Raw genomic sequence first — 144,179 nt, forward strand, 5'->3', positions numbered from 1 at the left:
GACCTGGCAGGTCATCCCCCAGTACTCCCCACTATCCTATGCTTGGGGCAGGGAGACACTAAAAATGACTGCACCTACAACTTCTATTTATTGAGCTATTATTTTGTGTTGGTCCCTCTGCTGTTCTAGAAATGCTGTTGATTCTCTTTGTTCACTCTAGTTATCTTCTATAACATCTCCCCAAATACTGAAATTACAAATTCAAATACTGAATTAGTGATTTCTAAATCATTGATCCAGGGGGACATACAGGATGTGGCTCCTACTAGCCTCTGGTCACATTTCTGTCAACCAATTAATCCACAACCTTGTTTTACGTGTGTTTCTGTTGAAAGAAACCTCATAAAATAGATATTCTTGCTTGATTAATATTGAACTCATGGCCAACAGCACTATAACTCATGATTGAATGAAGAATACCTAACAGATGTACTTTCTCCACAAGGCGCACGCACCACAGCCTTCCTGCACCGAGGGAACACTACACGGTATTTCAGTACTGTGTGTAGGAACCCTTTTGAATGGCAAAAGCACCAACAAAAAGCACAAAAGTGCAAAAAAAAAAAAAAACAAGGAAAACAAAAAACACATGGCACTAAATAGACTACAAAAAGAACACCTATTTGGCCGCAGCTGAGAACATGCACGTTGGGCAACTCAAATTGTTCATCGCTTGGTACGTGTTCGTGAATGACCACAAAAGTGAGCAACTATTGGTTTTGGGGTTACAGATACATTTTAGCGAACAGGTCATACGAACGTGGCATCTATGAATAATGAAGATTCACTATATCATCTCATGGTACCCTTGTGAAATGGACACTAGTACAATGACGTGTGAACTGAAAGGAACCTCAGCAATCTCTTCGGGCTGCCTCCTTTGGGACTTGGCAAAGCGACGACAGTGAGGTGACATACCCAGAAATGTCCACTGTAGGTGTGACACGCATGGCACTTTCCCAGCCACGGTTGGTGCCTTTTCCACTGCATATTTTTGGGACCAAATGCAACAATGTAAATGGCAGGTGGGGCCACATGCAAAGCTCTAGTTTAGTCTCTGCAATAATTAAAATCTGTTTTTGATCAGAATGTTTGATTTGACGACTCCTCCTACATGGGCACAAGGAAATATATATATATATTTTTAATTTTTTTTAATGTTTATTTCTGACAGAGAGACAGAGCATGAGTGGGGGAGGGGCAGAGAGAGACACACACACACACACACAGAATCCAAAGCAGGCTCCAGGCTCTGAGCTGTCAGCACAGAGCCCGACGCGGGGCTCAAACTCACAGACCTCGAGATCATGACCTGAGCTGAAGCTGGACGCTCAGCTGACTGAGCCACCCAGGCGCCCCGGAAATATATCTATTAAAAAAAAAAAAAAAGGAAGATCACGAACCTGAATGAAATCAGGCACAAAATGAGAAGTTGAAAAGACCCAAAATATTTGCAGCAAGAATGAGTTTTGACTTTTTAAATTCAGTTCTCCAGTGAGCCAATTCATAAATGGGTAATATGAGAGGGAAATGATGTTGAAAAAGCCAAACATGCTGTAGAAAATTAGAGATGAGAGCACATGATGCATAAATAGGAGAGATGTGCCAAGACGGGATATTTTAGCTGGAAAATTACTAATGTGTGCATATTTATAAATGTATATATTTTGATGCCAGAGTATCTCAAATTTTTTTTGAGATTCCAACAATTACACAAAATTAGTTCGTTCTCTATTTGGCTCCAAGAAGCACAGAATTTAAAATCCAAATTGAAAACGGCTCATAACTAATGCGGCCTGCAGGCTGTTTGGTAAATGGGTACACTTGAACCAACAAACTAAAAAACCCCAAAAAGCAAAAAAAAAAAAAACAAAAACAAAAAAAAACAAAGAAAAGAAAAGACACAGATTCAGTGTGTCCTTTGAATATGATCCTCTACGTATTGCCAGTTGGTGCATTGTAACTTTTATATGTAAAATTTCTATTTCAAAGAATTCCAAGCTACCTTTCTTGCTAAGACTGTCCACATTCCAAAGTCTTGTCCACCACCATCATGATGGCACCCATTCCTTTGGAGTGATAATGAGATGCTCTTACCCAATACTACTTCTGAAATATTTCCAGGTACATACTATGACAAACTCTATTGTTACTTACAGAACAAAATGTTGTGACAACTTTACTCCCCTACTGCACTTTGCACGCACTCTTAGAAGGAATTTAAAATTCCTATTCAAGACCTCCGCCTTCCGTTTATCTGTTTCCATCTGAAACAGTGTCTCTGAATCCATTCTTCCCATCCTTTCAGTCACAAGATACCATTCCTAATCACGGGTAGCATTTTCTTTAAAAAAATTTTTTTGGTTTATTTTTGAGAGAGAGAGAGAGAGAGAGACAGAGACAGACAGAGACACAGTGTGAGCAGGGGGAGGGCAGAGAGAGACAGAGAGATACAGAATCTGAAGCAGATTCCAGGTTCTGAGCTGTCAGCACAGAGCCCGACGTGGGGCTTGAACTCACAGACCGCAAGATCATGACCTGAGCAGAGGTCAGATGCTTAACCGACCGAGCCACCCAGGCGCCCCCGCATAGCATTTTCTTACAGTTAATTTTATAATGAGCCATCTCTCACCCAAAACAGAACCTTACTTGTTTCAAGGATAATTTTTATTGATGAGAAACATTTTAAGGCTATAAAAAGCTATAAAAAGGTACTTTTCTTATTTATACGACATTTTCAGGTTTGGAAGTTTTCTTCTCGAAGATTAAGTCCCCTGACCTTTTTTTTTTTTTTTTTTTTTTTAGGACAGCAGCTTATCCATCAATAAGGATCCCATCCTCTCTCGAAAACAAATCGATTGATCATGTCAAAAGATCTCAGCGGCTGGTCGTAGGGTAAAATGTGCCCTCCACCTCGAACAATTACCTTGGAGAAGAAAAGTAAAAGGTCAAAAAAAAGTTAGAGAAATGGATGTTCTACATGAAGGGAAAATTTTAGTTCAGATTAAATGTAAAGCTTACATGAAATATGGAACATATTCTATCAATCCAGGCCTTTGGGGCATGCTGATTGTCTTAGATTTGATAGCTTTCATAACAGGTACGTTAAGGTAGGATAAGGTCTACAAGTGTGTGGTTAGCTACTTTAATTTTTTTTTTTTTTACATTTTTATTTTATTTTTGAGAAACAGAGTGAGACGAAGCGTGAGCGGGGGAGGGGCAGAGAGAGAAGGAGACAGAATCTGAAGCAGGCTCCAGGCTCTGAGCAAGCAGTCAGCACAGAGCCTGATGCGGGGCCCGAACCCACAAACTGTGAGATCATGACCTGAGCCGAAGTCGGACGCTCAACCCACTGAGCCACCCAGGCGCCCCGCGGTTAGCTACTTTAACACAAAGTTGTGTTCATCTTTCACATGCATGAAGCGTGAGAATTGTCTTTCTCCTCTTGGGAGGGAGCCGTCTGCTGTCCCATGGTCGGTTATTCTTACCTGGTGAGGACTACCCCGGGGCCAGGTCGGTCCACAACCAGCTGGAGGGATGCACCCAATTCCCCCCCTTCAGTCCGCTGACCCATGTGGCCCTCACCCTGCGCTCTCTACCTGGCATCTCAGCGTTTGCCATTAATACAGGGGATATTTGGATTCTCCAAAAAATTAAAACGACAATAAATGGAAGTCTTTGACACCTGAAATGTTAAAAGGCCATCTTTTTGAGTAGCACAGAGTACTACTTTCCCCCCCACCTTTTATTGTGAAAACTATTCAAACATACAGCATATCTGAAAGAATTTCATAGACTTACCACTTAGGTTCTCTCGTTAACGCCCACGGAACTCATTTCCTCACTGTCCATCTATTAATCCATCTTATCTTTTTTGACACGTTTCAAAGTAAAATGCAGGCATCAGTACACTTCCTCCAGATTTTATGTAAAATTACCACACCCTGAAATGCACTTGTGTTTAATACGGACTCACTGAGTTTGGATGGCACGGTTACCTGTGTCACCTAACAAGATGTAGAACGCATTCTTTTTTTTTTTATGTTTTTATTTATTTTTGAGACAGAGAGAGACAGAGCGTGAGCAGGGGAGGAACAGAGAGACAAGGAGACACAGAATCTGAAGGAGGCTCCAGGCTCCGAGCTGTCAGCCCAGAGCCCACCGCGGGGCTCGAACTCACGGACCGCGAGATCGTGACCTGAGCTGAAGTCGGACGCCCAACCGACGGAGCCACCCAGGCGCCCCGATGTACAACACATTCTTAAACACCTATAGTTAAGGTGAATTCAGACCCTAGTGCTAGGTGCCATACTAATTTAAGAAAGGGGTGGGGTCAGGGTGGGGGTACTGGTCTTTGTACTCAGAAAGACTGTAGGCTCAGCAGCAAGTGCCCCAAGTAGAGGACCAGGAGAGGCCTTCATGATTCAGTACCAAAAGGGAAAGAACTGACAGTGGGTGTTGGCAGGCCTCCTGCATGGGGGAGTCATTGTAGCCTGAGATATTCTATGGCACATGTGGCAACCGGACAGCGGCCAGCAGTGGATGGAGTGAGGGATCCCATTCAGCGAGTTCTAGCTGCTAAGTCACAATCGGCAAGTAAGGACCACTTTGACGAGGCCCTTCGTAGCGTGTTTTACCTGTCTCAATAAGAAGCGAACGGAGGCAGAAAAAGAGTACAGAGATATTTCCGTAGCGCATTTATTATATTACAAATCCACCCCCAGCTCCCAGCATCTTACAACCTTGCCATGCGGCCAGGGGGTCAACATCAGTAGATGAGTTTTGCTTTGCAGCTCACAGCTAGCCCAGGTGTGCAGAGAGATGGTAGAGATCACCATTCACACCAGCCTCGGTGATGGAGTGACAAGGAGCTCTTCGGAGGCTTGCCCAAGTCACACAATCGTAACTGAGAGAACAAGCTAGAACCTGGCTTCTGATGCAGACACCAGCGTTTTTATTCAAGTCGCGGTATTTGTACAATCATTCTTCACATTTGAGCCAAACTTTGCAGCTTAGTCACAGAACACTTCACCCATCTCTCAACAGCCCTCTGAGGCAGGTAAGGGAAGCAGACCGCCATTACAGACGTGAGCTAGGACTTAACCCTCACATGCGATTGGAAACACCTGCCTCATGCAACATTCCATCAATGGCCGTTTGTCCCTTGCTCCAATGACAGTGGAGCCCATCTACCATTTGTGTTCAAGCTTGCATCTGGGAACCCAACATGTCTTGCTTCGTCACAGACTGAAAGTAAACATACGTGTGACATGAGTCCCTGTAGGTGACTCTGGAGGAAAACTTTTGCCGCCCCCACAATCCCAGGCTAGAATTCTCTCCTGTAGATTCCCATCCAAATCTCCAGCCTTGGCAGAAATCTGATGAGTGATTTTGTGCCACTTCAGCTCAGCTGAGGACACTTAAGAAAGTCATGTTTGTGACAAAACCCAGCTGCTGCTTCGACTGGAAAAGAATTTGGCAGCAATGGTCCGGAACGGTGGTATGCTGAATCCAAGAGCTAAAAGGTCAGTCTGCCTCCAGGACCAGAGCTGCAGCTAAATGGGGGGGGAGCCTTTATGGCGTGGCTTGGAGTCAGTGTGCAGGAGCAAGACTTGAGGCACAGCAAGCTGTGTGACACTGGACAAGTAATTTACCTGCTCTGAGCCTCAGTTTCCTTAACTGTACAAGAGAGAAGAAAGTATTACCTCTTGGGATAGTTGGGAATTACGTGAGAAATTAATGGAGTAATGTTCATGGAACACTTAGCACGGTGTCTGGACTGGGATGGAACTCAATAAATATTAGCCATTGTCATTATTTTTCCAATGGTCCTCCCTATTCAAAAGCCAAGATCAAAATGCTTGTATCAAACTACCCTAAAGCCTTGTATTCCTACACTAGCATCAAGAAATCTGGGTTTGAGGGGGTTGCTGAAAACAGTGGCTCTCAAACGTGACTGTGCCCCAAGATGCTTGAGCTTCTTAAGACAGATTGCTGAGCCCCAACCCCTAGACTTTCCAGCTCTGAAGGTCCAGGGCAGGGCCTGACGCTTCTAACAGTTCCAAGGTAATGCTGATGCCGTTGGTCCAAAGACTACTCTTTGAGAACCACTGTTTAGAAAACCTTTTACAATTCTGTGGCAAACCGGGCAATTCTCTATTTATATCAATAGAGAACGCAAACAGAAATTAACACCTAGTCATGATCTCATCTTAGTGTATTTCTTCCTCATCATCTGCCCTCTTGGTATTTACACACACATACACACACACACACACACACGTGCATGTGCGCACACACACACACACACACGCACGCACACACTTCCATGACCATGATAATCAAGTGGTGAAGAAGAGATTGGGTTGGGTGTTAACAATTCTTATTCTCAGTAACCTGCATGGCCCCCCAGCCCAGGACCAAATCACATCATAAACGGTGCCATGAAGATTGGAAGGAAAAACTCATTTAGGAACAAGGTCGTTTTCGCATGTCACAAAATTTTCAAAGTATATTCCCTAGCAGATTAATATAGAGCATTTTACTGATGTTAACTTCAAAAATAAATTTACGAGTGCCAGAAAAAACCCAAAAGATAAATTTTTGAGTGCCGAAAAAAATCACTCTGTTGTTTATAGCCAAGCTGCTCACCACTCACAAATCAAGGGCACAAACCACGCCACGGTTTTTAGAGGTGTGTAACAAAATGCGACAGGGCCATGATTCCATATTTAAATGCGACAAGATTAATCCCAAGGCTCCCTGGGTAGAATTGGTCTCAGCAACAGAAACTGCGTATGTTGGGTGTTTCCACACGAGAGCTGAAACCTCTAAACTCATGTACTCCAGATGTTCCAGGGGGTCACAAATGTGTCATGAATCTTAAAAGGGTTATGCAAACACTTTCAAGCTTCATTCCACTTTAATTTTTAGAGAAGGATATAATTCTCCCTGGAACCAGAAACATGGACCTGGCTGTAAAGGTTTCCCGGTTGTGCTTTTATAGGCGACAAGATATAGTGGGAAATTCACACTGGGAGTGTTGATGTGGGTGTATCAGGGGAGACTTCGTGGGAGCCTTGGAGGAGCAGGTATCTGGACAGACGATGCTGGCTGGGGTGGGGGAGGGACCACACCCAGAGGAAACCGCCCTTGCAAACACAGAGGAGTGCGAAAGTGCACAGACACCCCACAGCCCACGAGCAGTTCTGCACATGAAGGGTTAGAGGGGAAAGAGAAGGGAGAGTTGAACAAATACTAGTGAGACCATGTGATGCCCCATATGATGTGCCGCTAGGCGGGGTGGGGAAGATGGCTTGTGTGGTAAAATACACATAACATAAAATCACCGTCCTAACCATTTTTAATTTTTTTTAACACTTACTTATTATTGGGAGACAGAGCATGAGCATGGGAGGGGCAGAGAGAGAGGGAGACACAGAATCCGAAGCAGGTTCCAGGCTCTGAGCTGTCAGTACAGAGCCCGACGCAGGGCTCGGGCTCACAAACCACAAGATCATGACCTGAGCTGAGGTCTGACACCCAACCAACGGAGCCACCCAGGCGCCCCACCCTTCTAACCATTTTTAAATGGACAGTAGCATTTAGTGCATTCACAATGTTGTGCAACCGTCACCACTATCTTGTTGCAGGATGTTTTCATCACCCCAAAGGGAACCTGATATCCATTAGCTATCTCTTCCCATTCTCCTCTCCCTGCCAGCCCCTGGCAATCACTAGGCTGCCTTCTGTCTCTATGGAGTTGCCTCTTCTGGACATGTCTTAAAGGGTTTAAAGCATGGTAGTGAGTGATATGCTCAGATTTGCATTATAGAAAGATGACTTCTTGTGTATTGAGGGGGCTGATTTAGAAGGAAATGATACTGAGGCAGGGAGGCAAATTTGGAGACCAGCTGTCCAGGTGAGAGAGGATGTGGGCACACGGGAGAAATGGGGAGGAGGGGAAGGAGAAGAGGAATGTCGGGCTGGAACCAACAAAATCAGTGACTAATCAGACATAAAGGTAAAGTGAAAGCATCCCCCAGCACATACACACATCGCCCCATTTCAGGCTTCTGTCCCAGCTTTGCAAGGGAAGATGCTATTAACCAAGAAAGAAGAAAAAGAGGTGAGTTTGGGAAGCAAGCAATGTGGGATAGATTTATAAATCTCTTTTTTCACTACAGGACGATGCAAACCTGGAAGAGAATCTTGCTTATTATGGTTTCTGATTTATACTAGAGTTGTTTTATTATTTTTACCTTATTTCATATTTACAAAATCTTAACCTTTTCGTTTGCAGACCATAACCATGAGCAGAAATGGAATAAATAGGCCCTGAAAGAAAAAAATATACTAAAAACAAAAGGTACTTGGGAATGAGAATAAAAAAACAAGCCACAGCTTGTTATCAAACCAACAACGATAACCCTTCCCCTAAAAAAAAGAAAAAAAAAAAAAAGCAGAGGTCAAAGTTAAGAGCTGCTCCCAAAACACTCCGGGAAAACTTGAGATTTACCAGTGTACATGTCTAGTGTAGCAATGGATTATTGAACACAACGGGGAAAGGTGCTTTAGCTGACCGAAATGTAGCCATCACAATGGAATACATCCTTGTACCCAGTACATAGCTTTGATGCTATTGACAGTTCCCTAAGGGCCTCCTAGATATACCATCTCACTTAATCAGTTACAACAATATCACAATTTAGGATTTCCACTTAAAAAAAAATTTTTTAATGTTTATTTATTCTTGAGGTGGAAGGAAGGAGCAGAGAGAAGGAGAAGACACAGAATCCAAAGCAGGGTCCAGGCTCCAAGCTGTCAGCACAGAGCCCGACACGGGGCTCAAACCCACAAGCCGTGAAATCATGACCTGAGCCGAAGTCAGATGCTTAACCGACTGAGCCACCCAGGCGCCCCAAGATGTCCACTCTTGACCATGATGCAATAGCATGTGTCAAACCAACCCCACCCCACAAGAACACCAAAAGCCGAATTAAAAAGAAACGAACGCTGGGGCGCCTGGGTGGCTCAGTCGGTTAAGTGTCCGACTTCAGCTCAGGTCATGATCTCACAGTTCGTGGATTCAAGCCCCGCGTCGGGCTCTGTGCTGACAGCTCAGAGCCTGGAGCCTGTCTTCGGATTCTGTGTCTCCCTCTCTGTCTCTGTCCCTCCCGTTGTTTCTCTCTCTCTTAAAAATAAATAAAACATTAAAAAAAAAGTTAAAAAAAAAACAAAACAAAAACGCTGTTTGAAAAGTATCAGAAAGCAACGAGGGCTTGAGAGGCCAAGACCATGGAGAAAAGAGAATCGCAGAGAAGTGAACCTAACATTTTGTGCTGCTTTTCTCTCTGAGAAACTCACCAATGCCTTAGCTTCTTCTCTTGCCAAGAAGCCAAAAAAAAAAAAAAAAAAAGTGACAGATAAAAGGATGAAAAGCGAAGCAAGGCTTAGGGTGTCTGGGAGACCAAAAAATAGAAAGAAAGAAAACCCCAAAGAAACAAAAGATGCGATTTGAAATTGCAGGCTTGTCATGGAGGTGAACATCACAGGCTTTCTGTTAGACCCATCAAAGACAAGGTTAGTCCTCCAAAACCTGAACTCTAGCACCCACTCACCATGTGAGCCCCTGACTGAAGCCAGATGATCCGCCCCTATACTAACTGGCTTTCAGAAAAAAAAAAAAAAAAAAAAAAAGCCTTTTTTGAAGAAAGATAACATCATTTTTCATACATTTTGTCCAGCATTCAAGAAAACGTAGTAGGAATGCCAAAAGATAAGATCAAAGGTCCAGAGACCAAGGGAAAAAGCAGACAACAGAAAGAGACCACAGGGATCCAGATACTGGAGCTGTCAGGGATAGATTTTAAAATAACCATGACCAAATTATTTAAGAAGTTATGGAAAACACGGAGAAAAGAAAAAAAAAAAGACACGAGATGACAAAATATTTAACTGTGTTTAACTGGAGTCCTGGAATAAGAAGAGAAGGAAGGAACAGTACAAAAGAAATAGTAAAGTTTAGAGACCGTGAGTAAAAAACTCTCCAAAATTGGCAAAAGTCAACACGCCACAGCTTTGAGGAGCTCTATGAAACTACGTGGGAAAAATCCAAAGAAAACTGACCACATCTGGGCACACAACGGTAAACTGTTAACACCAAAGACAGAGAGAAAATCTTAAAAGTTGCCAGAAAAAGAAATCGCACTTTCAATAACTTCAAAGAAACAAGAAAGCTGACTAGTTAACGGAAACAATGGGAGCTAGAAGACTGTGAAATCCTATCTTTCAAGTTAGAAAAGAAAACAGCTACAACCTAGAATGTCCATGTAAATGACCGCATACAGATATTTTCAAGGAAAGAAGAAACTGGAGAAAGGTCTTGCCGGCAGGTGTGTAAAGAAAGGTTTGAAGATTGTTCTTCAGACAGAAGGGTAATAGTCCCTAATGGAAACATGCAAACACGGAGGAGAATGAAAAGCAACTGAGAATCTACATGTGTACCTAAAAATAAATGGATGGCAATAATAATAACGTCTTGTGGAGTACAAACCACATAGACGTTAAAAACAAAACAAAACAAAAAAGACAACAGTTGCACAAAAGGTGGCACAGAGTTAAGGTATTTTCAGGTATTTGCATATCTGGCAAATGATAAATGCACTGATTCAAAGCCAACTTTCTGTTTGTTTATTTATTTATTTATTTATTTATTTATTATTTATTTTAATGTTTTATTTATTTTTATTTTTTTTTAATTTTTTTTTCAACGTTTATTTATTTTTGGGACAGAGAGAGATAGAGCATGAACGGGGGAGGGGCAGAGAGAGGGAGACACAGAATCGGAAACAGGCTCCAGGCTCTGAGCCATCAGCCCAGAGCCCGACGCGGGGCTCGAACTCACGGACCGCAAGATCGTGACCTGGCTGAAGTTGGACGCTTAACCGACTGCGCCACCCAGGCGCCCCTGTTTTATTTATTTTTGAGAGAGAGAGAGACAGAGCGTGAACAGGGAAGGGGCAGAGAGAGAGGGAGACACAGACTTTGAAGCAGGCTCCAGGCTCTGAGCTGTCAGCACAGAGCCCGATGCAGGGCTCAACTCACAAACCGCGAGATCATGATCTGAGCCGAAGTCGGACACTTAACTGACTAAGCCCCTTTTTTATTATTTTTTTAAAATTTAAATCCAAGTTAGTTAACATCCACTGTAATAATTGTCTCAGGAATAGAATTTAGTAAACACCCAGTGCTCATCTCCAAAGTGCCCTCATTAATACCCATCACCTATCTAGCCCATCACACTACCCAGCTCCCCTCCAGCAACCCTCAGTTTGTTCTCTGTATTTAAGAGTCTCTTATGGTTTGCCTCCATCTCTGTTTTTATCTTATTTTTCCTTCCCTTCCCCTATGTTCATCTGGTTTGTTTTTGAAAGACCACATGTGAGTGAAATCATATGATATCAAAGTCAACTTTCTTAAATCCGCACGTGTGTTGTAATCTCTAAGGACATGGTCAAAGGATGGATAATATCCCTACATTTATTGCAGCATTATCTACAATAGCCAAGTGATGGAAATAGCTCAAGTGTCCATCGACAGACGAATGGATAAAGAAGATGTGGTATATATATGCAATGGAATATTACTCAGCCATGAAGAAAGAATGAAATTTTGCCATTTGCAATGACATGGAGGGAGCTAGAGACTATAATGTTAAAGTAAAATAAGTTAGAGAAAGACAAATACCATACGATTTCACTCATATATGGAATTTAGGAAACAAAACATATGAACAAAGAAAAAAGAGAGAGAGAGAGAGAAACCAAGAAAGAGACTCTTAACTATAGAAAACAAACTGATGGTAACAGAGGGGACATGGGTGGGGGGATGGGTGAAATAGGTGAAAGGGATTAAAAGTACACTTCTCATGATGAGCTCTGAGTGATGGATAGAATTGTTGAATCATTATATTGTACACCTGAAGCTAATATAATATTATACGTTAACTATACTAGAATTAAAATTTAAAAATTAACACAAAATAAAATTAAAGGAGAGATGATAAAACAATGTATTATTAACAAGGTAATAGTGGTTTTTAAAAAAAGACATTTTGTCTCCAAAGGAAAAGACAAGATAGAAGGATGAGAATAAATGGCAGAGACCTTTCTGTGTAACATGAAAAACAGACTCCTGACAATCAGGGAGCCTTTAAATGAGAAGAAATCTGGTGATCAAGTCATACCCCCCCATCTTTTTAGAGAGGCACAAAATGAATGCCTCAGAGATGAAGGCCCTTCAATCACATCTCTTAGCCTAATCTCACCAGATCAAATCAGTTAGATGTTTCAATGTGCTATGAATGTCTCTGATTAAAAAAAAAAAAAAGTCATGAAAATTCTCTTTAAATCAGCTCCAAGAATTTCTATGTTAATTTCAGCAATGTTGGTATGAATGACTAAGGTTAGAACCTTCTCCCCCTTGATCATTTTTGTCAGTGGAAAACTAAAGCACAGGACCGTGTCGTAGGAAGCAATTCGGCTTAGTGGTCAAAAGCATGAACTCAGGATTCGGCAGATCTGGATTTGAGTCCAGCCCCTTGACTTTGGCACAGGGACTTAACTGCTTCAGTTTTCTCATCTGTAAAAATGAAGGTAAAAATTAGGGTGACCGGTTGTCCCAGTCTGCCCCGACCGGAGGGATTCCTGGGAATATGGGATCTTCAAACTGTTAAAGTTGGAAAAGGGTCAGGCAAACTAGGATAGTTTCTTACTCTAAGAATATCTAACTTTTTGTACGGATTCAAAGAGATGCGTATTAAACATTGCACAGCACTCAGTTGGTAAATACATAGTAAGCTTGTACCGTGTGCCGTACAGACATATATCAACACTCAAGCAATGGTCATCAGACTATTATCTCCTTTTTTATCGTCAGAGGAGTATGTTTTCCCTTTAAGAGTGGAGTAAGATCAGAAGTTACAACACTAATAAATATAAAATGTAGTACTATACTTGTTCAGAAGAATTATATTGTTCAGGAGGGAGAAAAATTCTCTTCCAGGCTTTCTTTATTTCCATGCTATGAATCCTTCCTTCCCACGGGAAAGGTCCCAATTAAAGTAAGAAAGCAGATTGAATGTGAGCTCAAACTTCTGTCAATATGCTTGACTTAACTGTCTAGAGTGAATTTTATCCCTTAAACCTGCCAACATCATGATCCGTCCCATCCTTTCCTTCCACCCCCTTTTACCACTTGCAATGCCAAACACCCTCTTCTCCCCACATAGAAATGTCAAGCAAGCAAGACCTCACTTGTCTTAGCAGAATGGCAAAAAGCCATTCTGTCTGTTTTTATCCCCTTTGAAGAACTCACTTTACAACCTAGGATTTGATGCAGTTAAAAAAAGCAATCGAAACTTCACTTCCTCCATGTCCAGTTTTATATGTGAAATCCACAAGAGGGTAAAGAGCACAAAATCCAGTTCATTAATTACTCGTACTCAATATCTAGCTTTATGATCTGTTTGTAGTTTTCTTTGGGAGGAGAGAAGGGGGGAGCCAGGGAGCAGAGGGCAGACGTTACGGCAGCAAATGCTCTCTGCTGGGGGTGTATCGAGTACGTAGAGCCCGACTTGCTGCCTTCTGGGGAACAGGGAGACAAGAGCCAGCCAGCCCGCTAAAGGTTGACCTCCTACAAACATCAGTGCAGGGAGGCTCTAGCATTGTGTGCTGGAGCTCTGGCACTGGCTCAGGACAGCCGATTGTGTCTACTGCCGCCCAACTCCACGTTCAGTGGTATTATGTTGGTAGCCTGAAATCAACCACAGTGGAATATTTACACCGCGAAAATGGGCAAACACTACAGATCAATGTCTCCCCCCTCTCCCAAGCCAGTTTACCTTCCGACCACTAGTTCTCTGACATCTTGGCTCTCCTGGGGAAAGACGAAACATTAGAGCATTCTTTCTCTGTCCCAAAATAAATAAAAGAAATATCTACTCAAATCAATAAATTATAAGGTCTAAAACGTCTCTGAGATCTTGGCTTAGGAAATCAGATGGGCAGGGTTTCAAATATTTGCAGAAAGATAAGAAGGTCCTGCTGCCTGCTTCCAGTCCTGCCTACCCCCACTGAGTTCTGGTATAATAGGCAATAAGAGTTTCAAGACCACACCACAGCATTCATGGATGCTTCTGTTTGTAGTAGAGCCCTTGCAACACCCCAAAGCTGGTCCGTTTGGGACAACTACTGACTAGAAAGGGTACCTAGATTCCACTGTGCTCCTGACCCACAGCCTAAGGGGACCCCAGACCCAAAAATGTCCCCAGGAATTGAGGATATGGGACACGCCAATGATCACAACATTTTCATGATGTTATTGGTTGAAATAAAACAAGGCACATGGTTTTCACTAGCAAAGCAAAGACTGTCCAAGGCACAGGTAGTGCCTTTGGTCCAGTTGATGATGTGGCGGTTTCTTAACACAACTTTATTTCATTCTTGCCCTTTTCTCGGCCCCACTCCACCCTCCACCTTGTTTATTTTTTGGCTCTGTTTAACATTTCCACAAGCAATTTTGTGGATCTGGTTACACTTCATATTGAAACACAAAATGTTGCCATTTAAAAAGCAACCCCAGTTCCCTTTGTTCCTCAAATATCATTAAGTTTTAAAACCTATTCTCCATGTGTGGATAATACTTTAAACGTTAGTCTTCTTAGTATTTATTCACTTCTCATAATGAAATGGTTCTCTGTTAAATTTCAATAGATATTAAAAACCACTCAACAGCTAAGAGAAAATTATGCATCATTGCCTAGCTGTTATACCTCAGTAAATAGATTTGCTACCCAATTTATATTTTAAATAATACAATAAATTAGCTCCCTGAGTATTAACTAACTGCATATTTGGGTAGCTTAATTTAGAAGCATTCTTTTTATGCTAATCAGCCCTCTCTAATGAAATAGAACCACATGAACTAAGATGACTCTTGGCAAATAATCAGAGTAAAATTGGGAGTCGCTATTGTTTATTATTTCCTTTGTTTTCAGGAAGCAAGCTGTGTGGTTTTTTTGTTTTTCTTTTTTTTTTTTTTTAGGAAGAAAAACCCCAAACACCAAAACCTCAATTTTTTTAAAGGACAGGACATTCTAGTCAGCCACTGAGATAATGAAACTTCTCCAACTCCTCCCATACGTTTATTTCCCAGAATATTTCTCCTTTCTTCTCCTGTGTAACACAGAAAGGAAATCGTCTTCAGCTGACATGAACAGGGCATCCTTTCGTTTGAAGGGAATTGCTTTGAACCATTCATGATCTTAGCACACCTAGTCTATTTCCTAGAAGACACTTCGGTACATGCAATTGGTAAGCAACCACAGCACTCCTTGAGAATTGCATTTTACACACACACACACACACACACACACACACACAAACACGAAAGGGCGTGAATATAAGGTAGGGGGCAATTTGATTTTCATTCACTGGACATTTACTGGGTGCTGGGAACGGTGCTAAGGGGTTTGCTACAGAGATAAATGATATCGTATTCTTGTCTTCAAGGAGCTCAGTGTCAAGGAGGGGAGAAAGGCAATTAAGGAGGTAAACTGAAGAGAAACCCCAGTGAGGTACATGCACTAGAAGATGTACATAGAGATGTAGAGCAGGAGGTATTCTGGGAGAAGGAGGGCTTCCTAGAGGTCAATGTATTTATTTATTTACTTATTTATTTGTAATCTCTATGTTCGAATGGGGCTCAAACTCATGACAAGATCAAGAGTGGCATACTCTACTGACCGAGCCCCTAGAGGTAGTTCTCATCCCTGAAAGGCAAATGGGGGTTTTCTGGAGAGCCAGAGGAGCAGAAAGGGCCTTTCCATGGGGATTGCTGACTAATAAAACAGCAAGGTGGGTCTGGGGAATTATAAGGTGTTTTGTTTCGTTCTTTAGGATTCTAATGGAGAAGGAGGGAGGGTGAGAATTCAGGTGGGGGGAAGAAAGCCCAGGCCAGACTAACCTCTTTACTACTCTATGGAGAGACTTCAGGCTTTATTCTACAGGTAGCGGGGATTCCGTGAGGAGGTCTGAATAAGGGAAAACATGATCAGACTGGCATTTGGAAAAAGCACCGAGAGAGGAGTAGAGTGGAGAGAAGGACCACTCTAGCTGGAAGACCAGCTATTGTCAAAGGAAAAAAAAATTTAAACCACAACTTAAAACACAGAGTGTTCTTGAATAGCATCTTCTAAAGCCTGTGCCTTTTCTTAAAACACCACAAAGCAAACACAGTTTCGTTTTCGAATATATAAAGTAAGGGAACCATCTTTTTAAAAATGTGCCCAAAAGGCTATACGGTTTTTTTGTGTGTGTGTGTGTGTGTTATATAAAATCAGTGTCTTTCTCGTTAAATAGTTCTTTGTGGTTTCTGTGTCAAGCACTAGGACATGAATCAAGTCAGGCTGCTGACAGGGATCTATAAAGCAGATGTGGCGAATGCTAGTAATATTTACCAATTACTAGTCTTCTTAATTTTCTGGCAAGACACATAGCAAAGCAACTGGCTAAGTCACTTCACCTCCTTCTTGTCTCAGTGGGAAAGTAATGGAAGTGGGGGTATTTTTGATGTGCTGGGAAAAGATTCAGACTCTCCTCCCAATGGTCTAGGTCTTGCCTGCAAATCCATGGCGTACATTAAAATCTGTTTTTTTTTTTTAATTTATTACACTTTTTTTTAACATTTATTTGAGAATGGCTGGGACAGAGCAGGAGCGGGAGAGGGGCAGAGAGAGAAGGAGAGAAGAATCCAAAGCAGGCTCCAGGCTCTGAGCCATCAGTATGGAGCCTGACACAGGGCTTGAACTCACCAGCTGTGAGATCATGACCTGAGCCGAAGTCGGATGCTTAACCGACTGAGCCACCCAGGTGCCCACGTCTACTTTTCTCAGTTGCTTCTTATATTGAGTCACTGCTGGTGAGTTGAAGTGAAAAGGGGCTGAGGAACTTTCTAAAAAAAAAAATTTCTTATTTTTTTTTAAGCTGGATATTTTGGTAGCCAACCTTAGCCCTGGACATCCAGAGAGAAAAATGCATCTGCCTAACCAGAGCAGTGCCAAGACTTGGACACGATGTGTTCACTTCAGCCTTTCACCGTGTGTGGAAGCCTTTCCATTTGATGATAGCCAGAGAAGACGGGAAAGACAGCAAGAGAGAAAGACAAACTGAATGGCAGACGTGAGAAAGGGCATTAAGCCCCCCTTCAACCAAACAAGCCCACAGGAGAGAGGACTAAGAGGAAGTCCAAGAGTTGGTGAGAAAGTGAAATAATCATATCTCTTATACATTACTGGCAAGAATATAATCCGTTTGGAAAACAGTTTGGCGTTATCTGAGGAAGCTGGAGATGCTCAAACCCTGTGAACTCATCAGTGCCACTTCTAGGCATTATTCTTAGAAAGAAGCTCTTGCACACAGGCACAAGGACATATGTTCAAGAACGTTCACAGCAGCAATGTTTGTAGTAGCAGAAAAACTGGCAACAACCCATGTGTCCAGCAGCAGAGGAATGGATGAGTGGTATAATCATGCCGTGGAATACTATGCAGCGATGAAAAAGAAACAAAGCACAACCGAACCTATTGACATGGATGAATCTCAGAAAGCACTGAACAGCATAAGCATGTTATTGCAAAAGACATATAGAATAAGTCCTTTTATATAAAATTAAACATGAAAAGAAAAATATTGTTTATGGAGATGCATATCTGTAGTAAAACTTAATTTTTTTATAAAAGGAAAAGGATGGGGTGGGGTGGTGCCTGGGTGGCTCAGTCGGTTGAGCACCCGACTCTTGATTTCAGCTCAGGTCATGATCTCATAGTTCATGGGTTCAAACCCTGCGTCAGGCTCTGTGTTAGCATGAAGCCTGCTTGGAATTCTTGCTCCCTCTCTCTCTGCCCCTACCCTGCTTGTGCTCTCTCTCTCTCTCTCTCAAAAATAAACAAATAAGCTTTAAAAATCTAATAAAAAAGGAAACGGATGATAAAATCAAAATCCAGGATGGTGGTTTACCTCCAGAGGCAATGAGGGAAGGGAGTGGGATTGGGGAAGGTAAGTTCTTGGTAATGCTGCATTTCTTAAACTGGCTGGTAAGTACAAAGGTGTTCATTCATCATTATTTTTTTTTATCTCACACAAGTGTTATATATACTCTTTGGTTACTATTCAATTTTTAATTAAAAAAAAAGTAAAGCAAAACCACTTACAGATGCTGCCAAAGTCACAAAAAGGAATCTTTAAAAAATTTAACATGTTCTCTGTCATGCTCTTCTCATCTGTCCAACACAGACCTGATGAGATGGGCCATGTGTCTAAAACAGCAAGTGGGGAGGATATAGAGAAGCAATTAAACGGAAACCAAAGCAAAAATGGGAAGTGCCCCTCTGGCGAGCGGCTCTGAGAAGACTGGGCTGGTGCCAGAATCTAAACCTTGGGACTCTGGTTGCCGCAGAAGAAAATAAATATTAGGAACAAAAATAAACACCCACATACTCCAGGCAGGACAGCAGAAGAGCAGAAAGGAGGCCAGATAATTGGAGGTTTTGTTTTGCTAGACATTTTCTCCCCCTTTAAATCTACATTCCTACAGTCCCCTGCTTCCCTGGTTCCATATGTTAGAGGCTCAGTACAAATGGCACAGGAGAAAGACAAAAACAAAAAGGCTGGACGCTTCATTTCTTGTCAACAGGGATGTTTCAGATTATTGTTGAACTAGAAGGGACTCAATGCTTTAGAAACATCTCGTTACTCAGTGTATTTTTATTTATTATTATTAGACTGCCATGTGGCAAAATGTGGACTATGTCCCCAGCCCCTGTATTTCTTCTACCTCTCACCGAAATTGTTGAGTAAAGTTACAACAGGATACAGCTGCTGTAGTTTCAAGCCTTTCTGATCAATAACATTTAGTTGAGCCTTTAAAACATAGTATCTATTTAGGACCCTATTAGACTGGGAAGAGAGCTTCTTGCCCTGTGAAAACAGATTAACGCTAGGAGAGGCAGTAGGAATATTTATTCCATGCTTACTAGGTGCCAGGTAAGTGTCAAGTGATATATGAAATATATATGAAATATATTCAATATAGTCAAGTGAGATATATACATATATATATTTCTACACACACACATAGATACACACATTATCTCATTGAATCCTAGCAACTAATCTTTTCATGAGAGAGAGAGAGAGAGATTAATGTTATCCCCACTTCATTGATGAAGAACCTCTTGGAGAGGTTAAGTAACTTGCCCAAGGTCACACAGATAGTAAGTGGTGGAACAGGGTCTAGAACTGTATCCAATCTTTTAATCTCTGCACTATGTCACTTGAGTATGGCGATAGCAGTAGTTAGAATTGCCAAGGTCATGAACTCGAAATACACTTCAAGACTACTTGAGAGCTAAACTCATAACTCATAACTCACTCTCCAAAGGTGGTCTATGGTTGGGGGTGGGGAGGATCTAGAAATTATTCAATAATTCAAGTAGTCTAATGCATGGATTCTTAGTCATTTTGTGTCATGTGTCCATGGGTCTATTGTGGCCTATGGACACTTCTCTGAATAATGTTTTAAAATACATTTTATATGGGTGGCTCAGTCGGTCGAGCATCCGACTTTGGCCCAGGTCATGATCTCACAGTTTGTGAGTTCAAGCCCCGCATCGAGCTTTGTGCTGACAGCTCAGAGACTGGAGCCTGCTTCAAATTCTGTGTCTCCCTCTCTCTCTGCTCCTCCCCTGCTCATGCTCTGTCTCTCTCTCTCTCTCCTTCAAAAATAAATAAAAACATTAAAAAATGTTTAAAAGACATTTTACATATATGTACATATATAACAGATTACAAATGAACCCATTATATTGAAATTAACAAAGTAGTAAAAAATAAATTTGCGATATAGCATTATGTGTACTTCCATATGAACACATTCAACAAGAGCGACTAGTGGGTCTGGTAACTACCGTAATTAAAAAAAAAATTTTTTAACATTTATTCATTATTTGAGAGAGAGAGAGACAGCATGAGCAGGGGAGGGGCAGGGAGATAAAGAGAGGAGATGCAGAATCTGAAGCAGGCTCAAGGTTCTGAGCTGTCAGCACAGAGCCCAACATGGGGCTCGAACTCATGAACCATGAGATCATGACCTGAGCCAAAGTCAGACACTAAACCGACTGAGCCACCGGGGCGCCCCCAATAACCACTGTTAATTTTAAAGTAGTAGTGATGTTGATAAATGTTGTTTCAAGGTATTTGAAACAGTATGTGTATTTGATATGAAAGTATTTCTGCTTTCTATTGGTGACAGAGTCAAAGGTACTGCTAAGGCCTCTGCGGTTTGTTGCCTACATTCATAATGGGAGGAAATGCTAAATTTCGTAATTCATAATGGAAGGAAATGCTATTTAAGTTTGAAGTCAGTGAACATAAAATGCATTTTTTCCCCTTCTAAGTTCACTGACCCTTTGAATACTAACCACAGATGCTTGCCCTAGGTTAAGAACTCTTACTAAAGAACTGAACGATCACCTAATAAAAATGTTACGTCTACTCCTGATTAAGCTTCAGTTGAAATCATTGCATTTTTATTTTTGCTTTGACATGACGTTAATTGTGTCTAATCATCATAGTATTTTACCAATGATTAATATCCAGAAATAAATTCAAGATGCCTGGTGGACACCCATCTTTGCCGAGAATCGATCTGGATGACGTTTACAGCAGTTGATCTGGTTGTCTCATTTTTGATAAGTAGCAAAGACACGGTAGTATCTAAAGACTTTGCACAGAAGACCATGGCATTTCAGTACAGCACAGAAGTCTGCTGGGAAAAGGAAGCTAATGTTTTGAGTAAATAACAGAGGCTTCCTACGAGTCCAAATTACTAATGGTCTATCAGTATTTTGAGAGAACAAAGACCACTTGTGAAATCTACAATGCACAGCAGGGACTGAGGTCTAAAATTTAGCTTAAGGTTTTGTCTCAGGATTTCAGAGAATCAGAGCCCCACAAGTAGACACTGTTGGCTATAGGACACTTTTCTAAAAAGTGAGGTTTCATATCAATGGCTGGTTTGTTAAGAATGAAAACTATGTTCTCAGGTTTCTGGTTGACCTGTGTAAGGAAGTAAAATCGGTCAGGATTTAGAGCAGCCTGTAGGCATCAGAATGGAACTTTATCCAAACATAAGCCACATGGGGATCCTGCAAGAGGAGGACATTTGGGCATCAGTAGAAGGACAAAAGACATCACAATTTAGGGTTCCCCCAAACAGGATGCATTAGAATTCTCTAACAAGCTTATATACTGATTCTCCGGTCCTACCCCAGACAAAGTCAGAATATTTGGAGATAGGGCCTGGGAATCTATATTTGCAAGCGTTGGCAAAATGCAGCGGATTAACAATGGTCCCAAATTCTTTGCCATTCTTCCCATTAAGAGGAATCTAGGCCTCTTCTGTGATTTGCTTTGACCAAGAGAATGCAGTGGCAATAATTTTCTGGAACTTTTGAACCCTGGGCTTAAAGGGACTGACATCTTTGGCTTCTAAATTTGGGAAGCCACCTGCCATGTTGTGAAGCTAGGTCGGGACACTGCATGGTTAGGGGCCATATGGAAAGAGCACTGGAGAAGAAGAGGCCACCTTGGATGTCTCAGCTTTTGCCAGACTCACAGCTGAATGCAGCTGCCTGGATGGTCTCAGGCTATCTCAGGTGAGTCAGAAGAACCATCGAGCTGAGCCCATTCCACTCACATAAGGAGAAATAATAAATTGCTTCTGTGTTAAGCCACTGACTTTTGGAGTGATCGATTATTCTGTTAATAAATAACTGAAAGAGGGAAATATTTGCTGACAATTCTTTATTCTTTTTCCTGAAAAAATCTGTTCTTCGCTTGGAATCTTGCTAGGAGTTGAAGAGCAAGGCTGGATCCATCTTTCTAATGCAGATAGACTACACTGAGCGCTTACGGTAAGTCTGATATTATGCAAAGACCTATATCTCATGTGGCATCAGGCAAACCACCAGCCTCTGATGCCATCCCCACTCCCCCTGCCAACCCTGAGAGCTCACAACTACATTATCTGGGTGGCCTTTGTGGCGCCATCAGATCCCCCTTCGAAGATGGACCAGCCTCCAGCCGTCAGCACCTTCAGGTCTGCCTCAGCTACAGACAGCAGCCTTTCCCAAGATGGTGCCCTTCCGAGGGCAGCCCGCATTTGGTGACTGAGTGAGGTGGGGGGTTAAAGGCTTGGCCATTTTGGCCCAATGTCGGACGTGGATGGAAGAAGACTCTTTCCAGAGCTCCCTGCCGGGTTGGCCAAGGTTTCTCAGGCATGCGTCACTGTCTGATTTCCTCTTCTGTCAATTCTGCTTCCTCCCCCCTTTTTTTTCACAGGTGTTGATCCCTAATACGCATCTTATACCCCAACCTTGGCCCAAATGCCTGATTCTGGAGAACGTAGCCCGTGACTACCATGGAGCTCTCTGATGATAGCAAGCCATCGCCATTGCCATCACCGTCATCGTGGTTTGACCGCTATGTTCTGGTCTTCTGCTCACCACCTGATTCCCATGCATGGACAGAACTTTTCCCAGATCTAGTGATGGAGACAAAGAACCTATGAATCAGGACAGCGCTCTTTGTAGAAAGCGACAGAGCTGGGAGAGAGAGGAAGACTCTGGGTAACAATTTCTGTAACAAAGCCAAAACATGTCCCCAGGGAATTAGCTGCATTTGGTAATCATCATCTCAAATCTGTTTAACAGTTACTTTCTTCCACTAAATACTGTTTTAACTTCATCGCCTCCCTTCTCAACTAGTCAAACACACACAAAAAATCACATTTGTTGCTCTTTGCTTACTCTGATTTTGTCAGGGGCACCAAGGACTTGATGAAGCCCTTTCTGGAACTGTTAGTTCCTCGGGGAATAGTTCTTAATGCTCCCTAGGGTGTTTTAAATTCCAAAAAAAACCCACAAAACAAAACAAAACAAAAAACAAAACAACAACAACAGTTGTCAGGAGGAAGTCCAAGAGACGCAAATGGCCAGCTCTCTGTCACTCCCTCTGTGGATTATCTGTGGAAAGGTTCCAATCCCAGCCTGGCCTCCCTTTGGACTCAAAGGACTGTGGTTATTCTTGGCTCCGTTTGACAGTTGTGTGTAGTCAAAGAAATAAAACAAAGTGAATGTTAGTTTTAGAAGGGCACACCTGGGAAGCTGGGGTTCTTACTGCTTTCTGTCTGCACATCATGCTTTCCCTCTCCTCCTCCCTCTTGTAAGCACCCTGCTTTCCTTTAGGAAACGGACTTTTCCACGTGGACCGGATGCACTGCCAAGTATACTGGCCATCGCCCCCACCTCTGTCACCACCACCACATATGCACCCCGAGGCCAGACGTGTAGACTAGTCCGGCCAACAGGAGTATCCCATCCCTTCTCCCGACACTGCCCTCACTGTCGTACTTAGAGGCATGGTGGCTCAAGGGAAAGGTTGAGATTTGGGTCGTCAAATCTCAGATATTACTACTCTTTGACCCTGTCAAATATCAGACGCTGCCACGATTTGATATTGTCAGATCTCAAATACCACTACCACGATTAAGCAAGTTGCGCAGGTGAAACTTGTGTTTCCTCCTTTGTAAACCAGTAAGTACGATCACGCAATTTACAGGGAAGCGATTAGCATTCCGTAAAATGGTGGCTAAAAAGTGTGTGACAGGCCGCGAGCTCGAGCGCTGACAAATGCGGAAGAACTGGTGGCCGTCATTAGCCATTCCCTTGGGCCCTCCCGACACCCTCCTCGCTCAGAGTTTACAGCACCAGAAGGGGCCCCCAGCCAGTGAGTGGCAAGAAATTCACACGAGGTTTGTCTAGCTCCAGAGTCTACCTTCCTCTCCTGACACCAGACCACCTTCCATTGGTCACGAGTCTCCAAAACAGTGAGGGGGGGAGGGGGGCTCCTTGCCTTTGGTTTCTCTGTACGTAACCTCCAGCAGAAGGTCTCATTCCTGTTGGAAACTCAGGGAGAAGCCCTTGGGGAGAGTATGGCAGCCCACCGGCCTGAGGGTCTCACAAGACACACTCAGGTCAGGGTCAAGGTGCAATCGTGGCTCAGGGCTTGTGCTTGAGGGGGCTGGTGGTGCTTATTGTGGCTGCCCAAGGAGAACACTGGAATGACACCAGCATGTAGGCTCTCCCTGTGGATACTTAGCTTTTAAGTCGGTGTGACCACAGAGTAAACACCACTTCTCAAACAGCAATCGGTCCTCACAACATTCCAAAGCTTATCCCCACAACCTCCATTGCAGGACCTCAGAATCAAGCACTGGGCTCAGGAAATAGGTGAAGAAGCTTCTTCCAATAGAGCTCCTTACAAGACTCCTTATTTCCCAGGATCCCCTTTCCTGACCTCTCTCCACCCTGAATTCATCTGATTGCTGCCATTTTAAACTTCCCAAAGGACAGCTTTGCAAACGTGCTTAACCACCTTCCATGGTGACAAACATTGTATGTTTCCATTTATTAGAGATACTTAGAGCCGTCCAGTTCACAGAGACAGAAAGTAGAATGTGTAGGACAGCGGTTGGCCAGGGGCTGGGGTTGGGGAGTGGGGAGGTAATGTTCAATAGCTTCAGTTTCAGCTGAGGAGATGAAAAGAGCCATGGAGATGGACGGTGGTGATGGATGCACGATATCATGAAAGCTTTTAATACCACTGAATAACACACTTAAAAATGGGTAGGATTACAGGGGAATAGCTGGCTCAGTTGACTCTTGATCTCAGGGTCATGAGTTTAAGCCCCATGTTGGCTGTGGAGCCTACTTAAAAGGAAATAAATAATTAAATTAAATTAAAAAATGGTTAAGATGATAAATTTTATGGTATTAGTATTTGACACTTTAAAAAACTGGAGGGGAACCTGGGTAGCTAAGTTGGTTAAGTGTCCAGCTCTTGGTTTCAGCTGAGGTCATGCTCTCATGGTTCATGAGTTCGAGGCCCATGTTGGGCCCCATGCTGATGGTGTGGAGCCTGCTTGGGATTCTGTCTCTCTCTCCCTCTCTCTGCCCCTCCCATGTTCATTCTCTCTCTCTCTCTCTCTCTCTCTCTCAAAAAAAAAAAAAAATAATAATAATAAACTTTAAACAAATTGAAAAAAAATTTGAAAAAGAAAAGCCACCTTCAATGGCTCCCACTACTTCAACAATGGAGCACTCACCACTTTCCTACCATTGAGGGCACAGGACCTTTCCCAGTCTCTCTCCTGGTTTTCATTCTCCAGGCTCCAGACTGGAAACCAGTAAGCTGTGTGCTCTGCTGGTGGCCTGCTCTTCAGGCACCCACCTTGAGGCTCTGCCTACCATGTTTTCTCTGCTCATTTTAGCTAATTTCAGCATCTGTTCTTTTATCAATATCAGAAGTTCCCAGATGAAGCCATAACTCTTCTTAACATTGGGTGAGCCTGACCTCACCTCCTACTAAGCTCTAGTACCTGTTAAAAACCCTGATGCTCTGTCCATAGGAAGTGGGCACATGCATGTGACTTCACAGCTAACATCAGATGTGAAAACATCAGATGTGAGACTTCCTAGGCCTTCTCGAATTACGGCAGACAGGTATGCAGGTGGCAGTTTTCACTGTGCTAGCATGCAGCTGCTAATGCATCATTCCAGAGGTGTGTACCCTTGTGAAGTAGAAAACCACTGGGCTGGAAGCCAGGAGGCCTGGAATCTAATCCCAGCTCAGTCGTTAAATGGGTAGGAGACTTTGGACAGTCACTTAACCCCTGGGCTTCAGTTTTCCCACCTGGAAAATGAGATCTAAAATTTGCTTCGGCTGTAAAATGCTACCTAGCTGAGACAATCCATCCTGAAATTATTAAATAACCTGAATTGATATTGATAACGAAAATACGAAATAAAAATAACAATGACTCAAATTGCAGTCGGGAAAAATAGGTTTGTTTGAAATTCTGCAAAACTCATGTTAGCAGAAACTTATGCCCAGTAAGATTTGATAAGAATGAAAACGGACCGGTGACTCAACCCTTTCTTTCAATGTGTACACGGAAAATAATTAGTCTCAATAAAGTATTTTCAGTGAAATAAAGATGGAAACATTTGAAATGGTTGCAGTGCTTTCTTCAGAAACTTTAGCCTCATGAAATTTATTTTTATTTTCTTTAATGTTTATTTATTTTTGAGAGAGAGAGAGAGAAAGCGAGTGAGTGGGAGAGGGGCAGAGAGAGAGGGAGACACAGAATCCAAAGCAGGCTCCAGGCTCTGAGCTGTTAGCACAGAGCCGGACGCGAGGCTTGAACTCAAGGACTGAGAGATCGTGATCTGAGCCAAAGTAGGACGCTTAACCAATGGAGCCACCCAGGCACCCCTCTGAAGTTTATTTTAGAAAGATATTCTTAAAGAAATTCACCAGTGTTATTCGGCTTAAAATTTTATATTTCTAAATGTGGAGTCAAAACTTCCTTAGGGTGAAAATGACAATTCAATGGTATAAAAACAAAATAGCGTAATAACAAAATAGCCCGCATTTCAAAAGCAGTGACAGCATGCTCACAGATCATGAACAGTAACTGACTTTTGGAGAAGGGTGGAGAAAGACCCCAAAAGGAGCAACAGGTGGCCATGGGTTGTCACCAGCCAAGGAGAAAGAGGATTAGACCTTTGGTCTACACTGTAACACTATTAAGTCCACACACACACACACACACACACACACACTGAAGGTCACTGTACTATTCTATATTGCTTGCTAACTGAGCCCTTCTGGGCATTAATGAAAAATAGGTATTTCAGATCTTTCTTAGATATCTCACAGATAACTCAGTCCAAACCTTGCATTTTACAGATGAACAAACTGAGAAAAGCCCACTGCCCCAGATGATGTAATACGGCTGTCTCCAATTCTCAGAATCGCGTAGATACCAAAGGCGTGCTGCCTTCTAGGGAACGAGTAGGAGGCAACAACCAGCCCTCCTTCTTCACCTGATCTCCGCAGGCTGGCTGGAGCTGCCTTTGGTTTTCCCAGGCATCGCCTGACGGGAACACGTGGGCAGAATGGCGCTCTCTCCACCCCGTTGCTCCCCAGGGACAGCTGTCATCCTCTGAAGCGGACATTTTAGGCAACCATCCGGAGACAAGTCTACTTTGGTTTCGATTTTTAAATTAAGAGCTGTGGAGTCTGGCAAAGAGTGAGGTTTCTTTCTTGGCAGACACATTTACACGCTGCTGTTGCTGAAAAGCAAGTCCGTGGCTCAGGCCCGTTTTTTTCATTATCAGACGCTTGACATTTGGGCGGTATTCTCATCCGAAGGCTCACAGAGAATGCCTTTGTTAGCCCCGGAGCTCATTTCCCTCCTTAATTCCCCTCGTCTCCACGCACCACCCCCAATCCTACACTGCAGCATAAGCGGGGCGGGAGTTCTGCCAACATTTTAAAATCACCTACATAAAATGCGGATCCCTGGCCGTGTGGTAAAACACTCCCTATAACAAACACATGTGGGCCTTGCTTCTTTTGTTACCACTTTTTGGCAGCCGGAGGAGGGCCATTTCATCGCTCAATGTGCTTCGCATTCACAAGAAGAGTCAGTGGGGCTTAGTGGGGTATTTGTCACAAGTTCCTGAGTGGCGGCCAATCCCTTTTCCCACCTCTGTGGTGCACACTGCCCCGTAGCCTGGTCACATGGGCACTGCCAAGTGCTGGCATGGTCCACGAGGCTGGTTGAGGGACACAGAGACACAGGTGGGCGGAAGCAGCCATCAAGGATCTGGAGGACGTGTTGAGTGTGCCCGGTGGGATTGTCATCATAAAGCAGTGCAGCAGGCGAGGACAAGGGACATGTCCATCGCTCCCTAGCAGTCCCACTTTCATGTTTGTCCTTAATAGCCTAAATCTTAATATTTAAACTTTCCCTGGGGCACCTGGGTGGCTCCGTCGGTTAAGCGGCCGACTTCGGCTCAGGTCATGATCTCGCGGTCCGTGAGTTCGAGCCCCGCGTCGGGCTCTGTGCTGACAGCTCAGAGCCTGGAGCCTGTTTCGGATCCTGTGTCTCCCTCTCTCTGCCCCTCCCCTGTTCATGCTCTGTCTCTCCCTGTCTCAGAAATAAATAAAACGTTAAAAAAATAAAAAATAAAATAAACTTTCCCCCAAGGGTTGATTTTCAATCAAACACTTTCCCTGATCTTGACTTACTATTTACAATTTACCTTTTGTTATGTAGATTCTTATATGTGATTTGGCATAATAATAATAAGCATTTACTATGAAAAGGTTCTGCTCTATGCTAATCACTTGTTGAATTCCCTTAATAATTCTATAAGGATAACATAGAATGTTCTTTTTTAAATTTTTTTAAGTTTATTTATTTATTTTGAGAGAGACAGAGAGAGAGCACAGGCAGGGGAGGGGCAGATAGAGAGGGGGGACAGAGGATCCGAAGCAGGCTCTGTGCACATAGCAGACAGCCTGATGTGGGGCTTGAACTCATGGACCATGAGATCACGACCTGAGCCAAAGTCAGATGCTTAACCGACTGAGCCACCCAGGCACCCCACAAACTGTTGTTCTTAGACAAGAGAAATTTATTTCTTATAGTTCTGGAGCTGACACAAAGTGCTGGCTGTTTTGGTTTCTGGTGTAAGCTCTATTTCTGGCTTGTAGAGGGCTGCCTTCTTGCTGTGTCTTTATGTAGCAGAGAGAGGGAGAGCAAGTGAGCTCTCTGGTGTCTTTTGTTTTGTTTTTTCTTTTTTTTTTTTTAATGTTTATTTATTGTGAGAGAGAGACAGACCAAGTGTGAGTGAGGGAGGGGCAGAAAGACAGGGAGACACAGAATCCAAAGCAGGCTCCAGGCTCTGAGCCATCAGCACAGAGCCCGACCTCACAAGCCGTGAGAACATGACCTGAGCCAAGGTTGGATGTTCAACTGACTGAGCCACCCAGGCGCCCCTGGTGTCTTTTCTTATAAGGACACTAACCCCATAGAATCAGGGCCTGGCCCTTACAACCTCATTTAACTTTAACGACTTCCTTATAGGTCTTATCTCCAAATATCATCACATTGTAGGTTAGGTCTTCAACATATGAATCAGGAGACACACAATTTAGTCCACAGCAGGTAACTATTATTATTATCCCTATTTTTTAGAACATTGTGCTCAAATATTGCTGGAGGTAACTTCAGAACCTAATGAGTTTCAGTAAGTAACTCTTTTATATTGCACCTAAAGAAAGCTTAACAAATACCTTTCAAGCACATGAAAAAAGTACATAAAGGAGTCTTTTTTTTTTCCTGAGAACCTCTCTTCTACTGAGCTAACATTCCCCACCCGACTGGCAATTAAATATCAGAGGCAATATGACAGACATTGGCAAACGTGCTATGGGAACAAAATGAATAAAGTTTGAATTCCCTTCCTGTCATTGGATGATACAGGGTTGCTAACCTTCTCAGGGTCTGTTTCCTCATATGTAAAATGGAAATGACACTGTATGATTTGCAAGGATGTTCTGGTAATATCCACGAAGCGCCAATCACAATGTCCAGCACACGTGCTCAAGAAGCAAAGCTACTTTATCTTTACTGAACATAAATGATGAACCCACCCTTATAACTCCTGTCTTTGATTGGTATATCTTCTGTTCCTTCCTATCTTTTGTTATTTTGCACACACAAAAAAATTATAGTGTGTTTTTCGACTGATCAAAACTACTGAAACACATATTTGTTAGAAAATAACAATAATAATAACAACAACAACAAACAATCTTAAAAGGCCAACAAGAAGAGGATTGTTTGGAAAATTAATTACATCCATTCAACGGAATATTACTTAAAGATAAGTTAAGAATTTATGCCATAACTCTGAAAATGTGATATATTTGATATAAAATCTGATACATTAAAAGAAGAGAGCAACAACTGCCACTTCCTGTCTTGGCAAAGAAATTTGTTGCTCTCAATCCTCCTGCTAAAAAACCAAAAACAAAGGATAAAAACTAGAAAAGCTGGACAAAATACAGAACACGCCCATTTAAAAGTCATGGTGATCTACCAAGGCAGCCAGGATGTGAGGCGTGTGTGAGTTTCCCATTGTTGCTGTGACAAATTACCACATATTCAGTGCCTTTGTAACAACACACATTTCTCGTAATCCTGAAGGTTACATGTCCAAAATGGTCTTGATGGACTAAAATCAAGATGTTGGCAGAGTTCTGTTCCTTCTGGAGGCTCTAGAGGATAGAGCCTCTATCAATGTCTTTTTTTTTTTTTTTTTTTTTTTTTTTTTTTTTTTTAGCTTCTATAGGCTGCTTGAACTCCTTGGCTCACGGTTGCTTTTGCTCTTTTCAAGGTCAGCGGTGTATCATCCTCAAATCTCTGGCTCTGCCTCATCAGCCTCTCACTTGTACTTAAAAAAATTTTTTTTAATGTTTATTTACTTTTCAGAGAGAGAGAGAGAATGAGAGACAGAGTGTGAGCAGGCAAGGGGCAGAGAGAGGGAGACACAGAATCTGAAGCAGGCTCCAGGCCCTGAGCTGTCAGCATAGAGCCTGACACGGGGCTCGAACTCATGAACTGTGAGATCATGACCTGAGCTGAGGTCGAATGCTTAACTGACTAAGCCACCCAGGCACCCCTCACTTATTTTTTTGTAAGTAAACTATATCCCCAACATGGGGCTCAAACTCATGACCCGAAGATTAAGAGTCGCATGCTCTACCAACTAAGGCAGCCAGGTGCCTCCTCCCTCATTCTCTTCCAAGGATCTTTGTAATTGCATTGGGTCCATCTGGATAATCCAGAATAATTTTCCCATCTCTGGGTCAGAGGATTAGCAACCTTATTTCCACATGTAGCCTTAATTCCTTCTTCCATATGATATAACATATTGACAGGTTCCAGAGATTAGAAGGGCTACTTTGGGGAACCATTATTCTGACTACCAAAAGGGGCCAGGCTTACAAAGTAGAGAGGAGGGCAAAAAGCTAATCGGACATCCTGTGGTCCTTTCACCATAAAAGCAATGGTTGATTCAGGGCCAAGAGGCTACAAAACCTTTATTAAAGGAATAGATAAGAGGCTGGAAAGCTGCGTGGAACTTTGGGGAGACAAAAATTGGTGTTCATAGGCTGCCAAAGAGCAGAGGCCCTGGTTAACACTACAAATGTCAATTTAGGACCATGGAAATAGACCAACTAACATACAGATTTAAATATAATCAATTCCAGACTTGATCAAAGTGCTTGACCCCTATTCTAACTGCCTGACAGAAGCAAAGTAAAATCTCTTTGATGGAAAGTATCATCAGCCACAAACTCAAACTATCTCTATAATTCTACCTGCATAATGCCTGACATTCACTTGAAAACTTGTAGGCATACCAGAGAAAAGGATCCGGTTACCATGAAAAAATAGAATCAGGCTAATTGGTGATACAAATCTAAAATTTATCAGCAGTGGGCATTAAAAAAAGTGGATTAATGTGTTCCCGAAAAATAGATAACAAGGTGAGGAATAGATAATAATGTGAAAGTTGAGATCTATAAAAAGGAATAAAACTAAAATTCCAGAACTATAAAAAAACCAATTGCCATGATTAAAAAATAAATGGGCGAGGGGCGCCTGGGTGGCGCAGTCGGTTAAGCGTCCGACTTCAGCCAGGTCACGATCTCGCGGTCCGTGAGTTCGAGCTCCGCGTCAGGCTCTGGGCTGATGGCTCAGAGCCTGGAGCCTGTTTCCGATTCTGTGTCTCCCTCTCTCTCTGCCCCTCCCCTGTTCATGCTCTGTCTCTCTCTGTCCCAAAAATAAATAAAAAAAACGTTGGAAAAAAAAATAAATAAATGGGCGAAATAATATATCCGGAATAGCAGCAGAGAAGAACAGAAAACTAGAAGAGAGAATTGAAAATATCAAAACTGAAGAATGGAAAGAAGAAAGAACAGAAATAAAGCTATATGGGATGAAATGAAAAGGTCTAATGTTCGCATAATGAGGTCTTCATGGGAGAGGAAAGAGAGAACAGAGAATAAGCAGGATTTGAAGAGATAATGACAAATATGACAAAAGATACCAAGTTATAGTTTCAAAAAGCTTAAGAAACCCGTATAACACACACACACACCCACCACACTTAAAATCACAGCTACATACACATAGTCAAATCTTTTGAAAACCAAAAACTGAGAAAATCCTAAAAGTAGTCAGGTGGAAAAAGAAACCACCTCCAAAGGAGCAGTAATAAAATGGACAGCTTCTGATCAGAAATGATACAAGTCAGAGGACAACAGAGTAATATCTTTTATGTGCTGAAAGACAGTAACTGCCTAGCTAAAACTCAATTCCATGAAAAATGTACTTCTCAATTAAAGGTGACACAAAGACATTTTCAGACAACCAACAACAGAAATGGCTGCCAACACAACTTTACTAAAGTAAATAATAAAGAGATTTTTTTTTAAGCAAGGAAAAATAATTCCAGTCTGAAGCATGGAAATGCAAGAAACGCTAAGGGGCAATTGAATGGGTAAATTTATGGGTAAGTCACAGTGACACTGGTTGTGTAACATGATGCAAATAACGGTTTGTGGTGTTTGAATTACATGTAGAATATTTTTTGCTTTTTAATTTTTTTAATGTTTTATTTATTTTTGAGAGAGAGAGAGAGAGTATGAGTGGCAGAGGGCCAGAGAGAGGGAGACAGAATCCAAAGCAAGCTCCAGGCTCTGAGCTGTCAGCACAGAGCCCAATGCAGGGTTCCAACTCACAAACCGCAAGGTCATGACCTGAGCCGGTCAGACGCTTAACCAACTAAGCCACCCAGGAGCCCCCCCCCCCTTTTGTACTGTTTTTAATGATAACACAAAAAGGAGGAGAGTTGGCAAGGAAGATCTAAGGTTCTTGCATTTATCTGGAAAGTGGTAAAACTCTAATTTATATTAGGATTGAATAAGTCTAGAATTTACATTGTACCCTTGAGTATAATCATTAAACAAGATTACAGAATGTATACCCTGACAAGCTTATAGAATAAGGAAAGAAATGAAAATGATATAAAACATTTGAGTAATATTAAAGGACACAATGAGGAAGAGAACATTGAAATACAAATAAGACAAATAGGAAAAAAACAGTAAAGTAGTAGATTTAAACACAAATATACCAGTAATTACACTAAATGTAAATGGACTATCCCATTTAAAAAATATTGTCAGGCTCCATTAAAGAAAAACAAAACCCAATTATACACTACTTAAAAGAGATACATCTTAAATATAAGCATTCAGAAAGATTAAAATCAAAGAATTGAAAAAGATATCCCATGCAAATATTAATCAAAAAGAAGTTGGCATTGTTACCCTACTATCACTAAATTAGATTTTAGGGCAAGAAGCATCACTAGACATAAAATGGGACATTTCATAAGAATAAAAGATTTAATTTGCCAAGAAAGTATAACAGTTCTGAAGTTATATGCACTTAATAACAAAATAAATAAAGCAAAAATGGATATAAAAGGAGAATAGAAAAATCATGTTAAATATATATTACTTATAAATAATAATCATATTATATCATATCATATTACATATTATAATAATATATAAATATATATTAGAATACTGTACCACAATGAAAATAAAGTGGCAACTGCTACATGCAAAAGAATAAGTAAATGTCATTAATATAAAGTCAAGCAAAAATGCCACACAGAAAGGGCATATAGAGAATATGTCCATTTGTCAAAATTCAAAATCTAGCAAAAGTAACCTCGGATATTAGAACTCAGGACAGTGGATACTCTGGAAAGAAGGGGGAATAGTGACCACAGTGGGGACATTGCTCTATTCTATTTCTTTATCTAGGTGATGGTTACATTTACCTATACATTTGCTCTGTGAAAATTCATTTACCTATACATTTGTGACTTGTGAATGTTTTCTATATTATGCTGTAACTCAATCAATAATTTTATTATAAGAAACATGGCAGAATCAATCTTATATAACATTGTTAAAATTATGTAAAATTTATGTAAAATTGTGTACATGGGCATCAATTAAAATGCAATTTCAGATGTTGAAACGTTGACTTTTTCTTTTCTCTTTAAAAAAAAAGTATTTGAATTGCTATAGAACCTGTTATTTAAAGACAGACAAATAAATACCAAAAATGAAGTCCAGATTACGTTCTGCAAATGGAGAGCCTCCACTTGTCCCGGAATTCCAATCTTTTGGAATCAGTCTTCAGAGTTAATCTGCTATTGTGGTTCCCAAGTCAATATCCAGTCCAAGACTGCCTGTGCTCCAGTTTACAGAAGCACACAGGACAGACACAGCTCTCACCGTCTTATCTCCAAATCCCTCTGCAGGTCAACAGACCTTCCACTCTTCATCCTTCTTCCTCCCCCCCCCCCCCCCCCCCCCCCCCCCCCCCCCCCAGTTTTCAAACCTCACATGCATTCCGCCGGAACTGTTTCTACTCTGACTCATTCCGTTTGCTATGGCACTGGTTTTTAATTCTTCGGTGTAATTTATCTTGATTTAGAAACTATAATGTTATAAATTTTCCAACATAGTTTCCCTTTACGTGAGCCCAGAAATATGTCTCTCTACCGTTTCCTTTGTCCCAGGTAGTCAACGTTACAAGATATTTACATTTCTTACGTTATTCAATGGCTAGAATGACTGGGGCAGGGGAAGGAAGAGTATCTTTATACATTAGACTACCAGTAATTTCTACTTGATCTATCATTCCTTCCAACACAAATGTATATCATAACCCAGTGACCCTTATGAAATTCTTTGTAAACTTATTTACTATCCCAAAGTACCCAGTATGCCTCTGAGATTAATTTCTTTTTTTAATGTTTATTATTTTTGAGAGAGAGACAGAGCACGAGCAGGAGAGAGGCAGAGAGAGGGAGACACAGAATCCAAAGCAAGCTCCAGGCAACAAGCTGTCAGCACAGAGCTGGATGTGGGGCTCAAACTCACCAACCGTGAGATTATGACCTGAGCCGAAGTTGGATGCTTAACCAACTGAGCCACCCAGGCACTCCTCTGAGATTTATTTTTATTTGGAGCATGGATTTGCCTAGTGGTAAGCTCGGGTACTTGGAGAGCTGTAATTCCAAATATTCAAACCTATAGAATTGAGGTCCCATTGTTGCCTCAAATAAAAAATTGAGGAAAGGGGCACCTGGGTGGCTTAGTCGTTAAGCATCGGTCTCTTGGTTTCGGCTGAGGTCATGATCTCGTAGTTTGTAAGATACAGTCCCGGGTTGGGCTCTGTGCTGACAGTGTGGAACTGCCTTAGGAGTCTCTCTCTCTTCCCCTCCCCCACTCACACATGCACTCTCTCTCTCTCTCTCTCTCTCTCTCTCAAAATAAATAAATAAACTTTAGAAGAAAATTGTGAAGGGGTGCCTGGGTGGCTTAGTCCATTAAGCGTCCGACTCTTGGTTTTGGCTCAGGTCATGATCTCACAGTTTTGTGAGTGAGTTCGAGCCCCACATAGGGTGCCGTGCTCACATTGTAGAGCCTGCTTGGGATTCCCCATCTCCCTCTGTCTCTGCCCCTCCCCTAATCACGCTGTCTCTAACCCTCTCTCTCAAAAAAAAAAAAAAAATCAAACTAGTCTGGAAGATTTAAATTTCTTCTCTTGGCTAACTAAGCAAAAGCTTACTAGGGGACATTCTTAATTTCTCCAAAAACTTTCTGGAGGTAAATAGTGTAATCATCACATAGTCACCAAAGGAGCCCTGCTGATCCTTGAGAAGCTGAGACCTGCAAACTAGAGGCACAGTAGATGGGCTTCACCAGGAGCAACATCTGACCTCTAAAGTGGAGGTCACGCTAGGGGCATCAGATAGACAGATTTTGTCCTGGGGCTCCATGTGTAAGACACAAATGTGAGCACAGAATTGCCAGAAGAGATTACGCTGAATCTAACTCAGGTTGTTTGTTCAAGCTCTCCTTTGTTCCCAAATAGACTAAATCTCTCATTAACGATTTGCCTTTTGGGGCTGAGTATGGTCTTTTTGATCGTCACCTTGTCTCTTGAACAATATCGACACTTTCCTCTTGTTTTGCATGAGGCATTATGTACTTGAATGAACTCATACCACCCTGCTCTCTGGAAAGTAGGGCTGCAGAAGGCACACTTTGGCTACTGCGTGACTCTGTGTAGGGTCAGCCATGCCTTATTGGTACTCAGGCTTTAGTTCCAATCTGCCCATCCCATTCCTCACAGCTTACAGGTCCCAAAGTGTTTCCATACCTGACAGAAGTCATCCACTTGCCGCACATAACCGGCCACTTCGTTATCGGATTTAAAGATCTTCCAGACTTTTCTTTCTGCCTGCTTGTATTCCTGGGATCCTTTCCACTTCATGGCCATCAAAGAGCGCTCTGTCAGGGAGGCTGCCACAATGATGTCCAGTTGGCCATTGTAGATCAGTACCTGAAATGAAATGGATCCGGGGGCAAATGCGGGATTCAGCAGGGGAAGGCAGCAAATCTATCTACATATAGATAGTGTGTGCACAAGAAGAAAGGTAATGTGAGAGAGGCCAGTCCAGCAGGGGAGCGGGGTCATTTTTTTCCAGTTGGCCACACACCCCAACAACCTGAAATAAACTCAAGCCTGGTCTCAGCCACTGCAATTCTTCCAAAAGTTTGAACCTTCATAGGAATCTGCACAAAGTCTTCTCTCAGTAGCTGAGCATTCTCTCGGGAGCTGAGAATCCATATTGTTCTCCCCTCTGACATTGACTTTACAGGGGCAACTATGATTTTTTGAGGCGGACAGATAGACGCAGGTGTCTCAGATTTGTTACACGTTGGAGGCAAATATGTTTGCCATGCAACTTCTAAGACCTCCTTTTCTTAAACATGATAGCCACTTGTCGACAATGAGGAATGTCTTTTTTTCCTAGAATACATTTGTGTGTGTGTGTGTGTGTGTGTGTGATAAGTTGGTGGATATTATAGGAGAACCAACTCTGAAGCAAGGTCTTGTCTTTTCTCCAAAACTAATATTCATTTGGCTTGAAAAAGAATTCATATACTATCCAATGCCGAGGAAGTGTAAAAATGGCACCACACTTGAGGAAAGCAATGATCCATTTTTAAAAAAAAATTTTTTTTTCAACGTTTATTTATTTTTGGGACAGAGAGAGACAGAGCATGAACGGGGGAGGGGCAGAGAGAGAGGGAGACACAGAATCGGAAACAGGCTCCAGGCTCTGAGCCATCAGCCCAGAGCCTGACGCGGGGCTCGAACTCACGGACGGCGAGATCGTGACCTGGCTGAAGTCGGACGCTTAACCGACTGCGCCACCCAGGCGCCCCGACAATGATCCATTTTTAACAAAAAGATTTTAACATGTTGAGGCTCGCTGTCCCCGTAACCCCAGATTGTGAAAGGAATTCTATGAAAATAAGCCCAAAGAAATATCTATATATATAGCGCCCTGTTTATCACGTCTTATAATGAAAAACTTGAACACAGTCTAAAAGTTCCATAATTAGTGACTGGTTACATAAACTATGGTACAGATTTTCTATCGGATAGTGCAAAACCATTTAAAATGTTTCATTGAACCGTGTGGCAATGTGATAAGCAATACTTATCACACACGGTTAAGTATGAAAGCTGAAAGTCAAATATATTTCACAATTATGAGCGTATAAAATAGGTATACATATTTACATATATGGCATGCACCTTTAAAGAAAAGGAATACGGTTGGTTAATTTAGGTGGCACAAAGCTGAGTAATTTTCTCCTTTGTTTTCCACTCTTCTTAGGTTGTTTTTATGCAACTAACATGACCTTAATTCTCCTAAGGCATTGTCACTCAACCCCCAACAAAGAGGTTTTCCTCAACTCCACGCTACCCTTTGATCTACTTGGAAGTTCTGGTTTTGCTCAAGTGAAGACCTTTGGTCGAATCCTCAAATTGGATTGAAAATGTTTCACTGCATATGTTTCTATCTCTGCCCTCCTGGTGCAGGCTTCTTAAAAGGCTTGCACATAATTAAACAGCCCAGGACTTTTACACACTCCAAATCCTCAAGCAGCAGTGGGCCAGGATTCAGCCTAAGATGAAAGGGCCCTGGGCCTCTCATGTTACTCCGTCACCACCACCACTTCCGCTCTCCTGAGCAGAAACCCAAAGGGAAAACTCCTGATCGATTTAAAGCCTCTTTAAAAAACTCAACTCAACTATAGCCATAAAAATGTGCGTTGTTTATACAAAGACATTGCCTCAAAGACCTTGGGTACTTACGGTGCATGCAAAACTCCTACAGCTGTCTTGCCAACAGTATGGAAGCAATTACACATGATCTGTACCAAGGAACAAGGCTTAAATACTCCATCATCCTAGGAAGGCCTGATTAACAAAGATAATTATCTATAAAGTAGTTCCTCTTCCAGAATTCAATGAAAAGATGCTGATTAACTAGCAAATACACAAGTGCATCTGGCTGGTTTCCACTCCGTGGCTACTAAATGAAGCCTGCCTCTTTCTGAGGGTCTCTTGTAGCTATCTCACTATCATCAGTGTATTTTGAAATTGATTTGAATGTGTTCTCTTTCGGGGATGCAAATCCACAGGTCACAGCAAAAAAAAACAGGCTTATTTGTACAGCATTAGAGCACAGGTTTGTTGGACTGAATTGAAATGAAGTCCATGCCTGAGCCGTACCCTTTGCTATTCAAGACTCAACACAAACGAGAGCACTAACTCTCTGGAACGAGGCAGTGAAGGGCTGAACTGCCTAATTTTGTGCATGTGATGGGTAGAAGGCCCACTTCGGGGGGAGGGTGGGCAATGGAAATCTTCTTTTTAAAGTAAGGAAAACATTTTTAACTTCTAAAGGGCACATAAGTCAAATGCAACAAAAAAAAAATTAAAGATTAATGATCAAGCAAAATGATTTCAAAGCTGGCATTTAAGGCTGCCAGCATTAAATATAAGAATTCCAGAGCTTTTATTTTTATCTAAATGTCACATTTACTCTCATCAGCCCTGACAGGAATATTTCAGTTGCCTTTAGGGCTGGATGAGTGGGGAGATACCCCAGGATCCAGTAAGCCAAGAGGCTGGGGGGAGGGGTGAGCGTGGAGCATGGGGGGGGGGTGGAGGTGTGGGTGGGGGGTGGTCCTGAAGCCCAAGGGCACACGTTGGCACACATTAGTTCCACTCCTTCCTCTAGGGTGACCAACAGCCCCGGGTTTGCCCTGGCCTGAGGCGTTTTCCAGGACGCTGGGCTTTCAAGCTAACCCTGGGACAGTCTGGGGCAAGCTTCTCCCCAAGGCTTGATGATATTTTAAGCAACGAGATCTAAAGACAGAGAGGAGGAGACAGAAATGAAGGCGGCTTTCAGCTACCCTTGTCTTCTCAGTAGTGACTGTAACAAAACCAGGCACAGGAGGATCACTGGCTGCAGCTGGCCTCCAGTGACACGCGAGGCAGCACCCCTAAACACTTAACTTCCTGTTTCCTCGCTTTCCTTCCTGGACAGCTGCGAAGCCTCCTTTCAACGGCAAAGGCACTCCCTCTGGAAAATTTTCTTTTCTTTTACTCGAGGTCTGACCAGTTAGCGCGGTGAAATGGATGGTTTTGCAAAGACGTGAAAAAATACTTCTTATTAAATCATCAGCGAAGGGGGGTGCCTGGGTGGCGCAGTCGGTTAAGCGTCCGACTTCAGCCAGGTCACGATCTCACGGTCCGTGAGTTCGAGCCCCGAGTCAGGCTCTGGGCTGATGGCTCAGATCCTGGAGCCTGTTTCCGATTCTGTGTCTCCCTCTCTCTCTGCCCCTCCCTGGTTCATAATCTGTCTCTCTCTGTCCCAAAAATAAATAAACGTTGAAAAAAAAATTAAAAAAAAAAAAACATCAGCGAAGACTATGATTCTTTGTACTCTATGATTGTGACTTTTTTTTTTAAAAGATGCTTCATCGGGCTTCCGGGTGGCTCAGTCGGGCGAGCGTCCGACTTCGGCTCCGGTCATGATCTCATGGTTCGTGAGTTCGAGCCCCGAGTCGGGCTCCGTGCAGACAGCTCGGAGCCTGGAACCTGCTTTGGATTCTGGGTCTCCCTCTCTCTCTGCCCCTCTCCCGCTCGCACTCTGTCTCTCTCTCTCTCTCTCAAAAATAAATAAATAACCATTAAAAAAGTTTAAAAGATGCTTCAAGCTTGGGAAAAGAATACATCAAAATACCAACAGTTAAGGTAGCTGCAGTGTCGGTAATTTGTTCTAACTTGACTGTTTTCTAGGTGGGTTTTTTGTTGTTGTTGCTGTTGTTTTGGTTTGGTCTGTTTTTGAAAATGTGATTAGGGGGTTTTATAATGAAAAAATAATAAAACAAACAATAACACTAAGTTTGGGGAACCATGGGTGGCAAAAATGGGTCTTTATGAAGGAATAATTTGTATTAACCCAAATAGTACCAGCTCTCAATTTTTTGTGACAACTAGGCAAACAGCATAACTAGTTTGTTTGTAGATGATCTTAAAAATCCATTCCAGAATTCAGGCATTTATAAGAAATGGTAGAAGGTGGTTTCGATTTTAAGCATCTTGTTTGTTTGTTTGTTTGTTTGTTTGGTAGAGGCAAAGGCAGAGATGAGAAAAGCATTTTTATTATGTTCTTTACCTCCCACAGTGCTTTCACGTACATATGACTTTATTCTCACGCTGTTTCTTGAGGTCAGGACGAGAGGAATTACGACGTCTGCCTCCACCTTACTGTTAAGGAAATTGTGACACAGCGAGGGCTCACAACATGTCTGAGATCCCAGACTTCCAAACTTCTACCCAGAACTCCTTAAGAAAGGAGCCAAATTCCTTCAAACCAACAGGCATTTACTGACTCCCCGTAGCTAAATGTTTTGTGCTACCGAAAGCCTCTGGCAAGGGAGAGTTGGTTGAGTGTGAGACACAGTTCACGTCTCCAGTTCAGAAATAACGTTGGTCTGTTGGTCCAAGTCTGGTGACATCTCTCAGTCATTTCTCACTTCGGCTCCATGGACAATGATGTGTGCAAGGACGTTATCCAGCTGGCAACAGACGTCTCACTTCTGTCGAAGGGAGTACCACTGATGAAGCAGCTGTGGCAGAGCTTGGGCTCCTTGAGAACGAGGCTCTCCTGGCTCCATAGCCCTTGCTCAGTGCTGGGCATCCCAGAAAAAGTATTGACACTGGGAAGAGTCAATTGCATTCTCTAAAGGTTTTCTATAATGCTGTACATCGATCGTCTGTTGCTTTGGCCTGCCTAGGTCCACTCTCTCTTCCCCTGGTTCCTGGACTCCCACACCCCCCCCCAATGGATCCAGCCTTGGTAGAGGCTGTCAATCACAATATCCTGCCTCCTCTGTGCAAGGGATGAGCATGTGACCCAAGCTAAGGCACTCAAATGCTCTTTTCATAAAATGTGAATTGTGGGCAGAGTAACATAGGCTTCCCTGATGAGTCTGCCCACTAGCTTTCTGTCCTAGATCCCCAGAATTTTCCTTAGTCTCCATCCAGTGCTTCAATCAATTTTTTTTTTTTCTGGGAATTCTGTGACCTATCATGTCATCTGATTAATTTCTTTTATGCTTCAAGCAAGCACAGTTGTTTCTGTTGCTGAAAGCATGAAATCCAAACTCATACACCAATGGACCAGTGCCCCCCATGCCCCAGTATACAATAACTGGGAACCCCTGGACGTGTGGCTTAACCTCCATGGGCTTCATTCCCTTTTCTGGATATGAATATGGTTAAGACCTACATCTCATGGTAGTGACAGTAAATGAGATAATGTGCACAGAGTTGCTAGAACAGTGCCTGACACAAATTAATTCAATGAGTGTGAGGTCCTCCTCCCTTTCAGAGGGGTTGATACTCGGATAAGGACTTGAAAGACTCAATGAAGCACTTCTTCTAAAATAAGCCTTCAGAATATGCGTATGGTCCTTCTGAGTCAAACACTTAGTTGCCAATCTCACCCTTCCAGAAAAGGCCTACAGTAGGAGGAAGTCCAGCTGGGATAAACCTGAACTCCATCTATTCAAACGCCTGAAATAACATGCCTTTCACTATTAATTTTACACACATTGGCCACGATACCTCAGCAGTCTTTTTTTGGTAGTCGGAGCCATGAGTTTATAAATTACTCTTTTAAAAGGAGTTTCAGTTTTGAAGCATAGGGTTCAAGACGGCAAGGAATTTGCCCATAATTCACGGCTAGAAAAGTATGGTAAAGAGCATAGCTTTTAAACGGACAGTTTGGAATCAGAGTGGAACTTTCTCATTCCTCTTATGTTGGGGAAGCGGTGCTAAGCATTTTGCATCCATGATTTCACAGCACCCCCAGAAGGCCGATGTAATTTATCCCATTTTAGGGACAAGGAGACAGAGGTACAGGGAGAGGAGGCAAACTGGGGACAGAGCCTCAAGTTCAGATCTGCTTGAGTCTCAAATGTGTGGTCCTTAGCCCTCTTCTGTACTGCCTCACCGTCTAAATCACTGCCCCCAAAGGAGCACGTTGAATAGGTAGTTTATCCTAGATTTGTAATTCCACAGGCAGGAAGCAAACCTAAAGATAAGCATGGAATGAAGGATGCATGTTTATAGTTAAGAGCACAGGCTCCGCGGCCGGGTTTGAAATCCTAACTCTGCCTCTTACTAGCAAGATCATCTTAAGTGACTCAATCCATCTAGATTTCCATCTCCTCATCTGTAAAATGGGTATGTCATCGACCCACTCCGAGCCTTAATTTTCTCCTCTGTGAAGGGGAATATTTATGTTCTAGGATTGCTGGGAGGGCCAGATGGGATGTGAGATGCAAAACGTATCCTGTAGCCTGAAGAGCAGCGTTTTAGCAATGTTGTTGTCACTCCCGTTCAAAAATTAACCTGAAAAGTTAAGTTTCTATAGTGGAGCGCATAACTTTTAAGTGGGCTGCCTGAAGTCGGCATTCAGCTTGCAGATAAACACTCGCGTAGTCTACACAGTGTTGCAATTAGATGCCGGCGTCTAATTACTGGGAGATCTGGCCATGCAGTGCCTGTATTTCCACTCACCCACAACGAGCTAACACTGTATCCACCCCTTCCTCAGTGTCCCCCCACCCCCACCCCCCGCAAGGGTGCAAGAGTACCTGTCATCTATCCAACGCTTATGCCACTGTTTTTCTTAGAAGAGGAAAATATTTCTCTGTATCTGTGTCTTTGTCATCAGTAAAAACGAAAGATCAGTAGGTCTCGATCCAACTCTCTTCATTTATTTCCTTCCCTTCCAGGATTCACGGGCAGCTGAGTTTCACTTCCATTGAAAATGGAAGGGAAGTGACCTTTTGTCTGAGTTGGAGGAAAGAATGCATGCTCAGTTATACATGGAGTGTGTTTTGTTTGTTTGCTTGTTGAATCTGCTCACGTGAAATCTCCACTTATTCGATAGTAAATATTGGTGGGGAGCCTGAGGACGAGACACCCAGGGAACAGGTATCAAAAGATGTGACCCCCTCTCCTCCTAATGCTCCATATTTTTTAACTTTCTAAAAACCAGCGAATAATTAGAAGAGGAGAGGCAAATTTACTCTTTCATGTCTAAGTTTTCCTTAAAAGAGGGGTCAACAAGGGCGCCTGGGTGGCTCAGTTGGTTGAGCGTCCCACTTCGGCTCAGGTCATGATCTCACGGTTTGTGAGTTCGAGCCCCACGTCGGGCTCTGTGCTGACAGCTCGGAGCCTGGAGCCTGCTTTGGATTCTGTGTCTCCCTCTCTCTCTGCCCCTTTCCTCCTCCTGCTCTGTCTCTCTCTGTGTCTCAAAAATGAATAAACGTTAAAAAAAAAAATAAAAAAAAAAAGAGGGGTCAACAAAAAAGTCAGTTCCACTTAAATCTTTCTAAAGTCTAGTCATTTCAACACTTCAAACCATAAACCTTTCAAGGTTCTGGATGTATATAAATCAGGGTTTTTTTTTTAAATTCTTTATTATTTTTGAGACAGAGAGAGCGAGACAGGGTGCAAGTAGGGGAGGAACAGAGAGAGGGAGACACAGAATCCAAAGCGGGATCCAGGCTCTGAGCTCCCGACGCGGGGCTTGAACTGTGAACCACGAGATCATGACCTGAGCTGAAGTCAGATGCTTAACTGACAGAGCCACCCAGGCACCCCTAAATCAGTTTTTTTCATGGATTTAAGTCTCTCAGCAAGAAAACCCCTCCTTTGTAAAGATCTGACGAACAGAATCAGATAATTAACCTTATTTTACACAGTGTATACTCCTGAAGGGTAAATATTTTCCAGGCAGATAAAAAGCAACCAACTGTTAGCCAAAGATAGCTGCAGACCAGTTTACCTGCAGAGTCCAGTAAAAAGACCCCATGCCTTCTGAAATCAGATTTTGACTTCAAGTTGGGAGGTCCCACGTGATACTCACAGGTGGAAAAAGACATCTGTGCTTTTTCATGGTGGCTATACAACTGAATACTTGAAAGAAGAGATTTGGGGAAGAAATGTATATGAATGTGATTTTGATATATTTTCATTGTCACCGGTAGAAAAGCGCAAGACTGAAAATAAATCATGTGAGGGCCCCTTACTGATCTAAACGATAGCTTCTTTTTTCAAAACCCAAACCGAAACACACGTGTCACCCACAGAGAACACAAAGGTTTTCTCTCTGTTTCCCCCACTTTGCTCCTCCACTTATTAGGACAATTTCTGAAATGCTGCCGAAGGGGCAGCAGCAGTATGACAGGAAAGCAAACTGTGCTTTGCGAGAAGGCTGGATTTTTATTGTTGCATTTTTAGACGAAAGATTTATGCTTATATTTTGGCCCATTTACAATCCATCATAATACTTTGCAGACAAAGTTATGCTCTTTTCCCAATGATCTAGTGACCTTAATCTCTAACATTTTGTGGTTTCCTGTTTGGGGAAATGATTGAACAGCAGCCTAAGCTATTCCAGGCTGCACAGCATTCCCAGTTGGCCGCTATCTGTCTTAGTTTTGAATGTTCTCCTGTTCACTAATAAAAAAAAATTTTTTTTTAAGAGAAGCTTTCCCTACAGATGCTAAATCAATGAAACTCCTACAAAGCAGCCCTCCACACTTCCTCTCCTGGCCGCCTTACTTATCATTTTTCTATTACAAACTCCAATGTAGCTGGGAGTTCTTTTCTGCCTGAAGCAATTAGCATGACCCACCAGTGCCTTTCTCCTGAACAGAAGAGAATTAACTTCACTAATATCCACTTCGACACAGGGGAATTCCCGAGGGTTTCCCAAAAACTCAACTGCAAATGAAAAACTAAATTTCAGCTGCGGAGTATAACGTTCAAGAAATGTTCCCGACTGGAGGCAGAGTTGTTATCCTTTCGTGGACGATGCCTCAACCCTACCTACCCACCGCTTGTGCTTTTGGCCCTACTTCTTCCTGGGGATTCTGTGGGGATATAGGACTGCCATGCTCAGGAAGCCTGCCTAGAGAGGACTGGTGGAAAATTGTGCAACGATCGAATGAAACAGTAGTCCCTTCTGCAACCAAGCTGTTCTTCAAAAGGGATGTAATTTGCTTCCAGGTTTAAGGAAAAGGGAAGACAAAGACAGAGGGGGAAATAAACTTAGAATAAACACCCCCATGTGCCTGCCATTCCCCTACCAGCTGGTTTTGCCAAGACAAGTAAAGAAAAACGAAAGGGGAGAAACAAGTTTGAGTGAGTGTCCGGCGATTATACAAATAATGTCTTTTGGCCAAAGAAAATGATTCCTCCTTTCTTGCAACTTAACTAAATAATTCAGTTGCTTTGCGAGGGGAACAAGAAAGCAAAGCCAACTTGAAAAGGATCCAGCAAGCCATCACTGCGACCCTGAGCTCTTTGAAAGAAAATTTAACTACCTAGAATAGCACACTTAAAATTACTTCTAATAATGACCCAGAATAATGCATTTCCTCCAGTTTGAATAGAAAAGTCATGGGGGCCCACTTGAGGGGATTCGTTACTCGGCTTCTTCTTCAGGGTCTGCTCTCAGAGCCTTTTTCTGATTTCCTAACCTCTTAAGAGTCGTCTCTGACCCTCATTACAATAACTGGATTAACGAACTGAAATTGCTCCCGGAGCAGGACTGTCCATTCCCCCAGACAAGCCTCTCGAGAGAGGAATTGTCCTCCTGGTCATCAGAATGTCAGCTTCAAGATCACACCAAGGGTCATCTCCAAAGACTGTCTCATGCTTGCCAATGTTATTATTCTACTGAAAGGTAGGCCAAGGAGCCAAATCTTTCCTTTTTCCCCATTATTAAATGGACTTCATTAATGAGTACACATTTGCACTCAACCCAAGCAACAAGAAACAGCCCCATGGAACAAATAAAAAATGCTATAATTTATAATAATTAAGTCCACAGATATTGACCTACACTAATCAATACAGTGGCCACCAGCTACATGTGGCTGAAACATGGCTAGTCTAAATTGAGATATGCTATAAGTCTAAGATACACACTGGAACTGTGATGGCTTAGTACAAAGAAAAGAATGTAAAATATCTCAATAATTTCTTTTTTAATGTTTATTTATTTATTTCGGGAGAGATCATGCACGAGCAAGCACATATGCAAGCTGGGGAGGGGCAGAGAAAGGGGGAGAGAGAAAATCCCAAGCAGGCTCCCTCTGTCAGCACAGAGCTTAACGCAGGGCTCGAGCTCACAAACTATGAGATCGTGACCCGAGTTGAAATCAAGAGTCGGAGGCTTAACCGACTGAGCCACTCAGGCGCCTCTCTCAATAATTTCTTAATATTGATTGCGTGTTGATAACATTTTGGGTATATTGGGGTAAAGAAATGGTATTAAAATTAATTTCACCTATGTCTTTATATATTTTTAATGTTTCTTCTCGAAAAATTTAAAATTACATATGTGGCTTGCGTTATATTTCTATTGGACAGCCGCCATTATACCTTGGGTTTGGCATACCCTGTGAAGAAAATCTGTCCCTTTGTCAACAGCTGCCAAAGGACAGGCACAACTTCCAAGGACAGCCACTCTTAGAGGAGCTATCAGCAGTTCATTGAGCGGGACAAAGGAAACTGGAAAAGAGTTCATGGGCGGGAGTAGAAGTCGTTCCTACAGCCTCAGTTTTTACAGGAAGACAGGAGCTACGGGACACATTCGAGTCCCCTTCCAGCTCCCGGCTCCTCCACATCGCGGTCGCTCAAGTTCAAAAGCAAATAGCACCGCCACAAAATCGAGTGGGTCCACCAAGGTCTTCGAGAGGACAAAACAGGGAAGCGGAGGCCCTGCCACCGTACAATGTCACCATTGCCTGCTCTCCCTTCTGCCTGGGCAGGGCAGAGAAATGACCTCCTACTGAAGCTATCCCAAAGACTAACAGAAAGCAGGGTGGTCTTGTCACAGGAGAAGTACCAAATGACCTTAACGGGCATCAGTTCAGAAGTGCTCAGACACTCCCAAAGGGAATACGGACAGTGGCAAGGCAGGCCCTCCACTACCCCGTGAGTAGAACACTCAGCAAAGTGCGGTCCACTTCAGGTTCCGGCTGGCCTTTGACACGCGTCAACCTGTCCACATTCTCTTCTCCCAGCACAAACTTCCCTTCCAGCCTGAGAAAGTTCCAGTTCCCTGCAAATGAGGATTACTTTGCCTTCATATTAGTAGAGGACAAGAGTAAGTAGCCACTCGTCCAAAGAGCCAGAAAAGCCACTCCTATAAGTCTAATTCCCAGAGGCTGAGAATATGGTTTCCTCAGGCCGCAGGAAGGGCGCGAACACTGCCTCCCCTTTTGAACCAATAGACAAGGTCCACTGCCACTGAATTAAGTCACATTCTGATGGCAGAAGAGGAAACTCACGTGGAAAAAGCACTAAACCCGGAGTCAGATCCTGGAGGCAAATGGGCTCAAGTGATGATGGCGAAGGTTAGAAAAACCAAAACACTGGCTTTGTATTCTGGCTCCGTCACAGCTGCTAGGTGACTCTCTAACATACAGACCACATAAGTGTCCAGTGCCCATCCACCTACTAAACATTAGCAGAGCTTATTTTTTTTTTATTTCCTTTTTTTAAAATTAAAAAAAAAATTAAAGCTTTCCTATTTTCCTCCCACACCGGTTTCCGACGGTCCGGTGTTTTACATTTCCGTCATTGTTTTTGCATCTTCTCCTATTATACTATGGCATGAGGACTACAGATGGGGAAGCTACTGCTGTGTGGTGACATTTATTGCACAAGAGATACTCCTCACTGTATCCAGAAAGGACTACTCTCCTCACTCTTTCCCTGTTTATCTTTTCAAAGTAAAGTCAACTGATATAATTGCCTTTATGTCACAGCAGTTGGGTTTCCTGGCAACTGGATTTAAATATGCATTTCTTTGCTTATTGATTTTTAGATCCCTGGACCCTACCTAGCAAATGGTATCGTCATTTATTATCTTTCTCCTCATACCACCCTCCCCCTGCCGTATTTGGGTAACTCCAGATTAAATTCTACTTTTCCTACCGCCATAAATCACAAATGTGCCTTCTAAAGTTTTGAGCATGAGGTACCTTCACACAACAAAATAAAGCCCTTGCAACTGATTACGGTGCTTACCAGGCAAAGCAACGGAAAACAAACCAATTTACGTGGCATGTGTTTTCACACAACTTAAAGAAGTAAGAAAATAAAAATATGTGTTGGTTGTCATTTAAACATTTCATCCCAACATAAATTTAATTTTTTAATGTTCATTTATTTTTGAGAGAGAGAGAAAGAGAGAGAGAGAAACAGAGAGTGAGCAGGGAAGGGACAGAGAAAGAAGGAGACACAGAATCTGAAGCAGGCTCCAGGCTCTGAGCCGGGGCTTAAACCCACGAACCATGAGATCATGACCTGAGCTGAGGTCGGACGTTTAACCGACTAAGCCACCAAGGCGCCCCTGGTCCCAACATAAATCTAAAGGACAAACAAGAAAAGGTATCAAAAGCATGACAAGTTTGGGTGAAATCAAAGTCTGTTTCATAATTTATGAGTATTCTCTTTCCCTTCTATTCATTGAAATGCTTAAAAATTAAAGGAGCCCAGAAGAAGTTCAGCTCATGAAAACATTAGTACTACTCTTGCACTTGGATTATAACTGAAACAGGAAAAATGAATACATAATGAACTCTGCAGTATAAATTGATTTTCAAATGTATGCTATTTTTATTTGTCTGTAAAGTGGTGGTTGCTTGTCTCTAGGCTACGATTACATAAAACAAATGTCCCAGGATTAGCTTCCCTCTCTTTAGTTGTATTTCACTGGGACTACTTCCTCCTTCCAGAAGCTTTTCATAGAAGGGGCGCTGGTATCCCTTCATTGTCTTCAAAGGGTTTGGAAGAAAAGTGATCACAGCGGCTTACAGTCAACAAAGGCTGACTTTTCCCATCATGCTTTGTGGAAGCTTAGAGTCCAACTAAGAAGTTGAAGAGTCAGACCCATTTAAGTGTTAAAGTTTTCTTGGACGCTAGACATTTATCAAATCTAGTTTCCTGGCCACTGTTGCCATAGCCATTTTGCCATCAGAAGATGTCATTAAGGAAAATGTCACAAGCAATTAGAATGACCACTAAAATGAGTTAGATTTGCTAGAAATATCTCCCTTTCAAATTTCTAACTCACATTCACTAATCAGGACCTGCCCATTTCTAAACGAAGATCTTTTGATAGCCTAGGATAAGTAAATAGAACTCTAATGACCTGGGTGTTAAGATTTTTCATCTGGTGGTAAAGCTGAGAAACATTAAGGTCCTGAATTCTGAAGATGCAATTAGTTGAAACTTAATGAGCTGCAGAATGATAAATGACAGGGAAATGTAACTTTATATTTACAATTTCCTGACAAGATGAACTTTCAAACACAGCAAACTGAGCCCTACCCCAGGGCAATTTAACCTTTAAAAACACAAGCATGTGGAGGTAAGTAGTGGCATTTGGAGATGCACCTCTTGAAACTGCAGTGGTCTTCCAATTTAGCAACAGAAGCAACTTCAAATCCAAGGTCACTGCTTTGATTTGGATCCAAATGACCCTTAGGTATAGAGCTGGAACTCCCGTTCATTGAAATAATGGTTTCACACAGGAAATCCACCCCCGCCCCCACCGCCACACACACACTCCCCCTCACATTCTCTCTCTCGTGCACATTTAGTCTTTGAAAATATAGCTTATATATTTTGTGGAAGGCAAGAACTATAACCAGACAGAGAAAGGGAGGTTAAAAACGTATTCAGATTTTTCTTTAAAAAAAATATTTTTGGGGGGCGCCTGGGTGGCTCAGTCGGTTAAGCGTCCGACTTCGGCTCAGGTCATGATCTCGCTGTTCGTGAGTTCAAGCCCCGCGTCGGGCTCTGTGCTGACAGCTCAGAGCCTGGAGCCTGTTTCAGATTCTGTGTCTCCCTCTCTCTCTCTGACCCTCCCCCGTTCATGCACTGTCTCTCTCTCAAAAATAAGTAAACGTTAAAAAAAATTATTAAAAAAATAAAAAAATTTTTTTTAACATTTTTATTTATTTTTGAGACAGAGAGAGACAGAGCATGAGCAGGGGAGGGGCAGACAGAGAGGGAGACACAGAATCTGAAGCAGGCCCCAGTCTCTGAGCTGTCAGCACAGAGCCCGACGCGGGGCTCGAACTCAAGGACTGTGAGATCACGACCTGAAGTCGGACGCTTAACCGACTGAGCCACTCAGGCGCCCCAAACATATTCAGATTTTTAAAGAATCATTACACAAGAACAGTGTAATTTCTTTATCAGAAAGGCCTAAGGACCAGGGCATAGGTCTACAAAGAGCAAGGTATTCAGAGCCAATAGCTCTTATAGAGTACGGGCTGCATTTCCTAGATTCTAGAGATACCCTCCACACCCTACCACATTTTATTCGTTTAAAAATCAAGATACATCTTATAATCAATGTATGGGAGTATATTTGTGTGTGTGTGTGTGTGTGTGTGTGTGTGTGTGTGTGTGATTCTGCTGAAAGAGGAAGGAACATAATACACATAATATAATCAATGGCAATCAGACCGGTGAATTATCTGCAGTTACTAAAATCAAATAGGAGCTCATTGTAAAGACCTATTATGATATAAATGAACAAACCACCTGTCTTTTTTCTCTGATTTTGTCCTTTTTCCTGCCTTTCCTTCCAAGTTTATTGCACACTATGTGGTAGTTGCTATACTAGGCAACTAAATCAGAACATTTGGTGGAGTGGGCCATGATTAGGGTTTTTGTTTTGTTGTGTTTGAGGCTCCCCAGGTGTTTCTTTTTTTTTTTAATATTTATTTATTTTTGAGAGAGAGACAGAGTGTGAGCAGGGGAGGAGTGGAGAGAGAGGCAGACACAGAATCCTACGCAGGCTCCAGGCCCTGAGCTGTCAGCACAGAGCCCGACGTGGGGCTTGAACTCATGAACCGTGAGATCACGACCTGAGCCGAAGTCGGACGCTCAACCGACTGAGCCACCCAGGCACCCCAAGCCTCCCCAGGTGCTTCTAAAGCAAAAGGAGCGATGTACCCCATAACCAACAAGGAAGTGCAGTTTCACAATGGTAAGAGAAGGGCAAATTAAAGGAAGTAAAATGTATGAAGCAACATCTACTCTCTGCCAAGCCTTTTGACCTTACTTCCTTTTTCCCATGACAATTCTTTCATCATCAAAGTTTACTGAGTGCCCGCTATATGTCAGACACAGTGCTAGGTCTTGTGTAGAGTGGTGAACAAGAAGGTAAGATGACTGCCCTAATTATGCTTATTGTCGATGAGATAAATAGAATTTTATAGCTTTGGAAGTGAAAGGGAAAATTTAAATTCTGACACTGAACACACCCGGATACCACTATCAGGGAGCTGGACTAGAATATGATTTGTAAGGTAAATTTGTTGCCCACCAATAGGCCTATAGGGCCAGGTAGGAAAAGATTATTTTGATGACCTGCTATTTCAGATTATGTCACCAATGTCTACCCGTGAGGAAGAGTGATGGAAGTCTCTGAGAGTAGATGGGTGTCTGTCTTTGCCTCCATGATAATGTCTTGCAAATCTCTGTCATATGCTGAAGGAGTTTAAAGGCATGGCCATACTAAGCAGTCCATATGCTCAAAACATGGTCAATTAAACCTCTGCAAAGCACTAATCACAGTCTAGCTCCTTCAAAATTTTATTATGAATACCATATATATATATATATATATATATATATGAATATATTATACTGTATCTGAGGTTAGGAAGCGTAATAATAAACAGACATCCACAAATGCACCAGCCATCCTAAGAACTGGTATGTTACCAATACCATTGAATGTACCCAGAGCACTTCTCTGTGCCAACCCTCTGTCTACCCCTCCAGAGAGCACCACTGTCCTGAAGTTGAGGTTTAAAATTTCCTTACTTTTGATAAAAGTTTTGCTACATATATACGTATCTCCAAATAATATATTATTTATTTTGGCGTTTATTTTGGTGTTCGTGGTTCGTTCTGTATGTATTCTTCCGTAGCTACGAGTCCTTATGTTGTTGCATTCATCTGTGGTTTATTAATTTCCTTTAATGACAAAAAATAGCCAAAACTATAAAACCCAAAAGAAAACATAGGAATAAATCTTTGTTACCTCGAGTTAGGCACTGGTTTCTTAGATATACTAGCAAAAGCATAAGTGACAAAAGAAAACAGAGACAAATTGGACTTCATCAGAATTGAAAACTTTGGGGCTTCAATGGACACCACCAAGAAAATGGAAGGCCAGTCCACAGAATGGGAGACAATATTTCCAAATCCTATGCTGGATGAAGGACTAATTAATATTCAGAATACATCAAGAACTCCCACAACTCAACAATAAAAAGGCAAATAACTCAATTAATAAATGGGTAAAGGACTTGAAGAGACATTTCTCCCAAGAATTTACAAAAATGAACAATGAAAAGCACATGGAAAGATGTTCAACATCATTAGTCATTAGAGACACGGCAGTCAAAACCACAAAGGGATAGTTCATACTAAAAATGTCAAAGTGTTGACAAAGATGTGGAGAAATTCAAACTCTCATCCATTGCTGGGGAAATTGCAAAATGGCGCAGCACTTTGGAAAGTTTGGCAGTTCTTCAAAATGTTAGATGTAGAGTTACCACATGACCCAGAAATTCCATTCCTATGGATATGGCCAAGAGAATTGAGAGAGAATTGAAAACACATGTCCACACAAAAACTTGCACATGAATGCTCATAGCAGCATTAGTCATAATAATCAAAAAGTGGGAACAACTGATGAATGGATGAATAAAATGGGGGCATATCCATGCAACGGAATATTATTTGGCAATAAAAATGAATGAAATACTGACACAAGCTACATGGATGAACCTGAAAGTATTATGCTAAGTGAACGAGGCCAGTCACAAAAGGCCACATGTTACGGGCTTCCATTTATAGAACAATGTCTAAAATAGGCGAATCCATAGAAAGGGTAGAGTAATAGTTGCTGGGAGCTGAAGAGAGGGAGAAAGTGGGCGTTACTGCTAAAAGATGAGGGATTTTTTGGGACATGACGAAAATGTTCTGAAATTAAATAGTGGTAATATCCTAAAAACCACAGATCTGAACATTTTAAATGGGTAAATTCTGCAGTATGTGAAGTGTATCCTCAATAAAGCTGTTATATAGTACAAAGAATTTCTGTGTACCCTTTATGTAGCCTTCAAATTATTAACATCTAACATAATCACCATGAACTCATTAAGGCCAGAAAGTTAATATTGACATAAACCATTTCCTATTCTACAGATTTTATTCAAAATTTTCCATTTGTCACCTAATAAGCTTTTTAGGGTCCTAGATCCAATAAAAGGTCATGCATTGTATGTATTTAGGTTTCAAGTCTCCTTAGTCCCTCAGGTTGGGTTTTGTTTGTTTTCTTTTCTTCTTTCTCTCTTCCTTCCTTCCTTCCTTCCTTCCTTCCTTCCTTCCTTCCTTCCTTCCTTCCTTCTCTCTCCTCCTCCTTCTTTCTCAACCTTCTTCCTCTTCTTTCTCTTCATCCTCTTCCTCTTCTCCTTCTTCATCTTTGGTTTTTCGTGACCTTTTGACCAGTACTAGCAATTATTTTGTGAAATGTCCCCCAATTTTAGTTTGCCTGGTGTTTCCTCATGATCAAATTCCTCTTAGACATTTTTTGAAAGAATATCACATTAGTGTTATTGTGTCTTCTTAGTACAATACATCAGAGGCATATAATATTGATCTGTCTCATTAATGGTAATGTTAACTGAGATCATTTGGTTCCTACATGCCAGGTTTCTTTACTGTGAAGTTACTAATTTTTTCCTTTCATCATAAATATTTTGAAGGGGAATATTTGAGACGACATTGATACCCTGTTTCTCATCATAGTTTCACTCACTGAATTTAGCATCCATTAGTGACTCTTGCCTGAAACAACTATTACTGTACTATTTGCCAAATAACGATTCCATTATTCCTTATACATTTAGTAATGGGAATATCCCTCCATTCATTTTTTAATTCATTTGTTTATACCATAATGGACTCTGATTCTAAAGCAATGTGTATTCTGTTTTATGAAACAGAATAATCCTTATTGTAGGCTTTTGGTAGATTTTTTATCAAGTCAAGGAAGTCTCATACTGTGCTAGGCTGAATAATCGCCCCTTCTCAAAGATACTCAATCCTAATCTCTGGTACCTGTAAATGTTACTTTATGTAGCAAATAAAAAAGGAAGAAAGGAACGAAGGAACAAAGGAGGAAGACAAACTTTGCAGATGTGACTAAATTAAGCATTTCGGGAGATTATCCTGGATTATCCAGAATGTCCCTAAATGCAGTCCCTAAAATGCCTCCTTATAAGAGGGAGGCAGAAGGATATTTGACCATAGACCAGGAGAAGTCAATGTGACCACAGAGACAGAGATTAGAATGATGTGGCCACAAGCCAAGGAATGCTAAGAGCCACCAGAAACTGGAAGTGACAAGGAATGTATTATCCCACAGAGCCTCTAAAGGGAATGGGTCCTTGCTGACACTTTGATTTCTATTCTCCAGAACTATGAGAAAATACATTTCTGTAGTTTATGCCATCAAGTCTGTGGTAATGGTATTATAGTAGCCATAAGAAACGAATACGGATACTGTTACTAGTTTGCCAAAAATCTTCTCGTAAGTGCATTTTAATTCTATCAAATCCACTTTTCGCATCTATTTAGATGAAACAAAAATGTTTTTCTTTTTTAAAATTTTAGTGTGGTGGGGCACCCGGGTGGCTCAGTCCGTTAAGTGTCCAACTTCAGCTCAGGTCATGATTTTGCAGTTTGTGAGTTTGAGCTGCATCTCAGGCTCTGTGCTGCCAGCTCAGAGCCTGAACCGTGATCTGGATTCTGTGTCTGCCTCTCTCTCTGCCCCTCTCCTGCTTGCACTCTGTCTCTGTCTCTCTCAAAAATAAACATTTAAAAAAGTTAAAATTTTAGTGTGGTGAATTTTACGATAGAATTTCTTTTCTTTTTTTAAAATTTTTAATGTTTACTCAGTTTTGAGAGAGAGAGAGAGACAGAGTGTGAGTGGGGGTGGGGGCGGGTAGCAGAGATAGAGGGAGACACAGAATCCAAAGCAGGCTCCAGGCTCTCAGCTGTCAGCACAGAGCCCGATGTGGGGCTCGAACCCATGGACCTTGCAATCATAACCTGAGCTGAAGTGGGCTGCTTAACCGACTGAGCCACCCAGGTGTCCCTATGATAGAATTTCTAATACAAAAGTGTCCTTGTATACACGGGATCAACTAAACTTGACCTTTTTTATTCATTGGTAGATCAGGTTGTTTTAACATCCTGTTTAGGATTTTTACATACATGCCCGTAAGTGAGATTGTTCTAGAGTTTTCCATCTTCTTCCTTAAATGTTTTTGATAACAACATGATAGTGCCCTAGAACAATTTGAGTAGTATTTTCTTTTTTTCTGTTCTCTGTAAAAAAGTCTGTATAAAATTGGATTAATCTATTTCATGAAAGGCAGAATTTATGTTGGTATGGTGTTTTTTTGTGGTGCAATTTTCACCTATTGACTCAATTTATTCAATGGTTAAGGACTATTATGGTTTTCTATTTCTCCTTGAATCAGTGTTTGTAAATTCTATTTTCCAAGAATTCTGCCCATTTTATCTGCTTAAAATTTGTTGCCATAAGTTTTTTTTCTAGTGATACTGCATTACGTTTTAAATCACTATACATGTAGTTTTCATCCTTTTTTGAACGTTACATTTTTGATACCTCAGTTACACAGATTTACATTTTCATTTGTATTTTTTGACATTTTAACGTATACTGTTATTTTTGGTTTCTAAACTAATTGTATATGGGCAGAGAATATGGGCTGTATGATGCAAATTCTTTAAAATATTTGAGACTTGCTGATTATGACGTTTAGAGATTTATATACATTCATTAAATCAAGCTCACTAATCATATTGTTCAACTCTTCTCTGTCTTACTGTGTTCCATTTTGGTTAATTTCTTCTAACCCGTGAATCTTATTGGCAGCAATGTCTAATCTGTTCTTTATCGCAAGCACTGGGCTTTAAATACAACAACTGTATTTTTCATTTGTAACAGCTCTTACTGGTTCTCCTTCAAATTGGCCTAGCCCTACTTGATGGTTCCTTGTTCACTGCTTATTTTAAACTCCATTTCTATGCGTGTAAATATTTCATACCTAGTTATTCTTTATTCTGTGCCTCATATTTCCTACATCGGAGGTGCCTTGGATAGCTCCACATTTTATAATTGCTTCCGCTTATCCTTAGCAATGGGTAGCCTGTTTCCCAGCACACTGGGTGATTTTTGATTATGAGATTACATTTGTGTCAAACTTAGCTAACAAAAATCTGAAAGATTTTGTTTTTCTTTTCTGTTTTTTTTTTTTTTTTCCGTTTTGTTTTGTTTTGTTTTTCGCTTTGAGGTCTCCTTCGGTTAAAAGCATCGCAATCACGTTTGTTGTAATTTGCTCTCAATTTAGTTTTATTTCAACGAAGGGGTCTTTCAGTGTCTACTTTATCATTGTGCTGGAAGCAGAAAATGAGTCTACCTTTTATCAACTCTACTGGTAACTATCTTTTTCACTAGGCAGACAATCAAGTCTTTTCGCTTTTTAACTCGTAAGCTTTCCTTCTTAGAGCAGTTTCGGCATACAGCAAAATACAACAGACAAATCCATTACATCCCCTGTCCCCACGTACGCACAAACTCCCCCACCATCGACTTCCCCCACCACAGCGGTACATTCGTTACAACACATGAACCTACACTAATACATCATTATCACTCAAAGCCCCTAGTTTACATTAGGGTTCACTTGCAGTATTGTGTATTCTATGGATTTTGACGAATGTATAATGACATGTCTCCATCACTGTAAGATCATACAGAATAGTTCCGCTGCCCTAAAGATCTTCTACACCCTGCCTATTCACCTCACCCTCCTCCCTAACCCCTGGCAAGAAGTGAACCCGTTACTGTCTCCATACTTTTGTCCTTTTCAGAATCTCATATAGTTGGAACATACCGTATGTAGCTTTCTCATACTGACTTCTTTCATTTAAGTTTCCTCTATGTCTTTTCATGGCTTGATAGCTCATTCTTTTTAGCGCTGAGTAATACTGTCCATTGTCTACACTACAGGTCACCTGCTCACCTACTAAAGGGCAACCTGTTGCTTCTAAGTTTTGGCAATCATGAATAACGCTGCTACAAACATCTGCATGAAGGGTTTTGTGTGGACATGAGTTTTCAACTCACTTGGGTAAATACCCAAGAATATGATTAGTGCATCATACGGTAAGAGTTGTTTAGTTTTACAGCAAACACACAAATGGACTGCCAAGGTTCTGTACAAATTTGCATTCCCACCAGCAATGAATAAGAGTTCCTATTACTCCATATCCTCCCTAGCACTTGGTGTTGTCAGTGTTTTGGATTTGGGTCATTTTAATAGGTATGTAGTGGTATCTTATGGTTTAAATTTGCAATTCCCTAATGGCATATATCGTGTTGAACATGTCTGCATATGCGTTCATCCCACCTGCATATCTTCTTGAGTGAGGTGAAGGTCTTAAGACTAGGCCTGGTGGTTCAGTTGGTTAAGCATTGGACTTTGGTTCAGGTCATGATCTCATGGTTCATGGATTTGAGCCCTGGGTCAGGCTCTGTGCTGACAGCTCAGAGCCAGAGGCCTGCTTCAGATTCTGTGTCTCCCTCTCTCTCTGCCTCTCCCCCGCTCAAACCCTCTCTCTGACTCTCAAAAATGCATAAACATTAAAAAAAAATTTTTAATTAAAAAACAAAAAGAGGGGCGCCTGGGTGGCGCAGTCGGTTGAGCGTCCGACTTCAGCCAGGTCACGATCTCGCGGTCCGTGAGTTCGAGCCCCGCGTCGGGCTCTGGGCTGATGGCTCAGAGCCTGGAGCCTGTTTCCGATTCTGTGTCTCCCTCTCTCTCTGCCCCTCCCCCGTTCATGCTCTGTCTCTCTCTGTCCCAAAAATAAATAAACGTTGGAAAAAAAAAAAAAATTAAAAAAAAAATAAAATAAAAAACAAAAAGATTTGGGTCCATTAAAGTCTTTGACTATTTTTTTTTTAATGGGGTTGTTCATTTTCTTATTGTAAAAACTTACAGTGCAGGCTTTCCTACCCTGGCATTGGTTCCTATGGAAGTTTCTGCTTGGATTAAGTTGTGGTATTGGCCTCTTTCTAATTTGTGGAGAAGTGGTTTGCCCTCTGACCTCACTCCTCTCACAGATCTAAGACGAGTTGTTGACTTTTCAGTTTGTTTAACTTTTTACTTGTTCTTGGGATCGAGTGGTAACTTCTAAGCTCCTTACATGCTGGACTAGAAACCAAAAGTCTGTTAAGTCTTTCTTATTTTTGTGTTTTCCAGGGTTTCCTATATAACTTTTATATATAGCACATGCTTAAGGACTTTTGCTAAAATTTGTTGAGCATCATTGATAATAGCTTATATTTTCAAGTACTTTCTAACCATTAGTCACTGTTCTAAGTGTTTTCACATACGTAATCTATTTACGTTCTCACAAGAACTCACCTACAAGTGCTATGATTATTCTCCTTTTATGGATGAGAAAGCTGAAGAACAGAGAGTTTAAGTATCTTCCTCCGAGGGGACACAGCCAGTGAATGGGGAACCAGAATTCAAACTCAAAATGTTTGAGAACCCATGCTCATAACCACCATTCTCTACAACACAGCTGACTCCTAAAATTCCTGATAATATTGTGACTTCGATTTAATCACGAAGAATTCCAATAGTCCAAGAGATTATTTCTCTTCCTAGTTATTTTGAAAACTGCTAATATATTTCAATTTACTGCCCAAAGATCTGAAGTTAATGAAAGAGAATGACTTTGAATACACATTCCCTGTAAGGCATTGCCAGAAAATGATTATATGTTTATGCAGTCCACACAGAAACTGATGTGGCCAGGAGTTCTTAGTTCCCAGAAACTGTCGAAGGTCTCCTCAGTCCATCAGAGATACTTCGTGTTGCCTAAAGTGAATCTAATACCAGAAAAAGACCTCCAAGTTCCTATGAATAGAAACATGTGCACTGTTTTCTATGACAAATTAGCACTGAGACTTGCATAAATATAACTTTGAGGGTACTAATGTTTTAAGCCAACGTAGGTTGTTCTGATTCTATTGCATATACATTGAGGTTCACCACCATTAACAGACAAGCCAAAGATCATCGTTGCCCTGGAGGCAACCTCAGCTGTAGCAAAATACATAGTCTGCTTTAGAAGCACCATTTTGTAGTCTGCCCATTTTGTTCTTTCTTTTTTTTTTATCTTTTAAAAAAAAATTTTTTTTAAAGCTTATTTACTTTTGAGACAGAGAGAGACAGAGCATGAACAGGGGAGGAGCAGAGAGAGAGGGAGACACAGAATCCGAAACAGGCTCCAGGCTCTGAGCTGTCAGCACAGAGTCCGACGCAGGGCTCGAACTCACGGACCGTGAGATCGTGACCCGAGCCGAAGTCGGACGCTTACCCAACCAAGCCACCCAGGCGCCCTTGTTCTCTTTCTTTATGGAAACATGGTTTATCTGTACCACTAATCTATTCTCTTTTTTATCTAACAACTTATTCAGAGCTTCAAGTCTCAAAAATATTCTGATTTCATTAAAATTTATATTGGTTGGTTTAAGACACATGGGAAACAAGGACAGAGAAGTCTACATATCAAAATATTGGGTTGTTTTTAGTCAATATAGTCTTTATCAGTTAAGATAAATGGATACTCCACGGATACTCTATGGCAATTAGCCAATATCAGGAGAGTTTATATTCTCAGGGGAGATGCACAGTCCACCCTATCCTCACGTGGTTGAGAAAAGAACCATATTCTAGTTAAATGTATACAGTGAGAAAATGTATCTCCCAAGGGCACAAAAAATGTACAAACTTCCTTATTTGCTCTCCCCTCAAAAAAACCCACTTTGCATTCTTTGATGTTATATTATAGTCTATTGTTTATGCCTTGAAAACACAAGCGTTCAGCTCTTTATGGCCTAATAAATTTGTAGATAAAATCTAATGATTTATGGAAAAGTTCATAAGATATATTTTTGATGTATCACTAATTTATGGAACTTATTTTTCATTCATTCATTCATTCATTCATTCATTCTTTAGATCTGCTCCAGTGCTGGAAATGACAGCCTGTAATGGCAGTCCAGTGTTCTAAGTGTGCCCATAGTTGTAGAGACAACATGGTCTGAGAGCTTGCAGAAGAGGACGCCCAGCTAAGTGCTTTAAACAGGTGTGCAGAGAAGTCTCCAACTGGCAAGCATGAAGGACCCCCCAAAAGAACCAAACACTAGGACGGTTGAAATTCTGACCTCATCCAGCCAGACCCTTTCTTTCCTAGAAAGCATTTCATAAAGTTCTGCAAATTTGTAATGCATTTGTAGACTGCATGGCATCGGCCTTAGATTATTTTCAGTAAAGGCTGTATGTATGTCTAGGGACTCAAATCATCAAAAAAAAAAAAAATGGGGCCTTCTAGGTCTGGCATATTTCAAAACACAATCTAGTAAGGGTACGTGTGGTGATGGACTCCCTTACACAGTAATGACAGCTGTAGCGTGAATAATCCTGAGGGAAAGTATTCCTAATAGAGACATCATAGACCTGTGTATTCCTCATGCAGAAAATGGTCGTAAAGGGTTTGGCTCAAATTAAAGCAATATATTTGGAGAATTTTTTGACCAGTGGAACTAAAGTATCCTGAGGTGAGGTTGCCTTTTTTCTAATTTATACAATTTGTGCTGGAGACCAGCTGCCCTGTTTTTGGCTTATCTCAAACATTACTCTTGCATCTGCCAGGAAATAGAGAGGAAGTGGATCACCTCGGGTGGTGATCTCGATCATGAGCACACTTACCCTGCAGAGCTGGCCCATATACCACGCCTGGGACAGATGATAAGAGCCCAAGAAGATCAGAGAAGGAAGTGAGAATAAAGGAGCAGCAAAGAAATTCACAGGCTGACTCTTCCCTCCATCACTTGCTCTTGGTGCCCATCCCTCACGGTGAGAATTCTAGGATCCATGACCCCTTTGCCTGAAGTTTCAGGGCTTCACGCTTTCACTTTCCTTTGGTACATCCAGCACCAAATCAGGCAGAACATCTCAGACAACGAAGTACTTGAATTTACACTCCTCAAGACAGAGACTCTTTCTCATTCATTGTTTCAACTTGACAGCCTAGCACGCTCTTGGGCTTAACGTAGATACTGAAAAAATGGTGGCTAAGCAATGGGAATGAATACAATTATTAGGTAAAATGCATCTTTTGGAATAACCAGTTGGCTGCATTTATTCCTGACTTCGTGGGGATTAATATTATAAAGCAGGCAATAAGGCAAAACCGGCTTCCACAGGCCAATCAACTTCTTGGCTCTGCTGTACTTCTTTTCTCAAGAAATGATGAGAGGTGGCATGTGCCAAAGAGAATTCCATTTTCAGGAACTATCAGGGGACAGTGATCTAATTAGAAGGAAAAAAAAACTTAATTCAACGAAATCAAACAGTAGGGGAGCTGTTATTTACATTTGTAAAATATCTTAAAGATAAAAACATGGCGGACGTCAAATTACAAACAAAAGAAAGTCACCTCTGCTCTAGATAATCTAAAAAGTTCTTGAAATCAACAGTAAAAGAAGTAACCCTCTTACCTTATAATTATCCATGATTTCAGCTAACCATAGCTTAACAGACTTTACTGTATCTTCTCGCATGTACTTTTCAACTTGGGATCCATCACTAAAAGTCCGGTTTCCCACGTGGATGGCTTGTCTCACTTGTGGGAGGGACAAAAATTTCCCATAGTAATTTTGGTCCTCGGGTTCCTGGCGGAAGGAGACATCAGAAAAATATCAGAGAACATGACTTGGTGACAGGAACAACGTGCTGGGAAAGCTTCAAATTTCTCAGAACATAAACCATCATGAACAAGATGAGACATGGCTGTTAACTCTGGTCTCCACCCTGACATTTTTAACTTGGGGGTTGTGAGGTAATTTAAATGTTACTGACAATAAAACTGGATGATCTGATACCTTCAGAGCCTAATAGCCAATTTGCAAATGCTCGATTTTCCTTTCTCAGTAACAAAACTTCTGCAGTCTATGACTCCAATCAACAGCCCCGATTGAGGCCAAGACCGGAAAAACGGAAGAGGTGAGATTATCAAAAGCCATTTGCTTCTTGTCGGAGGCTCTTCAGGAGGAGGGTCAAATAGACCACAGGAGCCGGGGTGGTGGCATGGCGGACTAAAAGCTGGGCTTTCTTTTGCATGTTCTTCTGTTTATTAAAACCATACATAGAAAATAATCAGCTAACCATAATTGAAAGGGGGAAATATACCAAGTGTAAAAACAGATGATACCTTATGAAGGACATCAGACAAAAGAAAAGTCGCCCATGATCCTTATTTAAAAAAAAAAAATATTGCATAAAAGTCTGTGGTATTGAAAAGTCTGTGATATTCATCATACTAAAAGACAAAGAAGTGCTATTTTAAAAAATGACAAAAATCATAAAAAAACTTAGAGTTTGAGATCAATAATTTTGTGCATCATCAATTTATGCTAATTTGTTGAATACATTAGTTTGTAAGGAAAAAAGAAATGTAATTACATTCTGTTTCTCTCTTGCCTACCATATGTTTTCCTCTTGGTAGACTCTAGATCCAAAACCACAGGGTTAGCAAATTCTATTGAAATTAGCTTTGTATTTTATTTATGAAATAGTTAATAAATAAGGCAATTTTAAAAACAAGATACATTGTCATATACACTAGACAAAGATTGTACAAATCCAAATCCCCACTTTGGCTCCCTTGGTTATATTTGATTAATTCTTCACAAAAGACATCAACTTTGGCCTGCTTTTATGAAAGAAAACTACTTGAATACTTTAAGAAATATTCCAGAAAGCTTGAAGTGAGGGCCATACTAAGCGCACAAACCTTCTTAAGTTAAAAGTAAAACAAAGCAAATATTTTTTTTTTTTTTTAATTTTTTTTTTCAATGTTTATTTATTTTTGGGACAGAGAGAGACAGAGCATGAACAGGAGAGGGGCAGAGAGAGAGGGAGACACAGAATCGGAAACAGGCTCCAGGCTCTGAGCCATCAGCCCAGAGCCTGACGCGGGGCTCGAACTCCCGAACCGCGAGATCGTGACCTGGTTGAAGTCGGACGCTTAACCGACTGCGCCACCCAGGAGCCCCAAAGCAAATATTTTCATAAAGGCTTTGGCAGTTTTGATTATCCAAGCTGCCTTAAGTACAGAACAAATAATGTGGACACTTTCAAGAAATTCACTACAGTCTTGGCGTTCTGGAACCTAATACCCAGAACTGCAATACTGGCCTATCCTTGACAAAAGAACTTTTATATCACAAGTTCTACTGGGGGGAAACTGTTAATCAGAGATTGTTCTGAGTTATCTGGAATATCATACATTCTTGATGGTCAGATTATAACATATACAACATCAGTGGGGGAAAAAAATCCTACAGATTAGTAGACCAAATAATGCACTACAGTTAGGACATATTTATCTAGTATAAAGTCAGCTATAGTATTTCTCTCTCTCTTTTTTTTTTAATATATGAAATTCATTGTCAGATTGGTTTCCATACAACACCCAGTGCTCATCCCAAAAGATGCCCTCTTCAATACCCATCACCTACCCCCCCTCCTTCCCACCCCCCTTCCCAGCTATAGTATTTCTCAAGTCGAAGGACGTTTGGTGTTACCAAAAGGTTTAAGCAAACACTAGTATAGTTTGTAAACTGTTGCACTCATTACCTTGCACTGTAACAGGTTATAGTAACTAGGACATCCTGTGACATTCTGGAAGTAAGAAGGGCTGTTTGTTAAGTCACCATCTAGTAGTTTATCCAGTACCTAGGTCGGGAGAGAGGGAAGAAACAATGAAAACATCAGGGTAGGTAAAAACGTACAGACATTTGTCATTGCGTTGACACTCCTCCATTGTTTTGTTCAACAACCTTTTATTGCACATCTTCTCTGTGCTAGACACTGTCTCAGGCATTGGGGACACGGCCCTGTGAACACGACAGAGCAAAAGTCCTCCCTAATGTAGCTTATATTCTAGAGGAGGACAATAAGCAAGCATTCATAGGAAAAACATGCAGTAAGGTAAGCGTGAGAAGTCCTAAGGAGAAAAGTAAAGAGAAGAAGAGTAGGGAATGTCATGGGGGTGTGTGGGCCTGTGTGTGTGTGTGTGTGTGTGTGTGTGTGTGTGTGTGTGTAAGCACGGATGCCGCGGGGAGGAGGAAACAGAGGTCTCACTGAGAAAGTGGCGTTTGAGTAAACACCTGTTGGAAGGAAGGAAGTGGACCATGGAGACATCTAGGGAAATAACACTCCAGGCAGGGGAAACAGTGAGCCCAAAGGCCCGACTGTGGGAGTGAGCTTGTCGGGAAGGACAGCCGTAACACGGATGGCTGACCACTCACCCACAGTTTGAGGAGAGAGGGCAGAGGTTATGGACAAATGCGCAGGTGCTTGGAGTTCGTGGAAGTTCCCTTTGGACTCCTGACCTTAAAAAGTGGTCATCACCGGAGGTGAGAGCAGTGGTTGTGTGCTCTTCTCCAGTCACGTGCAGCTGCACAGAAGCAGGTGTGGGGTGCTAGAGTGGCACTTGTAGCCAGGATGGCGGTCCAGCCAAAGGAGGTGGACTGACCTTGAATTTCAGTCGGGTAATTAGAGAAGCTAAGATTTAGAGGGGTTAAGGATCATGAAACTGTAGTAGGATCAATGGACCGGAAGACAGTGGGGTTGCAGGATGGTTATTTGAGTTTGTATATTCAGAAAAGTGAGCTGGCACAATGGCAATCTGAGATCGTGGAGTGATTTTCAGATTTGTTTTTGGGAGGGGGACTGAACAGCTAAGGTAAAGAGGAGAACAAGATCACTAAAAGAGAGGAAGCTAAAGAACTAAGGGGCCAGGTATTAAAAGGGTCATTCATGTGGATACTGTGATCACTAGAAACAATGGCAAGCATGATACCCTTGAGAGAGAAGGACAGTGAGGCAGGAGCTACAATACTCAGAGGATGAGAAGGAGAAAGCCAGAGGGTTGTAGGTAACTACAACAAGAAGTGGTGGGTGGTGGGGCGCCTGGGTGGCTCAGTCAGTTAAGCGTCCGACTTCAGCTCAGGTCATGATCTCGCAGTCTGTGAGTCTGAGCCCCGCGTCGGGCTCTGCACTGACAGCTCAGAGCCTGGAGCCTGCTGCGGATTCTGTGTCTCCCCCCACTCTCTCTGTTCCTCCCCCCACCTCTCAAAAATAAACATTAAAAAAAAAAAGTGGTGGGTGGTATCATGTGAGGATATGAGAGTCAACACTCAGAGCTTCCAGAAGGATATGATCTGGAAGTAGCACTGAGGAGCAAGGACACCCCCTCTAACCTCCTAACCAAGTGCCTTACAGAGTAGGTAAGAAAGAACCCAGCCCCTGTGTGGTGGGGGGGGGGGGTGAGAGCGGCAGCAGCAGGGCTGAAGCAGGCTGTGGGGTAGGGCAAGAAGATGAAAGGGATTGTCATAAAAGAGATTGAGAACACTGGGACGTTTTGGGATGAGGAAATTGAGTCTGTAAGGAGCTCTTGTAAAAGGATGAATTCGGCACATTTTCAAAATCGACGATCAGGTGCGATTTTAGGTTTTCTTACAAGGTAAGAATATAGGTTACCACTATCCTAGTTCTACAGGGGAGGAAACAGGCACACAGACGTTAAGCCACTTGCCAAGGACGCCTTACTAATAACGTCAGACTTGAGATTCAAGCCCAGGCCACGCCTCTTCAGCCCATGTGTTCTACCACACACACCCTAGCTCCCCAAGGGTCACACTGAGGTCTCTCGTAGTCTTCAATTCTTTCTGTCCATGCTCTTGGGTTTAATACAAAATTTTATTATTGTATTCGATTAGTTTTCTGCATCAAAGTTAATTAATCCAAGTTACTGGGGCCACAGGCCTAGGCACCATGTATGAAAAGGATCATCGCTGTAGAAAGGAGAGGAGGCAGTAAGTATGCTCCAGCAATGCCACGGTCGCTCAGGACCACTGGCTCTGGCTGTGCAGATTGTGCACGTCATGGGGATGCCTGGTGGAGGGGTGAGAAGGGCCGGAGAACCAGCCAAAGTTCTGTTGCCAAGCTGGATAACTAGGTTTGGGCTGCATTTGGAGAAACAGCCATTGTGTGAGCCATCTCATGGCTCACGTATGAGACAGCTCATACAATGGTGGCGTCCACTTGCCAAGCCCTGAATCCATAGGACTATGTCAGCCCAGAGGGAGACGCCTTTTTCTAAATTGTCCACCCAGAGGGAACACTGTAGGCCAGCAGTAGTCCTGAATGGAAGCAGCATTTGGGGTATTTATCTTTAGAAATGATCAACGCCAACGGAAGATGAATTCAATCCTTAAGCATGGATCTGATTTCAGAGTAAAAAATCATTTGTTATCAAACAAATAAAGAAGGTGGGTGGTCCAGACCTGTGAAATCCAGTTTCTGGTTGAAACTTGCTTCACAAAAAGAACTCTGTGATCCAGAACATTGTCATGATAAGGGAGACAATACAGGACCAGAGACGGGCCACTGTGCACCTTGCAGAATGTCTAAATGTCCCAGGATATTTATTTTTATCTTTTTATTTAAAAAATTTCTCTTAATGTTTACTCATCGTTGAGAGAGAAAGAGCATGAGCAGGGGAGGGGCAGTGAGAGAGGGAGACACACAGAATCTGAAGCAGGCTCTAGGCTCCACACTGTCAGCACAGAGCCCGGCATGGGGCTCAAACTCACAGACCACGAGATCATGAGACCTGAGCCGAAGTCAGTGCTTAACCGATTGAGCCACCCAGGTGCCCCTGTCCCAGGATTTTTATAGACTGCCTGAAAGTTAGCCACAGGAGAAATACTGGGGTGGGAATGGTGTTGGGGCGGGGGTGGATTCTAGCTCTAGGCCTTCCAGAATCTATTAAGTGGCTTCTGGCAATTAAAGGCAGGCCCTCTGGGCCTTAGCCTCCTCCCCAAGGAAGTGTGGACGTGTGTGTGTGTGTGTGTGTGTGTGTGTGTGTGTAAGGGCAGAGGATGATCTATAAAGTTCCCTCCAGCTCTGAGTTACTGCTCTTTGATTAACTAAATCATTTTAAGGGACCAGAGCATCAAACAGGCTCTATTATTTAGGCCTGTGATTTTGACATTTGTATTCTCTCGGGTCTCAGGATTTCTTGGGAGACTTCTATTGCATATACTGAAACACATTTGACGAGTACTTGCTTACTTTCCCAAGTGCCATTTTATCTATTTCCCTTGAAAAGAACAAAGGTTTTTTTGTTAATTCATCACTCCAAATATTGGACCGATGGTCACAGAGACATTGCATACCTTCAAAGATTTCAGGTTTTGTTGTTGTTTTTGTTTTCGTTTGTTTTGTACTGTATTTTGGTGCTTTCTGCATTTTTTTTCCTGATGAATCTAGTTTGGCAGAAACTCTAACCTTACAGGGCGTCTCCTCATTACCTCCGAATGCAAAGAATAACCTGAACTTGTCAACTGTTTCACTAAACCTGTGGGTGCTCAGGCTACCGCATCATGCATCATGGACATCTTTTCTGCTTTCCTTATCCCTCAGGGCCAATCAGATGTTTTTCCTCTTAACATCGATAATTCTTGGATGCTTCCTCGCAAACACATCAAATATCTCACTTGCTTATTGGTCTCACATGATGTAAAATTTGATATTAATTTTAAATTCTAACGGTTCAATCCTTTCACCCTTTCCACTTACTACAACAGACAGCCTAACACTAGACTGAAAATAGTCATCGCAAGTTGAAAGGCAACCCTCCCTGTCCCCATAAGATCCCTCTTCCTTGGCATTTACAATTGCACAGGAGATTCTGAATCCACACTCTGTAGCCACACCAGGCGCCCTTACTTATAAAATGGAGCATTTTATATTTGTTACCCCCTTCTAAGTTTGTATGTCTCTCGTTTTGATCTGAACCAGCTGACCTGCAGTGCCTAGAAGACTGCTAACACCAGGCCTCAGCATTAATGATACAGGATGTGCTCCCAATAACAAAAAGACCGAAGTCCTCAAAATGCAATCCTTGCCTCATTTACTGGTGTAGAAAACATGATGGCTCTATGGCAAAAGCAGCAAAACAAAACAAAACAAAACAAAACAAAACAAAACAAAAACCCTTCAGGAAGACTGTGGATACACGGTCTTTGTGTGCACTGGCAAAACCAAATCAAACCCAAACAAAACCCCGAATGTCTTAGTATCTAGTATATAGTCTCAGATTTGAAATAACTCTCCCCCCAACAAAAAGGGTGAGGAATATACCATATTATTTGATCCTCAAATTCAGCTTTGGGGAAGTAATGTGACAATATTTACAAACACCAGTGGCCCTCTGTAAAAGGTGCTGGTTTCTATACTTCATAACCTTTGTTCCTGACGCACAGGAACGTGTGACATTTGTTACACACTGGGGCCACTTCTCCAGCTGAAACACTGTGTGTGGATAGAGCATAGGTTGAAGCACATGCACCCACTTTCTGGGTAGCCTTTCTTCTGATTTCTTTGTGATAGGGTATGCCTTTAGGGCTACACAGCATTTAAAGAAATCAAAACAGTTAACGAAAGACACAGTTAGATAAACACTCCAAGGTGATCGAAGGTTTAAAATACAGCCCAAGTAAATTCAAAGAGGCCGGGACAGTTCTTTTCTCCATTTCCAGCCCACACATCTGCCTCCTGAGCTCAGACAGCATCCCAGATAGACCTTCTCTAACAACAACAAAATGCCTGAGTGCCATGGGGATTCTAGGACCCTCCTCAGATGGTTCTCATTGCTCCAGGGCAACGCAGGCCCCAGAACTCACTTCAAAGGCTTGAAACCACCTCTCCTCCCTGATGTATTTCACGCAGTCATCACACTGCTTCTGGAAGTACTTTCTCTGCTTCTCATCCAATAAGCCAATTTGGTACAGGAATGTTGCATAGCCCCCTATGATCTGAGGAGAGAAGAGAAACACAAATGCCACACGGAGAGAAAGAGAGAAGTTAGGGACCCACTTGCTTGATGAAATAACCCTTTGTAATTCATTGAGTGCGTGCTGAAATTAGCCAAGCAAGACAATTACACACACACACACACACACACACACACTCACACACACAGATCTCACAGAACACACAACACGTACACAACACGTACAAACATACACAATACACATACCACACACAATGCCCACACATACCACAAGCATACACACACAACCCACATGTGCACAAAATTCACACAAACGTATCACACACACGTGCGTGCCCCACATTCGCACTCACACCCAATCTAGGCTGACATAGGGAGTTGACAGCTTAAAACATTTTGTAAAAATTGGAAGATTTCAATCATTAGAAAATCAACTGGGCAACATTATTTCCTTCTACCAAGTTAGGTCTCTAAGGTAAGAGGAGCCTCCATTTGACTAAAGGGGATTTAATCTTTTCAGGGACAGAACAGAAAAGAAAAAGGAGACACCTACTGATTCGGGATCAGAATATGCGTCCCCAATAGCAACTCCTTTCAGGTTGATTTTCGTTGTCATCACAGGGTTCAATGTATGGATATAGTGTGCAAGGGCTGGCACGTACTTCCCTGCGTAAGACTGAGAAGGGCGGGTGTTAAAATGAACCATCACAAATTGGTGCTATAAAAATTATGTGTTTATGGGGCGCCTGGGTGGTTCAGTCAGTTAAGCGTCTGACTTCAGCTCAGGTCACGATCTCGCGGTCCGTGAGTTCCAGCCCCGCGTCGGGCTCTGGGCTAATCGCTCAGAGCCTGGAGCCTGCTTTGGATTCTGTGTCTCCCTCTCTTTCTGCCCCTCCCCAGCTCACACCCTGTCTGTCTGTCTCTCAAAAATAAACAAACATTAAAAAAAGGTATAAAATTATGTGTTTAAGCTAATTAAAGAAAGACAGCAGTATTTCCACATGAGACATACCATATATTTTCTTTACCTTACGCTGTAAATTCCACAATAGCACAGAGCTGTTACTTCTTTTGGCATTCCAAATAGCACCCGTGACATGCAAGTCATGGGTGAGGTGCACAAAAAATGACAAGTGGATGTGTAATAGGCGAACAGTCTAATTTCCTTCCAAAATAACATGGGCCAGTGAATACAATTCCGCCACCCACAGAACCTTTCTTACCAGAAAGCTCCATTGAAAACTTCATTTACAAAGAAAAAGAAACCCCCAAGGCCAAAATTAAGATTTCAAAATACTTACGATGATGCAGCTTGAAAGCAACATGTATTAAAGCAAGAGGAAAAGGAAAGTAGTATTTATTGGCTACTGAAATTGTCACTTGACAACTATCTCTGTTTCCAACCTTTCCAAGTACAAAGTTCTTTTCCAATTTTAAAATATTTTGTGGATGCAAACATTATAATTCTGCTTTTAGATTATGCTGACAAAAGCTACTATTCAGGGAGATTTAAAAAATCGTTTTGTATTTTTTACATTAAAAAGCTTCCTTTTGGACCATCACCTTCATGTCTAATATCAAACTTCATATGTTCAAAATGAAGCTCTAATCCCCAAGCCTTCCAACAGCCTCTCTATTATTAACTCTATTCTAACTGCTTAGACCAAAAATCTTGGTGCCATTCTCCCCCCCCCCCCCCCCGCCACACACACACTCTCTCTCTCTCCCCACAAAAGTTCATCAGCGAGCCTTGTCAATTGCACCTATTCTGTCAAAATAGGTCCAGGATCCGGTGTTTTCACATACCCATATTTCATCACCTTGCTCCAGGTTTGCTCCTCTTTTGCCTGGATTATTGCAGTGGCCAAACCACCACCCCCTGCCCCCACTGTTGTCCTTCCCCTCATCCAGTCTATTTTCAAGATGGTGGTCTACTAGAACATAAATCTGAACCCTCTGATGACTTCTCATCTCCTTCAGAGTAAAAGCAAAAGTGCTTTTTTGGAGGCATAAGGATTGGCATGATCTGGTCACTTCATTAACACTATCCCCTGCTACCTTTTTGCTCATTCCTCTCCAGCCCGTCTTGGACCATAATCATGATTGTGATCCATACTGGCCCCTTCCACCAGGGCCTTTGCATTAGTTGTTCCCGCCACCTGGAATGCTCTTCCCTCAGTGTCCTTATGGTTAACTCCCCTATTTCCTTCAGTGAAGCCTTCTAGGGATGCTTTTCCTCTAAAATTTGGACACCCCCTTTTTTTGACATTTAATATTTCTTTTCTCTATGTTTGCATTGAATCCTATTCACTTTCCTATACACTTCAACTAATTCATCTTGTGCATCGTTATTCTCCCATCCACACTAGAACCAAAGATCCACGAACACGTCTGGGCTCCACGTCTGTTTTGTGGGTTAGTATGTCCCCTGTGCCTGATGCTGTTTATCTGTTAGTGCTCAGTAAACAGTCATTGAATGAATGGTCTTGAATTAACTTACTTGCATTTGAAAAACGCGAATGCATGTGTGTTCAAAATAGACTAAAGGCATCATGTGGGTACTTATGAGTCTGCAGACCCTTTGTAATATTTCCAAGGCTCTGCAGGGGTCTGTAGTTCAAAGGCTGGGAGCCCCCGAGAGCTCTATTAATTCTACACCATAATCGCATGCTGGAGATGCCATTACTCCCATTTCAATATGGGGGCATTGAGGCTCAGAGATGTTAAGTGGCAGAATCAGAATCAAACCTGCCCTGACCTGCTCCCAAACTGACACTCCTTCCAAGGTATGATACAATTACGTAATCTGCGTAATTTATACAGGATCTCCTCACTGATGCAGACCTCTGTGGAGTAGTAATTATTTAGGCAAAGTATTGACTCAAAACAACGTATCCATTCATAACCATGAGCACATTTTAGAGTCCTTGTGGTAATAAGAAGATGTGTTTACATGCCTGAAATGCAGTTTGCTGCCCAAAAGTGCTATATTCTCTTGTGAGGAACAATAAGTGAACATTTATCGAATATAATTTCTGTAAGGTGAACAAAAGAGGCCAAATTTCCTTGAGTAATCGTTTCAGTGGTAAACCTGTATTGTACAGTCTTCATTCAGTAATGGTTTATTAGGCAACTCTTCTGTCAAAGGCATCACAGTAGATATTTGAGAAGGCACGAAAATGAATACAACACAAGACTCGTAAAGCTAATGCTTTCTTTTTGAAAAAATATTACAGAAAACTTGACTCAAATGTGATAGGGCAGGGGCGCCTGGGTGACTCAGTTGGTTAAGCGTCCGACTTCGACTCGGGTCATGCCCTCCCGGTTTGTGAGTTCGAGCCCTGCGTTGGGCTCTGTGCTGACAGATCAGAGCCTGGAGCCTGCTTCGGATTCTGTGTCTCCTCCTCTCTGCCCCTCCCATGCTCATGCTCTGTCTCTCTCTGTCTCTGTCTGTCTCTCAATAATAAATAAATGTTAAAAAAATTTTTTTTAATGTGATAGGGCAAAGTCTACCATTTCATGGATTATTATTCTCACAAGGTGTACCTTGCCCAGCACATAGTAGGACCATGAAGACACATTTGAGAAATGAATGACTAACCTGTCATTACTGCTAAACATTTTTTCTCTATTGGAGGTCATCCCTTAAGCTGTCTTGTTATAAGACCTAGCGATAGAACATCTCTTTGGCTCTTTCTGAGATGGAAGGGTGTGTACTTTAAATTGCTCTGTTGAAGGTGATGACAAATTTAGGCGAAAACAGCCACATTTTTATGGCACCTTTCCTCCCCCTCCACCCCCCCCCTTGACCATCATGTGTATCTGGGATATATCCAGGCAGGAAATTAAGAAGGAACATCCACTCAATTTCTGAGCATCTACTATGATCTACTATGAACAGGCTACCTCCCCCACTTTAATTTGAGCCACCTGACAGTTAACATTATCTTCCTATGTTTTAAAACGATGAAAGCAAGGGTCTATGCATTTCAATCACGTGCCTGGCTGGGATTTCATCTAGGCTTGGTTGCCTCCACATCTCCCATCTCGTATCAAATCACATTTCAGTCAAGGGTCCTGGAATAGACTATGAGTCTATGAGTCTCCCAAGCTGGGGCTCAGCCCTGGGTTTATGCCCTACAAGCTTGCTAAGTTGGCCATTCAAAGAAAACACGGGTAGTTCTACAACCATGTCCAAAACAGATTCCTCACTGTTCAGTCCACATCTGCTCTCCTAACGATGATGTTTATCTCATTTTTGCTTTCTAATGACTATCACACACTTCCGTGCCCTGTGTCAGTGTGACAAATCCTTCACTGCTGTTTTCATTAATCATTCCATTGGTTGAGTGGCTCAGGCTGTCACACAGTAGACAATTATGGGATTATTTTATGGAAAACAGACACTGAAACATTATAATGAAATTTCAATTATTTTCACTCTCCTTGTGGAGACATTTATTTATTTATTTATTTGCAAGATCGGGTTAGTTTATTCTTCCCAAGTCATTTATTTCTCAATTTAACGATCTCTGACCACCACAGCACTTTCAAAGACAACCAGACAATAAATCAAATGTTTTATTTACCCAGCTTTCTCTTTTCTGGATGTATTTTAAATAGAATAGAGACATATATTTTGGGGAGAGACTTTAGGTTTGTTCACCTATTAGAAATGAACTCTATGGCCCTTAGGACTTCCAGTCACAATCCTGTAATTTTATGAACTCTTGTTTCTTTTGTTCTGAGTCCTGCCTATAACGACGATGGGAACAACAACCAGCACACTATCAGCCCTGTGGTTTCTCCGATCTCTTGCTGGTGTTCATCAATGTGGGCAGCAGCTGGCCGGCGAAGCTCCTAAAGCCTGTGAATTAGCACTAACCTTCTACCAGCAGATCAGACCCTGGCCTCATAAAAGCTCGAAACAGCATCAAAGCGATTATAAAAGAAGAAAAGAGGAAAAGCGTGGCCACTAACTATCTGAACATATATTGTTTCAGAATTCAGCAGTGACCCTCGAATGAGGACCTCAGCCAGACAAAGGTATTTTTCTTTTTTTTATTTTTTTTTTTTAATTTTTTTTTTCAACGTTTTTTATTTATTTTTGGGACAGAGAGAGACAGAGCATGAACGGGGGAGGGGCAGAGAGAGAGGGAGACACAGAATCAGAAACAGGCTCCAGGCTCTGAGCCGTCAGCCCAGAGCCCGACGCGGGGCTCGAACTCACGGACCGCGAGATCGTGACCTGGCTGAAGTCGGACGCTTAACCGACTGCGCCACCCAGGCGCCCAACAAAGGTATTTTTCTAACACAATCACTCAAATTAGGTTAGCCATCGACACGTCAGGATTTTAGTCCGCCCTTATTATTCCTTCCTAATATTTAAAGAAGCTTCAAGCTGCAGTTTCCAGCACCGTTGTTGTGTGGCTCACGTTTTCCCATGGTGACCATATTTTGAGGTCGGCTCTGACAAGGAGGACCAGAGATATTAAGGTGTGTTTGTATATGCTTGTATTCCTGGGGCTTAAAAAAGCAATAAGCCTCCAGTTTTCCTCTTACATCGGAAGGATCTCGGAATTCAGCTCTCAGTCTTGTATTTCCCCCCACGAGAGGAAAAGGTCTCAACATCACAGCTGAACAGTGGTTTTCAATCTCAGTCTGCAATCTTTCTGAGTTCTTAAAGGATGTTTGGAACAGCCTAATGGAAATCACGTTGGGAGCATATTGTACTTGTAAAAATAGTCTAGAGAGAATGTAATGCTTGGTTAATTATCCAGATGTGTAAAAGCACAATGAACTAGGGACTTAAAGAAACTTGTAATTGCGTATTCCGTCGCAGCCCTCCCTTCTTACATGTTCCCGCAACATTCACAGCGGGCTTCCTGTACCCCTGCCACCCGGTTACTTTTAAAGGAGGAAAAAAGATTTCATATCTAAAATCAGCTCCCCTAGAAGAAAAAAAATCGTGTCAGAGAATAATACTATAATGGAAACAATGTCCTCTTGCAGAAATTTCACATATGTTAGCAGTTACTATTGTTTAAGCTGCTCTGCGTTTCTCGTCTGCATTTCTTACTAAAGTTTAGGTAAAAAAAAAAAAAATAGGTGCAGCTATACTCATTCTCTGCCTTGCTTCTAGGTATACGTTTTATGGTAAAACATGTGGAACCTTCACCCAGGATAATGAGCAATGGCCTTGGAAATGAGACACACTGAAGCCTGGACACAAAGCATCACTGTCCACGGGTCCTAGTTCCTAAGCCCTGCCTGGAAGTGGAAAAGGCGGAGTTGTCAGCCTCAGGACTGGTATGTTGAGCACCCCCTGCTCTGCTCTGTCCCCGCTCCCCCAGCCACTCCACCTGGAATGAACATCTCTTTGAAGAACTCACCTATGGGCTGGTCATAACTCCTTCGTGTCCCCAGAAGGACACAGGGCAGGCTACCCTTCTGGAAGGAGTCATAGCAGTGCTGTATCCTCTAGCATATCACCAACCACAGACTGTTGGTGGAACCACCCCCACTTTTGGAGGCGATCAAAGAGAATAAGGGGATATGCCTTGAAGAGAGCTTTATACACACATTGAAAAACCTCAAAAACGGGGGAAGAGCCCAAGTGTAATGGAGTAACAGATGATACAGCAGCCCAGAAGACAGGACTGAGTGAGAGGGACCTTGACTTCATCTGGCCTCAGGGTAGACTCTTATTTCACTGGGGACCATTATTTTCTCTGAGAGAAGACGTGTGTCCTTAAAATGGCCAGTTGAGAAAATTAATGAATGGGGAAAGCTGGAACTTCGGTATTGTGGTAATCTGTACAACTTCTTAGACATTTCTAGACCATGTGTCATCTAATTTCCAGACCACACTGCTACAATTAAAAAAAAGAGGGGCGCCTGGGTGGCTCTGTCGGTTAAGTGTCCGACTTCGGTCATCTCACAGTCCGTGAGTTCAAGCCCCGCGTCGGCCTCTGTGCTGACAGCTCAGAGCCTGAAGCCTGTTTCAGATTCTGTGTCTCCCTCTCTCTCTGCCCCTCCCCTGTTCATGCTCTGTCTCTCTCTGTCTCAAAAATAAATAAACGTTAAAAAAAAATTTAAAAAAAAAAGGGCAAAAAGAATAAAAGAAGGCTCCCAACAAAAGTATGACTTTATCTAAACATCTATTGTTCTGCAAAATGAGCTTAAAAGAAATGTAGAATCTCTAGGAATAGACACATAAGAAAAACATCTTGATCTGTATCTCTTGGTCACGTATTTATGCAAAGGTACACACTATGCGGCCTCCCAAATGATATATTCTTATTTTGTATTCAAAGGATGCTTCTCTAAAAAAAAAAAAAAAAAAAAGAATCCAGCACAGCCAGTATGGAAAACAGTATAGAGGTGCCTCAAAGAATGAAAAAAAGAACTACCATATGATTCAGCAATTCTAGTTCTGGAAAATATATCCAAAGAAAACCAAAACACTAATTTGAAAAGATAGCTGTGCCCTCCCATGTTCACTGCAGCATTATCTACAACAGCCAAGACATGGAAACAACCTAAGTGTCCATCGATGGATGAATGGAGAAAGTAGTTGTGGGACATACATACAATGGAATATTATCCAGCCATGAAAACTGGGGAAGCCAACTATTTATGACAACATGGATGGAACTTGAAAGCATTATGCTAAGTGAAATAAGTCAGACAAGGAAGACAGTGTATGATCTCACTTACATGTAGAATCTAAAACACACACACACACACACACACACACACACACACACACACAGAAAACAAAGAAAAAGAGACTAGACTTGTGGTCACTAGAAGCAAAGGATTTGGGGGAGGGGGAGTTGGGGGAAGGAGGCCAAAAGGTACAAACTTCCAGTTCTAAGTCACAAATTCATTTTCAATTCTAAAAGAAATATTGGCAGGTCACATGACATGAGCTCAAGAGTTAAAGCGGCTTGGGGGCGCCTGGGTGGCACAGTTGGTTAAGCGTCCGACTTCAGCCAGGTCACGATCTCGCGGTCCATGAGTTCGAGCCCTGCGTCAGGCTCTGGGCTGATGGCTCAGAGCCTGGAGCCTGTTTCCGATTCTGTGTCTCCCTCTCTCTCTGCCCCTCCCCCGTTCATGCTCTGTCTCTCTCTGTCCCAAAAATAAATAAACGTTGAAAAAAAAAATTAAAAAAAAAAAAAGAGTTAAAGCGGCTTGGATGTCATCTAATAAAATTCAGCAAGTTCTAAGCTTTAATAAATAATTGCATTCCATGGACTTCAAGCCTTTATATCACTTGAAACTTTCATTTACTCCATAAAACTTTATGATCAAAGCTAAGTCTTTACGATTAAAACTCAGCCTTCGCCAGAAAGACAGAAACGTGCAAAAGGACAAGGAACTTCTTTTATGTTTGTATAAGGTTGATAACCGTTAGAGATTCTGCACGAAACAGGGAAGGGATGTTGACTCCCCTCTAAGCACAGTGCACCTGCTTTCTGGAAGAGGCAGGTCTTAGCGATGGAGGTTTTGAGGCTCCGGACAGCATCTACACAAGCAGGGTTCCAATCTTTAGCCAGTTTCTTGTCTACAGTCTTTGGGCTCCGGAATCCAGCTGCTTAGTCCCAATCCTCACTGAGCGACCTTGGTAAGACCTACCTCGCCTCTCCAAGCCTCAGTCATCTCAACTGTATGATGGGGACGATAAGAATAGTGCCAGCTTCAGAGGGTTGCTATGACATACATAAAACAGTGCTTAGCCCCATGCCTGCCCTACAATCCACTCTCAGTCTTCTCAAATAAGAGCTACAAATAAAACTAGTGAACTATAGACTCTTGAAGGCCTCCTTCTAGCTGCCAGATTCAAGCCTAGGCTAAAAGGATACTGGTGTGGGACTGCAGAATAGTTCTCTCCCGCTCCTTGCTAGTATATCAGTGCTGGAAAATTCCCGATTACAACTATGCCTTCTATTCAAATACAAGCATGTTGAGAGTAAGTTTAATTTATCAGATCCTTTCTAATGGACAGTGCACTGATGGCAAGTCAGAAAGGGGGAGAGGAACAAAATAGTCATGATGGAGAAACAGGACCTGAGCACAATATAACCAAGGAAAGAAAGGGAGGCTGGGGGTGGGAGGTAGGGTACCGGATGGACCTGGAAAATAAACGAGTAGAAAGGAGGGTTCTCAGGGCCTGGGACACAGAGCAGGGAGACAGGGGTGATGGAAGGGAGATGAAAAGAAACTGGTGAGAAATATCATCAATATTTTTATTTTGTCCAGCAACAACCTTGCACAAGGCTGCTCTGTAACATTCAACAAACACTTTGCTTAGTAGTGCAGGAAACACATTACACAAACACGGCTCTCACCTACTGGGAGCCTGCAACCCGAACCCAGTGGACCATGATGATTCCAGTAAATGTTGTCAGACTCCATGATCCCAGCAGGACTTCACTCATGCAGATGAAGATAAAGTATCCTATTAAGCTCACTAATTTTTAAATAGCTTCAAAGCTTTGCCTTTATTTGGCCCTCACATTAACCATGGTTGCAAAATTGCCTCTGAGGCAACTTGGCCCCTTCCTCCCGATCAGGGAGAGATGCTCAGTTGTAACCACATATTCTGCCATTTTGGACACGCTCCCCATTCATTGCCACAACCACCCATAGGCACGGAATCTTTCCGGGGAGAGGAGGCAAAGCCACACGCTCAGAGAACAATGGGCAGTCCCCCTTCCTCCCGCCGCCACCTTCCTGCCTTCCAGTGAGGGCTGTTTTGCTTTAACTTCTAGCTGGGCCCACGTACACTTGAGAGGATTCTCAAGTGAGTCTGTACCTCAAGACCAAGAGCAATCTCACTAATAGTTACTGGCTCAGAAAGGATAACCCTTATAAAGAAAGTTAATTATGTGAATTAAATGCAGCTTGTTTCTCTTTTTGAAGTACATTTTTTTCATGCCTTGAGGAGGGTGATTTACAGACACATTTGTCTCTCTTTAGAGAAAATTAATTCCAGTTGGTGTTCTGTGCCGAAATGGAGAGAAGGAGGGAAGGAGACAAGGCGGTTCTTCCTTCTGGATCGTACCGCCTTCAGATCCCACAGTATGCCTGGTTGTGGGCTCGCCAGGGTCCACACGGCTGTGGCAGGGGGCCTGGGTCAGTCCCGGCACGTTTTGCTACTACCCCAAACTTTCAAATATCATCTTCTAAGCCCCACCATCGTTGTTTAGACAAAGCAAACTATTTCTTTTGAAGATGATTTCAAAATAACAGGAGAGACAATGCCACTTCCCAGAAAGACGTGAGCAGAACTTTTAAAATATCTCAGGCCCTGTCTACATGCATTAGGTCATATGCTTTGGAGCCATAACGTATTAATCCAGCTTTTCACCATGAACGGTAATAACAGTCATCGTGTGTTCGGTACTCACCACAGCCATCACGTCATTAAATATTTGAGGAGGATTGTCTAATTAGATGCTCAAAACAATCCTATGCAGTAGGTATTGTTATTACTTCCAGACTCTCTTGCACCAAATACAGGGTGCTGAACAGCTGCTCCAGACCTTTTGAGATCAGGCTATACCCCTCACTCATAGTACGCAAATGGAAAGGATATTTAGGTCCAGTACATTTGCGCTGAAAAGGAGAAAACCATTTCTTTTCTTTTTTTTTTTTTTAAGTTTATCTATTTTAAGAGAGAGAGAAAGAGAGAGTAGGGGAGGGGAAGAAAGAGAAAGAGAGAGAGAGAATCCCAAGCAGGCTCTGTGCTGTCAGGGTGGAGCCCGACACGGGGCTCGAACCCACGAACCATAAGATCATGACCTGACTCAAAAACCAAGAGTCAGACGCTTAACCAACTGAGCCACCCAGGAGCCCCAGAGAAGCATTTCTGAGTTTACTCATTTATTTTTCAATCACGATCCCGCTACTTTAGTGGCATTGTTTGTTCAGCCTCCTGAACAGTGTGAGGAAATTAAAAGTTCTGAACAGATAGGATTTCCCTTTCTTGAAAAATCTATCACAACGGTTTTTTTTTGGGGGGGGGGTGGAGAGAAGGAGGGTGGGTATTACATTAAAATTGCAATTGTATACAGATGCTATAAGAGTACATCTAGGTAACTACGGTTGAACATCTAGTAAAGCAAAATATCCCTGAAAGTGATCTAATTGAAAAGCCAAGCCCTCCGACTGTAAGATGAAAAGCAGAGGCCAGGAGAGGTTAAAGAACTCGCTTAGAATCACCCAGAGAGGCAAAGCCAGCAATGAATCTCAGGTCCCCTGATTATTAACCCAGAACTACTTTTCCATTCTGCCTCCTAACCTTAAAACAGAAGACCAGATGGAACAAACTAGACTGGAAAAACACAGCATTCTAATAAAACAAACCACCAAGGTGTTATTATTTAGTGCTCTTCCCTCTAGAAAGAGATGTGGCCCTGGATTTAACATATCCCATGTAGCCCCTATGAAAATGCTGCTGTCTGGTGACTGCATCTCATCCCAGCTCCTGCCTGCCCTCGTTCACATCTTCCTTCATCACTCAAAAGGCACAGGTTTCCTTAAAAGTATTCATCCTGGCAGCCAAGAGTGTAAAAAAGAAAACTGTCCTTTCCTACACACATTCAGTTACATGCATGAAACCACCGGGCAGATGTGAAATAGACAAATTTCTCATCCAGAATCGGGCAGCTTTGCTGAAAGTCCAACTTCATGGTTAATAGCATCACCACATTATTTGCAAGGCAGGAATTACACAGTAAGCAGATCGCTCCTCTGGTGGAGGTGGAGACTGGGAATTTTTCAGGGTGGCTTCCAAAATGACAGAGGCATCACTTCCTGCCCCTTTGCCCCACTTGCCTCTGAAATGGATTAAAAGTCAAGGACCAGCAGGGAATTACTGGTAGAGATCCTAAATAATCGTGACCAGATAGCTGGCTTAAAAAAGATGTAAGTGGAGTAAGCCAAACAGTTAGAATAACCTTTCCAAATAGAGAAGAACGCAGGCAGAAGATGAGGAAGTTCCTGGTTCCATTAACTTGCCATTTCCTTGGAAAAACTGAGACTGTTTTCACCTTGTCTCCCTTACGGTGGACCTCTGTGGTTTGAGCTTATCCAGCATCCTTCCAGCCCTTCCTCTAGTATCGTCACTGGGGTCTTCCCTGGTGCACCACCCATCTCCCACTCTCAGGCCTTGTGATTGAGAGGCAGAGGGCCTCACTATGATCCCACCCTTCCCAGGGCACTGGGTGGGCCTCAGGCACCATTATGGCCAACGTGTATGTCCATCCCCTTGACCCCAGTTAGTAGTTCTAGAACAGGCATGGGATCCAAATGGGTCACATGAGATTCAGGAATATAGTGGAATTATTGGGGAAGAAAAGCTGAGCTGATAGGTTATACTGAGAACATTAGGATGGGGTAGAGGTGCAAGGCTACCAGTGAAAAAAACATAGCTTAGAATGAAACTAGTGCAGTACAAAGTCAAGTGAATAGATCAAGAGAGAAATTCCTGATGACAACGTTTTGAGCACCCAGACACAGCCATGATCCCCTGTTTTACTTAAGCCATTTTGAATAGGGTTTCTGTCACTTATAAGCAAAAGATCCTTGACTAACCCACCCCTACGTATCTTTCAAAATCCGGTTTAATTGTCACCTCTTCTGTCCGGCCTTTCCTGAGGATCCCATACTGAGAGAAGTAAGCTATTTGCACTCTCCTTGTGCTGTCTTTCCAGCTACTTCTCTAATCGTCCTTTTCATTCAGTATTTTACCTACTGCCAGGCTTTCAGATTAAGGGTAGGCTCAATGTCTTATTAATGGCTGAATTTCCAATACGTGTCCAATGCCTCAGCCACCGTAGTCACTCGATATATGAGTGCTGAATTGAATCGAATTTGATTCTAACTACTCTTTCAGCGAACACTGCACCCCTCAACGATTTCCCATCACCCTTGGCATAAAGTCCAAAACCTTCCATGGGCCTACGTGATCTGTCTGCCTCTCCCATCTCAGCTCCTTCTATAGTGGCCCCGTGCTATTCCTTGAGCACACCAAGCCTGTCCCCACCTCAGAGTCTTGGCATTTGCTATCCCTCCTTCCAGGAAAGTTCTTCTCTAAGATAACCGCAGCTATCACTCTACTAGTCTCATCTACTAGTCTGCATCTACTAGTCTCGGCACTCTGCCCAGTTGTGTCCTTACCGGAGAGCCTTTCTAGTATCCAGGATAGCACCTGCACCACTCTGCAACCCTCACCTGCTTCATCTTTCTTCATGACACTCATCACCGCCTGACACATAGCGCATATGTATTTCTTCACTTATCACTGTCTTCGCCTCTACAATGTATGAAGGCAGGAAATTGTTCTGTTTTGTTCACAGTGGTGTTCCTAGCACCTTGGGATTCCTGGGCTCTCAAAGTATTGGCTGCTATATGTGTTTAAAATAACCTTAAATTTAACTGGATGGAAAAAAAAAAAAAAAGCAACCCTAAAACTGAAGCCAACCTAGGCAAGTGAACTTAACTGTATGTTAAATTGTAGCATACAGTGGCTCAGTCGGTTGAGCATCCAACTTCGGCTCAGGTCATGATCTCATGGTTTGTGGGTTCGAGATCTGCGTCAGGCCCAATGCTGACGGCTCAGAGCCTGGAGCCTGCTTCGCATTCTGTGTCTCCCTCTCTCTCTGCCCCTTCCCCGCTTGTGCTCTGTCTCTCTCTGTCTCTCAAAAATGAATAAATGTAAAAAACAATTTTTTTTAATTGTAACATAGAGGGGCCTGGGTAGCTTAGTCGGTTGAGCGTCCGACTTCGGCTCAGGCTATGATATCCCTTCTAGTGAATTCGAGCCCTGCATCAGGCTCTGTGCTGCCATCTCAGAGCTTGGAACCTGCCTCACATCCTGTCTCCGTCTCTCTGCCCCTCCCCTGCTTGCACTCTGTCTCTCTCAAATATAAAATCAAACATAAAAAAAAAATTAAAAAACTTGTAACATAATCAGCCTAGGGAAAAAATTAGAACTTTGAAATATGGTACTTTTAAACCTGTAGTGAAATATAGTCTAAGGATAAAAGTAACTGTAGCAAAAAATATTGAATGTAACTTGGAGGTTTCTTTGTTGGTAGCGGTACTGATGTCACCTTCTAAGATCATTTTGCACATATTGTTAGGATCCAGCAAAGGAATAAATACACTGATGCTGCTGGGAAACACGGTCCACAACGTGGGAGAAGGGGTATACAAACACAGAACGGGGAAAGGAAAAAAGAACCTCATGATGTTGAATTAGAATTAAGGGTCAGTATGAAGTCATTCAGTTCCCTGGTTCTGCTTACAAAGAAAGCCTGAAGGAAATGGCATCCCACGAGCAATGGGCACGCTTAGTGCTCAGATGTTGAGAAAAGAAGAAAAGGGGAAGATCTTCTCTGTAGAAGACTACTAGATGACATCTATAGGAAGATAGACCCCCCCAAAAAAAATCACCATTTACAACCCCCCAGTGGAATGATGGATTCAGGCAGGAATCATCAATGAATGCGAAAACTACGGGGTGACAGATCTGGAGGGAACAGATTTCCACAGGGTCTCATGCTACTTATTAATTTCAAGAGAAAAAGGTGCCTTTCCAACGGTGAGATCTGGGAGAGACCACCTGGGCCAAGTGACCAAGTGTAGCATCGCCAATAATGAGACAAACTGATATTACGAGCCTCCTGACGTGGTAAGATAGGAGGCACACACATCACCCATGTCATGTTCTTGCCGAAATGTTTTCACTGAATCTACGCGTTGAGGAAAGAATCAGCCAAATTCAGAAATGGGACATGCCACAGGGCACCTGGCCTACACTCTTCAAAATCATCATCATGAGACAACCACAACAATATGTCAGGGGACTGAGACCATCGTGATACACAAAACTTTACTGAGCCCTGTATTTATTTTTTAAAAAAAGGGTTCTAGAGAACATTTGGGGGATAGAGAATTCTGAATACGGGCTGAATTAATGTTAATATATTAATATATTCTATATTAATTAATATATTTAATTAATAATTAATAATTAATATATTAATTAATATATTTATTTAATATAATATACTTAATTAATATATTAATATTTGTGTACGTGTATGTACATACTGAATGCATGAGTCACCATACTTCAGTCCCGAGGATATTGGAAGCACACAAGAACACAGGACTTCAACTTACCTCCCCCGTGGCATAAAAGTCATTGTTTTTATATTCAGGGAACAACAGGAAAAATTGAGTTAGTGCACTGCGAAAAGAAGAACAACAACAATAAAAAAATCACATGGAATCAAAAAAGCTTAATGCTATGCTACCAAAACTAACCTTTTGACGCTAAGTTTCACATTTGAAGGAAGAGGCCATTAGGTTGTGAGCTCCTGTAAGCGTTATTTTCAAAATGTCACATATGTAACATTCCACACTGTGGATGGTTAGAAAATAATTGTGGGCTTACTTGAGGATACTAAGAGGTTGAGACAAGGGGACATCAACACTCTGGGCAGGTTTCCAAATCTCTGGGTTACCAACCTAGATCTTCTAGCTGTTGAGGGTACCCTTGAGCAAAGTGATACAGGCTTTCACCTATTATTACAGCAATTCCTTAAAAAATTTTTTAATGTTTATTTATTTTTGAGACAGAGAGAGACCGAGCATGAGCAGGGGAGGGGCTGAGAGAAAGGGAGACACAGAATCCGAAGCGGACTCCCGGCTCTGAGCTGTCTGCAGGGTTTGAACTCACAAGCTGTGAGATCGTGACCTGAGCTGAAGTCGGTCATTTAACCGACTGAACCACCCAGGCCCCCCTACAGCAATTCTTAGAGGTAGTTCCGCAAGCCTTATGACCCCATTAACCTGGGTTTCTGGTGAAGTAATGAGAATGTTACTTGCTTACCAACATCTTCCTGTGAGGAACCCTGAACATTTCTATTGGGGGGGGTCCCAAAATTTCAGTATTTTAATAACCAAAGAACAAAAAGGCTGTAAAATGACCATAATTTAAAAGAAAACCACCAAATGGCCAGATATAGAACTAACAGTACAGTGGCATCTAAGCTCCAAAAAAATCACACTTATTAAAGAATGCCAATAGCCACTTCAATGAGTTCTCCTGAAATAGATTTCAACAGACTCCAGAAATTGTTTCATAATAAGCAAGAAAAGGGTAGATTATTGAATGATTCTCTACTTGACCAAATCTTTCAAAAAGGAAACAAAACTTGTGGAATTCAGAAGCTCTATCAGTGTTTTGACCCAGATTGCATTGTCTGAGAAGTCAGGCAGAGCTTTGTTCCAGCTTCCTGCTGAGGGACTAAAAGCCACGGACCATCCAGTGAAGATGAAAGGCAAGGAAGGAGGCCCTGCAAAACCAGGAGGAGGAGAAAGTTCAAGGGTTACAGAGAGGCAAAACTGGGTCATTATGATCACTGCTCACTCCTGGGTCTGGCTGCACTTAATTTGCAAAGGCGCCATAAAAATCCATCATGAAAGACCACTGTAGAGTTTTGGTGTATTTCTGTATTTATTATTGACAGTAAGTAAAGCCTTTGTAGCAACTAAATCTGGGAAGCTGCACTATATAGCTTCCATGTTTGTTCTGGCAATAAGATGGCTTTAGCGTAGAGATAAAAATAGGAGTTTATTTTCTACCCTTCCCTCGCCAACCTTCAGGCTAAAAACTATTTCTCTTCTCTCTTCCTGCTAGTTGGAATGGCAATAGACAGTTTAACATAGTAAATCTCAATTAAGCCTCGTGATTTGGCTTAAAGTTTATTTCCTTGGAGAATCTGTTAAAGTTGTTAGGGTTGCCAGATTTAGCAAATAAAAATACAAGACGTCCAATTAAACTTGAATTTCAGATAAACGACAAATAATGTGTTAGCATAACTATGACCCAAATATTACATAGGACATACTTAGATTTATAAAAATTATTCATTATTTATCTGAAATTAAAATTTAACTAGGCATTCTGTATTTCATCTGGCAATCTTAATTCAAGGAGCTAACCTTCCAGGTTACTTCTAGCTTGAAAATGCCAGGATTCTCTAGCTGAAGTTTCCAAGTTCTCCACTTGAGGAAGTTACAGTTTTAATATCACAAGAGGATCAGAACAAAAATTTGGCTAATCCAAGCCTTTGGTAGGTCTTTTTTTTTTTTAAAGCTTATTTATTTTTGAGAGACAGACAGATCATGAGCAGGAGAGGGGCAGAGAGAGAAGAAGACACAAAATCTGAAGTAGGCTCCAGGCTCTGAGCTGTCAGCACAGAGCCCAACGCAGGGCTCGAACCCACGAACCGTGGGATCACGACCTGGGCTGAAGTCAGACGCTTAACCGACTGAGCCACCCAGGCGCCCTGGTAGATCTTTCTTAAATGGGAGTGAAGGGAGAAAAAAGTAAATTTAGAAAGTTAGATTTACATATGCCATTTGCTTGTTTAACTGTGTCTTAGTCAACTATATGTAATTCTTATTCCACGGTGCGGGTTTGCTCAAAAATACAATCTAGAATCACGCCTACATAAAATTTCAAATTTAGAAGCAGAATTGCTAAAATATATAATACATGATAGACACACATTTGCACGCATGCGTGTATGTGCATAGTCACACGAGCTTGCTGTCCACGCACAGTCACAAGAGCTCGCTGTCGCAGGAAGCTTGCCTCTGCCAGACGATGCCATTTGGCAACATTGCTAGCATTGTGCCAGGGGCTTTTGCTAACAGCTAGAATTTTAGTCAAAGGCCATCTGGTGGTAGAAAGTTACACTGAAGGACAAGAAGAAGAAATCTACCTCGCAGGGGAAAATGGCTAGGAAGAAATTATTCCTCAGATACATTTTGTAAAAAGGGAAGCTGGTAGGTTCAGGGCACAGCAAGTAGATGGAAATGATAATGCACTAGAGAATTTGGAGAGGTCTAATGGAGTCAGAGGCATAATGAACACAAGACGTTAAAAAGAAGTTAAAATAATCTAAGCAAAAGTTCCATGCCAACAAAGGCCAGACAAGGGGGAGCTTTTGTCAGTAACAGTGTGACTGAAATAAGCACAGTGCCAAGAAGCTTGGCAGTTTTGTTCAGCAGTGGCACACGGGCAGCCATCCTTTGCATTCATTCCACCCCCAATATGGCCGGGCCATGATCTGCTCCGTCCAGTGTTCTCATTTAATATGTGAAACCAGTTTCATAGTCACATGGTTATGAAACACGTTTTAGCAATTGATATTATTTCCCATACAAAGCGGCAGGTGGAATAGAATGATAGTAGCGTTTCCATCTGGCTGCTAAGAAACTAACTTCAGGCACGCTCAAGATGGGTAAGCACCAGACCAAGGACTAGGGGAGCTTGTTGACTACTCTATTACCAGCATCAGGGACAATGTCTGGCACATAGCAGGCAATCGATAAACAGTGGTAGAAGGGGAATGGTACCAGACCATACACTCCAGATCAAAGTTAATAAATTTGTTATTCTTTAGTATATTTAGTTATTTATTTTACCTAAATCAGAGGGGCATTGTGGCTCAATAGCATGTTCCAAATTAAAAAAAAAATCGAATATTTAAATGTCTGGTTAGCAAAAAGCCTTTGCTTCCAAACAAACACACACAAGGGCAGCCTAAGTGTGAATGTCAAATGCCTCTTTAGGAGTCTACTCCTTATAGGCACGGACTATTAATAGTCAAAAGGAATGGGTTTTTCAGTGGAAAAAAAAAAAAGTTGGTTTTCAAAAGGAGAAAAAGAAGGTCTACTCTTTAAACCTACGTTTATGGGTTTCAAAGCGACCTTCTTATTCCAAACACCCATCTGGAGAGCTGGAGAGAAGAATGTAGTCACAAAGGGAAACAAATAGTGTAAACTATAAAGGAAACAGCTGAAATCAGTTTTCTGCACTACCCTTGATTAGCTATTTTCCAGTTCTAAGAGCCTGAAGCAAAAAGAACTAAAACAGCTATAAACAATGGATGCTTTGAAATAGGTTCTCTTTACATGTCATCTAAGAGGAGATGTACCACATGTCAGCAGTATACATCCACACGGAGGGTCAACTGGAAGCTGTAACCATCTTTGGGGGAGGGGAAGAAGAGACAGAAAAAGAATGGCGGGTTGCATGCTCTGGCTTAGAGGGGATTGATGCATTTCTTCACCACAGAACCTCCACCCTCTGGGTGTTTGCTAGTTAAACAACTGAGCTTGTTTGGATTTAAACCAAAAGAGGGTCAGAGAGGGCAGGGAGGAATAAGGGGAGAAGTAGGTGTTCTATCTGAAAAATGAGAGCACACAGTCACTGCTCATGGCACTTGAGTAAACTTGTAAGGACAGCCATCATGATTATGTGTCTATAGGGAAAGAGGAGGTGCCTGAGCTAGGGGCAGAGGAGGGGGAATCCTGTGGAAATCTGGCTAATCTGCTCCCAGGACCCAATGTACCTGGAAGCAGAAGTGTGGGGTCCTAGCCATGCCCCTGGACACAGAATGGAAGCGACTAAATAATGGGACAAATGACAAATGAAAGTGTAGAAAACAGGGGCGCCTGAGTGGCTCTGTCAGGTAAGCGTCCGACTTCGGCTCAGGTCATGATTTCATGGTTCATGAGTTCGAGCCCCGTATCGGGCTCTGTGCTGACAGCTTGGAGCCTGGAGCCTGCTTCAGATTCTGTGACTCCCTCTCTGCCCCTCCCCCGCTCGCACTGTCTCTGTCTCAAAAATAAATAAAATGTTAAAAAAAATTTTTTTTAATAAAAAATTAAAAAAAGAGAAAGAAAGTGTAGAAAACAACAGCCATATTTGTTTTCTGGGTCCGCAGAGAAGACAGAAAGAAATGTCTCAGGAAGAAAGGCCAGAAGTTACTCTTTCCTCCGTTCCCTAGCCATCTGCCTTGGGGAGAAAGAATAAAATGGAAAACTTTTGTCAGAGATCAGAAAACTCTGATTTGTTATTAGATTTACTTTCACTTTAGCAATTGGTTGGGTTTGCTCACCAAGTAATCAGCAGAATGAGTGTGTGGTACAATTAGGAAATAGGGGAGTTGGTTATCTCATTCTGGCCACTAGGGTTCTGTGAGTAAGTGATTATAGGGCATAAGGTGGTACCCTACTGATCTGAAAGAATTCAGGACTTGACCTCTAGTAACAATTTACAGACTGGAAAAATGTGACCAAATAAGAATGGTCACTTACTTAAAAAAAAAAAAAAGTACTAAAAATAGCCATAGCAAATATGAGTACGAAAAAAGAAGAAATTCTATGTGCAGGGTTTGACCAGGCTTACAACTTTACATCTTCTTTCCATTTTTTTCTTTTTTTTAAGTAAAAGAATAGTTGTGGAAGATGAAGGAAAAAGTCAGAGACTAGCTAACAAGCTAAACTTTCAGCCTGGGGGTCATGAAGGAGAAGCAAGAGAGGGGAAAATTGCATCTGAAGGCCACAGAAAGAGGAGTCCCTAGAAAAAAGAGAAACGAGCAAGAAGATGTTGTTTCCGGGCAAATGCAAAGTTCAAATACAATGTTAGAAAGCACACAACATCCTCTCAGGCACCTAGCTGAAAGGCTTGAAAATAATCTTTGGTCGGATATTCTGCTCTGTTTCTGTTGTCTCTTAAAGGATATTTTTACAAAATTACAATCGTGCCTTAGGATTTCAGCCCTCCTTGTTATTTTCTTGCTGAACATTTGTTGTTGTTGTTGTTGTTGTTGTTGTTTTTTAATTTATTTAAATTCAAGTATAGTGCAGGGGCGCCTGGGTGGCGCAGTCGGTTAAGCGTCCGACTTCAGCCAGGTCACGATCTCGCGGTCCGTGGGTTCGAGCCCCGCGTCGGGTTCTGGGCTGACGGCTCGGAGCCTGGAGCTTGTTTCTGATTCTGTGTCTCCCTCTCTCTCTGCCCCTCCCCCGTTCATGCTCTGTCTCTCTCTGTCCCAAAAATAAATAAACGTTGAAAAAAAAAATAATAAATTCAAGTATAGTGCGGTATTGGTTTCAGGAGTAGAATTTAGCAATTCATCGCTTACAGATGACACCCAGTGCTCATCCCAACAAGTCTGCCGGCCATTTTCACAGTTATCAGTGATAAAGTAACAAAGCAAAAAGCAGACTGTGTGTATGCACATGTGCGCACACGCACACGTGTGTGTGTGTGTGTGTGTGTGTGTGTGTGAGCTCCTCACGTAGAAGTATTCTTAATATGTCTTTAAGAATTAGTCCATGAGGATCCATTAGTACCACTGACACCATTGGGTGAATTTCCGTATCGAAATAGAAAAACGTTTGGTCTGAAGGTCAAGAGACAGCCAAGACCTTTTACCTGTATAAATTCCGTGCCACATCATCCTCATTGACTGCGTATCCCTGGGGGTCGTCAGTAAAACTGAACCCTGTGCCCACCTGAGGATGAAATAAATAAGCAGGTATAAACACCGAGAAACACACGCCTCGGAGCCCTCAGGGAGATACCACATGGGAAGGAAATCAACCTTATTCCAAAGGCCAAGCCTCTGAGCTGGGATTTCTGCCACACTACCCCATGTGCCTTTACCCATCCCCATGGTGGGGGCAATGCTGCATTTCACCTTTTGCCTCTCCCCTCCACCAACCCCAAATAAAAGAACAGCACAAAGCTCTGCCCTGGGGTCAGTGGCTGAGCTGTCCTGATTCCACAATGTGGACCCTGCCAGATATTGATTTAAAGGGGAGCCATTCACCTTTCCTGCTGCACCCCCCCCCCCCCACCGCTGCACTATCAAAAGACCCAAAGTTGTCCTCTCTCTGAAACCTGGAGGGTGCATTGCTCTGTCCTGCTAAGAAGGAACTCTCTAGGCTGGAGATGAACGATAGTTTGTGAGTGTGTGTGTGTTTTCATTTTTTTTATTTGTGAGAAATATGGCCACTAAGCCCCTTCACCTTCAGTAGAGAAGTTTTAAAATAAAGATTAGTTTGAAACTAACACTTCCTTACACCTAGAAGCGCATAGACAACCAAGCTGTAAATCCAGAAGAAGTTGCCACTTATTTTGTGTCAAAAATCTGCATAAAGGATCCACCTCAACTAGGTGTAAACATTTTTGTTTTTGCTTTCCCTAAACACACAAGGGAACAGGACATTTCATTCGACTTCTTTTGAAAGACGCAATTGTAGACGAGGAAAGAGGATGGCTGACAAAACTTGGTGGGAAAAGAGGGAACAAGTACGTTGGACTTTTTTTTTTCTCCCTATTTATCTGTTTTCTCTGAACCATCTGGGGCATGAGAGAAATCAGAGAAATCAGTTAGGGGGCAACGACACTCCTGATCTGCAGAAGCTAACTCTAAAGTTACTCTCCTATTTTTCTGTTTATTGGACTCAATTTCAGAAGAACTTCCAAAGGAGAACCCCACGTTTTGCTCCTAGATGGGGCTCACTGTGATAAATGAAGGAGACTAGCTTTGACTTTTGAAATCTACAACTCTGCTAGAAATGTTAGGAATTCCAATACTATACAATAACCCATGATACGGGGAAGCCGGATCATCCGTCGAAAGAAACCAATCCCTTATCCTGGATGATATAATTCAGTGAACAGGACATTTCATAAGATTAAAAATGAGAGGAGAGAAAGTAGCAAGTAAAATTCCTCCAAACTCAGATTTAATGATATATGCTGGAAAAACGACATCTCAGATGGTGTTTAAGAGATTAAATTCTGTTTTATAAAGAAAACCCTAAACCTGTTTCTTTTCCCTATTTTTTTTTTAAAAATGTTTTTTAAACGTTTATTTTTATTTTTGAGAGAGACAGAGACGGGGACAGAGTGTGAGTGGGGGAGGGGCAGAGAGCAAGGGAGACACAGAATCCCTAACAGGCTCCAGGCTCCGAGCTGTCAGCACAGAGCCTGACGCGGGGCTCGAACTCGGGAACGGCGAGATCATGACCTAGGCTGAAGGGGGTCGCTTAATCAACTGAGCCACCCAGGCACCCCTCTTTTCCCTTATGTTTTAAATGTACCTTATATAAAGGAAAAAGACAAGAGAGGCCCACTTGGCATTTCATAGGACCATCGGATACTCACTGGATTATCAATGTAAAGCATGGAAAATGTGGTGATCCAAGAAAACTCTCTGGGACGCACTAGTAAAACAGAGAGGAGGTTTGAGACTGGGTCGTTAACCAACCAGCCCACCTACGGCCTGGCTCCGGTCAGCAGCCCAGCAAGCCCACCTGTCCCCATCGTGTCAATGAACTCCTGGGGTCCCTTTGACACTGCTTCAGCCTCATACCGTAGGGAGCAGACACCAGCACCTTTTTTCTTCTCCCCTCTTCTCCTCTACTTTTCCCGGACCTAGAGAAACCCCCAGAGGGTTTCTCCATCTAGGATAAAGTTTGGAAGCAAAACCCCTTGCAACTGTTTCGCTTAGAAAAAAACCCATAAACCTCCTATCTGTCTGATCCAATCAACCATTCTTAAAGTCTCTTCTTCTAAAGCCTCATCCTCATTGACTGCGTATCCCTGGGGGTCGTCAGTAAAACTGAACCCTGTGCCCACCTGAGGATGAAATAAACAAGCAGGTATAAACACCGAGAAACACATGCCTCGGAGCCCTCAGGGAGATACCACACGGGAAGGAAATCGACTTCCCGTCGATTCCTTCCCAGTGGCTTCTTCTAAAGCCTCTTCTTCCTTCCTAATGCCAAAGAGAACAACTCTTTTATACCTGAGTGACAAAGTCGTTCACCCTCCAAATTCTGTCCCAGGGAAAGTAAACAATCTTCCCCAACCCCCAAAATGAGATGGAGGTGACCCAGGGTTACAACCAGATGTGGTTCCTCCGCCCCTTCCTTCACCTCCGTCTCCACCCACAGCATCTTGCTTCCAGGGTATCTGACCATTTATGCTACTGAACCATACGGTGTTCCGTTGATGTGAATAATTAGAGATACAATTCCACCCATTAGGCTCATGCAAAAGAGCTTGCCCAAATAGTAATAAATACCAACTGCTTTCATAAGCCCAGATTGCTTAAGTCAGCAGCAGATTGCAAGAAAGTAGCTTAGAACCTTTCACTCAGATTTCAAGGGAGAAAGCAGCCCAGCCAGGACACTCAGCCTGGTGGCTCCTCCTTCTTGGACAGACATTGTCAGAAAGCTGTGTTTTTATAACCTGAAACTATCAAGCTATTCCTAGTGGTTCTATGTATACTTTAATTTTTTTTTTTTTTTTTATGCAGCAGATGTAAGTTTCAGGTGAAAACCTCTCCATGGGAAAACAGAGTCCAAGTAATACTTACCAGTCATGTTACTTGTGACAATATAAGGTCCGTGCTCCACAAAAAGTCCAAACATGGATGAACCTCCTGGCCCACCCTGCAGCCAGAGAACTACTGGAGTAGCCATGGGCTGTACCTAAGGGGGACAAAGAAGCTGATGACCACACGGAGCACTAAGCAAAAGAATACACCCAAGCAAACATATCCAAACCCTGTGTTTTTCACTGCCTTGCCTAATTCTCATAAAGCCTGCCCAGACCTCGGTGTCCGCTCTCCATTACAAGCACAGTGCTGGTTACCTCTTGTTTTAAATTAGTATTTGCCTCATCGTGCTGGTATCTATCTTGCTCAGTTCAGTCTTTTCCTGCCAATAGCCAGAAAACCCACTGAAGATAGAAGCTTTGCCTCTGTAGGCCCCTAGAGACCCAGACATTGCCTAGGGCGTGGCTATATTTTTTAAATCTGTTTAAACTTGCGTTTGGCCAACATGTTCCCAAAGAGGCACAACAAAGAACCTGTCCTCCTCGGTGACAGTTCACCTGCTTCACTGGAGCCCAAACTGCCTTTCTGATTTCATTCATTGAGAGGGTGCCCACAAGGACAACAGCATCTTTATTCAACATGAGGGAACTGTGGGGCGCCTGGGTGGCTCAGTCGGTTAAGCATCCGACTTCGGCTCAGGTCATGGTCTCACACTTCGTGAGTTCAAGCCCCACGTCGGGCTCTGTGCTAACAGCTCAGAGCCTGGAACCTGCTTCAGATTCTGTGTCTCCCTCTCTGTCTGCCCCTCCCCTGCTTGCATTCTGTCTGTCTCTCTTTCTCAAAAATAAACATTAAAAAAAAAAAAAACATGAGGGAACTGAGAAGAAGTGCATAGGCCCAGAATCAGTTAGTAACAAAACCCCAAACAAGGTACAAATTGATTTAGGAGACAGGGAAGAAGTAAATAAGAAAAGGTCATTGGCAGAGTGGGGATGATGAAAAATCAGTTTCTGGCAGTAAAGAAAAAGAAAAAGACTTATTCTCTTTTGCTTCTATTTTCATGTGACACAGAGACTATAAAGAATAAACCCAATGATTAAAGAGTGTGAAGAGGCAATAAAGGCGATGTTAAGAGAGTGGATGAAGGCAGAAAAGAATGGTGTTTCCTTTAAACACAGGTGATCAAGGAAAGACTGAGTGAGATCTTGAGTTGAAGGAGATCTGAATTCTAGATGGATCCAGCCATGAGAGGAGCCAGGGAACAATGCCACAGACAGAGGGAAATGGCGGAGGAAAATCGTCAACACAGAAAAGAGCTAGATGTGAGAGTGGTGAACGAGAGGTCACCAGGTCCTACGTGAATCCTCCAGAGCAATCTGAAAGGAGCTCAAAGTGGCTTCAGGGAGGCTCACAGTTGGATGTGACAGTGAGTGTTGGCTGCAAGTCATGGCTCATTTGATGTTCAGTCAGCCAGGCTTAGCAAGCAAGATCTCATTGCTTTAGCTCAGAACGAAATCTACAACCTCTTACTTAGCCCAGTCACGTAGAGAGCAGTCAGTGTTTCATTTGCACATTTGAACAGACTGGTTCCATCTACCTGGATGATGTGAGAAGGCTGTGGGCAGAGGCAAGACTAATGCAAGGGGAGGAGATCTGGGCACCACAGCCAAGAACCTAGAAGCAGAGCTGACCACAGGGTTCTAACCATAAAGACAGATGTGAGACAGGGATTTCTCCTCTCGGGTCACCAGGAGCCCGACAAAGTCAGCCTTGCAGAAGGGGAGGTGGTGGTAAGCACAGCCGTAAGCTGGACAAGAGCCTCTCTAGGAGGGTCTACCCTGAGGTCCCTTCTCCCGCATCAAGGAATTAAATGAGGTAAAATTTGTAAAGCTTCTGGAACAATGCCTAACGTGTGATAAAGGTATAATAAGTACAAACAATCACTGTGGTTAAAGAAACAAGTAGAAAAGGTAGGAGCCCAGAGTCAGACTGGGAACTTGGGTCAGCAGGACTGTAGGGCTGTATACAGGGCTAAAAATCAGCCCAGTATAATGGAAGTCCGTGAGGTCTTACCCCTAACTGGATTCAGATCGGGGCTTACCTATCTACTAGCTGTGTGACCTTAAGCAAGATGCCCAAGCTCTCTGAACCTCAGTTTCCCCATCTGTAAAATGAGGATCAGTAATAGTACCTATGTCATGTGGTTGATGTGAGGGCTAAAATTAATCTTCGAAAAGCTCAGTTGAGTGGGATATAATACGTGTTCTGCACACGTTAGCGACTGATGTGAGAAAGAAACACTAAGAGTTATAGATGGTTTTAAGATAAACTCTCTATAGGGGCGCCTGGGTGGCGCAGTCGGTTAAGCGTCCGACTTCAGCCAGGTCACGATCTCGCGGTCCGTGAGTTCGAGCCCCGCGTCAGGCTCTGGGCTGATGGCTCGGAGCCTGGAACCTGTTTCCGATTCTGTGTCTCCCTCTCTCTCTGCCCCTCCCCCGTTCATGCTCTGTCTCTCCCTGTCCCAAAAATAAATAAAAAACATTAAAAAAAAATTTAAAAAAAAGATAAACTCTCTATAAATGAGAGGACCGGAAAAGCGGCTTGTTTGGTGTTTTCCCTTGCACCTTTGGCCAATACCTTCCCTGGTCAGTTTTTCACTAGTTAGTCCCCTTGCAAATGTCCATAAAGAATTGAAAAGAATTAGGGATTTCTCTTATAAGTTGAGCTAGGAAATATTAAAATCAAAGACGGCTTTCTAAGGCTGCTGTGGGGAAGTGGGGCATTGGCATACCAACCGGAATTGGAAGCCCGGCAGATTCTGGTTCTACTTGGCCACAAAACAGCTGTGTGATCCTGACCCTCAGAATCTTCCAGCCCTCGGCTTCCCAGTCCATCAAATGGCAATAATGCCCACCTCACAGGCGTGAGAAAATGGATCATGAAATGCTATTGCAAACTCTGCTGGGCCAGATAAACAGAACCATCTGTACCCTAACCTGCCTGGCCCTGACTGTGTGCGCTTGGTCTGAATAAGTGATTTTTAGCTCCCGGCCCACGCTCTAACGTGCTGTTCAACACCACTTACCGGGACCACCTTCCACTTGTACTCACTCAGCAAGGGAGCATATTAGAAATGGAGAAGCAATGGATCTCAGTGGATGTAGGTCCAGCCTCCCTGGGAATGGGAGGTACTGTGCACCCACCCATCCCAGTGGACGCCCAGCCCCCACTTCTTTCCGAATGTGCACAAGAGCTTCCAGAAGCCACGGTATGCTACATGTGAGCCAGTGGTTCTCAACCTTGGCCACCCATTAAAATACCTTCTTGAAACGTTAGTGCCTAGGCCCAAATGCCAGTGATACCAAATCAATTGGTCTGGGGTGAGGCAGCCATCAGACTTTTTCAAAGCTCTCGGATGGTTCTGATGTGGAGGCAGGGCTGAGAAGCTGCAAGGGTAAAGGAAGTTTGTCCTCTTGGGTGCCCTGGCCCTCTGGTCTTTGCCCTCCCCTCCCCTCCCCTCCCCTCCCTTTTCATGTCCCTTCCTGTGACCTGGCACAATGATGGGACCTCTGGGCTCTCAGAAAAATAGCCTGACCCTGAGAGGCCACACTACAAAGTCAAGTCAAACACATCGGTGCCAAACATCTTTATTATGCAACTTTGAAGCACAGGACACTGCATTCTTGGAATGCTTCAATAATAAGAGATCAGCATACACACCTCCAACCTCAGCCGACCTTGCTCCTCAATTGTACTTTCCTGAAGGAGGTAAATGAGCTCAATACCCCTTGAGGAAGCCCGTTTTTAAAGAAAACTCCATATTACTCGGCAATCAAAAAGAATGAGATCTTGCCATTTGCAACTACGCGGGTGGAACTAGGGGGTATTACCCCAAGTGAAATTAGGCAGAGAAAGACAAATATCATATGACTTCACTCATATGAGGACTTTAAGAGACAAAACAGATGAACATAAGGAAAGGGAAGCAAAATAATAAAAAACAGGGAGGAGGACAAAAACATAAGAGACTCTTAAATATGGAGCACAGACAGAGGGTTACTGGAGGGGTTGTGGGGGGGGCGGTATGGGCTACATGGGTCAGAGGCATTAAGGAATCTACTCCTGAAGTCACTGTTGCACTATATGCTAACTAACTTGGATGTAAATAAAAAAAATAAATTAAATAAAAATTAAAAAAAAGAAAAAAGAAAACTCCATGCACACATCTTTCTACCACACTCCAACCAACCTATGAGCTAATACTAGCCTCATCTGTAATGAAATGCAAAAGTCAGATGCTGGAAAATCAAGGTTTACATAGTCAGTGCTAAAGCCCCAAGAGTTAGTTATGTCACAGCACACAGACTTTTGTAATCTGATATGACATCCTAATGACATGGCCTGCAACAATAATTACATCAAGAATAATGGCATAGAGCTGTAATGTGATCATTCCTAGGGTGACATATTCAGCTCTCAGTTGTGAGAATGCAGCCCTCTCCCCCTCTGCACCCCCGACTTAGGAAAGAATAAAAGTAAACAAAGACATCCTGAACAAAAACCCACATTGAAAAACTTATAAGAAGCAAGTGCTTTAATTCACTTAAGACTTAACAAAGTTCAGGGCTTTTAAAGTACTTATTATTTTGAAGCGATAATTCAAGAGCATATGGAACACGAGAAATAGTACATTTATTTTTGTGAAAAGTTCTAGAATTTTCCTTAAAATTTTTTATGTTACAAAGAAAGCACTTACTCTTAATTAATTTGTATTCAAGAGGGTATTAAAAAAACTCCCTTATCCCACCAGTTGTAGTCCCCAGAGATGATCGTGGAGATGGTTAGTTTTCCAGGTTTTTCTCTATGCACCCCCCATACACACACATATAAATATATTTTGTAGATATTATATATGCTATGTGTGTAAATACTTTTTTCCAAAAATAGAATCAGGCTATATAAAATATTCTATATTTACTGTATTCACTTAACATGTGAAAATCTTTTCATAATAGTGCATATCATCTTTTGGCTAAACCATACAGCATTCTGGATTTACCACAATGTATTAACCCATTTAACATACAACACTGACAGGCATTGTTCTAAGGTTTGGACAGTAGGATACTTAATGTTTAAGAGCATGTATTTTGGCACAAGACTAGCAAGGTCTGAATTCCAACTATTTTATTTTATAGCTGTGTGCTCTTGGGCAAGTTACTTACCTTCTCTGTGTCTTAGTGTCTTCTGCTTAAAAAAAATAATAATAATGCCTATCTTATATGGTTGCGATATAGATTCAAAGAATATATGCACAGCACTTAGAACAGTGTCTGGCTATTAATAGCCAAACATCTATTTAAATGTTAGCTCTGCTTATTTTTCTGGGGAGGTAAGAAGACAGGAAATAAATAAGTAATTAAATAAACGGGTGATATGAGAGAGTAATAGAAAGCCATTAGATTGACTACTTAAAGAAGACGTCTGGTGAGGGGCTAACATTCGAGCTAAGACCTTAAAAGTAAGTAATCCTCTACTAATAAGCATTTATATGTTTAATTATAAAGAAAATAAGATCTCTATTAATGTTGTGTAGGTCCAAGTAGTGTAGCAAGAACTGATGATCACGAAGAAGGGACGAAGAAATTATAAATATGAGAAGGGACACAGGAATAGTAAATGTTTGAGCGAGAAGCCTCTCCACTGGAGAAGAGTGTGGGCACACAGGTCCCACAAACCTGCACCTTTTGTTGGTGAGCAAGAAACCAGGGCTTTGCTTCAGAAGCCCTTTAAATTCTTCTGGTGACCCCTGGTGGCCAATTCATGAACTTGGACACTCCTTTCTCAGGGTTTGTTCCCAAATGAAAAGCCCAGAAGGAAGCAGGTTATTTATTTAGTGTTTTAGAACCTCTACACACAGAAGTTTCACCATGTCTCACATTAGCGCATCCCAATACTTATTCATAACGATGGTGAACAAATCTCCCCGACGTCTTAATAGATCATCATTCCAATAAGTGACACTCATTCATTCGGTTTGACATTCTGTACATAAAAGGATACTTGGAAACACCCAGTTTCTCCCTTTCTCCTTGCTTCTAAGCGAGCACAGAGGAACACAGGTAGACACTAACGAAACCAAGCCCGCCTGCCCTTTGCTCCCCACGTGGACATGCCCTCTGTAGAAGGCATCCCCTTGTGCTCTGAGCCTTCCTTGTCACCCCGCTCCCCGTCAAACCATACCCACCTTCTTTTCTGTCCTCTGAAGCCCTCTTTTGTATTCCACCGTAAAGATAACCTTCTACTCAGGTCTCACACATATCACTGAAGCAGGAAGTTCATATATCTGGGGGTGGGAGTGGCACTAAAGTCTTGCCAATCTTGGTACTCGGAAGTCACTTGATTGCATTTTATACAGAAGACCAGGAAATCTGCCACCAGGAAATCTTAGGTATCTAAGCAAGTATTAGGGCAACATTGTCCGCCAATGCCCAGGGCTGGGTACATACTCTAGCTACCCTCTTCCTCCCACCCACCCCACAAAGGGCACCACACTTTGTAAGAGAAAACAGCAACCAAACCACTAACAGGCCCAAATCAGTGGTACCGCTTAAGATGAGACGTGCAATTAGTAAATTAATTAAAGCTCCCTTCGCACTTCTATATGCAGAGGCTGATCATTTGCTTGGTTTAAGTAATGTGTTCTATCTTAATTGAAGTCATTAGTACCCCAAGTAAATGTCTTGAAATTCCCCCAAGTATGTTTGAATGGACTCCCATTTTGCCACACAGATCCCAGTTCCGCTGATACTTCAGCTGCTGCATTAATGGTTTAATCAAGGCAGCGAGTTTTATTTAACGCAATTGGTTTTGTGACTAGAATCGCTAACTAGCTAACTAGTAACATTTTAATTCTACACACCCACTCCCAATACGTATAAACAACTTGCTTAAGACATTTTGTGCTTTGGGGAAGAATTTTTACTTACAGTGGTTGCTGTTGACCTCTCGCTAAATCTTCCTTTACTACGATTGTTGCCATTGCCCCATCATCGGGAAAACTAACTTCCTCAAACGTGTTTTGGTTTTTCTGTTTGCTTGTTTGTTTGTTTGTTTGTTTTCTGTTTTGAGGCCTCTTGACATAACTACCAAGCTCCCACTGACTCTCATGGAGCTTTGAGTCACCTCATTAATTTGAGCCAACTTACACACCACTAGAATCTTCTTTTCCTTTCTCCTTCTTAACCTTTGTACTTGGCTCTCATTCCTTCATGAGGCAGTTATGGCTTCTCTGTTGGTGCCTCATGCCACAAAGTTGGAATTTAGAATGAATGGCGGTAAGCGGGGTGGTGCTGGAGAGAGGCGTGTCTTTCCCATTCTTGTTGCAAACAAAGAAATGGTTGAACAAGTTAGTCGCCTTCTTCTCCATGTTAAATCAGGCACACAACGGTTTCTGCATTTTGAATATGTCTATGGACGGAATGATCTGTAATTTATCACTTTTAGCTGTTTTCTCCTTGTTTTGTCTCACCTACCTTCTCTTCCTCCAGATCTCCAGTGCCGTTATTACAATAATAGCAAAGACGATAAACAGTGCAAGTCTGAGGACAAATATCTACGACCTCCAAATCTTGGTCGTATGACTAATGGATTTGCGGCCATCTGTGGTAGACATAGTTTCCAGAGATCTGTTCTATCCACAACCCCTTCTCTAGGAACTGACTCTCCATTTACCAAAAGAAAGGGCCCATTAGTCATGCTTACATCACACGAAACGGCACCTCAGCTTTAGCTGATTGGACTGAGAAAGAACACCTGACCCAGAGCGGGCCAATCACATCTGCCCCTAGCAGAAGTGCTAGTGGATCTTTGGTGACTGCATAGTTCGAGAACAGGTAAAGGCAGAAACTGTAGGGCAGCCATCTTCTGCCAGATACCTGGAGAAACAAAGCATGTTGATCTGCCAAGAGAGGAATGAAGCACAGATAAGTGATCCTGTGGCCTTGGTCAGAATAAGGCTGAGACAGAAAGACTGGCTGTCCCGGCTCCTGATGCCTTTCCAGTTGACCATACTTTCTGCCCTTGGTGTCTCGGGGCAGGAGAGAAGGATTTAGAATGGGGTGGATATATTAGTTAGGGTCCAATCAGAAGACAGAAACCATGTAGCAATTTTAATTTTTAAATTTTCCCATTTTAAAGTTATTACTTTTCATATGGAAATATTGACCTTTAATTCTGTTACAGGTTCCAGTGTTTGCTCTGGTCCCCATCCACCATGGGTATCACACCCACCGACCGGTGGGCAGAAGTGGGGATGTAATGCCAGGGGGGTCTGCTCCCCCAAGAGGCACATCCTCAGTGTTGGCCAAATATCAGCATGCTGGACAGGCTTCCTGGGTCCACCAAGGAACAGGGAAATTTTAAAGAGATATTCATTATAATGGGGGATAACCATAAATATGTGAGGAGAACTCCAAAGAGTACTCTGGGCTGAGGGAAAGTGCCCATGGATGGACAAACTCATATGGTAGCGATGGGGCTCTTCCCAAGGCTTACACCCTAAGGTGTAAGTCCCAAGACTATGGTCTAGAATTCCTTGGAGAAGTTATGGTTATACCCACTGGGTGGCTGGGAAGTTCACTGGGTTGCCTGGCTCAAAACTGGCCAGGAATCCAGGGGCAAGGAGGAAAGGCCTCCAGGGAAAAGCGGTCTGTGGCTGGTGGGAGCAGGTACAGAGCAAGTCAAAATGTTGGGAGTCCACTTGTGTGAAAGTGGCACACAACCTGGAGTGCACGGGGTCCCCGTTGGGAAGGGAATGGGAAACCAGCCTCAGGTACAGGTGGCCAAGGCTGCTGAGAGTTGGCTTAGGGAACCTGCTCACTGGCATGGCCTAGGATGTTACGGTGTCCGTGTTGAAGGAGCTGCAGCCAGGTGGTCACTGGGACGGAGCCAGGATTATAAGGTTGTTGAGGGTCTTTGCGGTCTGGGCGCCCAGCTAGAGCAGAGGGCTACCGGATGTTCCCACACACGCCCTGCTGACGGACTGGACAGCAGGGCCAGGAGAAAGTGAAATGCAGGACAAGGGAACAGGAAGAGAAGCCAACTTCCTCCTGCAATGTCTCTCCAGCACCCTCTACTGACAAAGCCTAATATCATGTTCACTGTCCAGGGAAAATGTTGATAGCTCTATTACTGTGGAGCAAGTAAAAGGACAGAACTGGAACGAATTCTAGTTGTCATAAGATATCGTAGTCACAGCCCAAAGAGTATAGGATGCGAGGTTATATTAGTCATCTAATGCTGTATAACATGCATCCGAAACCTAGTGGTCTAAGATAACAATAATCATTTATTATCTCTCGTGCTTTCTGTGGACCAGGAATTTGGGGACATCTGACTGGACAGTTCTGGCTCAAGATCTCTCATGAAGTGACAGCCAAGATATCAGCCAGGGCTACAGTCATCTGACTTGGGCTGGATGAAGATCATCTAATAATGTTGGTGCTGACTGGTGGGTGGAACATGCACTTCCTCTCCAAACAGGTTTATCCATATGGTTGTCTTAGTGTCCTCCCAATGGCATCTGGCTTCCCTCAGGGTGAGTGATCCAAGAGACCAAGGCGGAAGCAGCACTGCCCTTAATAGGAGCCTTGTAAGTCACACACCATCACTTCTGCTATAGTGTATTGGTCACGAAGGCCAGCCTTAATTCAATATGGCAGGTGACTACACAGGAGCATGAACATCAAGAAACTAAAGATCGCTCTTGGGAGGCTGGCTACCTCACTCTATTCCAACCTTGCTGACTCCTCAATATGATACTGAACTTTCTCAGTCACCAGATACTCAGATTCTAGGAATCCCAGCAACTCCCCGTGGCCAGAGGAGCAAGATGGGGTCTAGTAAAGGGGCTTAGGCCTAAGTCTAAATGCCTCGGATTTGGGCTCTATCACATTTGATGCAAATAATTCAACAAATTACCTATATTCCTATATCTATAAGACAAAGTCAAATACCGCGTATCTTTCTCCAGTGGGAAGACTTCTAATTTTAACAGTAATTATCTTCTGCCTTTTTATCTTCTTAAATGTGGAAAACCCCAGTTTCGCTTTGTAACGTATTAACCCCCCCCCCCACACACACACACAACAATTAATTTGCATTCTTCGTTGGCATTCAGGGACTTCCAATTTGGAATGGCCCATTTCCTGTCTTCTTTAACATCCCGCATTGTGACTGGCTTAGTTCTGTACAGTATTTGTGTTAATAATAGGAAAACTAATGATACTGATGATAATTATGAAATAATAAGAATAGCAACACTACTTCCTATGTATCAGGCACCAATCTAAGGTTTTCCCACATTCTCTCATTTGTCTCAAAATCATCATCAAGTAGGTACTGTGATCCTCACATCTGGCGTAAGTAGTGGAGCCAAGATTTTACGCAAGCTTGACTAACTCAAGAGCCATAATGCTAATGACCGGAGTCTAGCACCTTCCATGGCTAGTTGATTCTCAGGACCAACACACAGCGATCAAGAGCAAAGATTTCTCTACCAGAGACCTAGTTTTAAATTCAAGTTCTGCCAATCTCTAGTTGGTCAACTTGGGGCTAATTATTTACCCTGTAATTCTCTTCATCTATTAAACAAGGATAACAATTCCTTCCCCATGTGGTGCTCGTAAGGATTAAATAAGAATATGCACGGTGTTTTGTACCTAGTTAATGTTCAATTAACAAAAGCCATTACAATTGTTACATTTTTATTGGCTTCATTATACTTTTTATCCCACGGAAAATGCCTATTATTTCTCTTGCAGATTGCCTCCCGGCTACACACCAAAAAATTTCCAGCTCTGGAATCCATTATGCACTGATTTGTATACAATAACAGGGGAGTCTCACAGAAAAAACAGGAAAACAAAACTAATTTGAGAAACAGCATTCCCCCCCCCCCAAAAAAAATACTCAAAGGATATTACAAGTGCAGCATCCTTCCTGAGTCTCTTATTTTCTCCACCTTCAATTTTTGTAAAGGGTCATTTCTCTCCTGATTAGTATCGGCTGCCTCCCCGTGACAGGCAATGAACGGATATTTCTGCCAAATGAGAGGAACTCTCCCCCATCTCGGTGACCACCGCTTCTCCTTCTCACATGCTTTATCTTCTACACCCAAGAAGGAGATATGGCCTGTTCCATAATTTACAGCCTGACTGGCTTGGCAAGAATGGTTGCTTGGGGGCCTCAGATGCCAGCCCTGCATGTGGCCTCCCTGGGTAAGGAGGTCTCAGAAAAATCTATCCTGGCTGCCACATGGTGACAACTGTCAGCCTTTCATCCCTGTCCGTTTCCCCCATGAAGCTGAGCCTATCACTTCCAATAGAACACGCTGTGCTCTAACATCTTTTTCCCGTGTGGCGGCCTCGAGTTTATGTCTTTTGGGCTCATCTAAGAATGTGTTGAGGGCTACAGTCCTGGGCCCAAAAGAGCATAATCTGGCCAGCGGATGCATCGCTAGGTCTTCAATGAATTAAGGGGGGCCCCTAACAGCCCCGTCACTGTTTAATGCAGCAGGGGTTCAGATCTCGGTCTGGCAACCAGGAGAGGATGCAGAGTCTAGGCCCATTTCCCTGACCGGCTTTCCAGTCCTGGAGCACCACCTCTATTCTAGATAATTCTGTACACCTGCTCAGAGGCCACCTCAGAAAGAAACGACTGAGTCTTTGTTTTGTTTTCAGTGGACCACTTCTCTCCCCCCCCCCACCCCATTAATTCCTGTTTTCACAAATCTGGATTATTACTATTGGAGACTCAACATGCAGATGTCAGTGGGGAACTTACTGCTATCAGAAACAGCCACCCAAGCAGAAGAGAAAGTAGGAAATGGGGTTTCTTGGAGCTAAAGGAGGCAGAGAGCATGGAGGGGGAGGTGGAGCCCCCCCGCAGGCCTCAGAGGAACACTGAGCGGGATTAGGAAAGGTGACCCCATAGGCTACACTCGCGTCTTCAGGCCCCCATTCCAGCCCTCCCCCAAGTGGGTACGTGGGGCAACACTACACCTCCGTCCACACCATTTTAGCTGTGCAAGGTGTTTCTTTCTGGTAAAAGGACAATGGCTCTCAAAGGTATCCACATCCATATCCCTAGATCCTGTAAATAGGTTAAGCCACATGGTAACAGGGAATTAAGGTAGCTGATGGGATTAGGTTGCCGGTCAACTGACTTTAAAATGGGGAAATCATCCTGGGTTATCCCGTGGGCCCAATGCAATCACAAGGGTCCTTAACTGTAAAAGAGGGCAGCAGAAGACAAGAGTCAGAGATGGTCATGTGACCATGGAGTAGGCCAGAGTGATGCAACGTGAGAAGGATTCAGCCCACTGACGCAGCCTGTAAAGATGGAAGAAGGAGCCATGAGGCAAGGACTGTGAGCAGCCTCCAGAAAATGCAAAAGGCGGGGAAAGAGATCCCCCCCGAGAGCCTCCAGAAGGATCACAGCCCCGCTGACACCTTAATTTTAGCCAGTGAGACCTATGTCAGTCTTCTGACCTACAGACCTGTGAGCTAATAAATCTGTGTTGTTTAAACCACTAAGTTTGTGGTAATTTGTACAAGAGCAATAGAGAACTAATACAAAGGGGTTCATGATAAATGCCTCCATTCAAGGATATTGAAAGGTGTGATATCAAAACTGCACATGTTATCGAATGGTTTCCGGAAGGCATAAAGTTGAAGAGATTTCCAAGAACACGAGAAAAATGTCCACCTGTTAGAATTAGGTCTTATTGGTAGGCTTAATGTACACCAATTCTCTTTAAGACAGTTGTATTGAGTATTTGGATGTTTTCCTCATTGCTTCTCTATTGCATTCTCTACTCTGTTCTGTGCCCTGGTAGATAGACCTCTAGAACTGGACTCCCCCACCCCTCACCTCTGGTTTCCAGTTGGATTCTACCAACGGGAGGTGGCAGCAGGAGTCTGGGGGACACTTGGGTGCCAAAATGGCACCTATATAACCCTGAGGGGAAGTCTCTCCTTCAATTTTGTGCAGTAAGCACCCCACCTGCGCACTCAACAATAACATCAAGGAAGAACTAAGAAATTCTCCAGGGTTCGGGAAAGTCTTCCTGGAGTAGGCGACAGTCTGAACACTACTATGAGCCCAACCAAAAAGCATCTGGAATTCTTCACCAATTCTAATATGTTTCCTCCCATTCACATAGTTGGCTATGCGGCCAACTATGTCAGAAGCCGTGGTTGGGAAGGCAGAAATGAGAAGTCAAGAAAAGCCAACCCAACAGTACCAACAAAGGCAATTTGATTTGAAAACTATCCGAGATTAAACAATTTTCTAGATGCAACATGACGATATGCAAATCACATGCAAATATAAATACAACCCTCCACAGGGATAGCTTTTTCTTTGTTTTCTCTGGCTTCTAAACCAAATCCAATTTGGAAAATGAAAATAGAAAATTATCCTGGGGTGGGATACAATTTATTTATGCAGCTCAGCACCTCTACCAATTCTGCCCAACAGTACCCGTAAGGCAAAAGTGGTTTGTTCATGCTGAAGAGCTGTGTGACATGCATATATGTGTGTGCGTGCACCTGGGTGCGCTAAGTCGAGACTGGTAAAGTACAAGAATGTATCCAGCGGTGTGTATGGACCTGAGAAGGTAAGTGATTCACCTTCTGGAAGCCATCCTAGATTAGCACTGCTTTCCCACTGCTTCCCCCAAAGCCCCATCATAAGTTTAGTTCTCTCTTCCATGTTCCCATGGAGTAGCACTCAGTTAATGGATACCGGATGCATGAAGGAGGGAGCGCAAACATAAGAGCTGGCACTGCAAACATAAGAGCTGGCACTGCAAAGCCCACAGGGACAGAGGACAGAGCAGCCACAGAAGTCCACAATCAACTACCTTTCGACATGTATCACACCTGTGTATTTCGGGAATCTCCCCATCTTTTATCATTCTTCGGCTCCGCACCGCCCAGCCTTGCCCAAGGTATTTTTGGAACAAAACGACAGAATGATTTAAGAAGACGGTGGCAGGAAGAAGGTGGTAATATTAATATTCTGAATAAGGCTGCAAGGAATTTAAGAGCTGGACCTTGCCTGCAAACATTTGTTTCCTGCACATAAACAGGAACACCACACGGAGTCACTGGTGCTTATTTTTAGAAAAAAAAATCTAAAAGATGCAAAAAAAAAAAAGTTGGTTTTTTTGTGTGTTTTTTTTGTTTTGTTTTTTAACATTTATTTATTTTTGAGACAGAGAGAGACAGAGCATGAACGGGGGAGGATCAGAGAGAGGGAGACACAGAATCTGAAACAGGCTCCAGTCTCTGAGCTGTAAGCACAGAGCCTGATGCGGGGCTCGAACTCACGGACCGCAAGATCATGACCTGAGCCGAAGTTGGCCGCTTAACCGACTGAGCCACCCAGGCGCCCCTGTTTTGTTTTTTTTTAAAGTATGGTTTCCTAGGCTAACATTTCTGCACTGGGGAGCATTCTCAGCTCCCGAGGGTTAGTGTTCTGATAGAGCGCTCTCGCAGGCCTACCTGAGCTGGAAAGAACCAGAAGAAAATGTTGCTGTTGTAGGTCTTATTCACAGTGATGTAGCCAGCGTAACTCTTCACATTCGATCCAGGGAAAGGAGGAACCAAACTCTGTTTTTTTGCTAGTGGAAAAAAAGAATGTAGCCGAGGATTAGAGAAATAATATCGAGTTAGCTATCTCTGCCTCATCTCTGGTCTTCTCCCTCTCATGGGCCAGGTCTGGGATGGAGCCAACAGAAAAGCTACCAGGAGACTGACATAAAGGTACGGACTATAGCAAATTCCAGCTTGCTTTGGCCAGTTCCACATATTCCACATTTACAATGTAGCCAAGGGGCATTTTTAACCTTTTTTTCTTTGGTCCCCAAATATATTTATGAGCTGTAATAAGATTTCTTTCTAAGAAAAAAGAAAGAAAATCACTTATCCTCAGCTCCACTCTAAAAAGGAAACCAAAGTGGGGGCACCTGGGTGGCTCAGTCGATTAAGCACCCGACTTTGACTCAGGTCATGATCTCACAGTTCAGGGGTCCGAGCCCAGCTCAGAGCCTGGAGCCTGCTTCGGATTCTGTGTCTACCTCTCTCTCTTTCTCTCTCTCTCTGCCCCTCCCCTGCTCATGCTCTGTCACTGTCTCTCTCAGTAATAAACATTAAAAAATAATAATAATAAAATAGAAATAAATACAAAGGCCAGGGCAGAAGTCACCAAGTCCCAAAAGGTGAGGTGGGTACAAGGAAAACAACATAGCTAAGCAGCTCTCAGCCTCCGGAAAGCCTATATTCTCCACACTCTCCTTATCATGAAAGCAAGGGGCCTGCCACTTCCATTAAGGGAAATACGCTGACGCATGTGGGGAGTGGGGATGGCTGGGAGGGTAGGGAGAGGCAGGCAGTGAGACGAGGGGTGACCTCATGGCCTCATAGCTACTCACAGGAAACCAAATAAGACAACAGGATAGTTGTAGAGGGCAGAGGTCTGGCTTTTTTATGGCACCAAAGGGACAGGGAAAGGGAGGGGGAAAGAGGGACTGCTCAGATAGCGTGAGGACACCCAGGAGTAAATAATACTAAGAGGGGCTAACACTTTAAAGGCTACAGTACCGAGGGCTTTCCATTATGCAGTAGGTGTAATTATTATCCCCACTTTACAGATGAGCTGAAGCTCAGAGAGGGTGAGTAACTTGCCCAAGGTCACACAGCTAGTAAAGGAGAGCTGGGATTCAAACCTAGCAGTCAGACTGCAGAGTTTGCTCCTTCCCTGACCCTGCTACACTGCTTCTCAACCAGAGAGTTAGTCCCAAAGTCTAAAGGTGACACGGAGGGGAAGGGAGAGCAAGCAGTGATTAGGAAAACAATGGAAGAGAAATGGGACATGGATGGCAGGGGGTAGGGGGAACTGAAGGGGAGTTTAGGTGAAGAAAGATTCCTTAATGCTGACAAAGCAAGTGTCCCCAGTAAAAACTAATGATTAAAGAAAAGCTATTTATGTCTGACACATATTAAGTAGGAGACTGGTTAGAGAGAGGAGCAGGTCAGGAAGCTTAGTCCTTCACACACACCACCCACTAAAGATGCCTTCAGCAGGGTGCTGGAGCCTATAGGCTCTCAAGCTCTTAGCATCTCTTCCCACCTTAGCATTAGCAACATCACCACTAGCAGGCAACAAGCCATGGTAAGAACGTCTACATGCGCAGATCAGTGTGCAAATCAGGACCCCGTCCCCACAGAGCTGCTCGTGACACTTATCAGCACACCATGGCATCGGAGCTGCAAGTTCCTCTTTTAAAATGAACCTGCCTCCTGGCAAGGAAACTCTCATCTAGACAGCACTGTTCCCTTTCCTTCGTACTTTGCTGATCCTTACGCTGCTACTGACCATCTCTGTGGTCCCTGGGCAGTCACTTGACCTGTCTGTGCTTCAGTTTCTCATCTACGGAAGGTGGATGACTTCACGTGTCAATGAGAATAAGGGCCCATGCATGTACAACCTTTAGAAAAGAAGCTGGCTCGTAGGGAGCACAGCTATTGTTACCTGTGAAATGCACCTGCTGATTAGGAACAAGTGGCATCTGGGAGCAGAGGAGATGGTGGGATAAAGGCAGGGTCTCAAGAGCAGTTTCTGAAGGGTCCTGCTAGGCTAGTACCATAGGAAGAACATGGGTAGACCAAGGTTTGTGATTCTGACCAGGCCCCTGGCAAGTTGCCTTATCTCTCTGAGCCTCTCTTTCCTCTTGAGCAAGATGTGGATACCGATTCCCCCACCCTGGGCTTTCTGTGGGGATCAAACTCAGCACACGGAGTTGCATCTAAAATAAGGGCTCGGGCAAAGGAAGCAAAGATCATCACTGGCTTGTGGGCCACCCCACGTGCTGTCTAGAAAACTCTGCCTTTTTCTGGCGGCGTCTGGTTCCCCCAGGGAAGATTGCTTAACTCAATCCAGCTTCTCTAGCTCTTCCCATGCTCTTCTCAAAAAGACCTATCCCTTGCTGCCAGAAAAAAAAAAAAAAAAAAAAAAAAAAAAGAAAGGGAGAGGAGCATCTCAAGCAAAGGAAAGCAAAGGATGTTTAGGGAAAGTGGTGATTGCCAGCCTACACCCTTCCCTCCAGCAGCCTTGCCTCCACCCCACCCCACTTTGCTTCCGCTCTCAATTAGCCCAAAGAAGGCTGACCCTCCAGGGCTGGGCAGCCTTTCAAAACTTTTTTTTTCTGTTTAAAAAATTGAGATATATTGGACAAGGAACATTATATGAGTTTCAGATGTACAACCTAACAATTCGATGTTTGCATATACTGCAAAATGGTCACCACAACATCTAGGAAACACCCATCACCGTACGTAGTTACAATTTTTTCTTCTGGTGATGAGAACTTTCAAGATCTATTCTCTTAGCAACTTTCAAATATGCAATATGATATTACTAACTGTAGTCACTATGCTATATATCATATCCCCAGACTTCTTTTGTAACTGGAATGTGGTACCGAAAACACTTCTGACATATTTTCCCCCAAACTATCAATCTTCTCAGAATCAGAGAACCCCCAAAAAGGTGGATAGAGACCTGAAGGTAGAAGGGTTAGGAATAAATGAGATGTGACTCACAGCGAGGTATGTGAGCAGCAGGGATTCGAGAAAGAAGACAGAGAAAAATGAGAAAGGTCGAAGAAGAATGAGAAAAGAAAATATGTAATAGAAAGGAGCTGGAGGGAATGGAATATGGGAAAGAGATGATTGAATCAATCTATCTCTCTGAGGCCAGCACAGCACAAGGTCTGCTGGCCTGCTCTGACAATGACTCCAATGTTCCCCCAGCCCTCCTTTTCTGAAGCTTCCAAAGTTGTTTCTCTGCTACCTTGTACCTCCCCAGGTACATTTCCTGCCTTGCCTTGAAGATCAGGGGCTACTGGAAAGCAGGGAAATTGTCTTGTCTTCGTACCCACAGGTACAGCTGATTTACGCACTGGCAATGCACTAGGATTAGCATATTTCTACAAAACCCTCCTAAAGAAGGCAGGCCTTATTAAGGTCTTAAGAATTTAGAAGGACTTTTTCTGGCTCACTAAAAAGTGTTTCACCCTATTTCAATTCTTAAATTTCCTTTAACGAAGTCACGGTAAAATAATTAAAAGCTCTTTCAACTAAAATGATATTCTGTATTTTCAAATGTTCGGTTCATCCTTCCAGAGTCTACCAATGGAATGTGGAAAATAAACTCCCAAGATGTAGGGGTTTCTTACTTCCTGGAACCATGACTCACAATTCAAATGTTCAAAACAGTTTAAAAAAAAAGGAAAAGGTTTTCTTTGAAGTGATTTCACTTCCTCCTTATTATTCACTGCAGTTACCAATGTTTATGATATTAACACTTTGAAAAAGATTGGATTGTGACCAAAGAAGGGCTTGAAGCAGCTAATCAGGGTGCATTTCACATTTACAAAGTCTTCAGTCATCAACAGTACTGCACAAGACACGGCCAGACCGTAAATGATAATAAAGTGACACCTAATAACAAAATAGTCTTTAAAGTTCGTGAAAAGGCAGTGTTTGTAAATATTTAAAAATTTGCCTCCTTTATTCATTTTGTTTCAAGGGTTTATTCTAGCTGCAGAGAAAGTAAACGTGCAATTACAATTACACAAAACTAAGCCAGCTAATTGGGAGATTAAAAAATAAAAACGCCCTTGTCTTTTTGTGAATTACTGTTTATCTCAAGAATGTTCCATTGCGATACTAAGACTCATGCGCCTAAGGTTTTGACAGACTCAATAAACAAAAGGGATTTAGGGGAATGAGCTGACCATCTGTCCAGAGCTTCCTGAACTTTCAGTAAAGCGGATGAATAAAATTATCCTTAATTATGTTATCAGGGCTGTATGTGAATACCCAGATGTACCAGAATTTGGATCAGCCACTCAAAATTCCATTCAAAGATTTTGACTGCGTAACAGAACTTTAGAAAGTGACATTACATCAGTTTTACTATTTTAGAAGTTGTCATCCATCAGATGGTGATCTATCAGACTTGGCACAGAAGGGCAGAAGATGAAAACTACCTCCCTCAGAAACCTTCCTTGCTACTGCTGATGACCACAAGAGTGAAATGTTTGTAAACAAGGAATACAGGAGTGGTAGGGATGTGGACAGTCTCTCAGATGGATTTCTCTGTGTTTTCACTTGGTTCCTCCAAGATGTATGAAACAGACACACCACCACGCGTCGCTTGCGCTAAATGCCTTTGTTGAAACTGTTTTCCTCACTCGGTATACACAGATCCTTTCCTAGTTTGGATCTAGTCACATAGCACAGTGGTTCATACCTTGGGTTCTGGAGCCAGCAAAGATAGGTTTTAATGCCACCTCTGCCACTTACTATCATTAAATGGCTCTGAGCAAGATACTTAATTCCTCTGGGCCTCAGTTTCCTCATCTATAAAATGGGAACAATAATTATGCATTCTTCATTACCATTGCTCTGAGAGTTAAATAAGCTACTGTGTGTGTAAAACCCATGTCTGGCATATATTCAGGCTTAAAATTTAAATTCTGCAAGTATTTATTATATATGCCTATTACATATAGAAACTGTGCTATGTATTGGGAATATAGTTATTAAATATTAGGATTTGTTATTTTTCTTACTACACTATTGCTATTTTCTGGACTCTACCAACCGATAGGATAGCTTCCTTCTCAAAATTTCCAACATGCCTACCTCAAATGTGACACTTTAGTATTTTAGTATTCACTGCCTTATTCCTGAATTGGTTTCATGTGTGTGCATCTGGTCACTCCAGAAGAGCACCAGATTCTAAAACAAAGGGAAACAAATCAGAGCAGGCAGATCCCAGAGCAGAAGTCAGAAAATCTGGGTCTTAAATACATCTCTGGTCCTATTACCTGCATACCCTTGGGCAAGTCATATAACGTTTTGGGAGTCTCAAATTCCTTCTGTGTGGATTGGTAGGGTTGGTTATGAGTATTCAATGCCATTTCAGCTCTAACTAAGTGATTTGGTTTGATTTGTTGTTAATGAACATAATCTCAGCCATCAGTACCCACTTACTAAAGAAGCCCAAATGAATGCATGCGATCCGTTTTTGTAGAGTTGGATGATATTTTGCCCCTTCGTATATGTCTAGTGATATGAGCCTGTACTATCGGAATACCATCTTCTCATGACTTTTCTACATCAAGAACAAAATGAGTCTTTTTTAAAAAAGGAATGACTGCATTCTCTGACTACATTGTCGCTGGCTACATCATCATATGTACACAGGGGCACCTGGGTGGCTCGGTCAGCTAAGCGTCTGACTCTTGGTTTCGGTTCAGGTCACGATCTCACGATTCGTGACTTCGAGCCCCACATCAGGCTCTGCACTGATGATGCGTATCCTGCTCGGGATTCTCTCTCTCCCTCTCTTTCTCTGTCCCTTCCTGGCTCTCTCTCTCTCTCTCTAAATAAATTAATAAATTCTAAGAAAATGTACACTAATATACACTGACGATTTTATCCAAGTTTTCCACCTCTTCTCAGGAAAGAGATGGTAAAACATGGAGTCGACGTGTATGTCAGAAAAAAGACACATGACCAGGACTCCAGTGCACCCCCAGGATACAAGAACTTTTTGGTTTTAAACCAAACAAAACCCAAAACAATAATACCCTGTTAGCTATGAGAGTATTTTGAATGAAGAAGCGTTGCTTTATTTTTAACCTTCTTTGTGGAGTACATAGATTTATTTTTGATCTTGAAAATGATTATTTCCCTCAAATTTCCAGCATCACTTCCACATCCCCCTGCTGTCTACCAACCTAGCAGCCTCACAGCCACGAACTCGGTTGTTCCACCTGTGATTCGAGAGCAGTCAGTCCTCCAAAGCAAACACCAACGTCTCCATCTACGGGCCAGCTTCCCCATCTTTCATCTAAAGAGAGTGGAATAGTCCCCCATCCCAATCAACTGTCCCCTCTTCCCAATCATTTCTATCAGCAAATACATTGTCTCCTGCTCTCTCTCCCTCTCTTTTTTTTAAATATGAAATTTGTTGTTTAATTGGTTTCCATACAACACCCAGTGCTCATCCCAATAGGTGCCCTCCTCAATGCCCATCACCCACTTTCCCCTCCCTCCCAACCCCCATCAACCCTCAGTTTATTCTCAGTTTTTAAGAGTCTCTTATGGTTTAAAGACCCTTCCTGATCCCACAGCTCCCTCCAGCCACTACCCCATTTCTCTGATTCCTTTTACAAACAACACCTGAAAACAGCTGCCTATATACTATTTTATAGTTCAGGAACCCACTGATGTCCAGAAAGATGAAGTAGTGTTATCTACCCAGTGATTTACCTAAACAGAAGGAAGCATTAAGAACAGAGGCAGGTCATAAATTCTAGTCTCCGATGATGCCCAATAACACCTTTTTCCTATTAATAATAATTATTGGAAACCCCACAATTTCCAAATAAAAAGTGATTTACAAACACTAATATTTAGAGAGCAACGTATAGGTTATAGAGCTTTCATGTGCGTTTTCTCATCTGATTCTTATAACATCCCTGTGACTTAAGTGGTTGTGACTCCATGTTGTTAATGAGGACACCGAGGTCTAGAATGTTTGAGTAACTTGCCGTGCAGAGGGGCCCAACAGTATGCCTGTGGTCATAGACTCCGGAGGGAGGCTGTCTGGGTGTGAATCCTGCACCTACCAGCTGTGACTCTCCAAGTAACTTTAAAAAAATTTTTTTAAGTTTATTTATCTATTTTTTAATTTTTTTAAATGTTTTTATTTATTTTTGAGAGAGAGAGAGAGAGAGAGAGAGAGAGACAGAGTGAGTGGGGGAGGAGTGGAGAGAGAGAGGGAGACACAGAAGCCAAAGCAGGGTCCAGGCTCTGAACTGTCAGCACAGAGCCCAGTGCAGGGCTCGAACTCACGAACTGTGAGATCATGACCTGAGCTGAAGTCAGACGCCTAACTGACTGAGTTACCCAGGCGCCCCTATTTATCTATTTGAGAGAGAGAGAGAGAGACAGAGAGAGCAAGCAAACAAGAGAGGGCTAGACAGAGGCAGAGAGAGAGAATACCAAGCAGGCTCTGTGTTGTCAGTGCAGAGCCTGATGTGGGGCTTGAACTCACAAACAGTGAGGTCATGGCCTGAGCCTCAATTAAGAGTCGGATGCTTAACTGAAGAAGCCACCCAGGTGCCCCCAACTCTGGCAAGTAACTTAATCTCGTTCTGCTTTAGTGTTCTTAGATGTGAAATGGGTACACCTGCCTGGGTTGTTAAGATGCTGACGTGAGTTTACGTAGAATCCTCGGAACCAGTATGTGTAGTAAGTTCTAAGGTTAGTATTTATTATTGCCCAGCTGGGGACAGGCACTACGCTAGTTTTATAAATAGAAATGTAGGTACTCGACCACCAGATAATCTGTCCCTGCCAAACTCTCATTTTAGCTCAAAACTCTGATAATACATGACATCGAATCGTTAATATTTGAAATAAAACAGCTGGGTTAAAAAATACCAGAATGAAAAAAAAAAAAAAAAATACCAGAATGTATTTTGAATCCTGTAAAATAACTGCTAAAAAACAAAATGAAACAAAACCCCAAACTGTTGAAAATACCCCAGTGGTTTTCTGATTTTATTAAACTTACCTTCTTCAAGTTTCCCAGCTTCAATATAGGGAGTAAGAAATAATGGCTCTCCTACGTTTCCCTTATGTGGTACGGAAACCCGAACATTTTTGTATAAGGAGTGAAAGATCCCGCCACCAGGGCTGAACATGAACACGACCACCAAAACAATCGTCTTCCACATGGCACCAACCGGTCTCTCTAGGCCTAGGATGAAAAGAAATGAATCCAAAGACTAAATATTTACCCAGCCCTTTTACATACAAGACATTCATTTATTTCATTAAAAAAAAAATATATATTGTAAAATAAATGAATAAATATTCTGTGTAAAGGCCCGGGGCTATTCAAGGATTCACAATCTAACTAGAGAAACAATTTATATTTCTAAAACTGTGGTCTGAAAAGTAAACTCAATGCAGGATCAGATAAAACTTCAAGACAACAAGGACTCTGTAACTTATCACCAAATATGTGGTAGAGATGCTTACCTACCACGGGAAGGCACAGGACTGAGAACATATCTCTGGCCAAGAGAACCTAGGAAGGCCTTAACAAGATTAGGTGTGAAGGAAGGGTGGGTGAAACCCAGATGGGCAGGAGAAATGGAGAAAGCATCACTTATGGGGGGGACAGCTTGAGCAAAAGTGAGACTTCAGTTGTCCATGGGCACTTGGGCAGAGAAATTTAAAATAAACCAAGTGGATTTCTGCTTACCTCTTCTGTCTCTTACAAATCACAAACTTTGCATTCAAGAACAAAAAAGAAAGAAGAAAGGGAAGGTCCTACAACTATCTTCAGGTCTCTGCCTTTATTGCTAGCTGATAAACTCAAGAGCTAGGCCTCAACCTTTGTGAACAGTTTTTCAAAGGTCTTCAAATCTGATGCTTGCTTAGACTACTCACCTCAGCTGATAATAGCAGTGACTTAAAGTCGGCGATTTCCCTAAATTTGTAAATAAATATGTAATTTGTATTTACAATAGGCTTCCCCATGTATTTTTAGCTGATTTGAATATCCTAATAACTCAACCAGGAAATCAAAGTTTAATGGCACTAATGTTAGATAAGGAAATGTTGATTCCTTGGATAAGGAATGCCACAGCCAAGAACATGATAAACCCAGTCAAGGCCAAAACCTGGCACAAGGTGAGTTAGGGGCAGATGCAGGGTCAGATCTCATCTTTTTCCAGAATTGTGATGTTTTGTTCATCGTGGATTTTCCTGCATTAATTTTTATTTTTTTCCAGATGTTGCATAAAAATACTATTTATCATGATTATCGAGTTTTTTGGCACTCTCTTACATTTTATACCCTAGTCAAGTGCCTCATTTACTTCACCTTAATCCTTAACGCTAAGAATTAGGATCTTCCATCAGTGCTATTACATTACTCGGCACCTACTACCATTTAAGCAAGATCCGAATTCTTAGCTCTAAAGTCTAAATAAAGTACATGAAACTAATAAATACTTTACTCACTTAGGTTTCTGGATGTAAAAATAAATATACAATTATGCAAATATAATGCCTGCTTCGGACTGTTCAGTGCCTTAAAATACCATGCCATTAAAACATCTTAAAAACATGAAATGTATAAAAATCTATTACCACAGGCTTGTCGCAACCCAAGTTAGCATAAAATGAAAATACTGTTTGTAGCAAATTTTAAAAGCTTTTCAGACACATTTCCCCATTAAGATAAACATTTATAATTATAATGTGATCAAATATATAATTTTGTCAAGTCTTTCATGGTTAACTGAATAGAATTCCCCATGCTTCATGTAAACAAGCCCAACCAAATACAATATGCAGCTAAAAACTGGCCTTGCCTATTATGGACTATCATAAGGAACAAAATGAATTTAAAAACTGAAGTTAGTCCCAAGAAGCCCAAGGTACTGACCACTATGGCACTAAATTAATTATGTGAACTTGTTTTAATACTGTAGCTACTTTCAAGGAATACTTGAAATCAACAATCTTACTCTCCAACTGGTTCGGGGGGGAAAAAAAAGAAGATCTGTGGAATTAAAAAAATACTGGAAAAAGCTCTTCCAGTAAGAAGTTTTTTTCCTGGCGGCAGAAATAAGGAACTAATCACACCATCTAATTTCTCAATCTTCCTGCTGCAAACTTCCAGCTCCCTTTAATGGAAGTCATTAATATTTAAATAACCAGGGTAGTTACAACACCTCCCTTGAAAGCAGATGTTGACTCAGAGATGTTAAAAAAGGAAAGAGGTAAAACTCCTCTTGTTGTAATTGACATAAATCTAATACATAAAAGTAAGAGTTCGGTCAATTTAGTAGATCTCATTAACATTTAATCAAATAAATATTAGAGTCATGGTTTCTCATGGAGGTGAATTAAAGCAACAACATACTTCATCGCATAATTCTCATTTAACTGCCAGAATTCCTGAACTCTGCTTGGCTGTCATGTCTGCTAATGAAAATGAAGGCTATTATCACGAATAAGGAAGTGTTGTTTTCTTCTTAAATCCTTCTCAAATGTTTTTGTTTATACTAAATTAGCCTGAATCTTTTAATGTATCGAACATTTACTGAGTACTTTCTAAACAAAACATCCTCTACTAGAAGCAATTGCCTAAAGAACTGGAGGGCGGGGGCGGCGGGGGGCGGGGGGGGGGGGAGAGGGAGTATTCACCATACAATTTATCATATCTATTTGGAATAATATGAAAACATTGGTGCTATTTCCAGTTCAAATATATCATATTGAAGGATTCAGACAAACTGTTCCTCTTAATGTTTAGAAACATAAAATCTAAGTAAATACAAAGCAATATTGGCAGAATCAAGTAAGCTAAAGGTCAAAGGTATATGATTTGCTAAAATTGTCTCACTAATCCTTAAATATTACAGCTGGAAGCCATATGTTCAGCATACAATTTTTTAAATATAAACACAGATATTTATCACTGTGTTCCTTAGAATAACAAAAACTATCAACACTATAAACAATTTACAATAAGTCAGTTATTATACAACAAAAAGATGGAATTATACACAGCAATTAAAATGGCAAGAATGGGAAAAGGAAAAGCAGGCTATTATATTGGATATAGGGTAGTTTCTCCTTATTTAATACTTCTTTAAAACTTCTAAATTTTCTACAATAATTAATCTTATCATCAGAAAAAAATAGTTTTCAGCTTTGCTTTTTTGTTAAGAGAAAGTGAAACAGCTGATAGATGTGGCAAAAAAAAAAAAAATGCTTGTTCCTCATTCCTTGGTACTACCTGGTTATGACCTCTTGCGTTTCCCAGGAATAAGTGTTCTGTTTGCTCTTCTGGAATGCACTCTTCTTTCTCTAACATTCTATGGAGGTCTGTCTTGATCTCCTAGAACCACAGAACCTCAAGACTCAAAGAAACTTTCTCTTTGGTAAATTAGAAGGCTCTGCATAAATGTGAGGGGCTGTTATAATAATAATTACGATTATTATATAGTATTTAATGCCCCCCGGGATAGAATCCATAACAAATGTGCATGCGATTGGTATCAGCAAATATTTGTTGAAGTGATGTGTCTAAATAATGAGTCATGGTATTTTAGACAGATGTGAGATATTAGATATTCATGTGGACCAATTCTTTCATCTTGGAGACTAGAAAACTGGAGCCAGAGAAGTACATAAGTGACCTCCTTAAGATTACACCACTGGTGAGTAGTAGGGCCAAGACTTAAAGCTAGGATTTATTTGTGGCTCTACATCCAACCTGTTTTCCACACTTCCAAATTTGGTTAATTATATTCAGATATTCTGTTCTTGTCTCAATAGACAATTCATAGCCTGTAACAGTTGTAAAAAAAATAACAAACGAACAAACAGAAACATAAATAAGTGAATCTTCCTAGAGAAATTTGATTTTTAGAAAAACTGACACTAATCCAGCTTCTGCCAACTCATTCACTGACCATTTGGCAAGACAGTGACTTCTCTGGGCCCCAGTCGCTATGTTAAAACCAATGGTTACCTTTCCAGGAACTTTGAGAGCTAGTTGTTCAACAAAGGCATTGTTAAAGATTAAACTATGAAAACTTACCATTAAATAGGTTTTATTGAAAGATGTAATAAATACTCAAAACTCATCACTGCATAACTATTGACTACATTTTACCATGACTCGGGGATATGGTTTTTGTATTTGGTGGACGGATTACATAACGGTTGGTTACAGTGCATTTCTTTCCAGCTCTGTGTTCAGGAACATCTTGTTGGTATCGTGAAATCAGCCATAGTGGGAGTATTTACACCACAGAAATCAGCAAACAGCACAAATCAGGGCTTTACCCCTACTCCCCCAGAAATCCAGTCGTTAAGCATTTACCCACACGTGTTGGTCTCATGTTCCTAATTTGAAAAATGAGCTGGAAACTACTTTCCATCAACTCACGCTCCAATTCCAATCGAAGTGATTGGCAGAAGGGGCGCCTGGGTGGTTCAGTCAGGTGAGCATACGACTTTGGCTCAGGTGGTAATCTGGAGGTTGGTGAGTTCAAGCCCCACATTGGGCTTGCTGTGGTCAGCCTGTCAGCGCAGAGCCTGCTTTGAATCCTCTGTCCCCCTCTCTCTGCCCCTCCCCTGCTTATGTTCACCCAAAAATAAATAAACAAAAGAAAAAAAAAGAAATGATCAACAGAAGAGACAAAAGGGAAAAATCCTGCCAAGTTTTCCTCTGTGTTTGGAAGCAACCACTAACATGGTCAGATATGCAAGGTTTCTAGAAAAGAAATCTGAAAAAAACATTGGAAACTGTGTGTTCTACCAATGGAAAAAGAATCAAAAACAAAAACTCCAGAATGAGAACAAAGAAAGCAAATGTGTCAGGCAGCCCTCTACTCTCTTCTCTCCTTCCCAAGTCCCTCTTTTAATATGTAGATTATTCTAATCAAAGGATGGAAATAAATGGTATAGCTCCAATAGACCAGCTGTTTAGATTCCCCTTACCTATTTAACTGGCTCCCAATAAAAACATTCCCTAAAACAAACTAATAAAACAGGCCACCTAGTGACAGACATTTCCATGAAATCTGTAGTAAAAAAAGGGTATACAAGAAAGTGGTTCCTCTACTTTAAAAAGATTTTTTTTTAATGTTTATTATTTGTGTGGGAGAGAGAGAGAGAGAGACAGAGCATGAGCTGGGCAGGGGCAGAGAGAGAGCAGGCTCCGGGCTCTGAGCTATCAGCATGAAGCCCGACACGGGGGCTCAGACTCACAAACCGCGAGCGAGATCATGACCTGAGCCAAAGTTGGAGACTTAACCAACTGAGCCACTCAGACACCCCTCTACTTTAAAAAGATTTAAGCACATCTCAAGATTATTCAAGCATATCCAAAGCACCTGAATCCTGTAACAAAGAGTTATTGTGCAACCCTCAACTTAAATACTAAACCAAATCCCAAATCTAGCTCTTTTGCTAAAGGATTCCCATGCAAACAAATGGTTTATGTGTATAAACAAACAAACCTTTATCTAAATAAACAAACTTTTTAATAAATAAACCTTTATTTTTAGCGATCCACTCCTCACTTTCCTCAAGACATCATTTTAATTTCTAAAATTGATATTTGAAGCTCTCTTTTCCCAGAAAAGACATAGCACACGGCATGCAAGGTGAGAGGTGATAGGCAACTTTCTGTTGAGGGGGCACTGAGAACATGCCTATCTTCTTTTCACAGCACCCCACCCCCACCCCCACCCCCACCCCCAGGGCATCAGACAGGAGCGTCTCCTCTTGCTAATGACTTAGTCATTCCCATCTCTGCCATCATACATTTGGACTCACAAGAAAGGAAGATAAATTTGAGTTATGTGGCAGGTAGAGGATGAAAAGAATCAGGAAGAGGAGAAAATCATATCTGACACAATAGAAAGGAGCTTTACCGTGAAGTCTCACTCCAGCCAGAAGGAAAATTTGAGTGGGGGTGGCAAGTAAGAAAGCAGACATGTCCCAAAATGTTAATAACAGTTTTGAAATAGAAAGACATCCTCATGATCAAAGGCCTCATCATAACAATACCAATCATAGCTACCAATCGTTGGACATTCTCTATGTACAAGCAGATGTGCTAATTGCTTTATATTTTTATTTCTCACCTTTGGGGGGCAGGTACTATTATCATCCCGTTTTAGAGATGAGAGACTGATCCTTAGAGAATTTAAGTTATTGGCCAAGTTCACACCACTAAGTGGTAAATAAAGGAGTTAAGTCCAATCCCAATTAGTTGGTAAAGACTATTCTATAGTCACAACACCAGCATCTCGTAAGATGTGCTATGTGGGCCAGAGTCCCTCCTCCCTTTTCAGGTAAATTTGGAAATATGACATATTATATGCCTGCAGAATAAAATTGTTATGTTGCTAAGAACTTCTGCTGTAAATAAATCTGTTAAATCTTAGCCCAGTATTTCCCAAACCAACCAATTTTTGATCGGGAAAGCCTTTTTATTTGGGGGCAATATCTTAAAAAAATTATGTAACACACTCTGTGGTCTTTATTCAACAAAACATGATAGAGGAACATCTATATCTTAGGCCCTTCCTGCTCCAAATGACCTCAGAAAAGCGTTTGGGCTAACACTTCAGTTATGGTTAGGAAACATCTCTGGGTGGAACCAGCCGGGAGGAAACAGTGCAAAGGCCCTGAGGTGCAAATAAGTCTGTTTGTTGTTTGTTGATGGGAGTACAGTGAATGAAGGAGAAAGTGGCAAGCACATGATGAGTTCAGAGGGCGGTCAGGGCCAAAATATGTAGAGTTTTAGCCGTATTCATATTCATTAACATTAGGGAGTAATATGGTCTAATCAGAATTGCGAAACGTGAAATGATCACTCTGTCTGCCACCTAGCAAGTGGACGATAGGAGAAAAAGGACGGAACCAGGATACCAATTAGGAGGCTCATGTAATACCCCAGGAGAGATGGGAGAGGCTGGGGCCAGAGAGTAGCGGTGGCGGTGGTGAAAAATGTGAGCTGCATTTTGTAAGGAAATCCACCGCCATTTATGAATAGACTAGATAAAGTGGCCGAGGGAAAGAAAAGAAGCAAGGATGACTCCTAAGCTCTTCTGCCCAGAGCAATTTCATGGATTGTTACCGGTTGAATTTTGTTCCCCCAAAAGATATGTTGAAGTGCTAACCCCCAGCACCTCAGAATGTGACCTTATTTGAAAAAAGCGTCTTTGCAGATGTAATCAGTTAAATTAGAATGAGGTCATACCGGATTAGGGGTAGATTTTAATGCAATGTAACTGATGTTTAGCAGAGAAACCCAGAGAGGAGAGTGCCATGCAAATAAATACATACATACATACATACATACATACATAAATAAGCCAGAGAAGACAGCTATGTGGCAGTGGGGTGGGGGCAGAGACTGGAGTGATGCATCCACAAGCCAACAATCACCAAGGCTTTTGCTGGCAAACACCAAAAGCAAGAGTCAGGGAAGGGTCCCCCCTTCCCCTCCCCTTCTACAAGTTTCAGAGAGAACATGGCCCCAGACTGATTTTGGATATCTGTATGAAACAATAAATTCTGATGATGTAAGCCCCACGATTTGTGGTATTTTTTTTATAGAAGCCCTAAGAAACTAGTACGTGGATAGTGGGACCAATATCCCACTGGAGGCTGGGAAAACTGTGGAAGGAGTCGTGATGGAGAGGGGTAAAATGTGAGTCATCAACAATACAATGGGAAAGAGAAGCTACATTGATTTCTTATTAAGATATGTGTGACATTATTATAAGCCAGGGTTTCCCATAGGATCCTAGTTCAGTAAAATATCAATAGATTTTAAAAGGACAAAAAGTTTGGGAAGGTTTGGGTTAAACGAGCTTAAATAGGCTTCCTGGTTCCAGAACATCTCAGAGCCTTTCACTTATTAATGGGCAGCATGTGTTTGACTGTGACACTATTCTTAGAAAGGCCCTGAATCCAGAGGTTTACATAAGACATACCCAGATGGGACACTAAGTACTAGGTTGAATAATTTTTCAAGCCCCCACTTAGCTATTATCAAACAGGAAAGCTGGAATTTGAAGCCAGATTTAAGTGACCTCAAAGTCCATGTATTTTCCATATGCCACTGTGTAAATCACACAATATAAGAAAACCTGCTTCAGTGTAGCTTTTGACGAAAGCAGAATTCTGGGTAAACTGGATTATCTTGGCATTTATAAAACTTATAGGTGCTAAAATTGCAAGTGATTTAAGGGCATGTTTATCTGCGAAGAAGAAATGGAAGAAGAAATGCTTCCCTCAGTTTTGAAAGTAATTTTGTAGTGGTGGCTGAAGCCCTCAGTCCTTTAGGACTCATGGCTAAAGCACTGTCTTCCAATGAGAAATTCTTGATTTTTCTGATGTAAATTAGACCTATTCCTCTTGGAATCAGTCTCCTTTTTGCTACCTACTGTGACTAAATTTCTCAACTAAAAACTTAAGATACACAGCGTGGCAAATACAAGGTAAGACTGGACGCAGTGGATGAGAACATTTTATGTGACGATGGTCCTGGGACATTCTGCAATGTCGTCACCTTCACCAGCACTCCCTGAGGTGGCAAGAAACTCCTCCCTGATTCCAAAAGAGAGATGATTATTATAGAGAATAACCGCCATGTAATACTCCCTTAGTTGAGTCTAGTATTTTTCTCATCTCTTTTCCACACGTCGTTTCATTCGGTCTTCAAAGGAGTCAGTGGCTCTTCAACAGAGGTCCACGTTGATGAAGCCATCAGTCAGTTGCAGAGCTGAGGCAGACTCCCAAGTTCACGGGGCCATCCACTCATTCAACAAAGACATACAGTTGACCCTTGAACACCATGAAGGTCATGAGTGTGACCCTTGCACAGCTTAAAACCCGCACATAATATGGACTCCTTCCATACTCTAATGACTGATAGCCTACTGTCAACTGGAAGCCTCACTAATAACACCAACAGTCAAGTGACACATATTTTGCATGTTGTATGTATTGTAAATTGTGTTATTATAATAAAGAAAGCTAGAGAGAAGAAAATACGAAGGAAAGCATAAGGAAGAGAAAATGCATTTATGTTACTTTACTTATCAAAAAAAATCTGCATCCAAGTGGACCAGTGCAGCTCAAACTGCATATCTTTAGCTCCTACTATGTGTTAGACTCTAATGGAGGCACAGAGAACCAGGGACAAAGCGTCTGCCTTCACAAAGCTTACTTTACGGTGAGAAAGAGCACAAAGGGAGCTATTAAGTCCATCAACTGATGAATGGATAAAGAAGATGTGGTATATATCTATACAACGGAATACTACTCGGCGATCAAAAAGAATGAAATCTTGCCATTTGCAGCATCACGGATGGAACTAGAATGTGTTAGGCTGAGCAAAATAAGTCAGTCATGGAAAGACAAACATATGATTTCACTCATGTGCAATTTGAGAAGCACAACAGATGAACGTAGGGGAAGGGAAGGAAAAATAAGATAAAAGCAGGGAGGGAGACAAACCATAAGAGACTCTTAAATACAGAGAACGAACTGAGGGTTGCTGGAGGGGAGGTGGGAGGGGATGGGCAAATGGGCGATGGGCATTCAGGAGGGCACTTGTCGGGACGAGCACTGGGTGTTCTACGTAAGTGATGAATCACTGGGTTCTGCTTCAGAAACCAATACCACGCTGTATGTTAACTAACTTGAATTTAAATAAATATTTTTTAAAAAAGAAAAGAAAATGAAAGCAGGGTAAAAGTTTCGGGAGTGATGGGTGGAGGAGTGGTATTATTTTATATCAGATGGTCAGGGAGGGCCCCTGTGAGGAGGTGACCTGTGAGCAGATCTGAAGGACATGAGTGACTTCTGGGTGAAGATCCGGGGAGAAGAGAGTTCCTGGCTGGAGATCAGTGATTACAAGGGCCCTATAACAGGAGGCCAGGAGGCCAGAAACTAGTATGGCTGGAATCTGGCGAGTGAAGGGGAAAGGACAAAGCGGGGCCAGGTATCCGATCATTCGGGGTGCTGAAGCCAATATGTGTTTCAGAGGCTCAGTTCTCCCCAGCCCTGAGGCTTCCACCAGTGGTGAGACCGGTCTCATGCCCGCCTCTTGTTCATTCCCAGGACGGCGGGGCGAGAGGTGGAAAGGTTTATCTGATGGATAAATATGGGCAGTAAACTGGGCATGCGGGGCTCAACTCCCGATGTCCTCACAGTGAACTGTGTTCTTCTCTCTGCACCCAGTCTGGACTTGTAAATTGTTGGGCAAATCTGCTCAACCCTGGGCTTCAGCAGTAGGAGGTTTATTTGCCCAGAACTAAGAGTTCCAACCCAACCCAGTTTCGGTAATAAAAATGCTATTTCACTCTCCACCTGCCTTGCTCTTTTGTCTTCTCCATTTCTCCAGAACTCAGGTGAGGGAAAGGAGTTTGCCATTCTGAGCGCTCCCTCAGAGACCCCAGGAGAATGGAAGTTGGACTTTCTTCTAAGTGTAACAGGCTGGAATTTTTTTCCCACTACACCCCACTGCGAACTTTCCATCATATATATAATTGGAGCAAGGCATCCTTAACAGTATGAGCTTCACACACATATTCAGAATCTGAAGTCACATACACTCTGGCTTGCCCACACCAGCCCTGGAAAGGTATGGGAATTGATCAACTGAAATGATTTTTAAAACTCGAACCAGCCCAAATACCTTCATACAGGTAACCAAAGGTCAACAAAGTCATGGACTATAGCAAGAACAAATAAATACAGAACTAAACCTCCTTATTAAGTATTTTAAAATCAAATGTGCATAGTATCCAAAGTGGACACCCTAGAAAAAGCCCATAGATTTGTTCATCTGGTCCTTGAGCCATGGAAACACCCTCTATAATTACCCCTATAGTTTCTGAAGGAAAAACAAAAAAAACCACAACAACCAAAACACAAAGGCAAAAAAACAACAACGTATTTTCACCCTCTTACTTGCTGCTTTCTCACTTTTTTCCACACCATCTTACCCCAGGCATTAATGATCTCCATATACCCAATTCAAAGGTCTTTGTCTCATTTGCTTTCTCTGACACATTTGTCATTACCACCTTGGTAAATTTGCCATGGCCTTGCCTTTTGTGATGTGTGTTTCAGGGATCTTCTAGAATATTTTCCTTCATGTTTCCCTCTTCCTCTGCCTTGCCCCTAAACGTTAGGTTTCCCAGGAGTGTATCCTTGGTCCATGGCTTATCTTCCTCCACACGTTCTCTCCAGGGTGGGCCCATCACTCCAAGTAGACCTTCCATTGACCCCACTCAAATAACCACTCTTCTCCAAAGCTGCAGACTCACCCACCCAGCTGTCTGCTGAACATTTTCAACCGATGCCCCATGGGCATATTAAACTCAACTTGTCAAAATGGAACCTAATCCTTCTGGGAAGGCACAGTGAATTGAGCACATGTGTTTATTTCTGCTCCCTCATTAAACCACTCTAAAGTGAAAGTGAAGACATTTTTTTTTAAAGGTATACATCCCATGGCTGAAGAAAACAGCAAATATGGCTGATCAAAATTTTGTTGTTGCTGTTAGATGGAAAGTGAACAGATAGTCTGCAGAGAGAGAAAGCAGAATATCGATGAGAAACAAGCTAATTCATGTCACAAAACCACAGAAAGGCAAAGGGTAGGTGCCTTCTGTAGAAGGCAAAGGGGGGGGGGTTGGTGTGGCGCTGAAAACGGAGGGATAGATGAAAATCTGTCACAGTGGGTAGAGCCTCAGATCCCTTGCAGAGGAAGAGACTCATGCTGCAGAATTTATTTATTTGTTCTTTGAGATTTATTCTTTGAGCGATTAAACCATAGAAACTCTAGATTTGAGAATATGAAATACAGTCAAAGCTGAGGAAGAGGTATCCAATTGAAAAATAAGAGAAAATCTACACACTGATATGCCTCTGGTTCTTCAAACACTCATCTTTAAGAAAGCTGGAAGCCAGCACTATATGCCTCTATCCCTCACTCTATTTAGGAGACTAAAGGATTCTTCTCTGGAATACCTGAACCCACCGAAAGATAGATATATACACACACACACACACACACACATACTAACATGTCCTCCAATAAAATCTCCTGGACCTCATCAATCAATACCAAGGAGCCAGTGGACGGCTGACAAATCCCTTCAACACAACAGAGCTTCCAACCAACAACTTGGTTTCTCCCACTTAATATGAAACTAGAATCAAAGAAGCACTGGAAATTGGAAGAAAGCCTTTGATTTGAAAGAAAAAGCAAAAGAAATTACTTGAAGGAAAAACAAATTACAAGAAACAAAAACACAAAGAGTAGAATGAATAATGCTTCAATATATATACAGATCTATCTATCTATCTATCTATCTATATAGATATACATCTATCTATCTATATATTGAAGCATTATATTGATACATCTATCTATCCATACACATACACATCTTTAAGAAGATAAGAGAAGATCTTCCATTCATTTTTTTTTAATTTTTTTTTCAATGTTTATTTATTTTTGGGACAGAGAGAGACAGAGCATGAACGGGGGAGGGGCAGAGAGAGAGGGAGACACAGCATCGGAAACAGGCTCCAGGCTCTGAGCCATCAGCCCAGAGCCCGATGCGGGGCTCGAACTCACAGACCGCGAGATCATGACCTGGCTGAAGTCGGACGCTTAACCGACTGCGCCACCCAGGCGCCCCGATCTTCCATTCATTAAATAACAGAATACTGCCTTAAAAAGAAATGAAGGACAAGAACATGTTCCTGAAAACCAAAAAGGTGGTAGCAATTTTAAGATTTTGATGAAAGAGTGGGACAATAAAGACACATAAGTCTCCTAGAAAGTACCACTAAAAGAGAAAAGGGGGTTAAAAATAGGAGGAAAAAAAGATAATTAAGAGATTGGTTCTGGAAGACCAAAAGCCGACTAAGGGGAGTTCCAGAAAAAGAAGTAAGACACAATACAGGGGAGGAAATTATGGAAGAGATAACACAAAAATATTTAGCAGAGATATAGACATGCCTCCCAGACATAAAGGGACCCACCAAGTTCCTGGATCAAAGAATGAGAAGACACAGAACACACTCCAGAAATAAAGAGGCTGTCATTAAGCTTCCAGAGAGAGAGAAAGAGGTATCACAACAGAGAACCAGGAACCAAGATGGCACTGAGCTTTTCAATGGCAGCTAAAAGATGCTGGGGAAACGTGCCTCCAAAATACGAAGAGGAAAATGATCTTCACATTAGGACTGCACACTCAGCCAAACTATCAAACAAATATAAGGATAAATTAAGAAAATCTTCAGGTGGATATAAGGTTTCCAAAAATGATTCTTAACATACCACTACTCAGGAAGCTACTGGTAGATGGGTTCCACCGAAAGAAGGAAGAAAACCAAGAAAGAGAAAGATGTAAGGTCTCACTCGTAGGGGAGCTAATGCAGAAGAGAAAACCCAGGAGGACAGCTATGCCTGAAGAGCCACCAGTCCACCAGTGCAGTTTGGAACAGTAAGACCAGTGTTTTGGTTGGTCTTTTCACCTACATACATCAACTATGTGGACAGAAATCATTAAGAACTCAAAAACTACACTTAGTATCTTCTCTAAACATGTCCCTACTTCCCTATTTTTCTGTCTTGGTTAGAAGTACTTTCAAAGTGCTAATGTCTTACATTTTAACCATATACATCAGTTAAGCTGAAAGTCTGATGAAAAGGGGGGGATTGTTAAAAAGAAAACTACAGGCCCACAAGGGCTTCACTTAGGCCAAGTCCCCAAACCAAGGCTTAATACATAGTCTAACTTCGGTTCCAACCTCCCCCGGAAACGTAGTCTTAACCAGTCAGTCAGGTATTTTCTGATGAGTAGCTGTGAGTCTGCCACATGGGAGGGGCCCTCTCTGTCCCCCTTGGGAAGATGAGGTCATCTGCATGATAAGACCCCTTGCTGTCCCCCCTACAAGAAAGGTGAAAGATCCTTTTCTTTTGCTAATAACTTTCTTTTTACAACTTCTCAGAAATCCCCTCCACTTTCTAGATGAAATGCTAACCAATTCACAACTTAATAAAGCCAATTACATCTTTAAAAAAAATTGTTTAGGTTTATTTATTTATTTGGGGTGGCAGAGGGGCAGAGAGAGAGGGAGAGAGAGAATCCCAAGCAGGTTCTGCACTGTCAGGACAGAGCCCAGCGTGGGGCTCAAACTCATGAACTGTGAGATCATGACCCATGACCTGAACCAAAATCAAGACTTGGTTGCTCAACTGACTGAGCCACCCAGGTGCCCCAGAGCCAATTCTATCTTCTTAAAAAAAAAAAAAAAAAAGGAAAGAAAAGAAAAAAAAATACTCTCAAAGCACAGAAGCTAGAAACCCCAGCTTCTTTCTGGATTTATCTGTCTCCTCGCTGCCTTCTCACAGCCAATCAATCGCCAACTGAATCCCTTAGCTGTTTTTCAAATTTGCCCTCTCCTCACCAGCGCTACTCCCATGTCTTAATCTAGGTCCTTAACATGACTTGCCTGGACCATTGTAAATCTCCACGCTGATTCCTGACCCTGACCTTAACTCCAAGTCTGGTGAATTTCCCCACACTCTTCATTTGCGTTTGTCTTTCTTATTTTGCTGGGCCAAGGGTTTTACACCTTTTCAAACTATATTGCATGGCAATAGATAATGAACACATAGGCAAGATCTCAGCATAAAGTAGGAAGTGGGTAAACAGGAGGATGGAGGAGAAGTCAACAGAGAGCAATTGCAGACAGCCTTGAACATGTGTTCAGAGCCTCCGTCTTCTAGTGACCAGGTACGGAGGGCTCTACATTTTGAAAAGAATATTATGGCCACAGTGTGAGGATGGATTTAAATGAAAAGACAGAAGGCACAGATACAAGTGAATACACTTTACTGTAATCCAGAGTTAAGATGATGGAGCCTAAACAGGTAAGGGCAGTGGTAATAGTGTGGACAGGGCCGACTTAAAAATAATTGGAAGGTAAAATTAGCAGGAGCTTGGGAGAGATGAAATATTATATGTTGAAATAGAACAGAATCTAGGATGATTCCCAGATCTGACTTAAATGGCTGGGCAGATGGTGGTGTCATTAACTAAGAGCTCTCACTACTTGATTCTGCCACGAATTTAACTAGCATTAGTGCATTAATGTGCGTGTGTGTGTGTGTGTGTATGTGTGTGTAGGGATGAGTGGAAAATCAGACCCCTGAGAAATTGAAAATCAACCCTACTGGTAATCACATTACGATGCTCCCAACACAACAGTGACAATGTTTCTGCATGCCCAAGGCCATACTGCAGCTGTAAAATGACTGTCAATCCTTTCTTCTGGGTAGTTACTGCTCTCTTAGCCCTGTGTCCCCCAGCCCCGCTTTGTTCCTCCACCTTCTGAACCAAGACCTCTGAGACAGTCATTTGCTGAACTGCCTTGAATGCCTCCCACCCCCGCTTCCCTGATCCCTCCCTTGCCTCACTCGGCCCAAAGCCAAACCTTTCAGAAGCCTCTCCCTCTATCCCAACCTCTTCGTGATACGTTCTCCTTTGCTGCAGGTAAGCAAATAAAACTAATTTTGTGTCCTTATAAATGAAGTTAGAGAAACCATAAAATCGAGAGGGAAGAGACCATAAAGGTAGAACCTAAGCGGGCAGCTGAGGGCTCTGTATATTATTCTGTGACAAGAAAGCAAGCATCTGCCACGATTCCTGAATATACAATGTTCGATTATGAAATTTTTCAGAAAAGCTGAAACAATTTTACAACTTTAGGTAGGTGTACCCTACCTAAATTCCGTCGTCATTCAACTGGTATTGATTTAATGCCTTCTATTTGCCTGGAGCTATGCTTACCTGTAACGACATAAAAGCCAGAGTAACGTTAGGGAACAAGGAAGGGTTTGATTTGACCGGAGCAGAGTTTGTGAAGGGGTCAGGTGACTTTGGTCTGCGCAGTTACGTTGGGAGTCACATGGAGGACACTGAATTTCATGGCAGGAAGTTTATACTTCATCCTGGCTGCAGTCAGGAGCCACTGAAGGCATTTAAGGAGGGGAGTGTCTTGTGCTTTAGAAAGCTCATTCTAGGGGCACCTGGGTGGCTCAGTTGGTTGAGCACCCAACTCTAGATCTAGGCTCAGGTCTTGACCTCAGGGTTGTGAGTGTGAGTTCCGAGTTGAGCCCCACATTGAGCTCCGCACTGGGTGTGGAGTCTACTTAAAAAAAAAAAAAAAAAAAAAAAAAAAAAGCTCATTCTAGCATCAGGGTTAGGCTGGAGTGGAGAGGACCTAAAGTCTGAGAGCTAAGTTAAAGGTCTTCACACATGTCCTGGGACACGTAAAGTCATTAAACTGTGAACAGAATGGATTGCGGAGAGAGAAAAAGGAGAATCAAACCATATAATTACACAAAGATACGTCTAGGCGTCTTTTTGAAGGATAAGTAATAGGATATTGAATCCCAAAAGGGAAAGGTCCAGGATACCTACATACATCTTTTGGCCTGGAAATAACCCCAATAATTTGAAAGCAGCCACGAATTAGAATCGGACTATGGAGAAAAGGTTAAGAGATAAGACCCAAGGATATTGGAAATATGCTAAGAATTTGCTTTTTCAGGCCAATAGATCTAAGGACCTAAAAAGTTATCCCCTCCCCTCCTTATCCTATTCCCCAGGTTCTGGTTTAAAGCAATGAAAGAAAAGCATGTGGTTTCACATACAATGCTATACCTGCAGTATCTCCAAGGGAGAGGAATCTCAGTAATCTGGGTTCAGTTCAGTTACGCTTAGCATTTGGGCCTTATGACAAAGCACTTGATCACTGTCCTGATGAATTCAATCCATTATGGCTTAAATCTTTGAACTTGCAAATATATAGCATAAAAGTATAAACTCCATTCCTGGTTCTGGCCAAGAAGGTACAGTTTTCAGCATTCTCTCCAGCTTACCCTCTCTCAAGTCTATATAGATATTAATGAGTCATTTTTCCAAAAGTACCTTCCTAATTATGAGAAACCTCCCTACATCAGTTCTTTTAAATGTTCTTAGTTCTGTCCATGAAAACCCCACATTATTAAACCCCTGGGAATGCTAAACTGAAATAATCACGTTTGCTCTTTAAAATGAACTTACATTTGGGGCACCTAGGCGGCTCAGTCAGGTAAGTGTCTGACTCTTGTTTTCAGCTCAGGTCCTGATCTCACGGTTGGTGGGTTTGAGCACTGTGTTGGGCTCTACGCTGACAGAGTGAAGCCTATCTGGGATTCTCTCTCTCCCTCTCTCTCTCTCTCTCTGTCCTTCCCTTGCTCGTGCACACACACACACACACACACACACACTCTCAAAATAAATCATTAAACTTTTAAAAAATGAACAATACTTCTTATTAAGAATGGGCCATTTCCTTGGGAATTTCGGTGCTAATAAAGGAGTATCCGATGTTATCTGAGGCAGTAACTAAGCTCTCCTATCTTGATTCGGTGCATACCAGGGTGGTATTCAACACTCAGTCTTCCCTCTGACAAATCATATGCCTTCCGAAACAAAAACAAAGTCATTAGCAAATACTGTCATGCTGTTTGCTTCTTGTTTTTCTTTTCTCAAGGGGAGTGAACTGGTAAGCCCTGCGGACTTTCCAGATAACTCTTCTAAGTCATTTGAAGTACCTGTCAGTCAAACCCCACTTATTTCTCGGACTATAAAGTCAGCGCAGGAGAACCCCCCACTATAAACTGGTTTATAAGATGGACTCATATATATTGTGAGACCAATTTTGCCCCTCCAAAAAAAAAAAAAATGCAACAGCTTCTTGCTAAGAACACTTTCATTACAATACAAAGGGTTTCCACTGGACTTAGATTAACCTGGAGTACAAATCTAGAAAGCGCCATCAGCCAAAGGGTCTTGACAACTGTACAGACTTTCTCATGCCAACAAAGCCAGCGTGATCCACTTTACCAAAAGTGTAAAAGTTCCTATTTGGAACAACTTTCTTTCTTAAAAGTTATTTTTCAAGTTAGCAAAATACATTCTAGTTAGATGGTTTTTTTCTTCTTCTTTACATCTCTTTTTACTCATCTCACACCCAAAATAGTAAAAAGTTAGTTGTACATTTAAGTGGAGGAGAAAAAAATAAGTGTCTTTAAAATGGGGAGACTGAGGCTTAATAAACTTAAAACCTTTGCTCAAGGTCACCAACTAACAAAACGCATCGGTGGGATTAAATCCAAAATTTACCAAAGCCTATTTTTTCCCATGAAGCAAAGCTGTCCTCAAAGGTACTGGATGCTTCCCACTGGCTTCTAGGAACTTCCCTGCAAGTACTGAATGCACTTGGCCAGGAGCTCGTCCAGCTGTCCTATGCCCCTGGTTTTCTCCTAACCCTATAGTCCATGTCTTTCCCCTGCTTTCCTTCCCTCTATCAGGCTAAATCTCCTTTTGTGGGATGCTCAGATAAAAGGCATTTCCCTCTTCCAAAGCACCCACGAAATCAAAACATCCCAAAGAGACGTCTTGAGGGAGGCAAGGATGTGCCCCCACTTTGCGCCAAGAGTGTCCCACACCTTCGCGCGTCCCTGGGAGGCTCCTCAACTGGGAGGTTTCCTGGCATGGAAGAGGCCTGCGTGCAAAGGCCTCGGTGGTGCCAGGGGCCTTCTGGAATGTTCCCCGGGGGCCGGGCGCACCCAGAGCCAAGTGCAAGGCATCTCCAGTTCCCCAACCTGGACACTCAGGAAACTCCAAGCCGGCCAAGATGATGCTACCTCCCTTCTTGAGCACAGGGCTCCTGAGATACCTGCCCTGCGTTCCCTGAGTCCCTGGGACACTGCGAGGACCCGCTGCACGGCGCCACACTCACCGGAGCCAGCAGGTCCCCCGCAGCGGTGTGGAGGCGGGGAGAAGTGAGGCACCCCGCCCCTCGCCCCTGCAGTCACGACTACCTTGCGGGACGCCAGCTGCTGGGCGCTCCTCTCGGCGGCCCACGTGATCTAGAACTTTGGCGCCAAAGGTAGGTCCCCACCCCCTCCTACCTCCCCCGGCCTCCGAGACCTGGAGGCACCCGGGGAGCTCTCCATCCTGGAAGAAGCAAGCACCCCCAGAGTGGAATCCGGAAAGGTAACAGAGAAAGGTCGGCTGCGGTGCAACTCTGGTGTGTTTCTTCCTTTGTGTGTTTTGATTTTCCCGCCTACTGTTTTAAAGCTGCTATCAGAATTCAAACACTGTATTTAGAAATTATTCCCCACCCTGGTGCTTGCAACCCCGGTGCTTGCAAGCCTGGTGTTTGCATCTGGAAACCAAGTGGTGTTTTACTGCCACTGTTTAAAAAGTCCACTTGCATTCATCCGTGGTCCGCATTCCAGTCACACTGATTCTAGGAGCTCTCAGAACACCAACATGGAGTCAGGTGGTTTTCTGCGGTGTGGGGTCGGAATCTTACGGCAACCTGATGAGTTCTGTACTAAGATTATCCCCATTTTGCGAGCGGGAAGTGGAGACTTAAGAGAAGTCAGGTATCCTGTTCAGGGTCACATCTCCTGTAAGTGACATCAGTAGGTATTTTTAACCCACGCCGCCCCAGGTACTGGGCACTGAGCCAGACACTGGGGGAAGAGACAGAGAGAGAGACTAAATCGGTAAGGAGATTACAAGAACAGGTAAGACAAAATACAGGAATGTCATCGTTCCCACATCACAGTGTCCCCAAATGCCCTGTGGTTCAGAGATGGTTATTTAGAGCACCCCAGCAGGCCACCTGGCTTTGAATTCTGGCTCTGCTACTTAGCTACTAGTTCTGATCCATTGATTGATTGATTGATTGATTATCAAGTTAGCTAACATACAGTATATACAGTATAGTCTTGGCTTTGGGAGTAGAGTCCCGTGATTTATCACTTCCATACAACACCCAGTGCTCATCCCAACAAGTGCCCTCCTCGACACCCATCACCCATTTTTCCCACCCCCTCAACACCTCCGCCATCAACCTTCAGTCTGTTCCCTGAATTTAAGAGTCTCTCATGGTTTACCTCCCTCCCTGGAACTCAGTTTTCCTTCCCTTATCCCATGGTCTTCTGTTAAGTTTCTCAAATTCCACATATGAGTGAAACATATGACATCTTTCTCTGACTGACTTATATCACTTGCACCAACAAAGCCACCACACTCCTTTGTGAGGTGATGTGGCCCTTCTTCCCATCAGGAGGTGGAGTCTGTTTTCCATCATCCCATTTAATCGGGGCTGGCTTTGTGCCTAGTTTTGGCCATTAGAAGGTGGGCAAATGCTGTTTGCTTCTCAGAAATCGAAGCACCTTGCAGCTTCTGCTCTGAGGCTGCTGCCTTGGGACCACCAGGCCAAGAAGCCAGTGTGGCTCCTGGAGAGTAAGAGGTCACGTAGAGGAGAACTGAAGGATTCCAGAGGTTTGGGGAGGTATGGATTTGGGGTAGGAGACACACAGTGGACTTAATCCCATGGACGCCTCACTCTATGTGGAGAAGTACAGCCAGTCGAGGGCCAGAAGGGGGCCTTCTAAACTGTGGGCCTTAGGATATAAGGACAGCTACTGGCCAAGGAATACCTTTGCCCAAAATGGAACCACTTAAATGAAAACCAAGCTGAATTTTACGGTAAATAGAAAAATGAATCACACTCAAGCATAGTCATTCAAAATCAGGGTGTCGCCAAAGTGTTACTGGAGTTTTAACGACTTCAGAAGTATAAATTGCTACAACTTACAAAAACATCATTTCAAAGTTTAACTAAATGTATTTTACACTTATTTAGTTTTGTGAATTTTGAGTAACACGGGTTTTTTTTTTTTTTCGGTTTTAATTTTTGTTTCAGTTCCCCCGAGTGAAAAATGGCATACATTGATTCAAAGGGGGAAAAATGACATCTATTAAAATGATTAAAAGCCAAATAATAGAGTCAAAAGAAGTAAACTTCCAAATGACAGTTTTTAAGTTTGTGGCATTTATACTTCTGAAGCTATTAAAGTTTAAAACTGCACTAACATATTTGAAGCACCCCGTATCTGTGGTGTGTAAGGTTTTGTACTAGGTACCGAAGCTTAGATTAAACAAAAAGGGGGGAGGGGAATAAAGAAGTGGTCTTCTTTAAGAAACTCGAAGTTTAGTTGGAGGGAGGAACCAGTTAAATTGATCGCATAATACAGTATGATAAGGGCTGTAATTGGGGCCTCTAAAGAGCATTGTAGGTGCAGAGAACAGGGACCAAGTGACTCTGCCTAAGGGGCCAGGGATATCATTCCTGAGGAGGTGCAATGAAGCTGGGCATGAACAATGAATGGACATTGTGGGGAGAGGGTACCACGTGTGAATCGATGCTGTCTTCTGGGAATGATTGACTGTTCAGGGTCAAATACTGGATGTATTCGGGATGGGTCAGCAGTTGGCAAAAACAGACATAAGGAAATCAGAGTGGGAAAAGCTTGAATGTCGATCTACAAAGACTGATGTCATTCGTATTTGAGGCGACTTTCTTAATGAAATCAACGTAACGAAATAGGTTAGAATAGAATAGAATGGGTTTATTAGTTTCCTCGGGCTGCTATAGCAAAGTACTAAATAACTGCGTGGTTATAAAGAATGGAAATTTATCGTCTCATGGTTCTGAGGACTGGAAGTCTGAGCAAAGGTGTCTGCAGGGCCATGACCCCTCTGAAACCTGTGGGGGAAGGATTTTTCTTCTCTCTTCCAGCTTCTAATAGCACCGGGGTTTATGGCAGAATAATTCCCGCCAGAGGCATCTCTTCATCCGTCTTCAGGGATGTCCTCCTATGTCTCTTTACGTTATCTTTCTCTTATGTGCATCTTTCTCTGTGTCCCAACTTCCCCTATATAAGGACACCATCATATTGGATTAGGACCCACCCTAATGACCTTATTTTAATTTCATTACCTCTGTGAAGACCCTATCTCCAAATAAGGCTACATTCTGAGGTATGGGAAGAAGGGGGGGGTGAGGACCTCAATGTATCTTTTTTGGAGGACACAATTCAATCCAGGAAAATAGGAAAGAAAATAGAGTAAGTCATGCTTTGTGAAACTCTTTTTCGGGTACGTGTGTGTGTGTGTGTGTGTGTGTGTGTGTGTGTGTGTGTGTGTATGTTAGGTCATTGTATTAGTTTCCTTTTGGTAGCACAACAAATTACCACAGAATTAGTGGCTGAAAACAACACATTTATTCCCTTATGGTTCTGAAGTCAGAAGTCTAAAATCAAGGTGGCAGTGGGACCGCATTCCTTCTGGAGGCTTCGGGGAAGAATCTGATTCCCTTCCCTATCTTTTTCGTCTTCTAGAAGCTGCCCACATTCTTTGTCTCCTGGCCGCTTACTTATATCACTCCAGCCTCTTGCTTCTGTCCTCGTATCTCCTCCTCATTCTGATTTTCCTGGTTCTCTCTTATAAAGATGGTTGTAACCACATTTGCCCCACCAGATAATCCAGGATAATCTTCTCATCTCAAAATCCTTAACTTAGTCACATTTGCGAAGTCCATCTTGCCATGCAAGTAATATATTCGTAGGTTCTGGGGTTTGGGACATGGACATGTTTGGGGAGTATTCAGCCTACAATAGTCATAATGCAAGCTTTATTCATTATATGAGATATCATCAAAATAGCTTGAAAGCCACTGCACTGGAAGTCTAAATTTTGATTAAGATATATTGCTTATTTTCTTATTATGAGCATAATACATGATCACTATAGAAATATGAGGATATACAAAAAGGTCGTATAAAATTTTGTTGTGACTCCTTAGAGTTAACCAAATGATGTGTTATTTTTGTCTAATCTTTCATCTATGCAAGTATGTTTAAAACAAAATTGGAATCGTATTATATGGTGTTATTTATCGTGCTTTTAGCAGTTAGCATTACATCCCAATTATTTTCACATGCCGTTAATTCAAAAACATAATATCAGTGGCTGTATAATGTTCAATCATACGAATCTACCCTAATTTATTCAACCGTTTCCAACATTTGGTCATTTGAGTTGTTTCCAATTTTTCCTTATTATTAATTCACTAAGAAATAGTCTCATATAAATAATTATGTGCATCTAATCATTTCCTTAGGAAAGAAATCTGGAAAGCAGAATTACTGAGTCAGAGGGTCTTTGGAAGGTTATCCAAGTACAAAGAAGAGAACTCTGTTGGCAAAGTAAAGTACATTGCAGGACGGGGGTGTGGATGGAGGTGACAGCCACGGGACCAGACGAGTTGGGAGAGAATAGTACAAATGATCCCTGTAAAAGATGATGAGCCCTGGGGCCAAACTGCGTGTGGTAGTCCCTGTATGAGTTTTCTAGAACCGCCATAACAAATTATCACAAACTGGGTGGCTTAGAACAATACACATTTATTCTCTCACAGTGTGGGAGAAGTCTGAAATTAAGCTTCTGGCCCGACTGCTCTCCCTCCAGACGTGGGGGAAAATTTGCTGTGGGGGAAAATCTCCTGCCTCTTCCAGCTCTCAGAAATCCTTGATGTTCCTTACCTGGAACCTGCATCTCTCCAATGTCTGCCTCCATCATTATATGGCTGTTTCTCTGTGTTTCTGCATGTCCTCTCCTTTTCTTATAAGGACACCAGTCATTGGATTTAGGGATTTACCTCATCTGCAAAGACCCTCTTTCGAAATAACGTCACGGTCTGAGGTTCTGGGTGGGCATACGTTTTGAAGGGAACACCATTCAACCCACTAGAATCCCTATGGAAAGGAGGGTACAACGGTGAGAGGTATTTAGATGAACTGAGGATATGAGCACAGCTAAACGTGGGATGGGCAAAATGGATGAGTCTGTATATTTTCATTAAATAGTACCTACCCTGTCTTTCTTGATATCCATTCTTCAGCGGAGTGTCGCGTCTGGTGAATCTATGCACAGATTCTGTTCGGAAGCCGCCCTGCAACAGAGGAGATCATCTGTCCAGGCTGTGCAGGTACAGTCATCAGCAGCATGGCAGAGATGATTTTAGTGCATGTCTTTCCTTAGAGACAAGTGTATTCCTTCTCTTCACTACTCACTAGCATATCTTGGCATAATTGGCCCATTGCTTCTTATCTTTTTTTTTAATGTTTATTTAATTTTGACAGAGAGACAGACAGACAGAGCATGAGTGGGGGAGGAGCAGAGAGAGAGGGAGACACAGAATCCGAAGCGGGCTCCAGGCTCCGAGCTGGCAGCACAGAGCCCGATGCGGGGCTCGAACTCACGGACCGCGAGATCATGACCTGAGCCGAAGTCAGATGTTCAACCAACTGTGCCACCCAGGCACCCCTTCTTATCCTTTGAGGAGTGTTTCTGTACATTTCTCCCCAAATGACCATAATTGTAATCAGCTTAACAATTGAAGAATCAAAATATGTAACTTGCAGAGGAGAATCAAACTGCTGAAAATAATATTTTTAGCCCTTGTATTGAGTACTCAAAAGTGGGCAAAAGAATGGCTTTACAAAGAAATTGGTTAAACCTTCTTCTCTGATTGTCTTTTCTGAAAGCAGAGATTTAAAATTGTCAGGTTGGTTGGGGCACCTGGGTCTCAGTCGGTTAAACGTCCAACTTCGGCTCAGGTCATGATCTCATGGTTCATGGGTTCAAGCCCTGCATCAGGCTCTGTGCTGACAGCTCAGAGCCTGGAGCCTGCTTTGGATTCTGTGTCTCCCTGTCTCTCTATCTCTCCGCCGCTCATGCTCTGTCTCTCTGTCTCTCTCAAAAATAAATGAACATTAAAAATAATAATAAATAAAATTGTCAGGTTGGGGCATCTGGTTGGCTCAGTTGGTAGGGCATGTGACTCTTGATCTTGGGGTTGTGAGTTCAAGCCCCACATTGGATGTAGATATTATTTAAAAAGTAAAATCTTAAAAAAATAAAATAAATGTCTTCGTTTTGAACTTAAAATCATTAAAAAAAAAAAAAAGAAAAAATAATAAAACAAAATTGGCAGGTTGATCAGACCAGGTGGTTTCAGGGTTCCCCCAAGCACTTGTGTTCTCCCCAACCGCATATTCTGAGGAGACTCCGGTTTCTTAGGCCCTGATGGAACATGAGCTGGACCCAGGTTCAAATTTAGAACCTGCCATCTGGTGACCTAAGCAAGTGACTTCGTCTCAGTTTTCTCATCCCTACATGGCAAAAATAATATTAGCTACCTCAGTGTTTTTAAGAGGGTGGAGTGAGATAGTGTATGTCAGTACTTGTCATATAGAATGGGCTCGATAAATGGTACCTATGGCAATAACAATTATGGTGACGCAGGCTTATAACTCATTCTTTTCAACTGTCTCACCCAAGATAATGAATTGTATTCTCTCCCCCACTGGTTTTCATTGCATCAGGACACCACAGAAAGGCGTGCCCCTCCCTGACCTCTGGCCACAGCATTGCGGTGTTCCTTATATTCCAATTAAGAAGACCCAGAGAAGAGCCCATTTACACATCTCTGGCAGGTAAATACAATTCCAATTGTCTAGCTTCGGAGCTTTGATTTCACATTAATAGCTGCTGCCTCCAAGATAAATGTGGACCTGTAATGAAAACAAGGGGAATTGATTAATCTTGTAGACAACCATGCCCCTCTTGGAAATGTCTGTGTCTCTCCCCGCACTTGTCAAGGCTTCTGCCGTCGTTCCTTTTAAGTGTTGTTACATATCTTCGACGGACACCTCACGGCTTTGGAAACACAGCTCAGAGGCACACCAGGAAGAAGAATGTCACGGCCTGCGCGATGTATTAACTTGTCCAATAAACCATAAACCACGCTGCTTAAGAAAAGAAGTCAGACGTGTCACATTCACAGACTCGCAAAAATGTCATTGTGCTATTAAAAAGGAGGGCTAGGGGGTGCAGCTGAAATGACCTCACAGCTGTGCTGCACCTTGGCCGTAGCCTTGAGAAGTAGCTCCAGATGGCGGTGATCCCCCTGTGAGACACAGATGCGTGTCCTGAGAAATTTACAGAAGCGCATCAGTCTCCTTGCACTTGGTAAGGAAGGGCCACCTCCAAAGACGGGCCGCAGGCTACAGACTCAGGGAAGTTGTGGCTAATTACTTGGTAATTATTTATAACAAGTGCTTCTGCTCCCAGCATGATTATCCTTCCCTGGGTTGCTTGCCTCCTTGTACCTGGTTTATGTAGGGAAACAATGTCCAAATTAATCTAAGTCTTTTGTAGATGAATCTGTTCTCTGATGATGCACCACCCTTCCGCAGCAGGTGTTAAGCCTTGCTAACAAAAGACGTATTTTCGGTTTCCCTTTGGCTACGCTGAAAACCAGGCAAACAAGACTTTGGTGGATTAAGGATGAATTATGGGATTAATATAGACTTGGCCACCAAGGACAGTAGAGCTAGCCCTGTGGAAAACCATGAGAAATAATCACCGGGAGCTTTTGCAGGGTTTCATGGTTTGCCTAGCACTTTTCACATATGTCATGTCTTTAATTTGTACAACAGTCCTGAAATGCTTATGTTGATATTATGATGAAGCTGCCCATGTGCTCAGTACAACGTCTGATTAAGGGCACCGTGAGGCTTTAGGACTAAACTGGTAGGGATTTGAATTCCAGCTCAACCACTCATTAGCTGTGTGACCTTTGCCATATTAATTAACCTCTCTAAGCCTTAGCCTTCTCATATATGGAAAGAGGACAGTCCTACAGGGCTGATCTGAGGATTTAATGAAATTGCGGAGAGAGCTGTTAGCACAATGCCTGGCCCATAGCGAGTAGGCCATTCATTTGTTGAAGGCAAAAATTTTGCAGAGGATAACCAGAGATCAAAGGGAGTAGGGGAGATAGCATGTGGCATCGCTTCTTTTTTCTTTTATTCAGATTTTATTTTATTTTCCTCTAATGCAGACAGTGGTTAGCCCAGGTGCTCTACTTACTAATAAAATATTGTGCCTATGATTGATTGCATGATTCAAAGCAGTTGACCTAGAAAGGTGACTTTTCTGGTTCTATAGCCTCTTGAGGGCTGTCGAGAACTTCAAGAACTAAGTAATATCACCAAATAAAGGAATACAGGTAAAACAGGTGAAGGATAGTCCTCGGTAGGAAGACTTCGGCAATTGCCTAAAACCATTTGTTGTGTTTTATGTGTGGCAGTTGAGGCTAAACTGCTGAGGACCTCCTGATTGGCTGGCTTCTGTGGATTTAAAGGACTCTCCCTTGACTTTGAGATGGCTACCCCCTAGGAGCACACAGCAGCTGGGGAGAGAGAACACACGGGAGGACCAGTTCTCTCTTCCTTCTCTATTCTCTGTCCCTGGCTACAGCCTTTCTCTTAACCTTGGTTTTCTCATCGGAAAATGGAGGCTGTAACAATTGTCTTACCCCATCCACCCTAACCACCTTCCTCGCCCCAGAGGCTGGTGAATCCTAGGTGAGATGAGGGGTATGAGTGCAGGGGCTGACAGCACTATGCGTGTCCTGTGCAGCACAGTGGTCCCCAGTGCCATGT

The 144,179-nt window shown here is 42.4% G+C and overlaps 1 protein-coding gene across 1 annotated transcript; it reads right to left on the minus strand.

The window, feature by feature from the left end:
- Positions 1-2,818: 2,818 nt before the first annotated feature.
- Positions 2,819-116,853, minus strand: CPVL (carboxypeptidase vitellogenic like). Its single transcript, XM_030295166.1, has 12 exons — positions 116,688-116,853; positions 108,536-108,654; positions 94,005-94,119; positions 92,789-92,847; positions 91,049-91,128; positions 84,934-85,000; positions 70,289-70,411; positions 69,626-69,757; positions 64,509-64,607; positions 62,369-62,542; positions 36,361-36,543; positions 2,819-2,926 (listed from the first exon to the last, which is right to left on the minus strand). The coding sequence occupies exons 1-12, from the start codon at positions 116,848-116,850 to the stop codon at positions 2,822-2,824; spliced, it is 1,419 nt and encodes a 472-aa protein (XP_030151026.1). The 5' UTR covers positions 116,851-116,853; the 3' UTR covers positions 2,819-2,821.
- Positions 116,854-144,179: the final 27,326 nt, after the last annotated feature.

Source organism: Lynx canadensis, chromosome A2 (genome assembly GCF_007474595.2).
Source record: "Lynx canadensis isolate LIC74 chromosome A2, mLynCan4.pri.v2, whole genome shotgun sequence".
NCBI lineage: Eukaryota > Metazoa > Chordata > Mammalia > Carnivora > Felidae > Lynx > Lynx canadensis.

Excerpts from the sequence above, each read along its gene's own strand:
- CPVL (XM_030295166.1), bottom strand. The coding sequence starts at position 116,850 with ATGTGGAAGACGATTGTTTTGGTGGTCGTGTTCATGTTCAGCCCTGGT. Across the intron at positions 85,001-91,048 it reads GTGGCACGGAATTTATACAG|TGCACTAACTCAATTTTTCC; the intron begins GTAAAAGGTCTT and ends TTCTTTTCGCAG. Across the intron at positions 36,544-62,368 it reads AAATCATGGATAATTATAAG|GTACTGATCTACAATGGCCA; the intron begins GTAAGAGGGTTA and ends ATTTCATTTCAG.